A 144,179-nucleotide genomic window follows, 5' to 3' on the forward strand; every position below is an offset into this window, starting at 1 on the left:
TTGGACTGTGAGAAAATTTCTGAAGAAGCCAGTTGCTATGGGGATTATGAAGAAAAACAATTTAAAAAAGATAATCAATTCATGCAAATGAAGCCACAAGGTCTAAACCTGGAAGACATTTGGGAGAGATGGAGGAGGTTCTCAGAGGAAGAATGTGGAAATGAAGTGTTGGGGGAACATGTTATAACTGGAAATCTGGCCACAGTTCAACATGGGGTTGTTACTTTCCCAAGGAAAGGGGTAATTGGTGTATTTACTAATGAGAAGGAACATAAGAAAGATCTTAAATCAGAGGACTGAAGAGGTCAAACAGTATTCTCTTTACCTACAACAGATCCTTACTCCTAGAAAAGGAGAGACCAGGTTATAGAAGCCAATGCCAGCTGAAAAGAAGGCTGCTGGGACAGTGGCTCTCATATTTCTATATCCCTCTAATACTCTAACAATATGCCTCCCACCATTAAAAAATAAAAAGCCAATATTTTTCTTATCAGGACAGTTAAGTGTTTTTAACTTTGTTATTTATTATTTGTAGTAAGGTTTTTAAAAGTTCATTCTTTTATTAGTTGTGCAGGGAAGGCTTGTTTGTTCTCTGGCTACTGTAAAGTTCCATCTAAGCTGAAATCAAGTTGTGCAGGTGCTCACAGCTTTTGGAGAAGGATGCCATCACATGTACCTGGACACAAATCACCCGACACATTTCCGGTGGCACCCAGGCACTGCTGACTGCAACAGTGAGACATTGTCTCTGTTTCATACAGCAGCAGGGGCTGAAAGAAACTCTGCAAATCCTGTTTGCTGTTTTAAAACTAAATTTATGAAAATGATCTCTAGGGGAAGTTGCACAGTGGAGTGGAAAGAACACAATCTTTAGAAACAGAGACTTGAATTTGGATCTGTTTCTAGGATTTCTAGCCATAAAAACCTGTAGTAAGTTTTGCAGACATAAAAATGGAGTTTGTCTTTCAGAGAATTTTTTTCCTGTTACAAGTTTAAAATAGAAACAAAAAACTGCTCTCCTAGATGACTTCTTGTATGCTGAGAATATGCCTGAAAAATCAAGGCCAGGTGCGTTAAATCTTGCATACTCACCAGATGGCGTAGATTGATGGAAAGTGAATTCTTAATCCTGATGCTGATTTTGAGGACTCCTTTATCCCACGGGTATTCTTACCATAGTTGGAATCCCTGGCCTAAAAAGCGTGGACAAACCAGGGCAGGGGTTTTAGTGACAAAAGTGAGCAGTTAGGAATCAACGTTCTCTTTTTAAAGCCCTGTAAGTTATTTAAGAACAGTTATGTTTGTAGGTATTTTGTTAGCAATGATGTGATAAAGAGGAAAACAATCCAATTAGATGTTAGATTCATTTGATTAAAAAGGATTAGTTTTCAAACTATAACATATAAAAATAGAAATGTACAAATTAGAAAAATGAAAGTCTCATCTACTTTATTTCCCCAACTCCCATTCCTTAGAGGCAATTTCCATTAAATCTTCTGGCTTCAAAAGTTTGCGCTAAAAGAATGCTCTTTAAATAAAATTTTTTCTTTTGTTGAATTGTTTTAAGAAGGGTATCTGCTTCTTTTAGTAAGAAGGCATTGCAAAGTGCTGTAATTTATTTTTCTTCTTAAATATACCTACAAACATTTGTTTTGTTTTATTTTTCTGCTGAGTAACATTTGGCCGTGACTTAACTATCACCATTGGGTGGCAGCCTAAATTGTGACCCCTCAGGAAGTGAATTCATCCTTGACATTAGGTTCCATGAAACCCATCTTAAAAGTGACAATTTTGAAGATTTTTTTTTTTAAGCGGAGTCTCACTCTGTCGCCTGGCTGGGGTACAGTGGCACGATCTTGGCTCACTGCAACCTCTGCCTCCTGGGTTCAAGCGATTCTCCTGCCTCACCCTCCCGAGTAGTTGGGACTACAGGCATATGCCACCACGCTCAGATAATTTTTGTATTTTTAATAGAGATGGTGTTTCACCATGTTGGTAAGAATGATATTGATGTCTTGACCTCATGATCCACCCACCTTGGCCTCCCAGAGTGCTGGGATTACAGGCGTGAGCCACCGCAGCCGACCTGCACAGATGTTTTTAAATGCAGTGTTGAATAAACAATTTCTCTTGTTTCTAGCAAGAATCAGAATGAGAGAGCAAGCAAGCAAAATAAATGTCTACTGACCAGTTGAGAAAGTCCTCTCTTCCATTGAGCCATTTCACTCCTGCCCATCTACTCTCAACAGCTCAAGAGCCACTGAGTACTCTGAACTTTGTGAGGATCAGATGAAACAAGGTATGTGAAAACACCTTACCAATACAGCTGTGCAGATGTCAAGGATGGTAATTAGACAATGGAGGTAGGTTGCTTTTATAGTCTTTTTTATTGGCATGGTGGATTTTTAATGGAGTAGCCTGTAGGAATTAACTACCACAAACCAAGACCTGTACTATTGTACATTTTTATTTTCTTTAAATCCACTTAAACTTAAATCTAACATATCATTATACTTACGGGCTGGCAGAAATTAAATTTAAATATTTATTAGTGATTTCTTGCACCAAGCATAGTGCAAGGGTTCAGAATATTAAATGATGCCATACCATAGGTGAAGATCCCCTTGTCATTGATCATTAGATCTCACTGATAATGCAGAGAGATACCTGTTTTCCATTCATCTTGATCTTTTTAGATTCTGCTTCTTCGTTGCTTCCAGTCCACATTGGGTGTCAGAGATATTTGAAAGGACTGGAATCCTAGTATCCAACATCTCTGGATGCACCATACAGACACTCTTTGCCTTGTAAGATTCTGTGTCTCACTGGACCTTCTGAACTCTGACTTCTTCCCAATATTGAAAAAAATGTATTCTTCCCTTATGCTGCTCTAGAAAGTACTGTCTCTCCTATTTGCCTCTGGGCTTCAGGGACATACCTCTTCAGTGTGTGTAAACTTTTACAAAAGCCAATAAAAACTATAGTATACAGGCAGTTTCCTCTCTATGTCCTATAAACCTCCTCTCCTGCCCCTGAGACAAGAGATACTAAGGGCCTGACTGCCTTCCTGGAAGTTTGAGGTATGCATGGAGTAAAATGTGAAGCTCAAAAAATTATTCTGTTCCAGTGGCGTAATGAACTTCTCTTGGCTTCAGCATATCAAAATTTTGGTGAGCACACTCCGGATTGTATGTGTTCTCCTATCTGGGTGAACAGAACACTCTACTTGATCTTTTTGATTTATTGACTATACCTAGACTAAACAACTGTTTTTGATTTCATCTAGCTGCAATAATTCCAATATAAGAGAAAAAGGAAAATACTTCATTAAGTCTAAGAAACAATAATTATAATAGTTCATAATTTGCGCTTGTCGATAAATAGCTCCTTTAACATTAGTGAAATACAATAACCAGCTTCTATGATTTCGTTATTGTATTTGAATTTTTATGGCATCATGCAAACTGTAAGAAAGCTAAGTTGCATTTGGTTTGTGCTGCTTAGGGGATACATGTTAGAAATGCTTAGTCTTGTTGATTAAATTATTATCTACCCAGTCAGGAGGAATTAACTGCTGTGATTTAAAGATGTAGCTATTTGGCATTTAGTAGATCAATTTTAATAAGAGAAAATGTTAATTTTTTTTTTTTTTTGCTATGGAAAGTTTCAAAAATATTCAAAATGCAAAGAAGAGAATACTTTAATCCCTACGTATTCATCAGCCAGCTTAATTATCAACTTATGGCCAATCTTGTTTTATTTACATTTCTCAGTTTTCCTCTTTCCATCCCTCTTTCAGTTTGAAGCTAATCCTAGGCATCATGTAATTTATCTGTAAATATTCCAATAGATATCTGTAAAAGGTAAGGACTTACAACAAAAGATACTCCCAATGCCATCATCATACTTAAAATCTAAACAACAGTGAAAGAACACTTTTTAATGATCTTCCTATTTTCATCGTTTATCTCCTTATCATTTAAAGTTTAATATTAAATTTATGTCAACAGCATAGATTACTCCTAACATATTACGAAGGATATACAGGATATGTTAAGTGAAAGAGTAAGTAACAATAACTTCTATAACATGATTTAATTTCTATTTTAAAAATTATAAAAATGATATCTATGTTCATTTAAACATGTAAAATGTTAGAAGCATATATTCCAAATCAAGAACAGTGGTTTTAAAAGTAATGATTACAGTTGATATTGTGGGTAGGGAAGAGATTCTCACTTTAAAACCTGCATTAAAATTTTTTTTTCAAAATGTATGTTACCATTTCTTTTTTATTTTTGAGACAGAGTCTCACTTTGTCACCCAGGCTGGAGTACAGTGGTGTGATCTTGGCTCGCTGCAACCTCTGCCTCCTGGGTTCAAGCAATTCTTGTGCCTCAGCCTCTGAGTAGCTGGGATTATAGGCCTGCACTATCACACCTGGCTAATTTTTATTTTTACTAGAGATGGGGTTTCGTCACATTGGCAAGGCTGGTCTCGAACTCCTGGCCTTAAGTGATCTGTCCACCTCAACCTCCCAAAGTTCCGGGATTATAGGTATGAGCCACTGCTCCTGGCTGAATATGTACTACTTTTGGAATTAAACTTTCAGAGGACAATTTATGAAAAGAAGAACTTGAATACATTTTGTTAACATGTGAAATGAGAGACATTCTCAGGTCAGGACGTGCTATGGAAATACTGTCCCTTAGTTGGATGATCTTACTCCTAGGTTAATAAGATTAGCAGCTGGCTTGTATAGATTGCTGGCCATATGCCAGGCACTGTGATAGATGCTTTCAAGCTGATTTATTTCTCACCATAACCCTTTGAAGTAGGTATTGTTATTATGCCTATTTCACAGATTAAGAAACATGGCCTACTGAAATCCCAGTGATTGGCTTGGAAGGCTAAGATGGGAGCATTGCTTGAGGCCAAGAATTCAAGACCAACCTGGGAAATATAGTGAGAACTCATCACTACAAAAAAAAAAAAAAAAATTAGCCTGTGTGGTGGTCATGCCTGTAGTCCCAGCTGCTTGGAGGTTGAAGTGGGAGGATCAGTTGAGCCCAGGAGTTTGAGGCTACAGTGAGCTATGATTGGGTCACTGCACTACATCCTGGGGTGACAGAGTATGACCCTATCTCTAAAAGAAAAAATGAAAAGGAAAGGAAAGAAACGTGATCTAGAGCAGTTAAATTACTTGCCAGAAGTTTGAAAGAGGCTGACTCAGGCTTGGTCCTGAGCTGGTGGGACTCCCTTGCCATCGCTCCACTCACTTCATTGATCATTCTACTTCCCTGGGTCCTGAAGTCTCAATATTACCAAATGAATTTTGTTATTTCACTTCATACTTGTTTGCCTCTTTTGTTGCTGATTGCCATATTATCTTTATTTTATGATGAACTCAATGACTCAGGCAAGACAGAGTTATAATTCCTCCCATTTTATCCCTTGTCCATAGAATTTGATTGGCTCGAAAGATGAAAGGGAGAAGCAACACAAAAAGAACTTCATGCCTTTTCTGATTTAGGTAACATTTACATGACAAGCAGTTGGTTCTTACCATCAGTGGCTTTCTGTATTGTTCTTCAGTTGCCTAAAGTTTTTTCCTTGGTGAAAAATGTCATAAAGCTCTTTTTAATTTATCTATTCTATAAACTTAGGACAAAGATAGAGCAAGTATATGGGAACAGAAGTGCACAGCACTTTTATTTGGAATACATTTCGCATTACAGATGTAAACAAGCTGTTACCATCTTTTTAAGTAAGTTGTTATGGATTAGCCCTTGCATACTGTATCAAATTTATTTTTCACAACTTGACCTTGGCATCCACATGATTTGGGACTTTTTCATCATCTTTTGTTCAGGAATAACAAAGTAACTTTTTAATGTAGTATAAGGAGAATAGTATTTTAAAGGAAAATCTATAAAATGAGATGCCCACATACAAACACATACTATGAGACATGAGTTATTTGCATATTCACACTATTATTTCTCTTATCTATTGGAGATAATTGAGATATTACTGTATGCCTAAAAGGGAACTGTCTATACCCCAAAGAAAGTTGATCCTTAACAAAAAAATTGCTAATTTTTATATTCCAGTGATAGTTTTAGAATATAAGATTTCTATCCTTTGCACTTCTGTGCCATAGCCGTGGGGACTGGGTTGAGAAAACACCTCTGACCAGGCAGAGTTTCCAGAACTTAGACCTCTTAACATCCCTCTTTACACGTAATGAGAAAGTACATCAAGGATGAACTTCTTCACAGACCACAGGAAGATGCTGCACAATCCTGCTTGTATCCTTAAAATAAGATTAGAGACTTTAGTCCTTTAGATTACAGATTTCGCCCTTCAGATAATCTGAATGGCAGGTCCTTCTAGTGAGTAGTTAGTACACAGTATCTGGAGAAAAAAAAAGTAATATTAATTCTTCTGCAAATGTATAGATCTCTATGCCTCTGTTTGGGTCCACCCAAAGAGGATATTTTGAGAAACCCTATGAATACTCATAATGGCGAGATTGCTTAAAATACCTTAGTTCTAACTCTTTAGGAGGCTCAAAGAGAGGAAATAATTTTTGCTCTCAGAGGGAAGAATTTTCCATTGTTTATTGTCATGAAACATTGTAGTGTGTTTTGAAAAATATTTGGTAAATTCAGGAGCCTTAGTATAGGAAATTCAGTTCTGTAGCATATCTTCTAGGTCAGTCTCATACTAGTATTTGGGATACCTTATGAATTTAGGATTCATAAACTGTAACATTATTCCTCCAAGGGGATGTATTTTTTATATGACTTACATGTCATGGTTGGCTTTCAGTTCTTCCTTCTTCCAAATTACCTTGCAGTTGTTGATACTTAGAAAGTCAAGAGATGGGGCTGGGCACGGTGGCTCATGCCTGTAATCCCAGCACTTTGGGAGGCCGAGGCCAGCAGATCACGAGGTCAGGAGATCAAGACCATCCTGGTGAACACAGTGAAACCCCATCTCTACTAAAAATACAAAAAATTAGCCAAGCGTGGTGGCACGCACCTGTAGTCTTAGCTACTCAGGAGGCTGAGGCGTGAGAATCGCTTGACATCGGAAGGCGGAGGTTGCCATAATCCGAGATTGCACCACTGCACTCCAGGCTGGGAGACAGAGAGAGACTCCAACTCAAAAAAAAAAAAGAAAAGAAAAAGAAAAAAGTCCAGAAATGGTATTGAGTGTGTAATAAATGTAATCTTAATATAAACCATATGGCAGAGGAGAATGTCTATAACGTCATGGCTTTCATGACATTTTTAGTATTAGGGCTGAAAATGTTCTTCAGTATCTCTACTGAAATTCTTAATTCATTAGAAAACTGTAACACCCCCATCCCCTGCCGCTGCCAATTTAAGCAGCTAGTGGCAATTCCAGAACTGGAGAGGTGGTATTGCACCACGGTTAAGTGCTTTGGCTCTGACATCATGTGGTCTGGGTTTGAATCTTGCCCCTGACACTTAGTAACTGTGTAAGCCTGTGCAAGTGACTCTGTGCCTCAGTTTTGTCCTTCAGTTTGAAAATGTAATAATCATAGTACCTCATTTACAGAGTTATTGGGAGAATTAAATAAATGAATATGGATTAAACACTTAGCACGGTGCTACATAGTGAGTACTCAATAAATGCTATCAGAATTAGAATCTGTTTCCTACTTATTTTTTTTTTTTTTGAGACGGAGTTTCACTCTTGTTACCCAGGCTGGAGTGCAATGGCGCGATCTCGGCTCACCGCAACCTCCGCCTCCTGGGTTCAGGCAATTCTCCTGCCTCAGCCTCCTGAGTAGCTGGGATTACAGGCACGTGCCACCATGCCCAGCTAATTTTTTGTATTAGTAGAGACGAGGTTTCACCATATTGACCAGGATGGTCTTGATCTCTTGACCTCGTGATCCACCCGCCTCAGCCTCCCAAAGTGCTGGGATTACAGGCTTGAGCCACCGCGCCCGGCCTGTTTCCTACTTCTTAGTTGATTGCTTTATTATTACACCACATTGTCTTTCCCGACATCCTTTAGACAGAGTAAAATATTTCAATAGTATTACTTCTCATTAGAATTGATTAAATATTTTAGAAAAGAGCACACAGTTATCAAGTATTGTTGTAGCCATTTTTTTCTATCTGAGAGATAGTGATATGATAAATGAAAATTTAGAATGAAATGAAAATGAAACAATGTATATTGGAATATATTCAGGTAATACGTTATATAATACATTACTTTTTAATACAGCCTTGATCCCTAATTTGCATAACAATTGACCACTCTAGTAGCTCATTAGATAAATTGAGCCCAATTAACCACTTTAAACTTACTACAAATGCATGTCTGTAATGTGAAACTGTTACTGGAAACTCATTGGAACTCAAATTTCCAGTAAAAGGAACCCTTGATTTTTCAATAAAAGAGGAAATATCTATTTTGGGTCCATGTAGATGATATGGATTTAGCAATGATTTGTGCTTCAATTATAATCATTTACTACCTTTTAAAGGGAGAGTCATGTCTTTCCAATTCTTTATGAAGATGTATTGCTATAACAACAATGGCTAGTCTTAGATACATGATGCTGTCCACCTATTAAACTGTGTCAACTCCAGGAATTGAGCCGTAGTGTAGTGAGTTAAGCTCTATTCTATTTCTGTTAGGTATATGTGGTTGATACTTCAAACTGCCTACCCCACTGTCATTCTCACCAGCCTTATTTGTTACTGGTAGAACTCTAAATTTTCTCAAATATTGGGTAGTCATGTGTTTTAGGGAAAGTTAGAGTTTCCATCAGCTTTGAGAGGAGGTGAATCTTGAATAGTCTAAACCAGACATTCTAATTCTAATTCTAATTCTACCCTTCCAGTGAGTGATTTAGACATGGGTTTGTGATGTGATTTTGTCCAGTAGGTATTGAGGGGGAGTCTTTGGCTTAGCTGTGGGGTGCTTTTGTGTAAAATTTACACTTAGAAGCAAATGTTTCTGCCTCTGATAATTGTCATCCTTATGTGATGCCTGGAGTTGCAGAAGCCATCTTTAGGATCTAGAAGAGAACCAGGCTCAGAGGGCAAGCCAACATGCTTAGGTTGGAAGAGTAGAAAGTTGTAAAGAAGGTTCCTGTTGACATCAGTGAACTACTAAGTGAATTCACCATGAAGCTACTCTAGCTCTGGACTTCCTGCTTTGTGATATAATAAAAGTCATTATTTAAGCCAGTTTTAGTTTGCCTTCTTTTATTTCCAACAGACGCACTAATCAAAACCATGTAAAATCACTTTATTATAATTCTCATTTCTTTGTGTTCTTTGATCATAGTTGTCAGAATGAGCTGATGTCTGAAAATTGTTCATAGGATCAGGCTTAGCATCGTCCTTGACTCTTGTGTTTTCACTTGACAATTCCCATTATTTCAATATTTGTAAGTATTTGAACTTATGTTAACCAGTGATATTTCTTCATTCTTGAGTTAGCATTTTAGGTACAATCTTACAAATATTAAATAATAATTTTAATCTCATAAGATTTATTTTTGTGCTGCAGTTTCTTTTCCCCCTACTAAGCTCCTTGGATACAATCATTTTTTAGCACAGCTCACTTAAGAATATCAACTTGAATGGGGATTACCTCAGTGAGCACAAGGAATGAGGTAAAGCTTTTGTTGCATTAGCACAACCATCTCCTTTGAGCTGATGTACTGTTTTTCTAACATAATTTCTTAATTTAGATTTCTTAAAATTAAATTTTCTCTTTTTTTAAGGTGACCATGCAATAGCAGCTGTGGATTAAGAAAACTGAACATGTGTGAATTGAGATTGGTGTGTTAAATGAAACAAAAATATAATCTGACATATATGTAACATTTTTCTGCTGGATGATTACTACACATAGAAGTTAATTGATTCATGTGATTCACCAGAGTTACAGTTTATGGGAGCCTTTTAAAAGTAAGTGCAATTGGATAATGATCAAGTCTGTAGGGAAGTCTTTATCCTCCCTTCCATTCCTGCTAAGTCACTGCATTTTGGCTACCACTTTTACATGTCTGTACCATGTATAGTTACTGATATGGTTTGGATCCATGTCTCTGCCCAAATCTCATGTCAAATTGTAATTCCCAGTGTTGGAAGTGGGGCCTGGTGCGAGGTGATTGGATTGTGGGGACGGATTTCCCCTCTGGTGCTGTTCTTACAACAGTGAGTGAGTTATCATGAGATCTGATCATTAAAAGTGTGTGTCCTTATAGTAGAACGATTTATAATCCTTTGGATATATACCCAGTAATGGAATTGCTGGGTCAAATGGAATTTCTGTTTCTAGGTCCTTGAGGAATTGCCACACTGTCTTCCACAGTGGTTGAACTAATTTACACTCCCACCAACAGTGTAAAAGTGTTCCTATTTCTCCACATCCTCTCCAGCATCTGTTGTCTCCAGATTTTTTAATGATTGCCGTTCTAACTGGCGTGAGATGGTATCTCAATGTAGTTTTGATTTGCATTTCTCTAATGACCAGTGATGATGAGCATTTTTTCATATGTTCGTTGGCCTCATATAGGTCTTCTTTTGTAAAGTATCTGTTCATATCCTTCGCCCACTTTTGAATGGGCTTGTTTGTTTTTTTCTTGTAAATCTGTTTTAGTTCGTTGTAAATTCTGGATATCAGCCCTTTGTCAGATAGGTAGGCTGCAAAAATTTGTTCCCATTCTGTTGGTTGCCAATTCACTCTAATGACTGTTTCTTTTGCTGTGCAGAAGCTGTGGAGTTTGATTAGGTCCCATTTGTCTATTTTGGCTTTTGTTGCCAATGCTTTTGGTGTTTTGGTCATGAAGTCCTTGCCTACGCCTATGTCCTAAATGGTTTTGCCTAGGTTTTCTTCTAGGGTTTTTATGGTTTTAGGTATTATGTTTAAGTCTTTAATCCATCTGGAGTTAATTTTAGTGTAAGGTGTCAGGAAGGGGTCCAGTTTTTGCTTTCTGCATATGGCTAGCCAGTTTTCCCAACACCACTTATTAAACAGGGAATCCTTTCCCCATTGCTTGTTTTTATCCGGTTTGTCAAAGATCGGATGGTTGTAGATATGTTGTGTTGCCTTCGAGGCCTCTGTTCTGTTCCATTGGTCTATATCTCTGTATAAGGACACACACACACAAATGTTCATTGCAGCACAGTTTACAATAGCAAAGACCTGGAACCAACCCAAATGCCCATCGATGATAGACTGGACAGGGAAAATGTGGCACATATACACCATGGAATATTATGCAGCCATCAAAAACAATGAGTTCGCGTCCTTTGTAGGGACCTGGATGAACCTGGAAAGCATCATTTTCAGCAAACTGACACAAGAACACAAAATCAAACACCGCATGTTCTCACTCATAGACAGGTGTTGAACAATGGGAACACATGGACACAGGGAGGGGAGCACTATACACTGGGGTCTGTTGGGGGGGAGTGGGGGTACAGTGGGGGGTGGGGAGTTGGGGAGAGATAGCATGGGGAGAAATGCCACATATAGGTGAAGGGGAGGAAGGCAGCAAATCACACTGCCACGTATGCACCTATGCAACAATCTTGCATGTTTTTCACATGTACCCCAAAACCTAAAATGCAATTAAAAAAAAAAGTATGTAGCACTTGCCTCTTCTCTCTCTTCCTTCTGCTCCAGCGATGTAAGATGTGCTTGCTTCCCCTTCATCTTTGCCATGATTGTAAGTTTCCTGAGCCCTCCCCAGCCATGCTTCTTACACAGCCTGCTTAACTGTGAGCCAACAAAACCTCTTTTCTTTGCAAATTATCCAGTTTCAGGTATTTCTGTATAGCAGTATAAGAAAGGAGTAACACAGTTACTGAGACAATAATATCCTCTTTTACTCTGTGAGTAACTCTTCTTTAAATGCTGTGGTTTCATCAAGAGATTTGCCTTTGGACCCACTAAGGACCAAACCATCAATGTAGGGAATGGGGTTTCGTTTAAAAGTGGCCCTGTGAAGTCAGGTATTTCTATCATTCCTTCTATCTGCACTTTAGGCAAAGCAAATTGGAAGTGAACTGAACAGATGCATCCTGTTAAGAGAGACCCTTAGGAAGGTCTCCAGGTGCAGTCTTAATCCTTGACATTGCCACATAGCAAATTCTTCTCTGAGTAATAAATAGACTAATAGACCATGATTATTTTTCTTAATCAAAGAACCATACTCCTAAGCCTTTCTCTGATAGATAGGCTGCTGTATATCTATATTGAGGAAGAAAATAAGAAATATGTAATAAAGCTTAAGATGTATCTGCTTATGCTTAAAGCCTATTTATTTAGAATACTTCTGCCTGCTAGCACTTTTTTAGTATGTATGTCTGGAGAGAGATTGGTGAGAAACTGATTCCTTCCTGTCCCATATAAGACAGAACAAAGGTGTGACTGGGTGTCAATGTGGGTTTTCAATTTCTGCTGTAGAAATGTAAAACTTTCTCAGGATTCTTGGTTTACATGCTGGGAAACCCCTTTCCAATTCAGTCCCCATAGAAACACACTGGTAGAAGTGAAACTTTTTTCCAGTCTCTCGCTTCATTCTCTAACTGAGCAATACCAGGTTTATGTGATTAGAAATTCTCATCTTTAGGCAAAAATACTGGAAACAGTATGAATCATACTGAGATATTGTTTTGCATTGCATTTGACAGGAAATAAGAAACATGTGAGGTCTTTTTATGAGTCTCTATCTTCTGACATCTTGAAATTTCTTCCCCACCATGATATAAAGACTTAAAGTACAGTTTCTGCTGAAGATAAGAGATGTATTCCTAATTTTGCAATATCCTAGAACAGGCCCTAATGCCAGCAGTCTCAGATTAGTCTTAAATCACTAGCTCCTTTGGGGGATAAGAATGGGAATATTCTTATTGTATAAGGATCTTGAGGGTTAGGGGGTTTATGTAACTATTGTCCTGGACTTTATAAGCTTGACTGCTTTTATGCATCTTGCACAAAGTAAAATAATAAAATATTTTTGAAAATTTCAATCTAATTTATGTTGAGTGCCAAGAAAAGTGGTCTCTCTCTCTCTCTCTCTGTGTGTGTGTGTGTATGTGTGTGTGTGTATGTGTGTGTGTGTGTCAGAGAGAGAGAGAGAGAGAAGAGAAAGAAATTCCATAGAGTGGAGCTGTGCTAAAATAGCCAGCCCCTGTATCCTCTTGGAGAAGCTCCTTCAAGTGCTGAAAATTGTGCATTTCATTTTAATAAAGGAGGTGAAATTCACAGTATAGTGGTATATACATCCCCAACGAATTATATAATAGATCACATTAATTTTCACACGAGTATTTTTATATGTTTTGCAGGTGTTTTTCCAAATCCAGTTTCTACTACAGATTGTAATCCCTTTTGAGGAAACAGATTTGTATTCTAATTGTGCATTTCATTTTAATAAAGGAGGTGAAATTCACAGTATAGTGGTATATACATCCCCAACGAATTATATAATAGATCACATTAATTTTCACACGAGTATTTTTATATGTTTTGCAGGTGTTTTTCCAAATCCAGTTTCTACTACAGATTGTAATCCCTATTGAGGAAACAGATTTGTATTCTAATTCTTTTTGTATTCTTGCACATAATACGTACTACAAACTGTGGGGATTCATTAAACTCTGATAACTAGCTGGTTTTAACTAGTAGATGTGACAGTTCTTTAAAGGTTAGGAAAAACTTGAGCAAGTAGCAGCAGGAGCAGTTTTAAACTTTTTTTTTTTTTCTTAAGGAATACATTTAGGGAAGGATGTGAAAGCATTTCAGTTGTCTTGGTAGCATTATTCCTATGATTTCTACTTCTTAAAGAAGGTAACCATAGAAGTAATTTAAACGCTTTATCTGCTGGCATCATCTAATCTACTAAGCACTTAATTGTCCAGTATACACTTTCTTTTTTATATCCCTTACGGATCATACTAGCTTCTTGTTTCATTGTTCAGCATATTTTTGTTATTAGTTCAAATGCCAGTTTTCCTGCCCAGTCAAGTAAGGTGTAAAGCATAGAGGGGGACCGCTTCTTTTGGGAGTCAAGACTTCTCTTTCTCTTTGGCTCATTTGATCCATTTTTTTTTTGCTTCCATCTCAAGAGTGCACACCTGGCCGGGCGCGGTGGCTCACGCCTATAATCCCAGCACTTTGGGAGGCCGAGGCGGGTGGATCACAAGGTCAAGAGATCGAGAGCATCCTGGTCAACATGGTGAAACCCCATCTGTACTAAGAATACAAAAATTACCTGGGCATGGTTGCGTGCACCTGTAGTCCCAGCTACTTGGGAGGCTGAGGCAGGAGAATTGCTTGAACCCAGGAGGTGGAGGTTGCGGTGAGCCGAGATTGTGCCATTGCACTCCAGCCTGGGCAACAAGAGCGAAACTCCATCTCAGAAAAAAAAAAAAAAGTGCACACCTGCCTTACAATTAATATTTAGTGGCAACTTTGAGGCTCACGGTCTCAGAGATTTGCAAGAACTCAAGACTGAAGCTGAAGGAAGAAGCAAACACGCCAAAATTGATGGATATCCCTTGGTTAATGAAGATCACAGATGGAAATACTTTTTTGTGTTTGTGTGAACATGCTGGGATTTTAGAACTGATGCTATTAATCAATCTGTACTAAAACAGAAACAGTTGCAAATATGTAATATAGAGTATCAATGGAATAGAAAACAAACCTTTAACTAAGCCTGACTTTTTTTGAAGCTGGAAAATGTTGCCAGCCTGTTTTGATGTAATTGAAAATGTTTAGAAGCTTTCCTGAAGAGTTGATTAATTTATCAAAATCAGAAAAGGCAATTTTGAGTCTAATTTTGTTTGTTTACTTTGTAATACAGGATTCTTGGCTTTGAAATTCTGCAGGGTGAAAAATGACTGTCAGTGTGAAACACAGTAGTCTATTGAAAAGAACATTATGTCTAATAGGGAACAGCTGATACCAGCCCAATGTATGATATCCAGAATTATATCTTAATCAGTCTGAATAGTTCCTCACTGGCAGAGTAGAGTCCAGATTTGGCCAAGGGAGAGTCTTTGGCCCCTCAACTCTTAGTACGACAACCCCAAAGTAGGGAGTTGGTGGGGAGTCACTCTGGTCCAGGTGGAGAAACGAGGATAGTTTGGGATCTTGATGAGCTGTAGTCTAGAACATCTGCCGTGTGTGTGCACAAAGGTGGAAGCAATGTCATGAAGGAAGGGTTTGCATAGCTCCTACAGTAGGGCCTAGAAATCTTGATGATGCTCCAAGAAGCTTTTCCAATGACTTCTTGATTTTCTCAATGTGAAGGAACTAGATTATAATTATACTTGTAATTATATTTTGGCACTCAGCCTTTGGAGGAAGAGGTCTTAGTTCCAGAAAACTTGCTGTGCAAGAACAGAAAAAAAGGAACTTTTTTCCCCCCAAGATGGAGTCTTGCTCTGTCACCCAGACTGGAGTGTAGTGGCGTAATCTCGGCTCACTGCAACCTCCACCTCTGGGTTCAAGCGATTCTCCTGCCTCAGCCTCCAGAGTAGCTATACTTACAGGCATCTGTCACCACACCTGGCTGATTTTTGTATTTTTAGTAGAGACAGGGTTTCATCACGTTGGCCATGCTGGTCTTGAACTCCCAACCTCAGGTGATCTGCCTGCCTTGGCCTTCCAAAGTGCTGGGATTATAGGTGTGAGCCACCACAGCCAGCCAAAAAATAATGAACTTTTATGCAGAGTTTCTGCCTTTTTGGTTGAAACATGAGTATTCAAAGAGTGGTAGATGCCTGCTGTAGAGTGATTTCACATCTTTTATCCAGGAAAGTTCCAATTTCATATATTTTCCCCATTATTTCAATCACAGATATCTCCTAGAAATGACAATATTTTGGTGGTTGTACCTGCTAGGCTGTCTTTCAAATCTGAAAGCAACATGAAAGTATTTTACAGGATCATAGGTCTTGCTTTAGGGTTCAGAAAATAAGGTCACTACATGTATAAGGAGATAGAATAGAAAACAAAACAAAACAAAAACCCTAAAATCAACCTAATCTTCCTCCCCTTTGGGTAGGTACTAGAGTTTCCAGTCCAGGTTGTGACACAGCTTCTGCTTGGATATCTCCCCTGATAGGTTGGAAACTTACTCATAGCTGGGAAGGCATCTAATTATTAGTTAGCTTTGTATTTTTAATCAAACTCTTTCCTATAGTCTCACTCATCAGGAACTACAGAGAATGTTATCTTATTTTTTTTTTTGACAGTTCTTTAGATATGAAGATGGACATCTTCATATCTCTGAGACTTCCCTCTCCCTGGTCAAGGTTTACCAAGCCCTTCAATCATTTCATTCATGAGATTTTCACCATTCTAAGGGTCTTAAGATTCTACCTTAACATTGGTTTTCCTGGTTTAGCTTTTGCAGGATAAAACTGGAACCCCCTTCCCTCAAAAAAAAATTTTGATAATGCAGTTTAAAATTGTTTTAGTTCATTTTACAGCCACATATTGTTATTGGTTTCGACTAAGCTTGTGGTCAATTGATGCCTCTTGGTCTATTTCAAATAAATGACTATCCCCACCCCTTTCTTCCCGCTTTCCCCCAGTATGTGCGTGTGATGCTTAGAATTGGTATATGAAACTTCATCTTTATACCTAATATATATATTTTTGAATTCTGGCCTGCCATTCAAATCTCAAACTCTGATAAAATCTTGATTTTTTTTTTCATCTAATGTGCTAGTTTTTCCGGTCAGCTGCAAATTAAAGTAGGTTTTCCCCTTTTTATAAGTGTTATCTTTATCTTCTAAAAAAGGACACACTTTTTAGTGAGGCAGATCTTGGATTTTAATCCCAGCTTCATCATGTAACTGCATCTGATGTTAGCCAGTTATTTAAACTCCCTGAGACCAGTTCTGCTCATCTAAAAGTAAAGATGAGATGATGATAATTTCTACCTCTTAGTTTTGTTGTGAGCATCTCCAATAGTGTAAGAGCAGAATATAGTGCCTATCACATAGTAAGTAATGGTGATGGTAATAATAATAATAATAATAATAAAGATAAATGTTTTCTTGACTGGGAATCAGAATCAATATTCTTGTTATCTTTCTTCTTTTCTATGTCAGAATTAATATTTGTATAAGGCCAAGGACAGAATGCTGTAGCCACTAGAGGCCATTCTCCAGGTTGACATCCACTAACTGACAAATGTTATTGAGCAACAAATATTTGTTGAGTACAGCTGTGTTTCAGTACTCTTCTAGTGACTAGGAACACAGCGGTACAAAAGACAGCAAAGTCTCTGCCCTCATGGAGTTGACATTCACAGGACCAGGGCTATTGCATAACATAGGGACATAATTCACATAGAGTTTGTTGGCTTTGCAAGAGGAGGAGAGAGACAAATTATGTGTGGATGTACATATATACTTTATAATATTGTATATAATACAATGTCAGAGAGTGACAAGAACTGGAATACATAATGTAATGTCAGATAATGACATGAACTATACAGAAAAATAAAACAAGGTATTCAGTGTATTAGAGAGGTTAAAGACCTCTTTAAGAAAGTGAAACTGGGGTAGACTCGTAATGGAGGGAGACCATGAGCTATGCAACTCTCTGAAAGAAAAGTATTCTAATCAGAAGGACATTGATACATAAATGTAAACGTTTTTGGTATAAATGGTCAACCAGGTATTCTCTTTATTTATTTATTTATTGTTATTTTTTTGAGGTGGAATCTTGCTTCATCACTGAGGCTGGAATGCAGTGGTGGGATCTCGGCTTACTGCAACCTCTGCCTCCCAGATTCAAGCAATTCTCTGCCTCAGCCTCCTGAGTAGCTGAGATTACAGGTGCCTGCCACCATGCCCAGCTAATTTTTGTATTTTTAGTAGAGATGAGGTCTCACCATCTTGACCAGGTTGGTCTCAAACTCCTGGCCTCAAGTGATCCACCCTCCTCAGCCTCCCAAAGTACTTTTATTACAGGCATGAGCCAACACACCTGGCCTATTTGTTTTCTTAAAACACTATCTTATCCATGAGATCTCCAGGAGAGTTTGTAAATTTGCTTGCCCTAACTCGTCTAAACCACAGATGGATCTAAGCTTGTCTGGGGACTCTGGGGAGGCATATAAGATTTATATTCCCTTGCCCATATGAAGGCCTTTCTCTCTCTGGTATTTCTCCTTGAGGAAGTATGCAACTTCATGGAATGTAAAGCCAAGAAGGGGACCCATAACCCAGCCAGATCAAATGAACCAACCCTAGTGGCCCATGGGGTGATAGAAGCCCCATCCAGTTTGCTCTCCCACTCCTTATTGTACACATGACATCCTCACTCTCACCAGTCGCTAAAGCCACACACACAAAAAAGTCAGGTAGAATCTTTGTTATTTTTCTTTGGTGAATCCATCCTGGTTCCTAGTGATCACCACTTCCTTTTTAGGGACTGACACATCATCTAGTCATAGCCAGTTTCAAAATCAAGCTTGCAGATCTGTAGGTCACATAATACACTTTTCCCCTACTGGTGCAGTCGCCCCATATTGAGCACCACTGTTGGGGTCACCACCTGCGGGGGTCTGTCCTGCATACCTTAACTCAGTGACGGATAAATAAAGTACACTGACACACATATATTATGCTTTGCCAGTTCGATCGAGGATCTGTGTGACTTACAGGCATCCTGGATAGTCCTGTAAACAGTTGTAACTGCCGGCCTCCACCAGCCAGTGAGACTTGTATTTGTTTAGTGAAGTTTAATTGACAAAAGCCTGAGTCAACACCACTAGAGTGAAGATTAAAGCACAGATTCTGATGCCCAAAGCAAACACCATTAGTGGGTTATCTCCCTGGTCAACCTTCTTCTGAGAGGGCCATCTGGCTCAAAGGTTACTTTTGAGACCACATGAGTAAACAAGTTAGTTAGGTAAACTCCCCTACATACCCTAGCTATTTGCTTTACTTATTAAGTAAATGTAAAGGGCAATTTAGGCTGCCATCAACTGAAACTTCTACTTAAACTGTGGAAAAAAAAAACACAGGTCTTCCAAAAGGGTTTGAGCCTATATTCTTTATAATTTTCACTACTATTTTTCCATTAATATTTTTGCCACCACCCTGAGTGAATTCCCATGTCCCACCTCAGTTTGAAAAATTCGAATGCTAATTTTCTAGCTCTACATGTCTCTAGTAGCTTGCCCCAGCAGTTTTTCTATTCTCTATGACCCTGTAAAGATTACTGACAATGACTCTTAGATTTCATCTGCAAAGTCTCTTCATACTCCAGGATGTAATTTGTTTAGGCCTGGAGACACAAACTCATTTAAAGCAACAGGATGGTCTCCTACTATCACCTTACCTATCTCACTTTTCAATTCCTTCTAAACTACATTTATTCAACTCTCCTGAGTTTAAAGATCATTGTCCCTGATACGGAAGATGGAAATACAGCATGAGTGGAGTTTTATGACTTTCTCTTTGTTGTTTGTTAATGTTATATCATCTGCCCCAAGGAGTGAGTCTGTGTTTTTTAGGTTTGTCTTTTTTACTTTGATTGTAGCAGATAAGAGTGGTGTGTGTGTGTGTGTGTGTGTGTGTGTGTGTGTGTGTGTGCATAGGTATGTTTCTGAGTTTGTAGATGAAGGCTTAAGCATATTTCACTTCAACTCTTATTGAGGGATGAATTCTCTCATCTTTTTCATTCAATTCAAGACTCCTATATATTTTTCCTTGCTTCAGTGTATGTTTTTGCATAAAGGCTCTAGAATCACACCATCCAGGGTTAAACCCTGGTGGTTTCATTTCCTATAGCAGTGAGACCATGGGCAACTTAGTTTACGTCTATGAACCTCAGTTGGCTTTATCTATGAAATGGAGGTAATAATGCGTTAAGGACTTTGAGGTCAGGTGCGGTTGCTCATACCTGTAATCCCAGCACTCTGGGAGGCTGAGGCAGGTGGATCACCTGAGGTCAGGAGTTTGAGGCCAGCCTGGCCAACATGGCAAAATGCTGTCTCTGGTAAAAATATAAAAATTGGCCAGGTTTGATGCACATGCTTGTAGTCCCAGCTACTTAGGAGGCTGAGACATGAGAATCATTTGAACCTGGGAGGCAGAGTTTGCAGTAAGCCGAGATTGCACAACTGCACTCTAGCGTGGGTGACAGAAGGAGACTCTGACTCAAAAAAGAAACACAAAACTAAGAGTAAATGATTGAATGTACATAAAGGGCTTAGAAGAGTGTCTGGCATATCTTCTGGCAAATCACCACCATCATCAGCTTTTACATATTCCCATCATCTTTCATATAGATATTTCAGAGATCTTCCTGGTCAGCCACAGTTTGTCTTATGGTTAGGACACACTTAATCCAATTCTTTGTATATTTTATCTCTGTGTATTTAGGCCCAAACAGTGAGCACTGATATAAATGATGGTGATGTGAAGCTCTCAAAGAGCATAAATCATCAAAGAAATACGAAATTACATTTAATGTACTCATGGCAGCAGCAAAGTGAATAGGCACATTTTACAAAGGCTCTCAGCCGAGTCTTGTTTGAAACAGAACGGAGACTTTATAATATTCTTGCTCTAACTAATAGAAGCCGGATAGAGCTGAGTTTGTCGGGGGGCCTCCAGGAGGCACAGACCAAATAATTGTCTTCTTAATCAGAGAACCCAAATAACCAACATACCCATTTTCAAGCCTTCTGGCTTAGTTCAAATGCTCAAGGGAAAACTTACCTTGGTCCCACACAAGGTGAAACAAATCTCTAACACCTCATGGGAATCCTAAAATGTTGTTTCATATCTGTATTAAAAGGTAAACTTGGAATCACTAAGGGAATCCTCAGCTTATCGACCTTTGGACCATCTGAAAGCTGCTGGTGGAACATTTGATACAATGTAATTGATTGCTCTATGGAGTGCCTGTGCACTTATGTTTTCATAATGAATTGCCTTTGGTGTACAGCTGTCACATTCCTGGCCTTCTTCTTCTTCTTCCTTTTTTTTTTTTTTTTTTTTTGGGTAACAAAGTTTTGCTCTCTCACCCAGGCTGGAGTGCAGTGGTGTGATCTTGGCTCACTGCCACCTCTGCCTCCCGGGTTCAAGCCATTCTCCTGCCTCAGCCTTTCGAGTAGCTGGAACTACAGGCATGCACCAGCTGGTACTACAGCCCCTGGCTAATTTTGTATTTTTGGTAGAGTCAGTGTTTCACTATGTTGGCCAGGCTGGTCTTGAACTCCTGACCTCAGGTGATCTGCCCGCCTCGGCTTCCCAAAGTGTTGGGATTACAGACATGAGCCATGGTGCTCGACCCTCCTGGCCATCTTTGATTGAAGAAGGAAGTAAATCTACTTAAAGCAGAAATTTCTTTCTTTATTTGAGCTCTCTTATTTCTAGGACACTGACATATGTTAGAAACTTACAGAAGCAGCCGGGCGTGGTGGCTTAAGCATGTAATCCCAGCACTTTGGGAGGCCGAGGTGGGTGGATCAGAAGGTCAAGAGATGGAGACCCTCCTGGCCAACATGGTGAAACCCCGTCTCTACTATAAATACAAAAAAATTAGCTGGGTTTGGTGGCGTGCGCCTGTAGTCCCAGCTACCCAGGAAGCTGAGGCAGGAGAATTGCTTGAATCTGGGAGGCGGAGGTTGCAGTGAGCCGAGATTGCGCCACTACACTCCAGCCTGGCGCCTGGCAACAGAGCAAGACTCTGTCTCAAAAAAAAAAAAAGAAACTTATAGAAGCAGTCACTGCCTGGGTAGGAAGGGCCCTACAGTATTCCAGGGATGCCTGGGACTGGCTGGTAAATATGGCTAATTAAGGGGTATTACCAAGTCCATTTGTACCCAACTAGCCAGTGAAATTCTCTTAGTCTTATCAGTTATAATAATAAAGCTGATATTTTGATCTCTATTTGTCTATCTCCTATGTCTTGTTTCTCAATATGTTCTTAACTTGAGAAGAGAATAGAGAGCTATTATTTATTGATCTCCTCATACCTCAAATGATGCAAACAATAAGAGTGAAGGTAAGCAAGAGTGGTTAGCTCCTTTCTTTACATGTAACCAAGATGTGAACCAAGACAATCTGGGTCAGTTGAACAATTTATCCGTATGAGTCAATGAAAATCGAACATCAGTGAGGCCATGCTCTGGAGAGGAAAATATGGATTTTTAGTGTCATAGATAATAACTATCAATCAGCTGTTGGTTATTTGGAAATTGGTGGTGTCTGTTCTTTGTCCAGACTTTGCTGCCTATTTTGCAATGTATAGTTTATGCTTATTCTAGTTCTACCATTCACTCCAGTTTATGGGCTGTGCATAATAACATTCAGCCGATCCTTGGTTTCCAATATGCTCAAGTTAACCATGTTGATCCCAACTTATGTTTCATGTCACCTCTTGGTGTGCTTACCCAAAACACACGGCGTTCTGTTGGAAAGAATGTAAAGCAAGTATAAAATCAGGAGAGGAGTTCATTGCAATACGTTGGACTCACATTTGGCCAAATTTGTCATGGGAGTTGATTTGGAAACCATGGTTTTAATTCCTTTTTACCATATATGTTGTAACAATTTCCTGTTAAATAATACGGTGTTTTGACTTTTGGTTTTAATGTGTTCTAATACAAATACCCAGAGACAAATTCTTCAGCTAAATGCATCCGAGAGATGAATTGTTTAATTGATCCAACAGTCTTTAGGCAACCTGTAAAAGAAGGATCTGATTGACTTCCATCTGGGCAAACCTGCCCTTTTTTCCACCTTTCATCATGGTTAAGCAAACAGACAGACAAATAAACAAAACGTTAAGTCTAGGAAGCTGTGATGAAAAAGGAGCTGTTGGCAGCATGTAGGCAGAGACAAAAGCTAAACTGAGCTGATTGGAAAGTGACTTTCTGGGGCTAGGGCGTGAGGCTTTTTTTTTAAGTTGGGAGACAAAGGAATGTCATTGTGTTGGGGAAAAGAGAAAGTTTGAGCAGGATCAAGAGCAGAGGTCTTATAGATGCAAAGAAACAAAGATAGGAAATTTCTTAAAGTTATTGTGCAATAACTATGCAGTAGCTAGAGACATCTTTTGTCTCCTCTTAACGAGTACAAACCAAGCTTAAATCCTTGCTAAGCCAGAGAGAACTAGAGTAGACTGCAGGGTGGAAAGCTAAAAGGTGACCTAATATACAGGAGATGGGATATTATTGCAAAGAACCCCAAAAAATAGGACCAGAATTAAAACCTAGTTAATGAGTGTAATTCAAACGGATTGACCAGAAGAGAAGACCCTGGATGCACTAGGCAGGACCTACCAAGCGTAGAAGGAAATGAGAAGAGGAGAAATTAGTTCTCAAGATGAAGAAGCAGAGAGAACTCTGGTGGTGAGCCACAACGTTAATGCTAGGAAAGCCTGAAGATAGTATTCTTTGGGATACAGATTAGGGATTGATTTTTCTAGGGGCCAGATACCAGAGTTGAATCTAAAATAAAAATGAATGAAACATTTATTGATCAACTGCTATGTGCCTATCACTGTGCTGACTATCGAAGATAGAATGGGGGTGGTGGTGGTGGGGGCAGGACAATGTAACTCCCACCCTCCTGGGGCTTACAATTCAGTAGGAGGTACAGCAAATTAAAAAGTTGTAGGCCAGGTGCGGTGGCTCATGCTTGTAATCTCAGTGCCTTAGAAAGCCAAGGCAGGAGGATCACTTGAGGCCAGGAATTTGAGACCAGCCTGGGCAACACAGCAAGACATTGTCTGTACAAAAAATAAATAAATAAAATAAAAAATTAGCTGGCAGGCTGTATTCCCAGCCACATGGGAGGCTGAAGCCAGAAGATCGCTTAAGCACTGGGATTTGAGGCTGCAGTGGGCTATGATTACACCACTGCACTCCAGCCTGGGCAACAGAGTGAGAGACCTTCTCTAAAAATAAGAATAATAAATAAAAAGTTGCAAGTGCTAAGTGATACAGGGTGTCATGGCAACACATAGGCCGTACTTGACCCAGTAACTGGGAGTGAGGTTAGGGGAATCTTTCAGGAGGAAGTTACGTCTAAGCTGAGACATGAAGGACAAGTTGGAGTTAGGCAATCAAGGAACAAGGAAGAACATTCCAGGCCAAGTGAGTAGGATGTGGGAATGCCTGGGGGATAGGTAAGAAAAAGCTACAAAGTTCAGGATTCAGAAACCTGAAAGTAGGTTAACAGCACACTCCAGGCACTTTTGACAGGTAGTGACTTTGCATGAGTTTGAGTCTGTAGAAAGAAGTTTGAGTTTTGACAAAGTCACCAGGTGGAGAACATTTCTTGATGTTTGTTCCTTGGAGTGCAAGGGGTGGGGCAATACAGCGGCATTGAGGGGGTCCCCAGGACTTTGGTGGAGAACCCGGTGAGCCTTTTGGCAAGGAGGTCAGCAGGAGTGGGTTTTGTGGGATTCTTTGGATGCTTGGGCCACGGCCAGTGCTGCATGCTGCCAAGTTCAGAATTAAAGAATCATACGACATAGGAAAGTGAACCTTGCACGTGGCCAGAAAAAGAAAAGACAATTTCATTTTGTATGTTACATTTCAATAATAGTCATTTGTAACTGCATAATGAAATTTGTGAACAAAAGTTCATTTCCAGTAGAATAATCTCAAACTGATATGCAGTGCCTCAGTAGGATTTGTCCAGGTTTTAATTTTAGTTTGAATAAATAATGTAAGATACTAGCCTGGGTGAGATAAAAGGAAATCTCTCTGCTTTCATCTCTCCATGATGGAAGTAATAACTACTTTATTTCAAAACAAGTTTCCAATTAGTTTCTGTGAAATATTATTATCCCCCTTTCCCAGATACTGTAGCTCATTTTGAAACTTAATTTTGATAATATATAAACATTTCTGAAACTTACTCTACAAGAAGGACAGTTATATTTGAAGGGAAGAACGCTGCTGGGCTGTAACTATATTATTTGGGATTGTTCTAAATAATAGTAAAAATAATAAAAGGGAATCAGTCGAAGTGAAATCTCATTTCATGGCTATTTATGACCTAGCAAGGATACACTGATCAAGCAAGTCCACTTTCTCCAAAGTTATTCAGTGGACTTTTTCCTTTCTGCACTAGTTATGCTTTACTTAAGAATGTGTATTATCTTGTTCCTATTTACAGAGATGGTATTATTTAAATAATTAATGAATTAAACATAATTGAGCACCTACTATGTGCCAGACACAGCGCCTGGGGCTTCTGTGCTGGGATTTGCATGGTGAATCAGGTAGATGTGACCTCTGCCTTTAGGGGAACTTACAGTTTAGAGGAGAGGGACAGGAGTTAAAAAAATTTCTGTCTCTGTCTCTGTCTCTCTTGCTCTCTCTCTGTCTCTCTTTCTCTCTCTCTCTCTCTCTCACACACACACACACACACACACACACAGTGATAGAAATAAGAGGTATATGGTGACTTGAAAACACATAATAGGAAGAGTCAAACTGATTACATGGGACAGGGAAAGGCTTGGATATGATTCAGTGGAGGTAAGGTATAGATGAGTTATGATACAAGCTAAACTGCTTTCACAAAGATGCTACATTGTTATGGCTTCAATAAGATGTAAGTTTCTTTCTCTTTTGTGTGACAGAGGTGAGCAGTTCAAGGTTGGTAGGTAGGTCTTCCATCTTTAACATCTGGCTTCCAATCCTACCACTGTGGGTACCATTTTGAGCCAGAAGGCGAGGAGAACTAAGTGGCTTTCAAGAGGTGACTTGGCAGCTGTACACATCGTTATTGCTTGGCCAGAATTTTGTCACATAACCACGCCTAGCTACAAAGTAGGCCAGAAGACGTTGTTAGTGGTGATAGCTGCATAGGGGTTCTATTTAAAAGAAAGATGAGAATGGATGCTGACAGGCAGAGGGGATAGCCTTTGGCACAGAAATGAAGGATGAGTAGAGTCAATTAGGCTGAAGTGAAGGAAGACAGAGGGGTAGCACATGGAAAGACCACGCAACAGAAGAAAGTGTGGTGACTTTCAGTGAAAGTAGGCCATGGGCCTGGGTCATAGAGGTGGGCAGATTCAAGGTGAGCTGGGCAGGAGCCAGATTATGCTTAGCTTATGGTTCAGAGCAAAACTTTGATCTTCATTCTAGAGCAATACGAAGCCATTAGGGTTGAAAATGGAAGTAGGGGGACCCATGAAAATTCTCTTTTTGAAGAGATCACCTAAGACAGTGTGGAAAATGGATCAGAGGGCACAGTAGTCATACACCACGTCAGACACCATGCTAGGTACTTGGAAATGGCAGTTGAGCAGGATAGACCCAGTCCCTGACTTCCCAGAGTTTATATTCCATGGGAGGGAGGGAGAAAGCTAACGAAGATCTAGGAGCCACAGGGATAGCTTTCCTATGACAGAGCCAGGAAGGGACTATCAGGGGTGCTTTGGCTACAAGCTGGGAGAGGCCCTGCTTCTGCTTTAACTGCAGCTTCTCTCTATATAATATGGAGGAAGCCTCTAACAATTAATTAATTCAAGGTGGAGGTATTTTCTACCAGCTTATTTATTTATTTATTTATTTGAGACAGAATCTTGCTCTATACTCCAGACTGGAGTGCAGTGGCATAATCTTGGCTCACTGCAACTTCCGCCTTTCAGGTTCAAGTGATTCTCCTACCTCAGCCTCCGGAGTAGCTGGGATTACAGGCATGCACCACCAGATCTGGCTCATTTTTGTATGTTTTTGGAGAGATGAGGTTTCACCATGTTGGCCAGGCTGTTCTCAAACTCCTGGCCTCAAGCGATCTGCCCACGTTGGCCTTCCAAAGTGCTAGGATTGCAGGCATGAGCCACCATGCCCATCTCAGTTTATTTTTCTTAATTGAGGTAAAATTCACATAACATAAAATTAACCATTAACCACTTTAAAGTGTACAATTCAGTGGCATTAAGTGCATTCATGATATTGTACAATCACTGTTTCTATCTAGTTCTGAGATATTTTCATCACCTCAAAAGGAAACCTCATGCCCATTAAGCTCCATCATACTCCTAATCCTTCTCCCCCAAACTTCTGGAAACCCATTAGCCTGCTTTCTGTGTCCATGAATTTATATATTCTGGTGGTTTCATGTAAATGGAATTATGCAATATATAACCCTTAGTGACTTGCTTCCTTCACGCAGCATGATGTTTTTGTGGTTCATGTATGTTATAGCATGTATCGGTACTTCATCCATTTTTATGGCTGAACAATATTCCATTGTATAGATAGACCATATTTGGTTTATCTATTCATTCATTGATGGAGGATTGTACTATTTCTGCCTTTTGGCTATTGTGAATAGTGCTGTCGTAAACATTAGAGTTCACTAGCTTATTTTTTTCCCCAAAGTAGATTTTTTCACCCTATGTATAAGAAACTAACAGGAGAGGAAATAAAAGATGAACTGAGTTCTTCTGTCCTCAGTTGCATACTGCCACCCCCGTCATTCTGACCCAAGTGCATCTGCAGGTGCCAGGGTTCTGCCCTACTTCACTCAAGCTCTCAGAGTTCTCTCCTGTTGCCTGCCCCTCTTCTATTCTCCATGCCAGCTCTTCTGTTCTCTCACTGGGATTTCCATGGTCTCTGCAAGAAACTCCACACCTCTGCTTTTGCTTCCTGTCTTCTCTCTCCTCTTCCCATCACCCACACCTGGAAACCTCGCTTCCCCTTACTGGCTTTCCACATTCCTTTGTTCTTCGTGATTGCCTTTCTTCAAAGTCAGCACACTGTCATCATTCGAGGAAGGTGGGAGCAGTGTGAGGAAGTAAGAAGAGGGTTGTTGATGTGCAAGAAGGTCAGTTGGTTCCTTCTTTCCTGTTCATTCATTCACTTAGTGTTTTATTCATTCTTCCAGTAAAGATTTATTGAACACTCACTCTAGATAAGAAACTTATGTAAAGATTCAGACATGGATGCATGGTGTCTCTTTTGGAGCTCACAAGTGAGTCAAATGTCCAAACAAGTAAGCCACAGGACAATACGGACTTTTAATAGGGATACAAACAAGGTATTGTTGGAGCTTGGACAAAGCAGGTGGGCAAGGGGTAATTGAGAAATTCCAAGGGCACTTTGGGGGAGAGGTTTTTCTGCCCAGGTTTTCTCCTAGATCCTATCAAAATAAAACCATACCTTTTACTTTGTATTTTAAGCTAGGACTTGGCCATTATCTGTGAATCATTCCAGATGGATAAACTGAGGCACAGAATACTCAGGCTTAAACCTTTAGTAATGAAGTGGTGATTTGAGTGAAAAGCTGATTCCCTGATGTGTTCTTCATTTCCCAGCCCCCATAAGCTCACTCTCCTATAATTGCAGGGTACAATTTTCTCTGTTTTTCTTCCCTCAGTGTAGAAAGGCAGACTGGTGATGCTATTTTTTCAGATGAAGAAAACAGGGCAGGGGGAGTTTACCCAAGGCCACTTAACCACTTTTATGGAGGAGCCAGAATCACAGCTCCTGCCCTTTGAGTTTCCAGCCTGTTGCCTAGCTACCAAACCTCCCTGCCTTTTCCTCTGCACAGCAGCTGAGCAGGCACTTAATAATCATAATTGATGGTGTTGGCTAACAGGGAGAGTTCAGAGTGGTTCTGGGGAGTTTGTTTTCACATACCAATAAATTTTATTCTTCTATGGTCAATAACCTATATTAATTTTCTCTAGATATCACCCCTGTCTTAACTCACAATGAAGCTTTCTTAGCTACACTGATGATTTCTCTTGTTTTTCTTTATCTTGTCTATACTTTCTTGTGGACTGGGGTTGCTGTTTACAGTTTTTACACATTTAAAAAAAGGGAAATTGATACAGTGTCTGTTCTAGGGCTTCTAAGAGAAGAGTCTCAGTATAACAATTTTAAGAAATAGAATGCAATTCTTTCTATAGAAAGTTAAATGCAGTTCTCCAGAAAGTGACATTTCTGAATCTTAAAGTCTTAGCTTCATTTATTAATTGATTAATTATGTTAAAAATATTTGCACACCTAGATGTTCCAGACACTAACAGGAGTTCAAAAATAAATCTGTTTATCCTTTCAACTGTGATATACCATGTTAATGCTGGGGATGCTGTGGTTTTCCTCATGTTTCTCACAGTCCAGTAGAAGTTGGATGACTTCACATGATCACACAAGTGGGCAGTTGCAGCTTTCATATGAGTCTCAAAGGAGAAGCACACAGAACTGTGAGTGCCCCTAATGGGTGGATTTGACACAGTCAGGGAAGGCTCCCCAGAGGAAGCGATGCTCAAGTTGAGTTCTGATGAATGAGCAGGGGAACCAGAACAAGAGGGAAGGAAAAAGTATTCTAGGTAGAGGAAACACCTTCAAAGACCTGGTGATGGGTGACAATGTGAGGAGTCTAGGAGCTATAAGACTAGCATGGTCTGAATAATGTTAGAGGGCAATAGGAAGCTGGAGAGGTGGGCAGAGGCCAGACCATGCTTGGCATCAGGTATCTGTGCTACACAACATCACTCCAACTCTAATTCCAGCCAAGGCTATGGTGAACAGTGCCACACCAGCTCCTGTCAACTCTATACTGACCTCATCCTAGGTGTGCCTGGAGTTTCTTTGGTTCTAGGCCTAGGCCTTTGCAGACCTGGCAGCCATGTGTGAGCAACCCAGATGTACTAGGGAGTTAGTGTCCATAGAGCAACTCTCAACCATTGGTGAATGAAAGGCAATGGGTGAATGTTTCTACGTTTTGTCTCTGTTGGACAGTTCTGAGACCCATTCCCTATGGTCCCTCAGAAATTTCTCACAGAATTGGTCATAGTTGCTCACAATGGTGATCAACTTATTCATTCATTCATTCCCTTCTTCTCTGTTTTACCCATTTTCCCTAATCTTGGGAGTCATGTCCCAAATAAAACTATGTGCAGGTGTACTTTTGTGATTTGCTGTTTTGCGGGAAGCCAGAGAGAGACACCATGTTAAGAAGTTTTGTCTTTGTCTTAAAAGCAATGGAAAATAATTGCATGTTTTCACAGGACAGTGAAGTTAATACTTATTTATTTATTCATATTGAGACAGAGTCTCACTGTGTCGCCCAGGCTGGAGTACAGTGGTGTGACCTTGGCTCACTGCAACCTCTGCCTCCCAGGTTCAAGCCATTCTTGTGCCTCAGCTTCCCCAGTAGCTGGGACAACAGGCACATGCCACCATGCCCAGCTAATTTTTTTGTATTTTTGGTAGAGACGGGGTTTCACCATGTTGGGCAGGCTGGTCTTGAACTCCTGACCTCAGGTAATCCACCCACTTTGACCTCTCAAAGTGCTGGAATTACAGGCATGAGCCACTGCCCCTGGCCTGATGTTAATACTTTAGCACTTCAAAGAGATCATTTTGGTTGTAGAGTGGAGAATTAGTTGGAGGAAGACTAGAGTAGGTAAGGGTAGAGTAATTAGTGGGCTTTGCTAGTCCAGGCAAACATTAAGGTAGTTAGGATGGAGTGGGGACAATAAAGGTGGAAAGAAATAGACAGATCTGAGAATATTTAGGGCCTCTAATTGACGGGACCTGGTGACCAATTGGATATAGGAGGCAAGGGAGAAGGAGGAATTTGAAATGACTCTTAAAAGTGTCTGATTTCTTAGCTGGATGGATGATGACATAGTTTACTAAATTGGAGACTCTGAAAGATAAGGTATGCAGTAGAGGGTCTCAGTTCAAGTTCTTCATGATCCAAGTGATAGAAAACCTAACACAAATTGGCTTATACAGAAAGGGAATTATTTGATTAAACTGGAAAAAAGATATATTGGCATTAGGCATGGTATGACTTACTTAGAGGTCAAACAATATGGTAAGAGTCAGTTTCTCGGCTCTGCTTCCCTTGGGTACCTTTGGCCACTTATGGAAATAAGATGACCATATACTCTAGTCACTCCACCAAGTACAGAGAAAGGGCAAGGTCTTCTCATTTTAGGAGCCCCAGCTAAGACATCACGTGACTTGCTTGTTTTGATTGGATTATATACTCACAGCCCAAGAGTCACCCTGGCTAGAGTAGTAGATGAGAGTGGAGGAACCTCATGGAGACCAGGTTGGCCAAGAGTCGGAGGAATAAAGTCCTTAGAGGAAATTAGGCTGCTGCTGCTGTAAGAAACAGGGAAATTGATGCTGGGAGGGTATATTAGTCTTTTCTCACACTGCTATGAAGAAATACCGAAGACAGGGTAATTTATAAAGAAAAGAGGTGTAATTGGTCCATGGTTCTGCAGGCTGTACAGGAAGCAAACACCTTCTGCTTCTGGGGAGGCCTCAGGAAACTTACAATCATGGTGAAAGGTGAAGGGGAAGTAGGCATGTCTTACATGGCCAGAACGGGAGCAAGAGGTCCGGGGAGGTGCCATCCACTTTTAAACAACCAGGTTTTGTGATAACTCACTTACTATCAAGAAAATAGCACCAGTACGGAAATGTGTCCCCATGATCCAATCACCTCCTACCTGGCCCCACCTCCAACACTGGGGATTACAACTCGATGTGAGATTTAGGCAGGGACACAGAGCTAAACCCTATCAGAAGGTAACCAAAAATTCTTGTTACTAGCAAGAAAGTTCCTTAGCTGTGTTTTGAACATTGTGTATTTGAGGTGCCTTTAAGATATTCAAAAGAGGTTGGACACTTGGGTTTAATCTCACTGGAGAATTCTGCGCTGGAAATACACTTTGGGTATAATTTGCATAAAGGTAGTGGTTGAAACTGATGGCATGAATGAAATCAACCAGGGAGAGAAATATACACTGAAAAGATGAGAGAACCAAGGAAAAAGTGTTGAGGAATTCCAGTATTAAACTGAAATTGAATTATCCTTTACCTGAATTTTCAGGTAGCCAGGGAGGTAGGAAGAAATCCAGGAGGACTCATTTAACAAACACAGTAGCTGCCTTCTTGGAATTTATAGACTAATAACCAGACTTGAAATAAAAAACTGATGGTAATATAGACAATTATAGCACTATAAGTTAAGGTTGTGTTAGAGGTATGAACTCCCAGAGCATCCCACAGGAGCACAGAGAAGAGGCTAATTGTTCCTGTGGGAGAGAAAAGCATCATGCAGAAAGTCTTGAAAGAAGAATGAAATTTTGCCAGTTGGAGAAGAAACAGCTGCAGATCCAAATTGAGCTTATATGGAAGACTCGTGAAGGATTTGAGTCAGAACTATGAGAACTTTAGGAAATAGGCCAGGATGAATGTTGGCTAAGGGGGAAAAGTTGGAGTTATCACACAGGTCACCTTTATGGATGGCTGTTTATCTAAGGGCTTGACTATGTCACTCCATCATTTCCAAAGGCATCTTGAATTTGATGTTTTATCCTGGATTGGTCTTTATCCTGGATTGGCTGGTTGGTTGAAATATTGACGGGCATTTTTGACATTAGAAAGACAGAGTAAATCTAACATGTTTCTATAAGGTGAATATTGACTAGTTGTTTTCTGTTACTGCCAAAGTGAAGACAAGAAAAAATATGATTATATTTCAACAAAGATATTTTAAGATAAACATTAAGAGGAGTTTTCTTATCAGCAACATTTATTTTACTTGTCTGCATCAGGCTTCTGATGTATAGGCTTAGCCAGACAACAATAATAGCAGTCAAAGATAGAAAGGCTATATACTAAACAAGCAAACAAAAACAGAAATAAATAAAGTCAATAAGCTTATTGGGAATGGATGCATTGAGGAAGTCACATCTGAGGCAATTACCATAATGCTTGCAACTAGCTAGGAAGAAGTTTCTGGAATTTATGAGTTAGGGACTTGATTAGCCAGAGCGCTTGGGTAGAGGCACACATTCCAGGCATTCCTGGCAAAGGGTAGCTGTGATAGGCAGAATAATGTTTCCCAAAGTTGTCCACATCCTAATCCTTGGAAGGCGTGAGTGTGTTAGGTTATATGACAAAGAAGAATTAGGTTGCAGATGGAATTATGGTTGCCTGTGAGCTGACCTTAGAGGGGGATTTTCCTTGTGGGCCTTATTTAATCATAAGTGTTTTTTAATGTAGAAGAAGGAGGCAGAAGAGAAAGTCAGACCTAGAGAAAGATTTGAAGATGCTAACACTGCTGGCTTGGAAGATGGAAGGAGGGGTCATGAGCCAAGGAATGCAGGCAGCCTCTAGAAGGTGGAAAAGGCAAGGAAGCATGTTCTCCCCTAGTGCCCCCAGAAAGGAAGACTCAACTTTGCTGATACCTGGATTTTAGCCCAGTAAGATGTATTTTGGACTTCTTACCTTCAGAATCAAAGGATAATACACTTAGGTTGTTTTAAGTCACTAAGTTTGTGGTAACATGGTAAGCAGCTACAGGAAGCTAAACAGTGGCCAGGATTGTCTAACAAATGGTAGACTTATGGAGTAGGTTTGCTTCTGGGATCGACGGAAGCTAGGTGGCAGTAGGGGAGGCCAGGGACTCAAGATGTTATTATTAGCACTATCTTGTTAATTAAAAACAAAACGTTTTATTTTGGAATAAATTTAGACTTTTAGAAAAGTTGCAAAAATAGTACAAAGAATTCTTGTTTCACACAGGTGGAAATAGGGGAGATATATATTTATATATATAATATAATAATCAGTTGGGCTCTTAGTTCTTTTTCTTATTTTATTACATTGACGGGGACGCATCCAGTATGATACATCCAGTATGATGTGGAGCAGGACTGATGAGAGAGGACATCCTTGGCTTAAGCTTAATGGGACAGCATTCAGTCTTTCACCATTACATATGATATTTCTTCTTTTTTTATGTTCACATTGTGAATTATATTGATTGACTTTCAAATGTTGAATCAACATTCTTGGGATGAATCCCACTTGATTGTGATTGATATGGTTTGGCTGCATCTCCACCCAAATCTCATCTTGAATTGTAGTTCCCATAATCCCCATGTGTCATTTGGAGGGACCTGGTGGGAGGTAATTGAATCATGGGGACTGTAACCCCCACACCACTCTTCTTGTGATAGTGAGTGAGTTCTCATGAGATCTGATGGTTTTATGAGGGGCTTTCCGCCTCCTTCACTCTGCACTTCTCCTTGCTGCCACCACGTGAAGGACATGTTTGCTTCCACATGAAGGACGTGTTTGCTTCCCCTTCCACTATGATTGTATGTTTCCTGAGGCTGCCCCAGCCATGCAGAACTGTGAGTCAATTAAACCTCTTTCCTTTGTAAACTACCCAGGCTCATGTATGTCTTCATTAGCAGCATGAGAATGGACTAATAGTGATATATTATTCTTTTTATATAGTACTGGATTTGATTTGCCAGTATTAGGTTGACTATTCTAGCTGACCTCTTTTCACCAGTGTCCATCCACTTCCATCTACCCCAGATAAGCTAGTACTCACATCTCCTCTCTCCCTGAAGGTATCTGTGTGTCCTTGTAGTTTGGAGTAGCTGATTGCCTTGAGACTTCAGTTCTTTAATGGATTTGAAAAAAGTGATGAATTTGCAGTTGTCTTGCCTTGTTGGTTTGTTGCTGTTCTAAGGGAGAGGGCAATGCTCTGTCCAGCTCCTGACATCTCTAAGTGGAAACTAGAGGCTCCACAATTGTTTTTTCCACAATTGCTTGTCTGAGATAAAATCCAAATTAGATTTATACAACCTATTGTTGATATGTCCCTTAAGTCTTTTTTGATCTATAGTTTCTCCCTTTTTTTCTCTTTTTGTCCCCGGCTCTCTTTTTTCCGTATTGTTGTTGGAGACACCAGCATTTTCTATCTTAAAGTTTACCACAGTCTGAATTTTACTGTATCCCTGTGGTAAGGTTTAATATGGTTCTCTGTCCCCTGTGTTTCTTATAAATTGGTAGTTAGATCTTGAGGCTTTATTAGAATCAGGTTCATTTTTGGAAATTCATGATGTAGATATTTCTTTAAGTGTGTATGATATTATCAGCCACTGGTGTTCAATGTCTAGCTCTATTAATTTATTAGGATGTATTCATTGCTTTATTTGATGCATAAAGAAAATGAGGCTCAGAGAGGTTGACTTCCTTTCTCCTTTCCTTCCTTCCTTCCTTTTTCTTTCTTTCCTCTTTTCCTCCCTCCCTCCCTCCCTCCCTCCCTCCCTCCCTTCCTTCCTTCCTTCCTTCCCTCTCTCCCTCCATCCCTCCCTCCCTTCCTCCCTCCCTCCCTCCTTTGGAATCTCACTTTGTTGCCCAGGCTGGAGTGCAGTGGCATGATCTTGGCTCACTGCAACCTCCACCTCCCGGGTTAAAGTGGCCTTCTGAGTAGCTGGGATAACAGGTACGTGCCATCACGCTCAGCTAATTTTTTTTGTGTGTGTTTTTTTAGTGGATATGAGGTTTCATTTTTGTTGGCCAGGCTGGTCTTGGACTCCTGGCCTCAAGTGATCCGCCTACCTTGGCCTCTCAAAGTGCTGGGATTACAGATGTGACCCACTATGCCCATCCTGAATTACTTTCCTAAGACAATACAGACAGTAAAGCTGTACCCAGGCCTGGAATCTGTGTCTTACAAATGCAAGTTCTATATCCATTTATAAGCGTATTGACTTTCCAGACCTTGCATTATTAAGCAACAATAAGATCAATGTTTCATCCCTAAGGACATGGGACACTGTAATCTCTTTTAGGAAGAGATGAATCTCTCTGAATACAGTTTTGCTTGAAGGCATAGGACCATACCAAGTGATTATTCAAAGTATTTTCCCCTCAAATTCTGGATTAGGTTTGTTCTTATGGATACAATTAAAGAATTATCCATTGCTAATTGTAGTGCCTGGAGTGGTGTCCAAACTCAACTCAGAATCCTGAGCACATTTGGGTTGATGTTTGCCTCTTCAGTTCAACAGAAGAAAAAAACAACAAAACAAACAGATGTAGAATAAGTACTACAAAACACTACAAAACAATTTGTTTCTTTTTTATATTGCATTCAGGACTTGCTACTAAAATTTCTCTTCAGCTCTGAGAGAGAGAGAGAGAGAGAGAGTGAGAGAGAGAATGTTGCAACTGTTTTTTATTTACTATGTAAATTTTTCATCAGTTTGTATCTACTAAGGTGATATAATATCTCTCTTGGGGGCAAGAAATTCCACAAATTACTGGTTAGAGTTAGTGGAGACAATTCAAGAAAAATACATTTTTAACTCTATAAAAAATAAATTTGTCATATTCAAATAGGCCAAGGACAGATATCTCTCTTGACCTGAGCATTCATTTTTCAGCACAAGTGGATGTACTTATGTTCCCTTCCTGTATCATCTGACCTAAGAGTGTGACATTCTTGAGCTTATTTTCCAAGAGACAATATGAACTTCCCACCCTGCAAATATTTTCTTGGAAGCTTGGAATTTATGAAATTAGTAATATAAAGATTATTATTGAAACAACTTCTAGTCTATTTAAAATACAACTTATATAGTGAGGGATGATAAATGTGGCTTTACCTTTTAACCACAGAGCTCTGGGATTCCTAAGCAGAGAAAAGGCTCTGCTTCTCTACTTCCTCCTATGAGGATTCAGGAACTCAGGTGAGATTGGAACTTTTTGTCCTGAACGGAGCTTTTTGGTCCTGTTGGACACTAGGAGAAAATGAGGCAGAAACCTAAAGAACCTTCCAAACTTTGAAAACAGTGTCAAAGGGCCAGCACAAGGACCAGGGTGGACAACATAGATTAGGAGTTATATTTGGAGTATTAAGGTAGTGCTGTATCTCAACGATTATCTGGTCCAACACATTTTGTATGGTGACTTATACAAAGTTGCAAAATTGTCTTTGGCCAAACAGACATTGGAGTTTGTTCTGCTAAGCTGTTCCTTGAACTTCTCTTCCCCCTGGCTTCTGAATTCAAAAGAGCTGGGCATGGGTTCTGGCTCTGAAGTTCACCATATTGGTGACCTTGGGTTAATCACTGATTGTCACTGGACCTCATTTCCCCCATCTGAAGAATGCAGATGATTGTGACTCAGGTTGCAGTGGATTAAATGGGGGTAATATGTGTAGAAGCCTTTGTAAACTAGAAAGTACATGGAAGAGTTACTAGAGCTATGCAATTGGACTGAATCTGGTTATATCCACTGACATTCCCCAGGAAACTTCACACTAGATGAAGACTTTCTCTCTCCCCAAAACTTTGGCTGTGTATCCAAAGCCCAGTAATATCTTGGGAATAAGGAATGGCAGGTTGGTCAGTTCAGTAAGATCATCCTGACAGGTTCATGTATGGTCTGGAAGGAGCCTGACTCTTGGGAGTCAGCAGTAGGACTATGCGGGTGTCCTTTAGCATTTTCTTTCTTTCTGCTGCTGCTGCACCTGCAAAAATGTACACTTAATAAATTTCACTAATGCCTATAGGAGCGCTCACTAGGGATCTTTGGAAAGAGTAATCTTCACATTGAGAAGTATTTTCTCATTATGGATAATGGGATGATAAGGTGAAAAATGATCTTGGCTACTTATGATTCTAAAAAGCCTTCAGATGGAATAACCTATGGAGAATTAGACATAATAGCAGCAAAGAAATAACTCATTTACTACAAGGCCCACTTAGTTATTTAATTGCTGTTTCTGTCATACAAATATGTATTCCCTTACAAAGTAATGAAAAGTTAGTAGTGGCATAAAACGCAATTGTGGAATGACAGCTTAGCAAATGGAGACATAAACATAAACATACATATATATTTACATGTGTATATCATTTTTATTTTGGAATAATTTTTGATTTACATTAAAGTTGCAAAGATAGTACAGGGAGTTCCTGTGTACCCTTCTCCCAGGTTCTCCTAATGCTAGCATGTTATATAACGAAAAGACGTAGCTATTTGATGACCTAAAGTAAGAAAAAAAAAAATACACACATCGGAGACCAATTAACAAAGTTTGAGCTGAAATTAAGGTCATTCTAAGTGGAGAGATTGGGATAAATACTTTCAACATACCTAACAGAAAATGTATGAATACCCAATAATAAAACTTCTACGAATTAGTAGCTATAAGTGGCAAACCCCAAGTAAAAACCTGCAGAAAAAGAAAGATTGGGCAATTCACCAAGAAAGGAAAAAGCAAGGTCTAAAATATTTATGGGAATAAACTCATCTAAAGCTGCTTATTTCTTAACATAAGAAATAAGATAATCATTCCTTAGAATGTCAAAAATCAAAAAGCTTGATAATACCAGATTTTTACAACAATGCAGTGAAATACACATTTTCATATGTAGTTGTTGGAAGCATGAGTTGTTAAGCCTGTTGGGAAGGCAGTTGGTTAATATAAATCAGATTTTAAGGTTCACTTACTTTTTGACCTAACAATCCATTTGTAGGATACTTTTTAACCAAAACCCCTCAAACACATGTTTTATAAAATCTATGAACAAGGAAGTTCATATTAGCATTATTTATAAAAGCAAAAATTGGAGGCAGCTTGCACGTCAGTAATTGAGAGTGTAGTGACTACATAATCTATACATTTTCTGTGCAATGCTATGTAGTCATAAAGAATGAAGTAGAGCTGTGTGTTCAGACGTGAGATAATAGCTGAGATGTGTGGCTGAAGTGGAGAAAGCAAGTCACAGAACTGATAGGAGAGCCGGATTCCTTTTGTGTAAAAAAAAAAAAGTGTGTGTTCATATATGTAAACATCCATGTATAAATCCATGCAGCAATGAAGGGTACCCACCAAAGAATAGGGAAAGGGACTACTCATGTTTTAAACTATGTAATTTTAGATGTTTGAATCTTTTACAACATCAATATATCTATATGATATGTATATAATTCAAATTTAAATAAGAAAAGGAATAACGATTTTCTCTGTTATTTTCTTTTTACTGTTAAGAATATAAGACAATATTTATCTATTTACAATGAAAAATGGAGCTTCAGAAAGAGTGAGGTCGCCTGAATATGCCCTGACAAAAGGCATCTCTCGATACTGGCTCACATTTCCAGATAGGTCAAGCTACCTTTTGGAAGCACAGCTATCCACAGCAGTTTCTTCCATTTTGGGGGCACTTTCTAACCAACTTCCCAACCCTGGGCCAGAGCTAAGGGCCCCTCTGTTTCCCCGCACAGGCTGGCTGTTGGCAGCCTTTGCTCAAAGGCAGACTGATGTCCTAATCAGAGTGCTTTGCTGTTAGCACAGGCATTTTAGAAACACTGACAACCGCGGCGGAAGCAGCAGATAAAGAGCATATCACCTGCTAGAGTGGGCCTTGCTGTTTCTCAGATTAAATGGAAACATATGCCCAATTGTGAATTTTAAACAGCGTTATCAGGCTGTTTGACAGCTCATCCAGTAATATAATATAGCTTCCACCTTCTCAGTGGAAGCTATAATCCAAATCTCAGAATTTCCTTTATATATTGGTGGATGAGAGGGTTATGGGTATGGTTTCCAGGTACCTGGGATTGGTGTGTGTATGCATGTATTCAGATGCGTACATATGTGTGTATGTGACAGTCCCAATTTAAAATATTTTATGCTGTTTTCTTTGTCAACCATCAACATATTCCCCAATGATAAAATTCTTATGTCTAAGCTACATTCCCCAAGGGACCAGAGGGTGGGTGGGTATACAGGAAAGAGGATGGAAAGCAAATTCTGGCTGGGGTTATGCTGTTTAACGATTTATAATTTCTATTCTAACTGTGTACCATCCTTTCATCCATCCATCTACACAACATGTATATTTTCTTTGTTAAGACAAACTCAGAAAGCAGATTACCAAATACAGAAAGCAACTTAAGTATTTGTTTTCCATAAAACTTTTTTGGTAAATGGTTTCATTCTGAAAATCTTTAAATTTTCATTTTAAAATATTTTGAAAATAATTGATGTTTTTATGGCCTTCATTTTGTATTCTTGAAAGGAGTATCTTGGATCATCAAAATGTTTCCAATTTTTACATCCTGTGCCAGATGTGTGGGGCTAAGACAACTATCAAAGAAGTAGTGTGTGGTGTATGAGGTATGTGTGATGTGTGTGAGTGTGGTGTGTGTATGTGTGATGTCTGCATGTGGTTTGTGTGTGTGATGTGTGTGTGGCATGATATGGGTGGTGTGGCATGGTGTGTGTGGTGTGGTATGTGTGGTTTGGAGTGTGTGGTATGGTGTGTGTGGTGTGGTGTGTGTGATGTGTGCTGTGTGTGCTGTGGTTTGTGGTGTTTGTGTGTGGGTATGTGATTGTGTGTGGTATGAGTGTGTGGTGTATGTGATGTGTGGTGTACGTGGTCTGTGTGTGTATGATGTGTGTGAGGTGTGGTGTGCAGTGTGTGTGGTGTGTGTATGTGTGTGCAGGGTGGTGTGTGTGGTGTGTGTATGATGTGTGTATGTGGTGTGGTGTGTGTAGTGTGTGGCATGTGTATATGATGTGTGTGTCATGTGGTGTGTGTATATGATGTGTGTGTGGCATGTGTGTGGTTGTGAATGTGTGGTGTGGCATGTGTGTGGTGTGTGTATGATGTGTGTGGTGTGTGAGTGGTGTAGTGTGTGGTGTGTTTGTGGTGTGGTGTGTGTGTTATGTGTGTGGCGTGCTTGGTGAATGTGTGGTGTGTTATGTGGTGTGTATGGGGTGTGTGTATGATGTGAGTATGGTGTGGTATGTGTGTGGTGTGTGTGTGGTGTGTGTGGTGTGTGAGTGTGGTGTATGTGTGGTGTGTGTGTGTGGTGTGTGTGGTATGTGTATGGTGTTTGTATGGTGTGTATGTGTGGTGTGTGTGTGTGCTGTGTGTATGATGTGTGTGTGTGAGTGTGTGACATGAGCACGGCAAAGGCCAGGATTACATCAAAAGTCAAAGTGAGAACCTTCTTTCTTTCCATCTTTCCTTTTCTTTTCCCCTCTTTCTTTTCTCGCTTCTGACTACTTGAATCTTCTCGGCCTCATTGTCCATTTTATTCTCTGCCTCCCTTTAAAAACTTTTCCTAACTTAAAAAAAATTGATATAATTCACATTTGGGGGTACATGTGATATTTTGATACCTGTATACAATGTGTAATGATCAAATCATGGTAATTGGGTTACCCATCACCTCTAACATTTTTCTTTTCCTTGTATTGGGAACATTACAATACCTTCTCTTCTAGCTATTTAAAAATCTACAATAAATTATTGTTAACTGTAATTTCCCTACTGAACTATCAAATACTAAAACTTATTCTTCTATGTAACTATATTTTTATAACCATTAACCAACTTCTCTTTTCCCCTTTTCCTCCTTCCCTCCCCAGCCTCTGGTAAGCACTGTTCTACTCTCTACCTCCATATGATGTTTTTTTAGCTCCCACATAGGAATGAGAACATGTGATATTTGTCTTTTTGTGCCTGACTTATTTCAGTTAACATAATGACCTTCAGTTCCATCCATGTTTCTGCAAAGACAGGGTTTCACTCTTTTTACTGCTGAATAATATTCCATTGTGTATATATACTACATATTCTTTATCTAACGATGCACACTTAGGTCGAGTCCGTATCTTGACTATGGTGAATAGTGCTCTAATAAATATGGGAGTGCAGTGGATCTTCAATATGCTGATTTCCTTTCTTTTGTTTATATACCCATCAGTGGTATTGTTGGATCATATGGCAGTTCTATTTTTAGTTTTTTGAGGATCTCCATAATATTTTTCAAATGGCTGTACTACTTTGCATTCATACCAACAGTATACAAGAATTCTCTGTACCACTCAAAAAAAAAAAAAAAAAGAATTCTTCTTTCTCTGCATTCTCTCTAGGATTTATTTTGTTCTATTTTATTTTATTCTTGAAGTGGAGTCTTGTTCTGTCACCCAGGCTGGAGTGCAGTGGCACAATCTTGGCTCACTGCAACCTCTACCTCCCAGGTTCAAGCGATTCTAGTGCCTCAGCTTCCTGAGTAGCTGGGATTACAGGTGCGTGCCATCATGCTCAGCTAATTTTTATATTTTTAGTAGAGATAGGGTTTTGCCATATTGGCTATGTTGGTCTGGAACTCCTGACCTCAAATGATCTGCCCACTTTGGCCTCCTAAAGTGCTGGAATTATAGGCGTGAGCCACTATGCCCAACTGGGATTTGTTTTATATCTTCTTGATGATAATCAGTCTAATGGGAGTGAGATAATATCTCACTGTGGTTTTGATTTACATTTCCCTGAAGAGTAGTGATATTGAGTGTTTTTTTATATATAACTTTTAGCGTTTTGTATGTTTTCTTTGGAGAACTGGCTGTTCAGATCTTTTGCCCATTAAGAAAAAATTAGGAATGGGGTCAACTGGGGTGTTGCCCAGGCCAGCCTCAAGCTCCTGGGCTCGATTCTCTTGCCTCAGCCTCATGAGTAGCTGGGACTATAAGCATGTGCCTCCATGCCTGGCTCTGTCCATTTTAATATCAGATTATTTGTTGTTGTTGTTTTGGTATTAAGTTGTTTGCATTACTTATATATTCTGATTGTTAATTCCCTGTTGGATGGTGCTATGGTTCGGATATTTGACCCTCCAAATCTTCTATTGAAATTTGATTCCCACTGATGGAGGTGGAACCTAATGGGAGGTGTTTGGGTCATGGGGGCAGATCCCTCATGAATGACTTGGTGCCATCCTTGTGGTAATGAGTGAGTTCTTGCTCTATTAGTTCTCAATAGCTGATGGCTTAAATAGTCTGGTGGTACCTTTCACCCCTCCCTCCTCACTGCCCCCACAGCATGTGGTCTCTGTACATACCTGCTCCCCTTCACCTTCCACCATGAGTGGAAGCAGCCTGAAGCCCTCACCAGAAACAGAAGCTGATGCCAGGCTTCTTGTACAGCCTTCAAAACAGTGAGCTAAATAAGCCTCTTTTCTTTCTAAATTGCTTAAGTCTCAGGTATTCCTTTAAAGCAACACAAACTAAGACAGATGGATAGTTTGCAAATATTTTCTCCCATGCCTAGGTAGTCTTTCCACTTTGTTAATTGTTGTCTTTGCTGTGCAGAAGCTTTTTGGCTTGATACAATCACATTTGTTTGTTTTTGCTTTTGTTACTGATGCTTTTGAAGTCTTACCCCCCAAAACCTTTGCCCAGATCAATGTTTTTTTTCTTTTCCCTAGTAGTTTCATAGTATCATGCCTTACTGTTAAGTCCTTAATCCATTTGGAGTTGACTTTTGTGTATGGTGAAAGATTTATCCCACTTTTTCACATCTACTATTCTTATTTTCCCTCCTATCTTTTTTGTATACATGGTTATAGGATTTTTAACAGTGTTTTATTTTGTTTTTAGAAAACATGTTTAGCAGAAGAGAAACTCTTGCAAATTTTCTGTAGTGCTTCAAATAATAATAATTCAAAGAATATATCCCAAGTAGCTCTGATAGGAAACACTATTGAACAATTAGTAAGATATGTCCATATGAATCATTATGAGGAATCAAAACAATTGTTTCTTAAAAAGAAAAAAAAATGCTTCCAGCTCTAAAAATATTGTTTTTTATTAGAATGATCTTCATTTACTTGAACACAAAGAAATTTAAAACAGTATTAGAAAATGTAGCATTTAATAATGTTTTTACACATCCTGTTTTAAATTGACTTTTTTCCTCAAGAAATACCTGAATTTGGCTGTGATATTAAATTCACAAAGTTTGGCTGTGTATTTTTAGTGCCTTATTTGTGATTTTGTTGTTTTAAAATAAAAGCTATTCAATGTGAATAAATTTGAGTTGGCAACCAGAATGACCTACTACCAAAGACTCAGTAACTAGATTCAGTAACCACATGCCAAGCCAGAACATCACAAGAATCCTCAAACTAATTAAAACAAAGCCTTTAGTATATCCTAGCATTTGCTGCTGTTCTATCTAGAGAGGGCAGTGCCCTCCTGGGTTGTGTTAGCCTGGGATTGGTAGTTCAGGAAAAAGCAAAAGCAAGTGAGCTGAAGTTTATTAAGTTTTCTCATGTTGATTTTTTTCTGTGAAATGGGCATAATGGTAATAGTACTGACCTTGTAGGTATTCCTATTATTATAAAATAAGAAATTGGGTATATGAAAAATTGGGACAAAGGTCATTGTTCTCAAAGGTTTTGCTCTAAGTTTTATTTTTGCTTTTCATTTATGATTTGACTGCAGCAGACATCTGTATCCATTGTGTTGATGAAGTCTTATTATCTTCATTGAACATTTTATGAGAGAACAATAATGTAAGGGATTTATTGCCGAGTTTAAAATGAGGAAACTGAGACCAGCACGATAAGATCCAATGTGAATTTATTCAGCTCCCGGGTGAGGTTCTGCGGTCCGACAGGAGGGGCCGGAGAAGTCGCATGGACTCCTCTCAGATGTGGGGTTTTATAGGGAGTGGAGGCATTTGATTGGTTGTGGGAGAGCAGGGCGTGGGTGGGGCAAGCTTGCTATTGGCAGGTAGGCAGGATTTGAATGCTATTGGGTAGATTTACAAGACTCGACTGCTATTGGGTAGATTTACAAGACTCGACTGCTATTGGGTAGATTTACAAGACTCGACTGCTATAGGGTAGCTTTACAAGACTCGAATGCTGTTGGGTAGATTTACAAGACTCGACTGCTATTGGGTAGATTTACAAGACTTCTTTTGCATTTTGGCGGGGTTCTTCAACGGCTGGCTAGGTGCCAAGTGCAGAGCCTAGTGCCGAGTGCAGAAGTGGGCACGGAGTATTGATGTGGTTTCCAGGCGCGGATGGGGCATGTCCGGGCTCCCGGAGAGGGAGGAGATGTGGGTGTGTCCGAGCTCCCAGAGGTGGCGGGGCGGGGTGTGTGTGCGTCTGAGCTCCCGGCAAGGCGACCGGCCTTACAAATAATATGCTCATTTAAAAGTTTAAATGTCCATGGTCATTGTATTAGTTAAAATTCTCCAGAGAAATAAAACCAATAGACTAAGTAAAGAGAGATATGAGAAGTGATTTATTATGGAAACTGGCTAACTTGGTGAGGCCAGAGAAGACCCATGATATGCCATTTGTAGCTGGTGGGGTAATTCAGTTCAAGTCCAAAGGCCTGAGAACCTGGAAGGCGGGGAGGTGGGTGTTTGCTGCTGAGGTAAGTCCTGGAGTCTGAAGGCCCAAGAACCAGAAGCTCCATTGTCCAATGCCAGGAGAAGATGGATGTCCCACTTAAGAAGAGAGAAAGAGAGAGAAATTACCCTTCCTCCACCGTTTTGTTCATTCATGCCCTCAATGGATTGGATAATGCCTGCCCACATTGGTGAGGTTTGATCTTCTTTGTTGAGACTACCAATTCAAACTAATCTCTCCTAGACACACCCAGGAATACCATTTTACTATCTGGGTATGCATTAGCGTAATCATGTTGACACATAAAATTAACCATCATAGTCATTATCTTCAAAAAAATCCTTGGGACTGTGAGTTTCTTAAGGAAAGACCATATATTATTATTAATGTCATACTCCCTGGTTCTTGGCTGATGATAAGTCAATATTTGTAGCATGACCCAATCTATGAATCTGTTTATAGGAGGTGATGGTGATCCAGTCTGTTATTAAGCAACTAGCATTTGAGAATGAAGCACATGCATCTCAAGAGAATACCCTAAATGATCCCTCATTCTCAGCCTGAACTGAGGCCTTAGGTAGAATAAGATTTTGGAGTAGCTTCCTTTTTTCTTCAGCTTCAGACCTGTTTCTTCTCCTTGGCCTCTGAAGCAGCTTCTCAACCATCCAGTTCCATTTAGCTCCACTCTAGAATGAGTGGTGGTTGTGGTGGGTTTTGATCCTGACAGCTGGACCTTTTATATTGCCCACATTGATCTCATGGCAGAGTTTCTGTTTGTTATGATGCTAATAGAGTCTCTGTCTCTTTTTCTTCCATATTGAGTTTTCCTACTCAATTTCTCTTCTGATACCAAGCTTTGCATATGCCATACCCCGGAAGGAGGATAAGGTGGATGGGGCTAGGGAAAATAAAAAGAAAGTCCATCTCATCACAAGTGAATGAATGTACAGCGTAGAGAATATTCAATTAAGATCTATTTTTTTTGTTTCCCCTACACAAACCACCATAGCTTTTTCAGTAGAAAAATTATTTTTAGTGGAAGCTAAAGTTACCAACACCTTTCAGATTGAAAGAATAATCTTTTCTGGCAGCTGAAAGTAAGCAGAAAGAGTCATAGCCACTGACAGTGAGTTGTGTGTGAAAGCAGCAACTCCAGGCTTACTGGCCAGGAATAAAGATGTCAGAGAGCACTGCTCGACTGAAGAAACCAAGGAGATGCTGCAGATGGCCAGTAGCTGGACTGCCTGATAAATGGGGTCCTGGTTGTACCACTGCATAGCTGGAATCTATGCAAGTCACTAGATCTTACAGAATCCGAGGTTTCAACCATAAATAGTAGAAAAAAAAATTGAAATCTTCTCTGTCTACTTCATGGAATTGTTGTCATCATAAAAAAATGACAAAAATATATATATAGTCAGTCAAATGCTTCTCTTAGATGAGCAAATGGGTCCCACACAGGAAAAGCATTATGGGCCAAAAGCCAGAATTAATGCTCATTTGCAGGTTCCTGCACCAAAACATTTTTTTCTATGTTGAAAACTGAAACAATGTGTTTTAAAATTACATTCATTGTAAGGTTGTTCAATTCAGAATTGAGCCAGTGTTTTGTAATATATAGATACACAGCAAAACTGGATCTTCAAATAGACTTTACTGAATTGCTACTGTATTTGATTCAGGTCTCGGCCCTTGGACTGTGTTGAGACCTCCTTTGAGACACTCATTGTCATCTATGTCAGTATTTTTAAGGATCTCTTACAAGTGTAGCCAGCGGGGAGATGATCTGCTTTCTTCAATGTGGTCACTGGTCACGAGTGCTCAGGAAGGATGAATGTGACACAGGTGAGCCACAGAGAGCTGGCATCTCCCCAGCCGCTGCTGTCTTTCCTGTCAGCATTCTGACAGGGAGAGTTTGTCATTCTACCAGCAGACTCCTTGACTTTGGCATTTAGCTATAGCATCTTACACAAGACAGCAGACACCTTGAATCTGGCTTTATTAGCAAGGCTACTCGCCCCCATCCTTCCTCCCTAGGTGCTTCCCCCAGTGGCCAACTTTGGAGTGAAATTAGCACTAGATTCGTAGGTTGCAAGCCTGAACTTTGATTCTGGCCCCTTGTTATGCAGGGAGGGTTTCTGCCTCAGTATTAAAGAAATGAAAACAAATCTGTCTTGCAGGGAAGATGAGATTGAGAGTCTGGTTGGGTCAGAGAGCCAGGAGTGGGCAGGGGGCCCAGCATGGGGAACTAGCTAGGAAGGGGAAGAGGTGGAGGTGGCAGTGGTTATGACAGGGTTTAGGTAGCAAGAGAAGCAGATAAACAGTTATCTGTGGAGTCATACATGTGGCTATTCCACAATCTGCAAATGAAGGGGTGACTGAGGCACTGAACAGTGAACTGGTTTCTTCAGTAATTTCAGGAACATGTGACTTGATAAGGCTCCTTAGAGGCAAGCTCAAATGAATTGATAGGTGAAGTACCATCTTATTAGTAATACCACAACTTGATTGTTACTGAGATGTATTCATAGTGGTCAGTTAAACCTTATGGCGATGCTTTAAATTCTGATGTATGAGAAATATTCTCTGCAGAGTATGAAAGAGTGATGTGTGACTATATAGAATTGCTTATTTTTTCTCTTTCAGTGTTGTGTGTAAGAGGATGTTTCCCCCAATTCACAGAGAATGCCACTGACCTCATGTTGTTAAAAAGAATGGGCTATTTTCTTAATATGGTATTGGATGGAATCTCCATCTTCAAGTAGGAGGCCAACAAATAAAGTTGACAACCTAAAATATACTGTCAATAACAGATGTCAACTCTGTGTGTGGCTCACATTTTTGTAAGTCAAACTATGTCTAATGAATAGTCTCTCATGGCTGTTACATATATGTACAAGATGGAATGAAAAGTTGTTGCAACATTAGATTAAACCAAATGCAGATGATCCAAAATCCATAATGAAAAGAGTTGGTTACTAATTACTCCATTCTTCATTCAACAAATATTAAAGAGCACTTGCTGTGTATCATGCGCTAGAGATACAGGGTGAAGAAAACATACACACTCCATGCTTGCATAGAACAGACACTCCAGTGGAGTGCAGATGACATTACAGAAAAGAGTGATGATGAAAATATCATCAGATATTGAGACAGTGTTAATGATTCTCAAAGGGTGATCCCAGATTAACAGGATCAGCATCACCTGGGAGCTTGTTAGAAATGCAGATTCTCTGATTCTGCCCTAGACTTGGTGAATCAGAAACTCTGGGGGTGGACACAGGAATCTGTTGTCTGTGTGATTCTGATAAATGCTCAAGGCAAACAACCAGGCCCTATTCATGTATTAAAATTGCAGAATGTAGGTGAAAGTGCTCAAACATTTCATTTGGATTGGGTATGGAGAGAAGGCCTCTCTGCAGAGCTGATCTGAAAATAAAGATTTGAATGTCAAGAAAAACCATCCGTGGTTCTGGACAGAGGGAACAGAGAGAACAGAGACCCTAAGTTGAGAATGAGCATGACTTTTTTTTTTTTTGAGACAGGGTGTCACTCTGTCACCCAGGCTGGAGTGTAGTGGTGTCATCTTGGCTCACTGCAACCTCTGCCTCCCAGTTCAAGCAATTTTCTTGCCTTAACCTCCCAAATTGCTGGGCCTATAGGTGCATACCACCATACTTGGCTAATTATTGTATTTTTTGGTAGAGATGGGGTTTCACTGCATTAGCTAGGCTGGTCTTGAACTCCTGGCCTCAAGTGATCCACCCACCTCAGCCTCCCAAAGTGCTGGGGTTACAGGAGTGAACCACTGTGCCTGCCCTGAGTAGGGCATATGTGAGGGACAGAAAGAAGGTTGGTATGGCTGGAACATTGTTGTCAGGGTGGAAAGTGCCTCCTGATCCAGTCAGAGATGCAGGGAGGGATCAGATGGTGGCGAATAGTGCTTCTTCAATTTAATGGGCACACACACCATCTGGAGATTTTATTAAAATGCAGATTACGATTCAGTAGGTCTGAGGTGGGGACTGAGATTCTGCATTTCAACAACCTCCTTGGTAATGGTGTTTCTGCTCCACAGACCATACTGTCAGCAGTAAAAGTGCAGGGCTTTGCAGTTATAAAATGCAACCCAGTACTAAAGCTCTGTGGGTGTGTGCATGTATGAATGTGGATTTGTTTTTGACCCTGGCTAATTAAACTTTGGCTTACCTTGGGAGCTGGTTCATGAGAGGTAGTTGATTGGACTAGGTGGTGATCGAGACAGTTGAGAAGCGTTTGCAATTAATTTAAAAGGGGAGCCATGTACGTTAGTGTCAACTGGCAGAATCTAGCCAGGTGTGGCTTGTCTGGGCCTCAGGAGGGATAAGGGAGAGGCTTTGTGATTTCAAAACACAGCTGTTTCCAGGCTTCTCCTCTCAGGTTCTGTGCCCTTGGTATTTCTGAGCTGACCAGCAGAACCTTCTCTTTGTCACTGCCTTTTGTTAAGATTTTGTTAAGATTTTGTTTCCCTTCTCAACTCCTGCCTCATAGGTTATTTAGTATTTAGGTCTCTTCAAAATTCTGGCTACCCATTCCGTGGGTAGCCCCTTCCGTGTTGATGTTTAGGTTTGCTCTCCATTCATTCTCTTCCTCATGAATACTAACACTTTGAGATCAGATGCAGCACATTCGCTGCTGGGACCAGGGTTGTGGACCCTCAGATGAGGCCCTGCTCCACAAAACACAATTCAGGGACCCACTTTTGTTTCTTAGTGTCCTTATGCACTCCTGCCAGGTTTGATGTCCTACCTGATCACCCTGTGACTTCTGACTGATGTGTCCCTGATTTTTGGTGTCACTGGGCTTGTCCTTTCTACCCTAAGGCTCTGTGGGTATGTGTATGTGTGGGTTTGGGTTTTTTACCCTGGCTAATTGAACTTTGGCTCACCCTGGGATCCTGTTCATGAGAGGCAGTTGATTGGTTTGGATTGGATTAGCCGCTCCCTTGTCTCTCCTGAGGCCCAGACAAGCCACACCTGTCCAGATTCTGCCAGTTGACACTAAACTACTTGGCTCCCGTTTTAAATTAATTGCAAACACCTGTCAACTATCTCAATTACCACCTAATCCAATCAGTTGCCTAGCTTGGTGGTACATGGCCTCTCCCACACATAATTGTGGGACAGTCCTCTTCCTGGGAGTGAATCATCCCTCAGGGAGTTTCTGCTCCTAAGCTCTCTGCTGCCCTCTGCTGGGAGGCAGAGACCTTTTCCTTTGCTGTACCATGGAGCTTTAGCTCTTTGAGTAGCAAGCACCCATCAAGATGCTTCACCCTTCCCACATTTATTCTTTCCTTTTCCCATTTGGCAAACACTTATTGAGGATATCCTGTGTACCAAGAACTGTAAAAGGCCCTGGGATACAAGGTGAACAAACTTGATTCCCATCTCTTAGGACCTCACTAAGGCAAAAGACAGAAGGGTTAACAGCAATTAGAATATGGCTCGAGAAAGACCAGATGAGAGAAAGCTGAAAATACGTGGAGACTAGGACGCCTTCACTGGGGTTTTGGCAAATGAGCTGAGTTTTAAGGGATAGGCAGGAGTAGGCAAGTTGCTGGAGTCTTGGATTTATAGTCTAGGTGGGATGGAAAGGATACTAGAAATTACAATTTGCTTGACTTAATAATGAACCATTCCATGTCCTGGAGGACAATGTCATAGATCATTCAAATTTATATCTTTGCCTTGAGGGTTAATCACTGGGGTTTTCTTATAGTCCTGCTGCCTTGTATTTAAGCATACAAATATCCAAGAAAAAAAATAAGCCTTAGGATTTTTCTGTTTAAAATCAGACCAAAAAAAAAAAGAGAGAGAGAAGAAAAAAGAAAAGAAATTAAAAAAAAATAGGGTCCCATGATGTCTGTATTTTTTGAAACTTGAGAGATTGTATGTTCTACCTCTCCTAAAAGCTGAGGAATTTGATATTTTCACTCTTGTATTATTTGGAATTTGTGTGCTATGTACCAAATAATAAGAGTAAATACATTATCCCACAAAGATTTTTGTTACTGTTGCTGGTGAAAAAATGTTTCACTAACACTTTACCACCACCCACCCCACCCCAATTATGCTGTTCTTTTGCTGGAACAGTGCTCATGAAGATAACTGACAGTTTCAATAGTTTTTTTGTAAAAAGTTGACATCCAGGCTGGGCATCCTGCCTGCAGAATGGCATAGGCTTAGGATGAATGGTAAGTTAATGAGCTTGTCTACCCCGCAACCCCCAGCATGAGGTACAGTAAACAGCACCTGCCTTAGTAATGGACAAATACTTAGATGGACAAACACTGAAATACCAGGGATGATGAAGTTATTACATTCCTACCTGGATAAAAATGAACATAGAGAATTCTCATCGGATGTGCCTAAGGAGCGTATGTCCCACCATACAGTGTGATCTCCTTGTGGCCATCACCCTTGTCCCTTTTTATGTCCCTGGCTCCTTTTATACAACCTGGCCCTTAGTAGCTGCTTCCAAAAAGTTACTTTAATTAAGTTGAAGTTTATTGCCCTTTAAGTGGAAGCGTGCTCTTCATATATTCCCAGTTGGTAGAGTTCCTAGAAAAGAGTTTGCTTAGCTGCATATTCCGCGGCACATGTGTAGACTTGTCACAGGAATGTTGGAGGGGGACCTTCCTGGAGTTTCATTCCCTTCCTGGAGTCTTCAGGCTGTCCAGGGCTCTTGACAGTCTTTCTAATTTGATTCAGAAAGAAACCACTAACAACCCCAGGAATTTCCTCTTTCCTGAAATAGTTCATTGGTAACTGAGAGGTGACACCAAACATAAGGCAGATAGAAAGCTCTATCATTTCACACCATAAATAAAGGTCCACTTTCTCCTGAGTCATGAACACCCACTGAAAGAAATATGGGGTAAATCTAAGAGAAGACTTCTGTGAAAGCTGTATGCTCTGTCTAGCAGAGTAAAGTAAGTAGGTCTGAGGGATCAAGCTTTCCACTCAAAGAGCCTATTCACCTTTTACAATCAGAGAATGTGCAGCTGGAGTCTTGAGGTATTATATTTTCAAATGATGTGTTTTTATGATTTTATGAGTGGTGTATTTGTGTTTGTTTGGCTGTAAGAAAACAGACCAAGGGCGGGCGTGGTGGCTCATGCCTGTAATCCCAGAACTTTCAGAGGCTGAGGCTGGTGGATCATCTGAGGTCAGGAGTTCAAGATCAGCCTGGCCAACATGGTGAAACACTGTCTCTACTAAAAATACAAAAAATTAGCTGGGTGTGGTCGTGGGCACCTGTAATCCCAGCTACTCAGGAGAATCGCTTGAACCTGGGAGGCAGAGGTTGCAGTGAGCTGAGATCGTGCCATTGCACTCCAGCCTGGACAACAAGAGCAAAACTCTATCTAAAAAACAAACAAACAAACAAAAACAGACCTACTGACTTATGAAGGCTTACAGAGAACAGGGCTTTATTTTTCTTATACAAAGAACACAGATTATGTTTGTTCAATGGCTCAAAAAATGTCAGAACCCATTGTTGCTGCCATTATTTCTCTGTTGCTTACTGCTTTTACCTCCAGGTAAAAGCATCCAGGCCACCATCCCACCATCCCACCATCCCTTCCATTAAAGACTGAACCCAGCCATTCTCTGTTGCTTATGGCCTCGTGGTTGCAAGAAGGCTGCCATAGCTTTAGTCTTCATGGCCAAGTTCAAGGCAGAAAGTCAGGGGCAATGGTTTAGGCCATGTCTGTCACTTTGATAGGAAAGCAAAATTTTTCTGGAAGTTTTTCAGATAGTTTATTCTTACATCTCTTTAGCCAGAACTGGATTCATAAGGCCACCTCTAGACATTAGGGGAGTGAATAAAGTGGAGACTGGATCTACTACTGTATAGACAACAATGAGAGGCTGTTAGCAAGAAAGTGGTGGAGGATGGTCATTGACAGGCACTGAACGGTATCTACCGCAGGTGAGGAAGCATACCAGTACTCTACACTTGTGGACAGAATATTTTTAGTAACACCTCAATGTTTATATGATGCCAACACTTAAGTACTAGATTATTATACCAATTATTCCCAATGCCCTGACAGAATGTAAAACAAGGCTGCTTATCTGGTTTTGCCCACTCTTGACACCTGCAATTGACTCCAGTGGTCAGGTAGGGTAATCCCCAATGATAATCTATCTGCATTTTTACATATACAATTCTAACACCTAACTGTATTGAACTATATACTAGACTTTTAGTATATTTGTCTTAAAACTTTCCAGAATCTCCCAGATTCATCAACAGTACTACAATGAGCAACCAACTAGCATGAAGATGCAAGTACTGGCTCCTTGACCACCTAAATGACAAATTCCCTACACACCAGCTCACAGTGGAGGTGATTCAAATTAATGCCTTAGCAAAATTACAAATTACTACATGGCATGCTCCTCTAGGATCTCTCACAAATCGTCAAAATCATTAAATTTGCAAATGGAAAAATACCTACTGTATATTCTTTGAAATGCTTTCATGTCATCAGCAAAATTGGGGCACAATGACTTTTTTTTTGTATTTATTTATGAAAGTATTGAAATGGCTGCAATATTTGTAGTATTTTATTTAAAAGAGGTAATAAGAGGCCTCTTCCACCCCTTGTCCACAGATATTGTTGTACTTCAAAGGCTGAGCTTCCTTCATCTTAAAGGCTTGAATCTATCCTATAGAGTGGTTGTGAACCAGAGTCCTGTTTAAATTAACCATAAGGTAGCTGGATTCAGGCCTTAATAATAGGAATGATGCCCTGGAAATGAAAGAGAAGGGAGGTGGTCACCCTCAGGAGATGGGCTTGAAATTGGGCCTATAAGTCTCCCTTTCCGCTTTCTCTCTTCTCTACCCCATTGTCCCTTCCATACTTTCTTTCTTTCTTTTTTAAACAAACAAACTATTAAGGGTCACATTTCAGAAATGGGAGTATGCTAAGGTGCCTAGGCATGCGATCTGTATCCATACCTATACCCATACATACACCTGTACCTATACCCACACGTATCTCTTTGTACTGATTGCTATTAGGTCAACAGAATTGCCAATGCATTTGTACTTACAAAAATAGCAAGGTTTATGCAAATATGACAGACTAAAAACCAGTACTGCAGTCACAGATTTTATTGTCTAATGTGTGATATACAACAACTCTGTAAGAGTGGAAGGCCATGCATTAGTTGAGCCATCTCCCTGATATTGTACATAATGTTCTTTCAAAAACTTGTGCAAAAGTCAACTATGAAACTTCAATGAGATTATATGTGGGTTCTGTGACTAGAGAGCCGAAAGACATTCTAACGTCCCTAATTACACCTTATCTTTTAGACATCATTCTCAGTGATTTATACATTTCATACAAGTTCTTTCATTTTGTTATTTCCTTTCATAATAGAGTACAGGTTGACCAGCTTGAAGTCAATGAGCATCTGATTGAGGCTAATGACTTTGTCTCTAGTGTACTGAGTTAATGAGACCTATGCTTATGGCAGGTATCAACACTTTCATTTTTCTTTCTCTACTCATTTTTTTTAAACTAATTAGAACAAATGCAATAAAATAGTCATATAATTGCACAAATGTTGCTTTACCATCAAAGATGGAGATGCTACTGAAATGGAAATATTAGTTGGCTAAAAATGCTACTGTGAAATAGCCAAACATCTACAAATATGAAAAAGCTGATGAAATGTTTGTAGGTTGAATGCATGGAAATGAAACAGTCCACATGTAGTTTTATAGTTGGCTCTCAGTTGTATACTATGTGTACAAAAACTAGGGTCAGGAGCTAGAACTTCTAATTCCGAATGTGCTCATTAATTTATTCAGCAAATATTTATTGAATTCGTTCAATAGTGTTGAACTAATACCAGGTAAGCCTGGAGTATCTTCTGTACCAGAATGTAAAAGAGTTCTCAAAAAAAAAACCCCACAAAAATTAGCATATACTCTTACATGTGATATACTGTACTAGGTGGTAGAAATCTGTTTTGTCTAATCCTGAACTAGCACCCTTAATGACAACCCTCTGACTGATTCTGACTTGTGTTTCATCTTTTTGACCCTTCTGATGAGCTCTTTGGCTTTGTGCCTGGTGGTTTTTGCAGTGGTGCTGCTTTTGGAAGAGGCTTTCTGGTTGTGATATCTGCCTACTTGAATTCGTTTGTCTAGGGGTAGGAGTCAGGCCGTTTCAGAATCCAAACATCTCTGCTAATGTGACTGCATTACTCTGCAATGTGGACAAGGAGCATTAAGAGAATCTGTACTGAATGACAGTGGCAAATGGATACAGACCCTACAGCCAAGCATCAAAACTTGGAACTCTTAAGTGATAACCAAATGGTGAAGGAAATATTTTCCAATTGTTATCCTTCTACTTGTGTGTGTGTGTGTGTGTGTGTGTGTGTGTTTGGCTGATGGTCCCATAGGAAAAAAAAATCCATGCTGTCGTTTGTGAAGTGGTATGGAAAATAAGTTTTCTCTATAGGGAGTGTTTGGGTGTTTGGAAGTGAGCACTGAGGTAGACTTTGGTGCATAGGATGTTTATCAGACATCAGCACCTGTTGAATGGAGGAGAAAGAAGCCTGGCTGGGTAGAGGGAAAAGTTCAACTGTGATGTAGTCCTGGCAAAACTTTGGCTGACTCCAGGGGGAGCTCTGAGCCTATGTTACTCATTGGAGTTGACTCTGTACTAAAATGATTGGGCCTTTATACCACACCTTTACCAATCACTGAATGTCAGTTGCTCCAGGAAGCATTTGCCCTTGGGAAACGTAACTCTGTGGCTGAGGCAGACCCTGATAGAACTGATAACTGGGCAACAAGTCCTTCCTGGATGGGAGATCTGGTGGGGACACATGTCTGTATGACAAATGTTCTTAGTAAACTGAGAATAGTGGAGAATTTCCTCAGCTTGATAAAGAACATCTACAAAACCTACGACTAACATTATATTTAATAATGAGAACTGGGTGTTTTCTCCCTAAGTTTTGGAACAAAGCAAGGATTTTTTTTTTTTCTCACCACTCCTAATCAGCATTGTACTGGAAGTCTTTAGTAGTGCAATAAAACAAGAAAAGGAATCAAAAAGTATATAGATTGAGAAAGAAGAAATATACCTATCTTTGTTCTGTAGATTGTCTATCTAGAAAATCACAAAGAGTACTAATAAATAATTATAGCAAGATCACAGGATATAAGGTGATATACACAGATGTCAATTGCTTTCCTATACCAGGAATGAATAATTGGAATTTGGAATAAAAAGATAACAGATGTTAATAGTACCACCAAAATGAAATACTTAGGTATGTATCTGACAAATATGTATAGAATCTATATGTAGAAAACTGTAAAACTGTGATATAAGAAATAAAAGATCTAAGTAAATAGATAGACCATGTTCATGGATTGAAGTACTCAATATTATTAATATGTCAGTTCTTCCCTACTTGATGTATAGATTCAATGCAATCTCTATCAAAATCCCTAGCTATTTTTAAAATATTGACATACTGATCTAAAATTTATGTGGAAAGGCAAATGACCTCCCAAAAACCAACACAATATTGAAAGAGAAGAATAATGTCTTACTGTAAGACTTGCTACAAAGCTATGGTAATTCAGACAGTGTGGTATTAATGGGGGAGTAGACGAACAGATCAAAGGGACAGAATAGAGAGTTCAGAAATAGACCCACACAAATATAGCCTGATTTTTGACAAATGAATAAAGGCAGTTTAACAGAAAAACTCTTTTTAACAAATGGTCCTGAAACTATTGGATATACATATGTAAACAAAAACAAAACCCAAACAAAAAAACCCAACCTAGACACAGATCTTAAACCTTTCACAAAAATTAACTCAAAATGAATCACAGACCTAAATATAAACCACAAACTTGTAAAGCTTCTAGAAAGCAGAAAATTTAGGTGACCTTTTATTTAGCAATGGGTTTTTAGATACAATACCAAAAGCACGATTTATGAAAGAAAAAATGGACAAGTTGGACCTTATTAAATGAGCAAAGTCTGAAAAAAGCAGACTTTTAAGAGATAACTGTTAAGAAAATGAAAAGACAAACCACAGATTGGGAGAAAATATGTATAAAACATATATTGGAAAAAGGGCTTGTATCCAACATATACAGAGAATTCTTAGAACTCAGTAATAAGAGAACAAAAAGCCCAATTTAAAAATGGGCAAAAGATCTGAACAGTTACCTCACTAAAAAAGATATGCAGATGGCAAATAAGCATATGGAAGAATGCAAACCATCATTTGTCATTAGGGAGCTGAAAATTAAAATAATGAGATATCACCACACCTCCTGGAATGACTAAAACTAAACGATAGTACCAGTTGCTGGCAAGGATGTAGAGCAACAAGAATGCTCATTCATTTCTGGTGGGAATGTAAATTGGTACCGTGGCTTTGGAAGACAATTTGGCAGTTTCTTATAAAGCTAAACAGAGTCTTACCATACAGTCTAGCAGCACATTCCTAGTTATTTCTCCAACTGATCTGAAAACTTATGTTTACACAAAAGCCTGCCTAGAAATGTTTATAGCAGCTTTATTTATAACCACCAATAACTGGAAGCAACCAAGATATGCTTCAATAGATGAATGGGTAAACTGTAGTTCATTTATTCTATGATACATTATGCAGAGAGATGAAACTTAAATGCATATTGCTAAGTGGAGAAAGCCAGCCTAAAAAGGCTACATATTGTTTGATTTCAATGATATGACATTTTGGAAAAGACAAAACTGTAGAGACAATACAAAAATAAATGATTGCTGGGGCCTGGGTGAGGGGAAGGGAGGGTTGAATAAGTGAAACATAGGAGATTTTTTAGGACCGTGATATTATTCTGTATAATACCGTAATTGTGGGCAAAAAATGTTATGTATCTATCAAAACCCATTGACCTTTACCACACAAACAGCGAACCTTAATGCGCATAAGTTTAATAAATCATTTAGGAAATCATGGAAATTCAGGATGGAATGTAGACTATGACAAATAAGTCTGTTTAACAGTGTATGAAACAATTTCACTGAAAAGGGTTGGGAGAAAAGGTACTGACCTAAGTAACTTTGGAAATGAGTGGAATTTGTAAAACTAAAGGCAAAATAATTGTTGTATTCTAGTTGATAAAGATGTATCTCATGGGAGTATGGGTTAACAATTCAGATGCTGTTAGACATCTGTATTGGAATTGAACTGATGCCAGCTTAATGTAGATATGGATGGTTATATGAAGAAATATTGGTAGGTATGTGTATGTAGTTGAGTTTGTATACACACATATATTTCCTTGCTAGTTAGCTGAGTGGGCCTAGTGTCAACAATGTCCCAGTAATGACCAGTGCTCCTTGTATCCAGATTATGGGTACCAAGAAGCTAGATCTTCTTGGATTTAAAGATTTGCAGCAGGAAATATACCAGATAAACCTGGAGCATCTTGTGTGCCAGAAAGTAAGAAAGTTTAAAAAAAAAAACAACCCACATTTAGTTCTTTAAGGAATTTCCATAATGGTTGTACTAGTTTACATGATCACTAGCTTTGTAAAAGTGTTCCCTTTCACCACATCCATACCAATATCTATTATTTTCTGATTTTTAAATTATGACCATTCTTACAGGAGTAAAGTGGTATCACATTATGGTTTTGATTTGCATTTCCATGATAATTAGTGATGTTGAGCATTTTTTATATGCTTATTGGCCATTTGTGTATCTTCTTTTGAGAATTGTCTATTCATATCCTTAGCCAACTTTTTGATGGGATTATTTATATTCTTCTTGCTGATTTGTTTGATTTCTTTGTAGATTCTGGATATTAGTCCTTTGTAAGATGAATACTTTGAGAATATTTTCTCCCAGTCTGTGGGTTATCTGTTTACTCTGCTTTTTATTTCTCTGTGCAGAAGTTTTGGGTGGGAGTGGGTGATGGATAAAAGACTGTACATTGGGTACAGTATACACTGCTTGGGTGATGGATGCACCAAAATTCAGAAATCATCACTAAATAACTTATCCATGTAAACAAACACCACCTGTTCCCCAAAACCGATTGAAATAAATAAAAATCCCACAGAAACAATCCCCACTAAAACTCTCCCTCTGAAAACAAAACAAAACAAAACACTCCACAACAATTGAGTATGTCAAAGAGACATAAAAGGCAACTGAAAGAGCTCCCAATGGCCAACTGGGAACAATGTGATCTATAAAATAGAGTGGTTTTGAATTATAACCCAAGGTGTAAAATCAATATCCATGCACTCATACTGATGTAAATAAATGATTAAATAAAGAAATAAATAGATGGTGGTGGGGAGGGGGATACACAAATATCCTATGGAGAAGAAATGCAAGTAATTTATGTAGATACTCTTTGCTCCAAGGAATTGGAGCATGGCTCCCATTTCTTTAGTGTGGGCTGTGCTTTGTGACTTCTTCAAAAGAGTAAAGTCTGGAAAGGAGAGGAAGGGGAGAGTAACTTTGCATTGAGAAACCTGGCAAACACATCCTCAGTTGGAAGATTAAGGTCAAAATTAACAGTGATAAGTCATGTTGACAGCATGCACCTTTGGTATGATGTACTGAGAATGTCAGTTTACCTCTATGGTCTTCCTCTCTGCAACCTTGGTTTAATCATGAGAAAAAGAACAGACAAATTCCAATTGTTTCACATTGTGCAAAATACTTGACCACTACTTAAAAACTGTCTATGTCTTCAAAAACAAGGAAATTCTGTGAAACTATCATAGCCAAGAGGAGCCTGGAGAGACATGTCTGGGTGGGATCCTGAAACAGTGAAAGAACATTGGATAAAAACTAAGGTAATCTGAATAAAGTGTGGACTTCAGTTAATAATAATGCTTATATATTGGTTCATTAATTATGACAAATGTACCATGCTAATGGAAAATATTTATAATAGGGGATACCAGCTGTGAAGTTCAGGAGAACTTTCTATACTGTCTTTGCAATTCTTCTGTAAATCTTGAGCCATTCTAAAAAATAAAGTTTATTATCAATTTAAAAAATGCTTGCCAGACATTGTTCTAGGCACTAGTGTGAGTAAGACATGCTCCTGTCCTCAAAGAGCTCAAGTTTGTGAGTCCACAGGTATGTGAAAATACAGTTTAGTATTCACGCCAGAGACTTGGGAAAAGGGTTTTGGAAACGTAAAGTTTAAAATGAGTTGTCTGTAGACTTCTAGCCCACATTTTGTGAAAAAGTCAATGTACTTCTAAAATGTGAAAAGCTGATTGGGGGTGGTGGTGATCTTATTTCAGGTTTCTCTTGCTGATGAGCTCATTCCCATCTCATCTCCCACCACTGTTTTCTTTGCTTACATTCATCCAGCCCTGACAGAGTACTCATCCTGTTTCCTTCTTCTTAGTCCATGCATGTGTATTGACAGGCTTTATTGAAGATGGAAGATATAAAAAATGTCTGTGAGTCTTAGATATAAAAATCTTAAAAGTATAGATTTGACACTCTGTTCTTAAAACTTCCTTGATCATTCCACCACAAAGAACTTCTCACCAGCACCCCAATCTGCAGGCTCCAGCTTCCTGCCAAGAGTCTGGCCCCATCTCACCTCTCTTTGCCAACCTCCAGTATTCTGGATCACTTCTTTTGCAGCAAAGTTTACTGCTCTATTTATTTCTCCAAGGCAAGTTTGGGATCTCACCTTCTTCATTCAAAGCAATCTAGCAAAGTTGTTTCTTAATAAAGGTAAGTTATTCTAAAAAAAAAAAAAAAAAAAAAAAAAAACCCAAACAAAATAAATACATAGGTGCCAGCTGTTAAAATAGTAGTTTCTTTGTTCTACACTAGATAAGTAAACAAATGAAGTGTTTCAATAAGGAGAGCTGGTAAGAAGAAGGAAGTGCCTGTTTTTTTCTTCTCTCCTCGTAGTCCTCAGACAACTTTACTTTCACTTGGTCCATTGCAACACCCCAAGATGGCAGCCTTGTACTCAGTTCTGTGTGATGTTTTGAATCTGCTCTTTCATTTGACTCAGTGTAATTAAAGTTATATCCATTTCTCATCATTCAGTTTGACCAGGGGGATAGAGTCAGTTTCTCCATGGCCATGGCCAGCAGTGCTTGAAAATATTAGTTGTCCCAGTTGTTGTGTTATTACTTATTTTATTATTCAGGACAGATTCCCTCAGCTAGACACAGCCATACCCTACAGCGATTATGTAAGAATGTGATTTTTATACATTCTTCTTTCTTCTGACTTCTGTTTTATCTTGAAATGATTATGGTGAGGGGTGGTGTATTTCTTCAAGGATCTCTCCCAGTTGGAAGGAACATAAGAGAGAATATTAGACATGACTTCTTTTGTTGTGAACTATAAAAACACAACGTCAACTAGTTTAAGCAAAAGAGGACATGGACAGTGGAGTAGCTTGTAAGATTAAGGGAAGAGCTAAAGGATACAGAACCTTGGCAGTGAGATGTATGTATGTCTTCCCATCCCTCATCTCTCTTCTATTTTCTTTGTTTGGCTTCTCTTTGCAGGCAGGTCCTTGCTTTCAGCCTCAGATTCCCATTATCCTAGCTCAGTGACCCCTCGCAGAAGGAGAGTGCCTGCTTTTATGTGATGTCTGTGCATTAGTTCTGGGGAAGAGCTCTGGGCAGCCCACCTGGAGTCACATGCTCTCTTCTTAGCCTAGTTGCTGTTGCCAGGGGCTTGGTGGATTATGACTGGCCTGGCCTGGGACCCTTGCCATCACCAAGGGGAGTGGCTTAGGGGGCTATGACTGACAGCCTCAAAATGACAAGGGGTGGATGTAGAGCGGGCAAATCAGCCGATGTCCATTACTGAAAGGATGTTGTATTTTCCTGCTGGGATAACAAGTGTAAATATTAGGTTGGTGCAAAAGTAATTGCTTTGGACAGTCTAGTACGGTCAAGTTGAAGTCCAGCTAGGGTCTTGTTTTTAGCTTTATCAGAAAGCCATGCAGGACTCATTCACTGGCAGTACTTGAAGCCAGAAATTGGAGGGCTGCACACCCCTCTCCTCAGGGAGCTCACAGTTTAAGACATAGAAATTCTTGAGTCATAGCTATAGCCATTAATGGCAAGAACCACAATTACTTTTGCACCAACCTAATAAATTCCTGGAGAGACAGACACTGGAGTAGAGAGTGAGGTTGGTGAATGTTTCAGGTTGAAGCCTTCTCTCCTTAGCCTGTGCCTTTTTCTCAGAAAGAGAAAACAACCCCCTGGGCGTGAAGGATTATGTGATTTGGGCAGCACGAGGTCTAGATAAAACTGTGGGAACAGCTTCAAGGACCACTGGAGACTTTCACTGGGACATGGGGCCTCGCTGTACCTGAAGCCTCCAGGGGGATGAGTGTGGTATCTTTTGTGCACTTGCGCTTTTATCTGCTAAAGCCCACTATGCAATAGGTTTCTCATTCTGAGCTGGTCTGGAATCTCGCACCTGGGTACGATTGGTTGTACTCCCACCCTGGGCTCTCACAAGTATGGACAGGGAGGGAGTATGAAAAGGTTATTTCTTTCCTGCCTGAGAGGTGCGAGGCCTCACCTCCTGGGGCCATTCCTAGTTCTGAATAAGAAGGTGTCTAAAGTGGTGGCATACAAGTGTCTTTTTTCTTATTAATGGTTGCAGTGGATTATAAAAGGGGACCCAGCAGGCATGGAAGGGCTTGCATCCATTTCAAAAGCTCCAGTACATTCAGAGGCCAAAGAAAGTCCTTTGAGAGTGCACTGTAAAGAGTGTTACCAGTAGTTTTTGTAACCGTAAGCCCTGGCAGGGATTCTGGACCAAACTGATGTCATTTTATTTTCTGTTCCGATCACAGCCTAGTAGCATCAAGTTAAAATCCAGCTAGGGTCTCATTTTTAGCTTTATGAGAAAGCCAACAGGACTCATTCAAAAAACTTTTATGGAGGGCAAGCCATTGGCAGGACCTGGGGCCAAGAGTTGGAGGGCTGCACACCCCTGTCCTCAGGGAGCTCACAGTTTAAACCATGGAAATTCATAAGTTGTACATAACTATAGCATAAAACTGAATAGGAACAGAGCTCTGAGGGAGGTAGAAGACAATGACTCAGTTTGAGGAAAGATACTTTTTTTTTTAACCAGTTGAAGTGGTGGAGTACAGAGTAGAGAAAGGGGAAGGATCATAATTTTATCACTGGGATATATCCGTGACCTCCTTGGAGTCCAAAGAGAAATACCAGAAACATCAGGAAAGTGTCTCTTTTGCTAAATCTAAGAATATATTAGTTATGTCATGGTATTTCCTGAACAGACAATGAGATGTCTCAGAATTGGTATAAGGGAGGGTGTTTTGAAAGAGCTATATACAAATTAAAACACCTTTTTTCTTGTTAAAGTATTTCCCAGTATTTTCCAAATGTAGACTTCCGTCTCCCTTCTCCACAATAAGCCCCATCCATGTAAGAGATGGGAGAGTGGTAGAAGGAGTAAATCTGCCAATAAAAATTTATGTTCCAATTAGGAGAGAATGATAGGGGGTCTTGTCCTGTGATCTTACCTTCTTGTAACATTGGAATCCCACTCATGAGCATTGAAAATATTCCTGATAGAACCAGGCTAGGGTTGCCAGATAAAATACAGAACACCAGCTAAATTTTAATTTCAGATCAACAACAAATAACTTTTTATAATAGTGTAAGTATATACTGGCAACACTAATCCAGGCTGTCTTGGCATGTTGGCACTAGACACATGGCTTCATTGGATCAAATGATTATCCACATCACGTGTCTGGCCAAAAAAGTCTCACCACTCCTGTTCCTATCCTAGTTCCCCAGAATATAATAGAAGGGGATCTTTGTTATGCTCAGGGCAGAACAGGGCAAAAGACACTGGCTGAGGATATGTGAACAAGAGGTTAATCTTGGGTGTGTTAAAAGTCTGATTGCCTTTTTAAACTCCATTCTCGGGCCAAACTTTAGTGAGGACTTCTTACCCTGCTCCCTTCCACCACCGTTAGGAATCAAAGGATCTCCTTCTACCTCAGACCTATGCAACTGGGGAGAGTAGAATGATTGGCAACTTATGCTTGAGGCAGAGCCTGTGGAAAATGGAATCCAGGAGAGAGTGAGTAAAGAGGTTGAAAGGATGAGAGTTAAAAATGAGACAGGGCACAAGTCAATGAGTCTCCTCAGCTGGTCATTAATGGCTGGTCCTGTGGGGGATGCCCTGAAAGTCTACAATTAGGGCTCCACACTTATTGAAGGAACTGAGGCCATTTTGACAAAAGCCATGCTTCTTAAACTTTAATATCCACACAGATTACTTGAAAATCTTGTTAAAGTGGAGATTCCGATTCAGCAGTTCTGGGGTGGGCTCTAAGTTTCTGCATTTCTAACGAGTGTCTAAGTGACGCTGATGCTGCTGGAACATGGCCCACATTTTGAGCAGTGTTAAAGAGAAATTGCACCAAACATTTATGAAAAATGTCGAGGAAGACTTTATTCAAGATTATTGCAATGGGGAGAGACCTTGAACTCAACTTCAAATACAAAAGGGACAGCTGGGGACTTATAGCCAACAGGCAGGGTGAGGGAGAGGATAGAAAGTATTAAGAATATATTGGTTAGGTATCCAGGGTGAGGGAAAAGGAATTGGATTAGATGTCAAGGGTGGGAGAATTATTTCTAAATGGCTTAGCAGGATTCTTGCTAAAACTGGATCCGAAGGCCAAGGACAAGGTTTAGTCAAGAAGAGGGTTCTGTGAGGAGCCTGGCTAAAGTTTGGTCAAGGAGGCAGTTCTTGTCAGTAGCAAGGGACCAGAGTAGAGAAGTTTCTACCAAATCCCTTTGTGGCTTCTGTTTGGACACATCACTTCTGCCCAAAGTGAGGGACTAATATTATACCATGCTCTAACATGCTGTGACTGACATGTGATATTGTTTGGCTCTGTGTCCCCACCCAAATCTCACCTCAAATTGTAATCCCCATAATCCCCATGTGTTGAGGTAGGGTCCTGGTGGGAGGTGATTGGATCATGGGGGCAGTTTTCCTCATACTGTTCTCATGATAGTGAGTGAGTTCTCTGATGGTTTTATGAGTGTTTGGAAGTTCCTCCTTTGTTCTCTCTCTGGCCGTCATGTGAAGAAGGTCCTTGCTTCCCCTTCACCTTCCACCATGATTGTAAGTTTCCTGAGGCCTCCCCAGCCATGTGGAACTGTGAGTCAATTAAACCTCTTTCCTTTATAAATTACCTGGTCTCAGGCAATTCTTTATAGCAGTGTGAGAGCTGACTAATACAACATGTTGACAATAACTTTTGTTAAAAGATAAACTTAAAGATCATGCATGGTGGTTCATGCTCATAATCCAGCCACTTCAAGAGGCTAAGGTGGGTGGATTGCATGAGGTCAGGAACTTGAGACTAGCCTGGGCAACATGGTGAAAATATGCCTCTGCAAAAAATTAGCCAGGCATAGTAGCACATGCCTATATAGTCCCAGCTACCTGAGCTGAGGTGGGAGTGTCACCTGAGCCTGGAGTGATTGAGGCTGCAGTGAGCTGTGATTGTTCCACTGTACTCCAGCCTGGGCAACAGAGTGAGACTCTGTCTCAAAAAAAAAAAAACAAAACAAAAAGATAAACTTTAAAATCTTAAAGAGTTCATATGAGCACATAGTGATTCATGAGTCAGGGAGCTCCAAACTACAATTGGTTTGGGGATTCACTGAAGGGGCACAAGGGTAAGGCTTGATAGGAAACAAAAACAAACAAACAAAAAGATTGGTTAAAGTGGAGTAGTAGCTCTATTTGGATCATTCCAGAGGAAAGTCCCTAGTTAGGAGATAGCAGTTTTTAATTGGCCTAAAATATGACCATTTATGCTGAGTTGGGTTTTGGTTTGCTTATGTAGAAACCCAATGCACTGGAGCTGCCTCAGTCTAATGGTTTCTCAATGAATTATTTTAACATTGTACAGGACAACCAGGAGAAGGCTGTCAGCAACATAACCTAGTTGAAAAGATATTTGGATTACCATCAGATTACCCTGTTTAATGGAAATGGCAGTTTTTAATGTTAGAAGCCTGTTAACAGACTCTAATCCTGGAGAACCAAGGGGGTAGAAATGCTGGTCATGGTGGTTGTAACTCTGGACCCCTGACCTCAAGTTTATAGCCTTCTCATACCGTAACTCCAATGGAGTTCTCTCTAAAGTGTCCCTCAATGTCTTTATGGTCTTTATTTTAAAAAATATATTGTTTTCTTGCCGGGCATGGTGGCTCACACCTGTAATCCCAGCACTTTGGGAGGCCTAGGCTTACAGATCACTAGAGGTCAGGAGTTTGAGACTAGCCTGGCCAGCATGGCGAAATTCCATCTCTACTAAAAATACAAAAATTAGCTGAGCCTGGTGACAGACTCCTGTAATTCCAGCTACTTGGGAGGCTGAAGCATGAGGACTGCTTGAACCCCAGGAGGCGGAGGTTGCAGTGAGCCAAGATTGTGCTACTGCACTCCAGCCTGGGTGACAGAGTGAGATTATGTCTAAAAAATACGTATTATATATATATGTATATATGTTTCTGAATGTAAAAATAATATACCTTATCATAGACAACTGGAAAATTGGGAAAATACTAAAAAAGACAAATCAGTGTAAAAGTCAATTTGAACACTCAGAGAAGACCACTGATAACACGTATCCTATATATACACATAATGATATCCATACATGTGTAAATGTGTGTCTAATTACATACGCTTACAATTTCCTTCTTACTCAACAAGAGATTCTTAAATTGTAGACATTCCCCTGAGCATCGTGCATTGTTGATGTGTTATGAATATTGAGACAAGATTCAGTATCTCTGTCTTTCCAAGAAAAGGAGCTGAATGCATGCAGTCATTTGCTCATTCAACAGTAGGGAGCTCTCAAGTCAAGGTTATCTCATCTCTGGAGCTCAGCCACAGCATTTCTTTAAGACCCCGCAGGGCAGAGGTCCTTCTATTTTAACCACTTTGATAACTCTCTTCATTATTTTCCTCCACACTCCATCCCTTGTGGAATAACAGCACCTGGAAACTCTCTTCTGATTTCCCAGGGAATCTCTGCTGGCTCTTTTGGGTAGAGAGAAAGGAATGAGTGCCAGGTGAAGTGGCTCATGCCTATAATCCCAGCACTTTGGAAGTCCAAGGTGGACGGATCACCTGAGGTCAGGAGTTTGAGACCAGCCTGACCAACATGGAGAAACCCCCGTCTCTACTGAAAATACAAAATTAGCCTGGCATGGTGGTACACGCATGTAATCGCAGCTACTGGGGAGGATGAGGCAGGAGAATCGCTCGAACTCAGGAGGTGCAGGTTGTGGTGAGCCAAGATCGTGCCATTGCACTGCAGCCTGGGCAACAAGAGTGAAACTCCATCTCAAAAAAAAAAAAAAAAAAAAAGAGAGAGAGAGAGAGAAAGGAATGAGTGTTTGAAGACTTCAGTGGAGAATGCAGAATGAAAGATCCATCCCCACAGGATCTGAGCTCATTTTTCCATCCCAGGCCACCTTCTCTAGTCTGAAAGTCCTCTGTGACTTTCTTCTTCTGTGTTTGCTAACATTTATTTGTCCCTTTTTTAAAAACTTCAGTGCTGCTTTGTTGCTTTTTTAAAATGGAAGACAATGACTTTCTTCTTCATGAGGCAGAGAGAGAAGATGTAGAAAGAAAAGCTCCAAGGATTTAGAGCCTGGAAATTCAGATACTTCTTCCTTCACTTCTTTCCTTGAAGATGTCGGTATGGGTGATGGTAAAAGTAAGAGTGGTCCCTTCCAGATGATCTCTCCAGTGACCTTGGGCACTTCATGCACTCTCTGTGGCTGTAGCTTTTGTATTTGAGAAACGGGTAGAAATCATCTCTCTCTGCTCACATCAGAGAAATAGGTGGGAAATGTTGAATGGAATAGAAAGCTAATCACAGATATGTGGTTGTTACTGTTTATGTTGTTTTTACTTCTGCTGCCATGAGCAGTGTTATGGGAAGAAAACATACATTTTTAACAAGTTTTTTATTCTTCAAGAAATGGTAAAGATACAGAGTATAAAGTTTATACAGTGACAGCTGTCTCCTGCCTACTATCAGTCCCTTTTCAGAACAGTAGCTACTTTCAACCTGTTTGTTTTCTTCCAAAAATATTCTCTGCATGTATAAGCATATGCATATATATGTATGTGGTATGTTTTTTTTTTAAGTAGTAACCCACTCCTGCATGTTTCTTTTGGTTGTTGGTTTTTTATTATTCCATATGAGCACATTCCATTGCATATCATCATTGCATATTAATTGCAGTTTAACTTTTCTTCTTATGGTGGACATTGAGTCTGTTTCCAGTGACTGGCTATTTCAAATTCTGTGGCAATGATCACTCTGTGCATTTGTGTATCTGTGCAAATAGATATATCATGAAGTCTTAGAAGTGGGATGGCTGAGTCCAAGTTTATGAACACTTTATATTTTAGTAGAAATTGCCAAATTGTCCTCTAGAGAAATGTGAACAATTTACATTTGCAAGAATGCAGTGTTTCTATATACCCTCACCAATATTGCATATCGAGCTCTACCAACTAGAATTTATAATGCTATCTTATTATTAAGCTTAATTTTGTGTTTCTGTTACATTGAGAGAGCTTGAATATCCCTCTCTTCATATATGTAAAAGCCATATATTTCTACACTGCTTGCATATGCTCTTTTTCCTTTCGAAAGAGTACATATTAAGAGGGCAGGCTCAGATTGGCTGGCTCTTCCCGGGCTTATCTGGGGCTCCTTCCCAGCTACCCAGATGCTTGTCTCTCTGGTCTCTTGTGTCTATGCTGCTCTAGCAATCACAGACACCCCAGACCATGTATCTGCACCAGTGCACCCATCCATTTGCCCCGATAAGTGAAAGCTGACTGCACAATTCTGTGTTATTTATGGCTTTTCTTCCAGCTACAAAAAGTACTTTATTCCTCCTCACCGTGGAAGCTGATGTGAGGCAAGTGTCTTCTAAATTTTATAGTACAGCAAATGGAGATGTGAAGACATGTAATTGGCCATCTGAACACCTAGTGAGACAACTGCTGAGTCTAAGTATATAAGATGTTTGACTGTGGTGATCGCATCAGCCACAGGCCAGCTCACGGGGGTGCAGAGGCAGCAAGATGTGGGTGGAACACTGTACTTTGGAACTTGGAGATATGTGTGTTTTCTTTCCAGCTCAACCGTGGATTTGTTGATAAAGATTAGGCAGGTACCCTCTGTCTCCGGGGCTCAATTTCAGCATCTAAAGGCCTTCAGATTCACAGTGAATATTTGACATCTGTGGAAAGAGAGGGGAAGGGAGGAGGTTTTGTCAAAAAGAGCCTCAGTCTATAGAGTAAATCTGAGAAAGTCTCACTGTACTGATGCGTAGCTCCAAAGTAGAGATCACCCATTAGAGCAGCATATGTCAGACAGAAACTATCTGGCCCTAGTACCCCCGTCGTGTCCAGTCGTTGGCTGGGAGCTGCCCAGGGAGACCTTGGCCTTGGCTTGACCACTGGGGTACACCCCTAAGGCTCTGCCAGCTGCCTACACTCTTCTTGGCAGACTCACTTGAGACCTGGGCAGTGTACCTTGGTGCCTGGCACAACTAATTCATTTGTATAGTTTTAGGGAATTATTCTGGGTTCCTCCAAAAGTAGTGCAGATCTGAAGACATAATTACTACAGGATCAAACAATATTATAGTACCCTTCTCCTCCCAATATTTTCTCATCTAAATTATTAGAATACATGCTGGAGGCAATCAGCTCTTTCTTATTGTGAAATATTAAAAATATATTTCCTGTGTTGTATGTAAAATCTGTATAAATTGGTACTTATCTGAACATAGGGGTGAGGCCAAGTATGAAAACAATGAGAAAAATATTCTTAGATGTTTATGAGAAGAGGGGAGAATGAGCCAGATTTCACAAGAGAAAATAGGCACATGGACTATTCAGTGCAGCCCATATTAGTTCAGGTTCTCTGAGAAGCAGATAAGACTGGATTGAATATGCAAGAATTTCATTAAGGGAAGCGTTTGTGAGAGAAAATGGAGAGGGAGTTTCCTAACACTAGGAGAGCTGCCAGATTGCCATGCGAGTCTGCCCCCAAAGTGAAGGAGAAGAGGAAGGTGGGCTGGGTAGAGTGTAAGGGTGGAGTAGTCTACTGAAGGTTCTGTAAGGCCATAGGGAAGTTCTTGAGCCAAACTCCTCATCAGAGGAGTTCTGCATCTCCCAGGACTAGACCTGCCTTAGAATCCCTGCTGCACCCAGTAATCAGCAGAGAGCAACCCACAACCCATGGAAGTATGGCCTTGGCACAAACGTACCCATGGATTTGAGCTCAGAACATCTGGAGCCCATGGTCAATTCCGATTCCTTTAGGTAGAGGGCTAGGAGGAGCATTCTCATGGCTGCCACATACCTTGTGACATCTGACAACATTCTCCATTACTTTGTCCTATTATAAGTGGTCACGTTACTTTTCTGGGAGTAGCTGCATTTAGGACATTTGTGTAGTCATGTCCTTGTGGAAGAAGTTTTTTGGGATTTGTAAGTTCTTAGGGTCTCAATGATATACATTTTTGAGATAGGCTTAAAATGCCTATTAAAGAACCCTATCCCTTCTCCAACTCTGTTGCTTTATGGGAATAATAAAATGTCACAAGTCACTAAACATTGCAACTATCTTGGTCTTCCTTAAATTATCCTAGGACCTCAGAGGTCCATGTACAGACACTTTTGGTGCCCCATATCTCATATCTACTTCTGATTTTAGCCATGGCTATGAGGGACACTTCTAGGAAAGCTCAGATTCATTGGTAGCAACCTACTAGAGGCACAGAAGTGTGGAGTTTCTTTCTGCTTTCTGCCCTCAGAGTCTATCTTAGCTGCCAGAGTCTGCTTGGGTCAGGCAAAGGCCTCCTGGAAATGTCAGGGAGTGAATGCCCCTGAGGCCATTCCTTAACCAACAGAGGATGAGAGTTTGTGGAAGGATGCTCCAGCCCTTTGTCTTTCATACTGATAGTTTTGGGAGACATTCTGTGTTCCTCTCTGGAGTTCCCAGAAAAATTGAGCTAACCCCAGGTATGCATCCTGACTTGGTCTTCCCCTTTTCCCTGTTTCTTACTTTCTCTGCTTCCTTACTTTCCCTCCCTTTCTCCCTCCCTCCCTTCCTCCCTCCCTCCCTCCCTTCCTCCATTCCTTCCTTCCTTCCTTTCTCCCTCCTTTCTTTCTTCCTTTCTCTTCTTTTCTTTTTTCTTTTCTTTTCTTTCTTCTTTCTTTGAGTCTCACTGTGTTGCCAGGCTGGAGTGCAGTGGTACAATCTTAGCTCACTGCAACCTCTGCCTCACCTCCTGGGTTCAAGCAGTTCTCCTGCCTCAGCCTCTCAAGTAGCTGGGACTACAGGTGCGTGCCACCACACCCAGCTAATTTTTGTATTTTTAGTAGAGATGGGGTTTGACCACGTTGGCCAGGATGGTCTTGATCTCTTGACCTCGTGATCTGCCCACTTCAGCCTCCCAAAGTGCTGGGATTACAGGTATGAGCCATTGTGCTGGCCTCCTCACTGCCTTTCTTTGACAATCTGTGATCACCTCTAAGTGAAGCATATGCACCCAAGTCCTTGTCTCAGGCTCTGATTTCACTGGAGCCCTTATGGGCTACAAATCCCTGCAGAGTGTGTCCTAATACCTTAGGTAGCTCTTTGGGACCTTTCCATGAATCATGGGTGAAGAGAGGGGAATTTTTCTCCTTTCTGCTCATGCTTTCTCCACATTTCTGTGAAATGCTATGGTGGGTGATGGTGCCTTGTTGGGAGTGGCCTGAAACTGCCAATCTTAAAGTCCGTTGGTACAAAGGGACAAAGAGTGAGTTGAGCAAAACCCCACTATTCCCAGGTGACGACTTTATAAAAGATGGCCTAGATATTGTTGCTTCCCTGCATCTAAACTGGTATTTTCTTCACTTTCTTCAGCAAGGCCCAACCTGGGACCATTTCCTCCTAAATAGATTCCATGTAAAGTTCACAGCCTGAACTAAGGAGCTGTAGCAGGCATGGAGGTTACATGCTCGCAGGAATCCCTTGCTACCCTTAGATCCTTGCTTCTTGACTATTTTCTTAGGCTTGTGATCATTCTTAATTCTGACTTTTATTTATGTCTCCTTGGTTCTGTGTTTGAAAAGTCCAAAAGTGACTTGATCATTACAGTTCACTTTAAAAAAAATTTACAAAATTGTGGTAGGATACACGGTAACACAATTTAGCATTTTAACTATTTTTAACTGTACAGTTTAGCAGCATTAAGTGCATTTACATTCTTGTGCTACCATCCGTGGAATTCTTTTCATCTTGCAAAACTGAAACTCTATGCCCAGTGAACATGAACTCCCCATCTTTCTTATCCCCAGACCCTGGAAATGACCATTTTACTTTCTGTCTCTATGTATTTGACTATTCTAGGTGCCTCATATAAGTAAAATCACAGTGTTTGTCTTTTTCTGTGTGTGACTGGCTTATTTCAGTTGGCTTAATGTCCTTAAGGTAGCAATGTTGTGGTATGTATCAGAAGTTTCTTCCTTTTTATGGCTGAATAATATCTCATTGTATGGATATACCACATTTTATTTATTCGTGCATCTGCTGATGGATATTTGGTTTGCTTCCACCTTTTGGCTATTGCACATAATGCTACCATGCACATGGGTATGTAAGACTCACTTTTGGTGACATTTTCCCCAGGAAGTCTTCCCTTGTACGTATTCTTTGTTAGATGGTGAGCAGTGGTATGACAGTGTCTCATTCATCTTTTTATACCATTGACCAGAGGACTTGTTGCATATTAGACACTTAAATCGGTGGCTGTTGAATTCCTTGATTCCCTATCTGTTATTTCCCCCAGAGCTGAAGGGATACTGAATTCCCATAGCAGTTTACCTATAGTATTCCATTGTACTTTATGTAGCAGAGAGCTGTAATATTCTCTGTCCAACTCTAAACTCCTTGAGTTGGGAGATGTTTTGTAAATGTTTGCTGTTTAAAGGAATGCTTTTCCCTGTCCTTTCTCCTTGGCCACATGGTAGTATCTCCAGCTTGCTCCCCAGTTTTCACACTTACCTGACATCTGTACATGTTCTGAGCACCTGGTGAATTGACAAGTCCTCGTAGACGTAGTGTGTCTTGCTGGACTCTGCAACCCATTTCTGCCTGAAGTCCTAGCTTGACCTTGGAAATTCTGACTCAGACTTGCAATTAGGTTCTCATAATGAATCATCCTCATTGACTGACAATAAGATACAGGTTTGTGAAGGAATTAACTGATATGGTGCATATAAAATACCTAGCAGAGAGGTTGGCTCATGCAAGTGCACAGTAAATGGTTATTTTTTATTAGGTATAATATTGTTTATTATATACAAATATATATTATATACAATATATATACATTTGTGTATACACATATAATCTTTTTATTCCTTATGTTATTCTTACCTCAACAAATCATTTAAGGTGTATGACACTGAAAGTTACATATTAAAAGAATTATTGAAGTAAGAACAAGACATCGAGAGTAATGTTTTGGAGATAGGAAGATTGTAGTGTTCTAGAATTAGGGCATAATTAGGACATAATTCTAGGACATTACAATCCTAATTCTAGGACATTGCAGTCTAGGCTAAGGGTAGTTGTGGTACTTAAGCATTAAATTTAGTTAACCAAAAAAAAGAAAAGAAACAGCAACAAAAAACACTTCTATTATTTCTCATATTTTGGGAACAGAAGGAAGAAGACAGCCACCTTCATGTCTGGGTAATGAGACATAGTGGGAGACCTGATCACTTCTCTTGATGTTTGCTGATGAGAATGGAGTGAGAGCCAGGGTGAAAGGGATTATAGAGGGATTGCTTCTTTGGTTTATCCTTGTTGGAAAGAAGTTAAGGTACAATAAGAAAATATCTTTTTTGGGATCAGAGTATAACTGTTCTCTTTGCAGTGGTCATGGGCTTAGAAGATGAAAAGTAGTACCCAGGTGAGAGTTATGAGGCTGATAAAAATGATGTGTGGGCTGGGCAGGGTGGCTCACACCTGTAATCCCAGCAGTTTGGGAGGCTGAGGCAGGCAGATAACCTGAAGTCAAGAGTTTGAGACCAGCCTGGCCCACACGGTGAAACCCCATCTCTACCAAAAATACAAAAATTAACTGGGTGTGGTAGTGGGTACCTGTACCACCCAACTACTTGGGAGACTGAGTTAAGAGAATCACTTGAACCCAGGAGGTGGAGATTGCAGTGAGCCGAGATAGTGCCACATTGTACTCCAGTTTGAGTGACAAGAGCAAAACTCCGTCTCGAAAAAAAAAAAAATGATGTGTGCATGAGCAGATGATACTATGTTGGTAAGACCTCAGAACTGTTGCATGTTTCTTGGCCTAATTGGCTGTATCACTCTCCATGGTTACTAATATTAATACTTAGTCCAGGCATCTTCCCAATATGATTTGCTTTGAAGTGTTGCTTAGGTTTGAAGTTGTGTCTGCTATGATCAGATTATGATCATACAGATCAGATTATAATACAAACTACTTAATATAGTTTGTATCACCGAGGATGTCAGAATACCTCCCTTATACCTACCCAATCAATATTACTAGAAGCATTCCATGGAGCCCTTCTTTGCTATGTCACCAACCCAGGGACTGGGAGAATTACACCATCAACTCCTAGATGACCGTGTGATGTCAGTCTAACATAGTCTGCTTCCATCATGATCAGTGACAGAGATTTCACTGTCAGAACATGACATCCTTAGCATAATTTAGAGGTCTGTAAACACTTTCTATCAAGGTCCTGATAATAAATATTTTAGGCTTTGCAGGTCACACAATCTCTTTTGAAATTACTCAGCTCTGCTTTGAGGGACAGAAGCAGCTATAGACATGTAAATGAATGGGCATGATTATGTTCCAATACACCTTTATGTATGGACACTGAAATTTGAATTTTATATAATTTTCACATGTTACAAAATATTATTTTTTCTTTGATGTTTTCCAACCTTAAAATAATGTAAAAAAGCAGTCTTAGCATGTAGGCCATACAAAAACAGGGAGTGGGTGAGATTTGCCTCATAAGCATGGCTTGCCTACTCCTGGCTTAGTTGAAATATGAATCTCTCTGAGTGGAATCAGGCTTTAAACTATTATCTGTCATTGGAATCTTCTTGTGAAGGAAAGGACTGTATGTTTGATAGAGAGGTAAAGAGTAAGGAGACATCTTTAAGTGTGAGGAATCTTTGAGGCCGCTGGAACCCTGAGTTACAGAAATTCCAGGAGAGAATCGAAGTTAAGATATAGCAGAAAGAATGTTTGCCTTGGAGTAAAAGACCTTTATTTAAGTCCCAACTCAGTCACTTCCTCGCTGTATAGCTGGGGCTACTTATTTTATCTCTCTGAGTTTGTTTCCTCACCTGTAACATGAGGGTGACATTCTTACAAGACAGCAGTGGGGATTGGAAGAAATCAAGCATCTACTCAGGGGTTAACATGTTGGTACCCCCCATAACTTAGGGCTGATATCACCTTGACTCACTTTTTTCTTAAAACACTGAAAAAATGTGCTACAGGGATGGGGAAGGAAGCTCTAAGAACTCCTAGGGTATCTTTAAGGAGCAAGGGAGTCCATCTCTGATTAGTGGGCACAACCAGGACAGCAGGGAAAGGCCAGGGAGGGGAATGAAAACTGAGATAGTGTCTGTCCCAGGAAGGCCAGGGGAGCAGAGCTATAGGACTGTGAGCTTGGAAGGAGCAAAGCAGGAGTTAGGTCAGCCACAGGGGAGAAAGAAGCAGTTTCAGGGCAGGTCAGGAGGCAGGAGGCCTCAAATGGATGTTTGGGGCTTAGAAGTGCCCAGCTAACCAGGATTCTAGGATCACCAGCATTCCCAGCTGAAGGCCCCATTAGCAGGGGTCAGGGCACAAAACCCATCAGTTTCTGAGCTTCCTGAGGCTTCAGCCAGGGGCTCCCTGCCCAGTTTCATTCAGTGGTAGGAGCTCACTAATGCATCCCCAGCACTAAAAAGATCACATGTTACTAGCACTTTGTACATGAATACAACTTTGATGCTAAATGAATGATGGGCTGCGTCATGCACTGGTGTTCTGCTTGGATTCCTTTGGAATCTGTACTCCTTTGGAGTCTCTACGAGGGGCAGAGACTCTTACACTGTACTTACATTGGTCAAGGTAAGTGAGCTTTACTGTAGAGACACAGGACAGTGCTGTCTAATAGAGCTTTTTACAGTGATGGAAATGTTCTTCACCTGCATTGTCCAACATAGTAGCTATTAGCCTCACATGACTGTTTTTTTTTGTTTGTTTTTTTAGATGAAATTTTACTCTTGTTGCCCAGTCTGTAGTACAATGGTGCAATCTTGGCTCACCCCAATCTCTGCCTCCAGGGCTCAAGTAATTCTCCTGCCTCAGCCTCCTGAGTAGCTGGAATTATAGGCATGTGCCACCATGGCCAGGTAATTTTGCATTTTTAGTAGAGATGGGCTTTCTCCATGTTGGTCAGGCTGGTCTTGAATTCCCAACCTCAGGTGATCCTCCCACCTCAGGCGGATCCCAAAGTGCTGGGATTATAGGCGTGAGCCACCATACCTGGCCTCACATGACTATTGAACACTTGATATGTGGATAGTGTGACTCTGAATTTTTAATTTTAATTAATTTAAATTTATATTTAAATAGTCAATGATTACCTTATTGAACAGTATAGATGTAGATTTCAAAGAACGTTTGGAACAAGTGTTCTTTGTGTACTATCCATCACCAACGGGCAACTTTCTTCTGTGTGTCTTATTTTCAATTACTGAAACAGATAGAAAAACATCGTAGGATCTAGTTCATCTTTTCACAGTATCTGGATCTACCACCTTGGGGTCAGGTTCTTCAGCCCACTTGTGGCTAGGGATGGGGCAGGACTTTGTGTTATGAACATAGCCCCATAGGGGGCAGGACTGTGGGTAAACAGACTCTCTTAGAAAAGGACTGGAGGAGTCTGTGGGCAGGGCATGCAGTGATTAGCATTGCTTGTAAAGAGTTCTTGTGGGTCTCCAGAGGGCAAAGGAGTTTATGAGGAGGCACATTGTAACTCATTCGTTCTTTTACCCATGCTTTTATTGAATAACCACTGTAGATCAAGCAGAGTGCTAGACCCTTGGGATACCATGACACATTAGGCAGATGTGACCCCTTAATTACCAAGCTCATGGATTAGCAATAGGAGCAGAAAATTGAATGATTGATAACAAATACAATGTGTTGAATGCTATAATGGTAGAGTGGGGAATGTCTAGGCAATGTAAGGCAAGAGATCTTAGGTCAGTTTGTAGAGGTCAGGGAAGACTTCTGGAAGGAATGAGACAAAGCATTTGGCAGGTAATAAGGAGGGAAGGAAAGAGTAGGCAAAGTCCCAAAAAGGATAGAATACACGTTTGTAAAAACTAAAACAAGTTCAGTGAGCCCAAATTCTCTGTTATGAGAATGTGGTTTCTGATCCTGTAGGGGAATGTTGCCATCTATTGCAGCCTCTTGAAGATGCTCAGTGCATTTTAGCTAAGTAGAGGCTCTGAGAAGTCCTCAGTTAAAAGTAAATCTTAATCGAGTTTTAGCAAGCATTTATACAGTTTGTTTAAACATGCAACCCTTTCTCTCAACCAACCTCCTCTTAGCAACAGGCAGAACTAGTATCCATGGAATGCTAGTTGGGAAACTGATCTAGGCATTTCAGTTGTGTTCAGTAGAAAGAGACTGTATTTAAGACAGTTCTTGCTGCCCAATCAAATTTGTTCTGGGCCTGAAAATAAATATGTAACTTTCTACCCGAATGCTTCTTGGCACACCTAGAGCCGGATTCATTGGCAAAGTGCTTGATTTCTGCTTGCAGTGTCTCCCTTGAGGGTCTATCACAGTCTGAATGAACTTCACTTTTCCTGATGCTATTTGTCTAATGCCCAGAGTTACAGGAACTCAGTTTTCCTTTTCAATTGTCCAGGTGTATTATTCCGTTCTCACACTGCTAATAAAGACATACCTAAGACTGGGTAATTTATAAAGGAAAGAGGTTTAATTGAAGCATAGTTTACCATGGCTGGGAGGCCTCAGGAAACTTACAATCATGGCACAAGGGAAGCAAACATGTCCTTCTTCACATTGTGGCAGTAAAAAGAAGTGCAGACTGAAGTGGGGGGAAAGCCCCTTATATAACCATTAGATCTCGTGAGAACTCACTCACTATCACAAGAACAGCAGTATGGGGGTAACTGCCCCATGATTCAATTTCCTCCCACTGGGTCCTTCCCATGACATTTGGGGATTATGAGAACTATAATTAAAGGTAAGAGGACACAGGCAAACCATATCACCACGTGTCTGGAAATTGCCTTCACAGTGTCTTCCAAGGCCCTCTCTGCAGAGGCACTTTTCCTTCGGAGAGCTGTGAGGACATTGGCTGTCCCTGCCATTCTCTTGATCCACATATTATGCTCCTCATGTTTTCATATGGTGCATTTGGTCTACCCAGCTGAGCACTGGGCTTTGGAGTTACTCCACTTCTAGGTAGTGATTGTGGACAAGCAACTTCACTTTTCTCTACTTCAGTTTTCTCATCTATAAACTAGAAATTATATTACTGCACAGGGTCCTTGAGACTTCAGTGATTTAGATGATATTATATCTTTTTAAGTGTTCTAAATGTTCCAGATCATTGAGAACAGTACTGTCACCTAAGAAGCATTATTACCTTTTCAAGGAAAGGTAGCGACTCCAGTTGTTGTCTTGGATTTGCTACAAAGCTTCTCTTTACAATTGCTTTGTATCATTGATTTCGGGTTTGAATCTTTCACAGGACAGTATCTTTCTCTAGGATATATTCATTCCTGATTTTTTTGAGGTTGTAATCCTTTCTTCCTTTGTTTCTTTTCATATTCCTCCTCTTTTTTTTTTGGTAACAGTTTTTTTTCCCCCAAATATAAGTCACCCAATATACAATGCACCCATTTAAATTGCAGAATTCAACGACTTTCAGTATATTCTCAGGGTTATGCATTTATCACTACAGTCAATTTCAGAACATTTTTGTCACCACATAAAGAGACTCATACCCATTAGCAGTCACTTTTCATGTTATGTACTGCATGTTAATATCCCTCCCCCCGCAATTTATGTGTTGAAACCCTTACTCTCAATGGGATTGTATTAGGAGGTGGAGCCTTTGGGTGGTAATTCGGCTTAGATGGGGTCATGAGGGTGGAGACCCCAGGATGGGATTAATGTTCTTATAAGAAAAAAAGGGCTACAGCTTGCTCTCTCTCTGCATGCATGCACCACGGAAAGCCATGTGTGTACATAACCAAGCAGAGGTCTCACCAAGAACCCAGGCATGCTGGCACCCTGATCTCTGACTTCCAGTCTCTGGAACGGTGATAAATGAATGTTTGCTGTTTCAACCACGTGGTCTATGGTATTTCTATTATAGCAACCTTAGCTGACTGAGAAACCTCATTTCCCCTCAACCTCTGTACTTTCGTTTCTCCTAACCCCTGGCAACCATTAATCAGTCTCTTTGAATTTGCCTAGATTGGACATTTCACATAAATGGAATCACACAGTCCGTGGGCGTTGCAACTGGCTCCTTTCACCCAGCATGGTGCTTTCAGGTGTCATCCATGCTGTCACATGCATCAGTGTTTCATTCCTTTTTGTGGCTAGAGCGTACTTCATTGTATGGATGGACCACATTTTGTTTATCCATTTATCAGTGGATGGATATTTGTGTTGTTGATGAACCTTTTGGCTATAACAAAGAATGCTGCTATGAATATTTGAATACCTGTTTTTAATTCCTTTGGTTGTATCCCTAGGAGTGGAATTGCTGGATCATATGGTAACTTTCTGTTCAAGATTCTGAAGAACTGCCAGCGGGTTTGCCACAGCGGCTATCCTATTTTCTATCGCCACCAGCAGTGCTGCATTGCTTGACTTGTCATTACCTCTACTTGCCAGCTGACTTGTAAACAGGTAATAGACCTTATGGCTTATTATTGATCTATATTTATTTTAAAAGCAAAGGTAAGGGATATTTTCGAAAAAAAATTTTAGTGGCATATGTTGAAATAATTATGCTTTATCAAAAAACAAAACCAAAACAGATTTGCTAGCGAGGCAGCAAATGTTAGCAGTTATTATTATGAGACTAACCTAGATTATAAACCCCTTCCCAGTCAAGATCTAAACCTTATTTACCTAGATTTCTTCAGGGAGGTTGTCAAGAGGCTTGGGATGAATACACGTTTATCATTCTTCCATTTGTTCATTTAACACTTTATGTAGGGTTATGGTGTATGCCCACTTTTAGTGATGTATAATTAAAAAAGAGAAAGACAATTTTAATGCCACAGCGAGTCTACCATTTACTCAATGAAGATGTGCCTGCAGGCAATAGGGGCACTCAAGCCTGGAAGAGTGAATGCAGGCTTAAAGCCCATGGAAATTATTTATGAATAATTTTAAGGGCTTGTTACCCTTTGACAAAAGAAGGACATACATGATTTGTCTGTCTGGCTGAGTAGGTGGTGATGGCATTGTTGGCAAAGAAATGCAGGAATTGACTGAGGACCAAGAGAGGCTTTGAGCAAGGGGGCATGAGGGGGAACTTATAGGCTTATCCTCAGAAGACATTTATGGGAGATTTGGGAATTTTACAGACCAAGTGAGATTCTTGGTCATTTCTGCTCTTTACCTGCTGACAGCCTTGCGAAACATTCAAGGAGGTGCTGGAACCTGGCAGAAACACAGAAGATAAAATTTTCACCTTCTGGTCACAGGGTCTGGTGGCAACAAAATCAAATAGCGATCACAAAACCACACAAAAAGTACAGAGACAGGGGTATGTGCAGGGTTGGGGTAGCACAGAACAGGGAGCTTCTGAAGGTGAGGTCTAATGTATTAGTCTTCCAGGACTGTAGTAACAAATTCTCACACAGTCCATGGCTTAAAACAACAGAAATTTATTCTTTCACAGTTTTGGAGGCCAGAAGTCTGCAAGGCATCAGTAGGGTCATGCTTCCTCCAAAGTATCTTGGGGAAGACCCTTCCTTTTCTCTTGCAGCTTCTGGTAGCTCCTGGCATTCCTTGACTTGTGGCATGTGCTTTAGTCTCACGGCTCCTTTCCTTTTCTCCCTGTGTCCCTCCTCTGTGTGCTTCTTACAAGGACACTTGCCATTGAATTTAGGGCCCACTCAGATTAGGATGATCATATCTCAAGATCTTTAACTTGACTACATTTGCAAGACCCCTTCCTTTCCCTCCCTCCCTCCTTTCTTTCCTTCCCCCCTTCCCCCTTCCCCCTTCCCCCTTCCCCCCTCCCCCCTTTCTCCCTTTCCTTCCCTTTCCCTTTCCCTTCCCCTTTCCCTTCCCCTTTCCCTTCCCCTTTCCCTTCCCCTTTCCCTTCCCCTTTCCCTTCCCCTTTCCCTTCCCCTTTCCCTTCCCCTTTCCCTTCCCTCTTTCCCTTCCCTTCCTGACCCTTCCCTCATTCCTAGGGTCTCACTCTGTCACCCAGGCTGGACTGCAGTGGCGTGATCTCAGCTCACTACAACTTCTGCCACCCAGGCTCAAGCGATCCTCCTACCTCAGCCTCCAGAGTAGCTGAGACTACAAACATGTACCACTGTGCCTGGCTAACTTTTTTGTACTTTTGTAGAGCTGGGGTTTCACCATTGATGTGGTTTGGCTGTGTTGCCACCCAAATATCATCTTGAATTGTACCTCCCATAATTACCACAGGTTGTGGGAGGCACCAGTGGGAGATAATTGAATCGTGAGGGCGGTTTCCCCCATACTGTTCTCACCGTAGTGAGTAAGTCTCATGACAACTGAAGGTTTTATAAGGGGAAACCCCTTTCGCTTGTCTCTCACTTCTCTCTTGTCTGCTGCTATGTGAGACATGCCTTTCGCCTTCTACCTCAATTGTGAGGCCTTTCCAGCCACATGGAACTATAATCCCATTAAACCTCTTTTTCTTTGTAAATTACCCAGTCTCAGCAGACCCATGTCTTTATCAGCAGCATGAAAATGGACTAATACAACTATTTTGCCCAGGCTGGTCTTGGACTCCTGGGCTCAAGCAATCCACCCACCTATGGTCTCCCAAAGTGTTGGGATTACAGGCGTGAGCCACTGCACCGGGCCCTACAGACCCCTTTTGCAAAAACGGTCACATTCACAGGTTCTGGGGTATTAGGATGTAGCTATATCTTTTTAGGGCCACCATTTAATCCCATTACATTAGGGAAGTCTCCCTGGATGCAATAAACAGTTGGTCTAAATCATGAAGGTATTGGCTAGGTGAAAGGGTAGAGGAAATTATTTCAAAAGGAGGGATGAGCATGTGCAAAGGTCCTGTTGAAAGAGACTCTGCAGCCATTCATGCATACCGTAAGACATCTGGAGTACAGGGGGAGTGTGTGTAGCACAATGTGGAGTGAGGAAAGGGAGATGTTTTGGGCTACAGAGGTATACAAGGCTCATATTCCAGCAATGAAGAGAGAATGGAGAAACTACTAACTAAAGAATTTTAAACAGGGAGGCAATATGAGCCAATTGGCATTTTAGAAAGATTACTTTGGACAATTTGTTGAGGGTGGGGCACAGCAAGTCTGGTGGTGGTAAAACTAGTTAGCAAAACTTTTGCTCAGTCAATGTGCATTGGCTTGAATCCTCCCTCTCCTTACTTCACAGATTTTATTTTCTTACAGTAGCTTGTAATTTTTGCTGGGCTGTTGGATGCAATTTAACATGCTAAGCCAATCTATTTACTTGTAATGCTCATCACTAATAGGAAACAAGATGCTGGCCTCACAAGGGAAGCTGGCCTCACTCAGTTGACAAAGTCCCTTGCATTGATGATGAAAGATTATAAATGGATTGAACAGGTTGACGGTGTCAGTTCCAATTTTTTGAGCTACCAAATCATGTTGTCAACAATTAGCTTCTACAAACTATGAACACACATACATCACTCTTTCACTAAAAGAGGAATTCTGGCTGCTGCTCTGGATCTGACACAGATTTCTCCCTTACCACTGCTTTGTAGTGGCTGCTGAAATTAAGGCTTGAATGATTCAAAAATACCTATTGAACCTCCTCTAAGTGTCAAGGGTACCTGGGATTTAGCAGAGAACCAAACAGCCTGTGCCTTCGAAGAGCCCACAGTCTAGAAAGGGGTGCTGGTAAATTCCGTGCTAGAGAAGAGAGGGGGTTCTGCATATCCCCTAAATGCCCCAGCAGAAGGGCTAAAAGGGGAAAGGTTGCAGAGGCCTCTATTCCGGCTCCATGCTGCAGTGCCTGACTCTGCCTTGAAGGTATCTTGTTCAGTGGTAGAATCACTCTGGTTGTTGGTGACATCCTGGGTATAGATAGAGATGCCTTCTGAGTGAACTCCTTAGATGACGTCTCTGTGCTCCTGCTCCCCACCCATCCACTCTTTGGGGGTTAACATCATCATTGTCCATGCCCTCCAATGGGATTAGCTCCCTTCTTGCCCCCAGGGATCTCTATTCTGTAGAAGTGCATTTCTCCAGGTCCATTTATTCATCTGTTCATTCTGCAACTATGTACTGGCCGCTGACTGCTTAGAATGTCCTGTGCCAGCTTGTGGGATTAATACAGGCACAAGTTAGATATGAGTCTTGCCTTTAAGATGCTTATGTTCATGTCACCCCCTCAAAGCAAGGGTAGACTGTGGGAGGGGTAGTGATAAGCAGGTTGAGATTTCATTGGCAAGAGGGCTCTGCTGGCATTGGAACGGGCTGGGCGGGTGGGTGTGACAGTTGTGGGAAATGTAGGGCAGGAGGAGAAAAGGTTGAAGCTGCCCTTTGAAGGGTCTGACTAGGTGAGGATGGGTAGATTCACTCTGACACACCCGGCCAGGTACGATTCTGGTCTGGAATTAGATGTCTGTGTTCAGAACCCATGCAATCTGTGAGACCTTGTGCAAAGGTCCTCACCAGCTAGGCCCCATTGCCTCATCTGTGAGATGGGTTACACATGGTTCTGCCTTCCTGGTAATGGCCTAGAGATTTGGCCAGCTGCATCTGATGTTTTGGGCACAGTCCCCAGCGTGGAGTCAACTCTTAATCAGTACCAGCCAGCTGCCACTGCTCTTTGCCAATCCTGGGAGAGAAGGGACTATCCTGACAGTGTTAGCTTGGAACAGGCACTTAGTACCATTTATTTAGGAGACTGGAAGGGAAAGTTGACCATTTCTTGGAGTTGTAAACTTGTCTGGAAGCAAGGAGGAGAAAAAGGTGAACCAGTCCCATGTCCAAAACCCTATTAAAAGTTCTTTATTCTTTCCTGACTCTAGAGCTGAGTTTTCTACCTGTTATGAAAACATGGCCTAAAATATCTCTAGCCAAGTAGTCTAGAGCCCGTTGGAACTGTCAAAACTGGGATTGGAGCATAAATATGAAATGACAGGAAGCTTCATGTGCTGTATCAAACTTCACAGCTAGAATTTTTAAAAGCAAATTATCATGTAAAAATATTCCTGTTATGTTAAATTGGAAATGAAAATAACTTATTTATTTGCTTAGATCAAATTGTTGGATGCAAAGTTAGGCTGTATTTTTTTTCACTGCCAAATGCGTTGATGCATCCCTTTAACCAAACAGTTTAAATGTGAATGTTAAGATGCATCAACCACGGTGGGTTGTCAGCCTCCTAAGGATTGTATCCTTTCAAATGGGTCAATGAACAGAGATTCAACATAGAAGTCAGAGACTTTGATGTTTTTGGTATTCAATCAAGAGAACAATTTTCTCACAAACAGGAGGGGTATCTATCTGTGATTGATAAATGGGCTTATTTATGGCAATTTAGGCATCCCCTGTATATGCTGTAGTCTTCGGAAGCATGAGTAGGTGTTTTCAGGGCTTGGGACGCACCTTTGCAGCCACCAGATGTCACTGTTGAGTCACAGAAGCACAGCTGTAGGGGCCGAGAATCCTTTGCGGGGCGGACGTTTTGGAAAACTTTACCTGGCCAAACAGCTCATTCTTTATTTTAAATATCTGCCAAACTCAGGATCCCAGGGCAAGCTTAGTTGAAGTCAGGAGAATACTTTAGGATATGGAACAAAATTAAGGACATAGAAAAAAATGCAGTATTTGCTCTTTCTGTCTTTTGGCATTCTCCTTGTCACTCAGTCACACTTGCATGCCTGCTCTCTCCCCGTTCCCAGCCCAGAGCTAAGCAGTCAATGCGCTGAGCTAGTTAGACACTTGCAAAATTGCAGAACACCAGAGCTGGCAGGGCTCACGGGGATCATCTAGCACTAATGCCTCAACTCAAGTGCAGCGGGGCCAACAGGAGGAGGAGTTGTTCGAAATCACTGTTAGCTTTAGGCTGAGAATCTCTCATAAGGTTATTAAATAAAGGTAGAGCATAGTGATTCTTAAAAGTGGGGTCCCTGGACCAGCAGAATTAGTATCACCTGGAAAGTTGTTAGAAATGCAAATGCTTGGCCTGCACCCCAGACCTACTGAATCAGAAAGGCTGGGTTGGGGTTTAGCAATCTGTGCTTTAACAAGCCCTCCAGAGGACTGTGATTTGACAGAGGTAAAAGATCTAAGGGTAGGAGAGCTTCAGTTCCTACGTCCTGGTGCCACCAGCATCTCTCTGGGCTCTGGCCTCTGAAGATTTTGGTTAATTCAAAGCTTCTCATTGGAGCATGGCCTCATCTATGCATTCTCTGGTAAAAGTGGGTCCCTTTTAGACATGATGATATTGGGTTGAGGTATCAAGATACTTCTATGCTCCCCATCTTTTTCCGGGCCCCATCTTCCAGCCATGGAATGCAGTGAACTTAGGATGCTTCCTGGTGGCTCCCTTTTAGGCAGGGGCAGCTGGAGCACTAGTCATCCCTTTCCCCTCCTCTGCTCCCTTATCCCCCTTAAACTTGTTGCCCTGTGTCTCATACTTTTCTATTACAGGAGAGAGAGCTTAGTGTTATTCAGCATCTACCGTGTGCCATGTGTTTCCACATGTTTCCACATGTTCTTGGAGCTCTCACAACAAACCCTGGAGAAGAGCATTTGACCATCACCACATTTTTTTTCAGGCCAGGAAATGCCCAAGGTCGTGCTGGCAAGGAGGTGTGTGTACAGGGAAGATTTCAATGACCCTACTTCAAGTTAATGGGGCTTTACTTTCCTCCTAGGCTCTCTTTGCATTTTTAATGAGCCTTCAAGCCCCAAGAGGGAAACCAAGTAAGAATTTCAGATTCCTCTGCCTGGATCTGAGGGCAGCGACTTCTAGGGGGTTGGGAGGTTGAAGAATGGAATCCCTGTGCTTCCCCACAAGCTGCCCTCTGAAGAAAGAATGCCTCTTCTGTGCTTGGAAAATGGTTAAATCCTGAGCATGACCTCCCACAGAAAGAAGTATTCCTTAGCTTTAGACATCACTTATGTTGTCATCTTCCAGCTCCTTTTAGGACTGCCCACTCCCTTAACCATGTGTTCTTCTAAGTTTTAACCTCAAGTTAGTGTAACCAAAGATTTTTTTCCACTACATGAGGTTAGACTGGTTTTGTAAATTCTAGCGTCCTCCTATTTCGTCTTGTTTGTATATAGGTTAAAAAAAAATACCGATTTATCTTATTTTGCTAATGTAGCTTTTAGGAAAGGCCTGATCCAAATATGTTTGGGTGCATACTAAGAGAGTACTACTTAACCTTTTTCTTGCCTTTTTAATGTCTGCTGTTTCTTTTTTGTAGCAAGTGATACAGAGGGATTGTAGTGAAGTTACCATGAAGATACACACACACAAATGACTTCCAGCACCTTCTGTCTTTAGCTTTTCCCTCCTAGCTAACACATCTTTTGAGTTTCAGAACGTTTACATTGTTTTATGCTTCATCTCATTTTGAGTCTTTCCTCTTTCTTTCCAGGCTATTTCTTTGTGATAGAAGACTTAATTCTGCTTTTTTGTTTTTGATTGAGAGTTTCATTTCCCTTTATGCTTAGGCATTTGCGAAGCCTAACTTATCAGGTTTTTTCTGCTGAGAAAAACTGAGAACTCATGAGAACACTGTTCTCATTCCTTTTCTTTCTCAGTATTCAAGCATGGGCTTGGGAGTCAGGCATTCCTGGGTTCAGATCATGGCATTTCTTCTTACTGGGTTGTGTAAACTTAGGTGAGTAACTTCATCTCTGTCAGTCTCAGACAAATTGAGCTAGGCTCAGAAATGCAGAGATTCAGATCACTGGGCCACCAGGTCCTGGTGATGCCCCAGAGATGCTGCTGGGCTTTGTTGTGGGTGATCTAAGGAGGTGTGAACCCAAAAGTTTCTGAGACAGGTCTCAATCAATTCAAAATATTTATTTTGGGGCCGGGCGCGGTGGCTCACGCCTGTAATCCCAGCACTTTGGGAGGCCGAGGCGGGTGGATCACAAGGTCAAGAGATCGAGACCATCCTGGTCAACATGGTGAAACCCCGTCTCTACTAAAAAAAATACAAAAAATTAGCTGGCCATGGTGGCGCGTGCCTGTAATTTCAGCTACTCAGGAGGCTGAGGCAGGAGAATTGCCTGAACCCAGGAGGCGGAGGTTGCGGTGAGCCAAGATCGCTCCATTGCACACCAGCCTGGGTAACAAGAGCGAAACTCCGTCTCAAAAAATATATATATATATTTATTTTGCACAGATTAAGGATACACCCATGACATGGCCTCAGGAGGTCCTGCTGACATGTGCTTAAGGTGTTCTGGACACAGCTTGGCTTTATACATTTTAAGGTGATGTGAGACATCAGTCAAATACATTTAAGATATACATTGGTTCAATCTAGAAAGATAGGACAACTTGAAGTAGGGGCGGGGGGAGTGTTCCAGGTTATAGGTAGATTTTAAAATTTCTGGATGGTCAATAGATTGGAAGTTATTATCAATAGAAAAAGGAATGTCTGGGTTACGTAAGAGGTTGTGGAGACCAAAGTTTCATCATGCGCATGAAGCCTTCAGGTAGCAGGCTTCAGAGAGAACAGATTGTAAATGTTTCTTATCAGACTTAAGGTCTATGTTGATGTTAAATGCTGGTGGGCTTTTTCTGAATTCCAAAAGGAAGGAGGGCGTCATGAGGCCTGTCCAATCTCCACTACCCCTACTTCCTGTCATTGCTTGAACCAGATTTTCAGGTTCAGTTTGGAGCGCCCTGGCTAAGAGGTGGGAGTCAATGTAGTTGGTTGAGGTGGGGCTTAGAATTTTATTTTTGGTTTACAGAGGGTGGACTCAGCCCTTCCCTAGGAAGCTGGCATCTGAGAGGTTGAGGGCAGTGGCCCTGGGGTGTATTTGAAGTGATGGTAACTACATGCAGAGACATTGCCTCTTTAGTGTCAGATTCTTCCTGAACCCAGCTATTTCCTTCCTTTCTAGTTCTCCATCATGGATCCCATTAAGTCCTCATCCTCCCCAGCCCCCACCCCCACTTTCTATTTCTCCCCCCAGCATTTGCTTGAATGTGGTACCCTGATTGGCAGGAAGGCAATTGGCTAGATGTGAGACACCTTGAGATGTGTTCAGTAAAAACATTCTTTTGACTGACTTCAAGTGGAGTCATGGCAAAATCAACTGAAAAGACATAATTAATACTCTTTTATTCCAAGTTTCTTTCAGTTGGAAAGTACTGCCTGCTAAAATCATCTTGTTGAGTCTTGCCGTTCTTCTCATTAGCCTGTACATTTGAATAGAGTTAGGGACTGTGGTGTGTTTATCTCTCTATTATTCCCCATTCTGAGTATACTGATAGGTGCTCAATAAATGTTGATTGATGGCTGATTAATGAAAAGACTTGGGCTCTAGAGTCAGCTTGTATGATCTTGGACAGTCACTAAACTTTCTCTGAGTCCATTTTTTCATTTGTAAGAGGTTGATAATTTCCTGAGTCTTAGGTCACACTCTCCAGGAGGAGCTATTACATGTGGCTTCAGGTTTGAGTGGCTTATTAAAGAAGTGCTGGAATAGGGGTAGTAAAGAAAGGGGAGGAAGCAGAGCAAGTGTGTGATCTCAGGAAAAGTCCTGCAGGGGCAGCTCCAGCCCTCCAGCCTGATCCCACAGGGAGGAGAATTCTGGAGGCAGCTCCAGAGTTGTTCTCCTCCTCCTCCTCCTCCTCCTCTTTGTTTTTTCCTCCTCCTCCTTTTCTTCCTCCTCCTCCTCCTCTTCTTCCTCCTCCTTCTCTTCTTTCTTTCTTCTCCTCCTCCTTCTTCTCCTTCTTCTCTTCTTCCTTCTCCCTTCTTCTCCCTCTTCTTCTTCTTCCTCTTCCTCTTTCTCTTTCTCTTCTTCTTCAGAGATAGGGACTTGCTCTGTTGCCCAGGCTGGAGTACAGTGGTACGATCACAGTTCACTGCAACCTCAAACTCTTGGACTCAAAGGATCCTCCCACCTCAGCCTCCTGAGTAGCTAGGACTACAGGTGCGTGCCACCACACCAGCTAATTTTTTAAAAATGTTTTGTAGACATGGTGTCTTTTTATGTTGCCAAGGCTAGTTTTGAATTCCTGTCCTCAAGTGATTCTCTGGCCTCTGCCTACCAAAATTCTGGGATAACAGGTATAAGCCACCCATGTCTGGCCAACCTTTTAGGCTCTTGCATTTCAGTCCCTGTCTAGGACTGAGGGCAGGATGAGGGAATGTAAATTCCCAGGCGCTTCTAGTGCTATACCCAATTGGGCAAAGTGTTCTTTAATCGCCGGAGGGAAGTTCTCCAAAACAGAGCTGCAATTTGGGAATGAAAGTACAAGAAAGTCTGAGTGTAAAAGTAAAAAAGGAATTGGGTGGGACATTGACATTATCCTCAACATTCTACTCCTCTACATTTCTGAAGAGTTACTGGAATCGGACAAGAAATAGATGGAAAACACTTCAAAACTGTCATGTTCCATTACAAAGTAAATGGTGTTTTGTTGTTATTTGTTTATTTTTTGAGACAGGGTCTCACTTTTATTACTTAGGCTGGAGTGCAGTGGTGTGATCGCAGCTTACTGTAGTCTTGACTTCCTGGGCTAGGTGATTCTCCCACGTCAGTCTCTGGAGTAGCTGGGACTACAACGCACATGCCATCACACCTGGCTAACTTTTTTTACACTTTTATTAGAGATGGGGTCTTGCTGTGTTGTCCAGGCTGGTTTCAAACTCCCTGGGATCAAGCAATCCTCCTGCCTCAGCCTCCCAAAGTTCTGGGATTACAGGCGTGAGCCATCACACCCAGCCAAATTGTGGTTTTTGTATTCAATAAATTGTTTTTTAAAAAAGTCTTGTGCATCTAGAAAGACTAAAAAAAAAGAAGAATATTCATGTTAATTGTACATTCTGGTTCATAAAGAGTCACCCTTAGATAAAATTTCACGTCTCTTGAGTAGAGGTAATCCGATACCAGTTTTCAAAGAATTCTAATTTAAATTAATGCTGTAACTACAGGCAAGACAATTTAATCTCTGTTTGATGCTTCAGAAGGCATTTCTCAATCTTGTAGGGCTTCAGGGTCGTGATTTTCATTGCACTGTCAACATCCAAAACTGTAGCTAATGAATTACAGGAATGGGGAAAATGGCATCTCTCTCTATTTTGTTATGGGAAAGGTGTTGGCTGTGGCTGTATTTGCAAATGGCTAAGCATTGGAGTGCTGACAATTTTTCAGGCTCAAAGCTTTGATTTTCCTTTAATTATTTGGCTGAGGTGGAAGATGAGGACTCTTTCCTGATTTAATTAGATAATCTCAAGTATAAAGATATGGGGTCTGTGACATGGTTAAATAGAATTTTGCTTGGCAGTTTTTCACAACATCCCAAACAAAAGCCTGGAGGTAGCCATACCTCAACATACACATTGCCTCTTACATCATACAATGATTATATTGAATTGCTATTTGAGTTTTCATTTGACGTCATACAGGGAGCAATGCATTTTCCTTGGACTGGGATGGCCAAAGTAATTTTTTTTCTATGAACATATCCATTGCCAACACTGGCATGGTCATTCGAAATAGTGTCTCTCTCCCACTTCCACTCACATTGAAATCATTACTGATGCATTTTGACATCCTGCCACACCTCCTGTATTTCAGTAGGCATATATGGGGATTCAAGAAAACTGTAAGACCCCCAAAGCTGGGGAAAGTATGACGGGGAGAAGAGAAGTCTTATCTGGAACCATTTAATAATGGAAGGCAGAGAATGCCAAGGAGAGGGAAGATCCAATCTTGGGTCCATTTATGGTTTCATGAAGACCAGGGATGCTACAGCAGAATCTTCTTGAGAATTCTTGAGGTTTTGTAATTGCCTTATCTTTATTGTTTTCATTATTTTCTGTCCCTTTTTTTTCTTGTTGTCATGAGGGCTGGTGGTGAAAGCAATGCATTCATTCAATTTTTCATGTGACATTTGTCACATACTTTCTGTGGGCCAGTACTGTGCTGGGTCTGAGGCCATAAAAGTAACTCAGACATGGCCGCATCTTCAAGGCTGTGGCAGAGTCCTAGTTGAGAGGAGGAGATGAAGACATTCATACCCAAGAACAATAGGCCTTGCACATCAGAAGGAAGAGCCAAGGGCCATAAGAAAACAGAGGAGGAGGGCAGAATGAAAAAGAGGGAGGGATTATTTTGTTACAGAGCAACCCTGGTAAGCATAGACCCCAGCCTGGAGAAAGGAAGAGCAGCTGGGAGGAAGAGGCAGAGCCAGCTGACTCCTAATGGCACCTAGAAATGTTCCAAGGACAGAAACATAGGTCTTACTGTTGCCTATGAAAGAACAAATGCTCTTGCAGAAAGCCCTGGTGTTATCATGGAATTTAAAGAGGTAGTGCCATTCTAATGAGAGACTGACTATACATGTGGACAATGACAATGGCCAGACTTAAGAGAAGTAGAACTCTGACCCACAACCTCTGCAGCAGTTGGCCCCAAACACCCAGGATCTGAATCTGATCAATTATTGCCACCTTCCCCAAGCTGGCCCTTGTTTCCAACTTAAGACAAACCAGAGAAAGTCAAATTTGCCCCTCTAGCCAACTGCATAGGATGCCCCTCTTCCAGCTATCTAGTTCACCTATCCTTTTCCACGCCAACAGCCTCCAAGCAGGGCACACCTGAAGCCTTCCTTTTTCCCAGCATGAAGCTTTCACTTTCCTTTGCCTGCCTTGGCGTCTGCCAAATGCAAGTGATGGTGGCTGATTCCCTTGCTATAGCAAGCTCTGAATCAATAGCCTCTGCTTGTTCTCTGTATTAGTTCGTTTTCATGCTGCTGATAAAGACATACCAGAAGCTGGGTACTTTACAAAGAAAAAGAGATTTAGTGGACTTACAGTTCCATGTGGCTGAGGAGGCCCTCACAATCATGGTGGAAGGTGAAAGGCATTTCTTACATGGTGGTGGCAAGAGAGAAAATGACAACCAAGTGAAAGGGGATTCCCCTTATAAAACTCATCAGATCTTGCAAGACTTATTCACTACCTTAAGAACAGTATGGGGGAAACTGCCCCCATGATTCAGTTATCTCCCACAACACGTAGGAATTATGGGAGCTACAATATCAAGATGAGATTTGGATGGGGACATAGCCAAACCATATCATCCTCCTTTCAGTAATTTGCGTTTATTTTCAGTTTTTGATAAAGGATATTTTGAATCATGAACACAAGTGCTAACACCTACCAACCACTCAGTAAATGCTATTCTTTCCCGATAAAGCACCCGTGACATTCCTAGCAACATGCCTGGAGAGTGCCCTCTTCTATTCCAAGTTACCAACCACCCTGGCGTGAGGTGGACTGAACCTTTACAAAACTTACACTCATGCCAGGTAAGGGGACCTGAGTGGTCCAGAGAGTTCGATGGGGTAGCAGAGGCACAGGCAGGAACACACTCCAGTCCCAAGCCAACAACTCAAAGACACCTTTGAAAGCTGTGCAAAGAGCGAGTGGAAAAGATGCCTTTCAAAGGCAGAAATCTTGTTCCAAAGCAACAGCGTTTCTATTCCCTCCAAGTGCGCTTCCCGATAATAAAGTTCCTGATAAGCTGTGTACAAATCGCACTTCTGTAAATTGGGTCCTACTTCCCCCATGATTTACACTTTCCTTTAAGTGCTGATTTATCATCATTTCTTCCCTTGGCAACCATCCTTACGACTTGCCTCTTAGTTCTAGCCTCCCTGGCAGATAATTAATGAGCTCTTAATACAGCTTATGGGCACCGGAGGGAACACACTATTTAAAGATGTCTTCCAGGGGATTTGTGTGTGTATGTAAAGTGAAGAATCCCTTTGTCATGCAAAAAAATCACATACATTTGGCAAATGTTGCCCTTTTGAACTTGCAGACTATTCAAAGGCAGATGAAGAAGTTTGCTTGAATCAGTATTCATCAATATGCATCAGTCTAGGGTTTAGGTACCCAGTAGTTCTTGAAAGTATTGGGGGTGAAAAACAGTGTTATTAAAATTTTGATTAATTAATTGCTTTTCTTGTTTGCTCACTTGTTCAACAAATACTCATTGAATACTTATTATGTGCCAGGCCCCATGGAAATATAATATTAAGCAGGATAGACATGGTCATCCTGTGGCATCACAGCCTGTTGGGGAGACAGATAATGAGCATGTAATTATGCAGATAATGAGTTCACTACACATTTGATCAGTGCCAACAAGGGACCAATGAGAGGGGCTAATGAGGCCTGAGCTAGGTATGGGGAGGGGAAGTGGTCAGGAAAGCTGAGCTCTGAGGTCGAGTTAGAAGTTACCAGGGAAAGGGCACTTCAGGAAGGGAATGGAATGTGCAAAGTCCCCAAGGAGAGGAAGATCCCAGCCCTTTTGAGAAGTGGAAGAAGGACACTGGGTGGAAGATAAGCCAGTGAGATTAATGGAGGCACCATGTCCATAGCCCTTATGGGCTGTTTTGAATTGTATCCTAAGAACAATGAATAAATTATTGATGCATTCTAACCAGAGCATGTGTATCTAGACATGCTTAGATACACCCTGTAGAGAGACAATATTTTCTGCACTGTGGTGAGGAAGGGATAGGAGGACCTTTTAGAACCTGTTACTTTTGTCCAGGATAAAAGAGGTGGTGTTCAGTTGTGATTTTCATCAATTTCTCCAGGAAAAATGGGTAGAGGGTGTTAGGATTCAATTAGTCCATTTCACAGAAGAGGAAGAAGAGGTCTAATAGGATAAGAAGAGTTATAGGACTGGCTCTGAGTGGAAGAGGGGCCCACTCCTGACAGTGCAGCATCTTCACTGTAGCCCTCAGCTTCACCCCAGGGAAGGACTGGCTTCCCCAAGAAGGGCACACATGCAGGCAATAGCCTGCCAGCCTGCTCTGAAGTTCCTCCAGCAGGCTTTGGAGAAAGAGCTTTCCTCATGAATTCTGACCTGGACATGGGGATCAGAAATGATGGTCTCTGCAAGTGGGCTTGATATGGAGAATCTTCTGGACACAGGCCCCAGTCTTCAGTGGAGTATCTTAAGTATCTCGGGTCCCCAAAACTGGTCTTGATGGCCTATCAGACACCAGCCAGGACACTGACAAATGTTAGTGGGCAAAGGTGTCCCTGGTGGAGAAGCTTCCTCAGAAAGCATATTCTTGGGCCCTGCTCTTAGGGATTCTGTTTCAGGCTCTCTGGCTCATGGCCTGGGAATCTGAACTGCATAACAGGTCCTATATCCCTCATTTACTTTCTCACTTTGCTCCTAATGTAGATGGTCTTTAAATTATTTTAAAACTCTGGGAACTATTGCCCTCATGATTTATGTCTCCAGGAGACTGGCTTAACTGTGCTCCACAAAACATAGTATCTGGTTCTGGGCAGTCACTACCACTTAGGAAGCTCAGGAGACTGGGTGGGATCTTGAACTGGGGTATGGCTTTGGGCCAAGCCTTAACCTGCCTGCTTCTCCAGATTGCCTGAGAATCGTCTGGAGGGTTTATAAATACATCCATTTTTCTCTAAAGATTCTGATTCCACTATGGTTTTTGGCAAGTACCCCAGGTGATTCTTAGGATTAGGCAGGTTGGAGGCCTTTGCCCTAGAGGCTTCAGGCAGCGCTGACCCTTAAGGGGCCTCTGGGAGTCCTGGGTGTTCTCAGAGGGCTTCAGGGAACTCTAAGAGTGTTCTCTAACATACTCTCCAACTCTCTGTATCTGCTCTGGATCTTGGATTCTACATCAGGGCATCTGGGGACAGTCCTTCATCAAGGTGGCAATAAGCTCTGCTGGGGATCTTGCTTGAGCTTCTTCGGACTGAGAATCCTGCTAGATTCTGGATGGGGCCTGATGTGTCTGCCTAGCTTTGTGGCCAGGCAAGGGAAAAACTGTAGAGGCAGGATACCCAGCTGAAATGCATCACTCACTGCCAAGGATGATTCCGATGCTAGTTTCAGCAAACTTGGGTGGTGAATGGTTTTAAAACTTCGCTAAAATGAGAAGAGCTGTGTCCACTCAGCATCAGGTGGAACTGGCCAAATCAGGGCAGCTGTAGTGATAGGCTTCTTGGGCTCCAGGGAGAAAACTCCATCTTATTTTTGAGCTCCTGAAAAACAAAGGCAAGGGAGATCTTGCGTCAGGCTTGCTCTAGAGGCATCTATGAGTTTGCTCCCCACTTCCCAGCTTCACCTTCGGTGGTCAAAGAGGGCCCCTGCAACTGTGTGGGAAAAGTTTGCAGAACTAGGAAGCTCCTGCAGTTCAAAGGAGTTGGAGTTTGTATGTGAAGTTTAAATTACACTCGAAGACAGTGGCTGCGTGTAAACAAACCAAAATGAAAAGCCAATAAAGACATAAAAAGAGTTTAAAAAAATGCCTGCTGGTCCCACTGGCTCAGAATCTTTATTGTGGGCAGGGAGTGGGGAGCTGGTCTAAATATGTTTAAAAGCTCCCTGGTGGGTGTCATATGCAGGCTCTAGTGGGTCTGTGAGCCTGGACATTGACTCCACTTGTGGTTCCAGCAGGGAAAGAGGCCATCTTGGATGTCTGGGTGTTGGGGTTTTCAGTTCAGAGAAGGCAGGTACAGTTTTCTGGGGTTCAGGGATGGATAAAGAAGCTTAAATAAGATGGGGCTTCGACCTGTGGGTTTTGATCATGACCAGAACTGTCACTGGTCGTCCACTCCATCTGCCATGTCAGGCACACGGCTGCAGAGCCATTGGCAGCCTTGCTCCTTGGAGAAGAGGACTATTGCCTTATCTTGGCAATGATGCGCAGCAGGCTTCATGTCAAGGACTTTTTTTAGGGAAGTCCTCTGCCTTTAGCTGGTCTCATTGATTGCTTGCAGCTTCTGATCTAGCCCTTGGTGGGAAGTTCAGAGTTCATAGGATTCCTCGATTTAGGAGCTTGCAGCCTCCAATGCTCCTGGAGTTTCTTGGCAGCCATGAGCTGGGGGGCGCATTCTTAGCTTCTCAAGGGTCCTACCGATAGGGCAGGTGGAGAGCTGCTGTGTGTCTCTTGGAGGAAGTAAAGTGACAGATGCCTGCTGGCTCAAGAAATGTGTCCTGAGCTCAGTTGTGAGCACCAATCTGGGGATAATATATGGACCAGCAGAGGAGAGGCATTGCAGGGGTCGGAAGGGCAGTAGAGGGAAAGAGGGCAGATGTGGACAGCATTTGGGTGCTGAGAGAAGTGAACCTGTGGGCTTCTGGGATGGATTGATTGTTCTCTGTGATTGCTGCCACAGTGGGAAGGGGATGTTAACAGGTCATTTGGGGGTCCACTTTGCTGCAAAGACTGATTGAGCTTTGAGATCAGTCCCAGGTTTTCCTAGAGCAGAAGTTTAGAACTGGGTTGGAGATAGAAGAATCTTGAATCCTTTCTCTATCTGGATCTGGTGGTTGTCTTGGGCTCCAGAGTTAGATTAGTTGAACAAAATATCTTTGTTCATTAAACAAACATTTATAAGGCACTTATAAAGTGCCTACCATTGTTTTTGGTGCTGGAGATTGATCAGTAAACAAGCAGACAGGAATCTCCTCTCATGGCAAACATACTTGTAAACCAGTCAGGTAAACAAGTATAAGGGTTGTGAAGAAATATAGGACAGGGCAGTAGGATAGGGTGTGCTTGGGGAAGGGGTATTTTAGAATTTGTGGTCAGAGGAGGCCTTTCTGAGAAGGGGACATTGGAGTCCTGAAGGTGAATAGGAGCCAGCCCTGGGAATATCTAGGGGAAACACTACCAGGCAGAAGGAGCAGTTAGTCTGAAGATCCTCAGGCAGGCATGGGTTTGGTGCATTTGGGAACAGAAAGATCACTGGTGTGGCTAGGGTGAACCAAGCAGGAGTGTGAGGATGTAGGATGTCATGAGTAAGGAGGGAAGGCAAGACAGGACTCTATAGGGCCTGGTGGGTCTGGGTAAAGAGTTTGAATTCTACTCGAGGTCAATAGGATGTCACTGGAGGGTTTTCCATAGGAAAATGACATGGTCCGATTTACGTGTTTAAAGCATCACTTTGACCACTGTATTCATTTCCTGATGTTGCTGGAACAAAAAATACCTTAATACACACATTGACTAGGTGGTTGACACAATAGCAATTTATTTTTCACAGTTCTGGAGGTCGGAAGTCTAAAATCAGAAGATCAGCAGGGTTAGTTCCTTCTGGAAGCTCTGAGAGAGAAGCTGTTTTATGCCTCTCTTCTCATTTCTGGCAGTTGGTGGAAATTTTTGGCATCCCCTGGCTTGTAGCTGCACCACTCCAGCCTCTGCCTTCATCTTCACATGGCCTTTTCCTCTGTGTATCTTTGCCTTTTCTCTTGTGAGCACACTCATTATCGGATTTAGGGCTCACTCTAATTAAGAATATTATCTCAAGGTTCTAAATTATGTCTGCCAAGATATTTGTTTGAAACATGGTCACATTCAGTTTTCAGGTGGACATATCTCTTAGGTGGTCAACATTCAGCTCCACTATCACTGCTATGTAGAATATGGATTAGGGTAAAACTGGAAGCAAGAAAACAGCTTAAGCCAGAGACCCCAGCAGCTGGGACTGGGAAGTTGCTGGAGCAGATGTGAATACCAGCTCTACCTCTTAGTAGCCAGGAGACCTTAAGTAGCCTCCATGAAGGTGCTGAGTCTTGACTCCTTCTTTGGATAAATAGAAATAATAACCTACCATATAGGATATCAAGAAGATTAAATGAAACAATCTTAGCACCATCTCAGGCCACAGGAATGGCTCAGGAAAATGTTACTGTCTTTTGATACTGTTAATAATGTTAACAGGACAGTCAGCCTGGTAAATTGACCTTGTAACTAGGAGCTGGGTGGTTTTGCTATGAATTGTAGGAGCAGTGAGATCAGATTTTGGCCATTTTGGGTTTAGCCTGCTAGCTGCATGGGGAGTGGTAGTAGCAGGGGTTCCCAGGCAGGAGGGGTGCTAACAGAGAAGAGAATCAGTAGTGGGTTAATACACACACACATGCACATGCATGCATATACACACACACACACATACATATATATTCATGTTGTGGGGGCTGGTAAGTCTAAAATCCATAGGGCAGGCCATCAGGCTGTGTACTCTCAGGCAGAAGATGATGTTGAAGTCCGCAGATGGGATTTCTTCTTTCTCTGGGAAACCTCAGTTTTTGCTTTCAGCCAATTGGATGAAGTCCACTAAGATTATCAAGAATGATCTCTTTTACAAAGTCAACTGATTGCAGATCTTAACCATGTCTTCATAATACCTTCCCATCAACATGTGGACTAGTATTTAGCTGAATAAGTGGGTCCTATATCCTGGCCAAGTTAATACATAAAACTATCCCAAGGGGTGACCCTGCAATGAAGTCCACATCCTGGGATAAGGCTGGTGCTTTGAGAGAGAGTGAGCCAGAAGGAAGGCAGACAAGTGAGTACAGTGACGGGTAGAGCCTCAGCAGACCCCCTGGGTGTTCCTGAAAGAAGTGGAGCTTCTGGAAGTGGGTGGCAGTCCCAGGAATAGACCATAGGGTGAATGGGAGGCCATCTGCTGGCCGGCTTAGGTGGCAGAGTAGGCAGTGAGGGTGGAGGGTATTTGTGGCACTCTTTTAATTCCTAGGAGACCCATTCTAGAGAAACTGGAGTGTTCTGGCAGGAGTTGGACCTGGGACGAAGACTGGAGATGCCTCTTGATGATATCTGGGCCTTGGAAGAAGAAAAGAGTCCAGGCTGGGAAGCAGGCAGGCATTGGCAATGGTAATTTCAGAATCCTTCCTCAACGTTCATAATTCTAAGGCTAGGTTAATGTTGGTGTAGCTTCCTACTATCTAGAGTTGCAAAGTTCAGTTTTGAGCAGTGCCCTACAGAGTGATTTTAATAAAGACCAAAAGGGAAAATGTTTACAGGTAGTCTTATATTTGCATATGGAGCTCTCTGAAAAGCCACGATATCAACAGGCCCTATAAGCAGCAGAAAAAAATGACAAAGGATTAAAAAAAAATTCCCACTTATCCTCCAACTCAAAAGAATGGCTCCAAGCTGAAAGAATCCTGCTGGCTGCTGGGTATTGGATCACTACTATGTGTCAGGATAGTGCTGAGCAGTTTGCTTACCCTTTCTCATTCAATATTCAAAACAACTCTGTTGCACAGATATGACAATGTCTCCCATTCATACAAAGAAAAATTAAGTCCTGACAGGCTAGAAAACTTACTTAAGGCCATGCAGTTCCTATGTGGCAGAGCTGGGAGCTGCTTGGAGCCAAACCATTTCAGTCTGACTCTAGACACTGTGCTCTTCACCATGTCACTCCGTCCAAAACCCAGGAAAGTCAGCACTTTGAGAAACATACTGAAGACAACTAAAAGGGGCTCTTCACTTGCATTTGGGGCAAAAAGTGGATGAACAAAGAAAAACTGCTTGTGGGAAGTTTTAACAGATGAGAGAGAAAGCAGTAATCCTCGATTGCTTTTTTTTTGTTTTTTTAAGCCAGAGTCTTACTGTCGTTCAGGCTGGAGTACCGTGCTGTAATCCTGGCTCACCGCAGCCTCCACCTCCTGGGCTCATGCGATTCTCCTGCCTCAGCTTCCTGAGTAGCAGAGACTAAAGACACCTGCCACCATGCCCAGCTAATTTTTTTATTTTTAGTAGAGATAGGGTTTTGCCATGTTGACCAGGCTGGTCTTGAACTCGGACCTCAAGTGATCCACCCTCCTTAGCCTCCGAAAGTTATGGGATTACAGGCATAAGCCACCATGCCCTGTCTCGATTGCTGTTTGAATTCTGATTTTTCTATCAGGGAGAATGATTTCCTGTGGGGAAAAATAGAGAAAAGGGGAGGGAATCTGGGCCCAGCATAAGTGTGAAGGCAGGAGGCCAGTACTGGTTCATAGAAAGGAGCTTGGGTCTCCACAAGAAGATGGAACTTATCCTGTAGGTCCGTTGGAACCTTTAAGTGTAAAATCTATAGTGCTGGTTGCTATACAGGATGCAGAGAGGCTACTTTTGAAACTTCCCCTTCTCTTCAGTCTCATAATCTGCTCCTTCTCAAGAAATTTATGACAATCAGGAAGGCAGCTTTTTTTTTCCTTTTCCAAATCTATTCCTTTGGCACAGGAAGCATGTGTCAAACATGAAGAGTATATATCACATATGTGGCAAATTTATAATAGGCTCAGCCTTGAAATGTCCCCTTTCCTCCCTCTTCTCTTTGTTCTTCTTATATTTGAGAACTGTTAATATCACCAGCAGAATGGTACATACCTAAAATAATTCTGTGTAAAAAACAAGCACAAATAAGCTTCTGTTGCTTGTGTGTCCTGAGTCAAGTGTGGGCAGGCCGGTGGCTCTGCTGATCTTGGTTAGGCTCACTCACAGGTATGGGGTCGAGTGGGCATCATTCATATATGGTCTGGCTTAGGCAAGGGGAAACCAAGACAACATGGTTCTTCTTATCCTAGAAGAGGATGATTGATTTCTCATCCTAGCTTGCTAGTCCAGTCATGCTTTCATAGCAGAGGCAGAGGTGCAGGAGCATAAGCAGAAAGAACAAGACTGTGAAGCTAGTATTCATAACCAGCACATAACACTTCCATAGCATTCTATTGGCCAAAGCAAGTCACAAGTTCAGCACAGACTCAAGAGGTAGGGAGGTAGGCTCCACCTCTTTAGTAAAAGGAACTGAAAGTTACATGGGGCCAAGGGCACAAAGGGGTCATGAATGTAGTTGATCTTCCATAAGTACCTGCTATCTTCCATAATCCAAGCAGTGCTTTGGGATTATGATGATAAGTAGTCATGTCTCTGCACTTGAGGGTTTTCTAGTTACTCAGTCCAGTACCTTTGATATCAGGCTATTTGCTGGGCTTGGACATGAAGTTTTTGCTATTGCAAGAATTTCTGGCATGTTGCTGACTTATACTGGACACATCCTTCTTCCCATGTGCTGCTCAGTTATATTTCTATGGCTGGCTGTAGCGAACAGTTTTCTACAGTGGAGAGCAAAAACCCTCTGAGACTTGTCCCAGTAAACGTTACAACTCAGCAACTGCTGGCCATTGTCTCATTATTTTTCTTAGAACTTGCAGAGAAGAGACAAGTTCCTTGGTGTACCTGATTGGAGTTGCAGAGGTGAGAGAGTCATAGGGAGAATGCCAGCAAGATGCAGACAAAGTCACTAACTCAAATCTGTTTCCCCCAGAGATAGACCTGGTGAAGCACAACAGAGGATCCTCCCACGTGGTATTTGGTTGATTCTCCCATGTCAGGAGAGAATCTCACAGGAGATTTTGACATTATGCTTGCTTGATTGAAATGCAATTATTGGCAATGGCCACTGGACTTCCCTAAGAATAGCAACCTCGTCTGCTTTCTCCTCTCTATTTGCCAAATGCCTAACACAGAGCCACATGGTTAGGCATTCTTTAAATATTTATTTGTTGAATAAAAATAGGAGAGGTGACTGAAGACTGATAATAGACAGATTTTAAACTTTCTAAAAGAGAAGAAAGATTGACACTAGTGAACGATGCATTCCCAGACTCAATTATCATACAGATGGCTTGTGAGGCAGTGGAAACAGAAGCTGGGATCACTGGGAGCCAGAATGGGTTCACCAAAAACTGGTCATGTCAAACCAAATTTAATTCTTATATGATCAGATTCTTGTATTTTTGTAACAGCCTGGAGGCAGAATATGCATGACATCCAGCAGGGCATCTAACAGCATAGTTCATAAAACCCCCCCATAGTCGACAGGTGAAAACATGGGCCCAATTAGTTAGCAGCTTGATTTATAACTGGATGTTTAACTATATATGAAGATCTTCTACTAATGTCACTTTTTTCTGGAGGAAGGAAGGGAATTTTCTCTACCTTTACATTGTGGGACCCTCTTCTCCTTATCTTGCCTGTATTTATCAATAGTTACCATACAGATATATTAGTTAAGCCTGTTAAATTTTTGAATGATTCAAAGGTGAAAGGAAGAAACTTACATGTTGGATGATGGAGTCAGAATTCCATATCATGTTGACAGATTAAGATGATGGGGTGGGACTAAAAGATGAATTTGAATAGGAATAAATTTATAGCAGAGACTAGACATTGAAGAGTAATTTGCAGGGGTATGGGATAGCAGAACCCCAGTTTAACAGCACACAGTCAATTAGTGGATGAAAAGCCATAAGCATAAACTGAATTAATAGAAGTGTAATGTTAAGATCAAGGGAGATTATACTCCCCCTGTCTCCTGAATTTATCAGATCACACTATTCAATAAAACATTTATTAAGTACCTCTCTGTATCAAAGTCTTAGCCAGGCACTTTTTTTGTTAAATAAATTAGTGTGAGTTCCAAGGAATTCCTCACTCTCAGTTGCTACACAAAGAGTATCAGAAAGCCCCTGGTTTAGAGCTAGGTACTCAGCAGGTGATATATAAATGCCAAGATCACAGTATGGCCCACAGCTTTATTTATAGCCTGTGGGGTCAACTTGCCTTCCACTCTTTCACCATTTCTAACCTCAAACCTCTTATTAAAAGTGAGTGGATTTGTTTTGAGTTTCTTCTTTTATTAAACAGCATTCCTTTAATGCCTCATTTGATAGCATCAGGGCTCTGTGTCTATTCTTGTTGTCTATCCTTTTATCTCTCTCTTTGGATGGTGGTGCCATTCTCTCCTACTGCAGACAGCTTCCCCCATATTTTTGCAGGAAATGACCAGAAGTAGCTCAAGATGATATTATCCTTGTGATTCATAGTCTTAAAGGAAGAGAGAGACCTTCTGGTGTTCATATATCAGAGGAAGCTCTGATGGGCCTGTCTTAGGTCATAGGTCATATGGTCACTCCTGGACTGGCCACTTCTGGGTATTGGTGTTCACTACTATAGTGGCTGTGTGCGTATGTGGTGGGCAGGGGCTGTTTGTGAATAGCAAGTTTAGTGCCATGTAAACCACATGGAATAAATTTCCCACATAGAGGAAAAGGGGTTTTATAAGCAGAGAATTAGGGAAAGTACACTAGAGAGGCAAATAATATTTATAAACTCCCTTTTTTCCTGAAGAAATGGCTAGAGTGGGGGTAGGAAGAGGGAGAAGAAAGATTGCTGGGGAGCCCCTTCATCTCCCAGTACATTAAGCAGCTCCTGAATTAAGAAAGGAAAGGTGGCTGTGATGCCTTTTGATCAACCATTATTTTAAGACCAAAGCAGAGGACCGCTCTGGTTTCAGGCTGAGATGTGCTGCTGCCTTTTCTCCCCATTGGAGTTTTGGGGTTTGTGCTTTTGGCTTCTCTTTTCCTATTGCTTGGCTGTATGAAGGAACATCCTGGGAAGCTTAGAGTCCTCAGGTGAAAAAGCTTAATGAGGAACACAGTGACTGTGCCCTAGCAATTTGTGAGGGAGTTCTGTGTCTGTTTTGCAGATGATCCAGAGAGAGTTAGGAAAAGACACACTCATTTTCAGCTCACCTCTATTTCTGTCTCTGTTGGCTGAGGCTGCTCATTTCTGAGGCTCCCACGGATCTGGGAAATGGGAACCTCCAGCCTCACTTCCCCTCTGCTGATCCAGCAGCTGGAGGACCTGTCCCAGGGGTTACATTCACCCTGTGAACAGAGGGAGAGGATACATTCCTGGTTCTAGAGAATTTGATGCTCAGACTAATTTGCATGCTGGGATCCCGGAGGCCCTTCCAAACTATTACATCTTCTGCCTCTTGATTACCTGGGCTAACAAGGGAATGCTGGCATGGGCGCCCAACTGTCATTAATCTTGACGTCACCTGTTTGGCTGTGGACTTCACTCTGAGGCTCAAGGGTTGTTTTCCAGATTTTCAGTCCTAATTATGTTTATTGTGACTGATATTAGAATAGGTAAGTTCTGTGAATGCTGTCAAGCCAGCTGGACTATGGTCAATGCTGTCAAGCCAGCTGGACTATGGTCAGAATTTATTTGATATCAGGAAATTGGCCTTCAGTGTAAAGGTCGCCACAGATTACACACATAAGAGAGCCCAGGCAGTTTGGAGCGGTTATTTGTACTCAAGCTTAGGTCCACAAATACCATCTTTTTATTTATTTCTTTCCTAATTCCTTGAAAAGCTTTACATCATTGGCCTTTCCATTTATCCATGAAATGTTAGGAGTGGAAATCAACAGCAATCTACCATAAATCCTAAGAGCCCATCACACCCCACTGCCCCTAGCCCTGGGGAGAAAAGCATAGGGTTAGACATTTTAATTCATTTACCTTAACATAGATGTTATATATAGATGTATAATATTCATAAATTCATGTAAATGCATCAAATATAGTCAGTCAATATATCACTATGTATGTGCATTTTAAAATATATTTCATATATGCAATATGTATATTTTAAATATATGGCAGACATTTTATCTCAAAGCAACTCTGTGAAATAGATATTATTATTCTCATTTTCATAGATGAAGAAACAGAAGAAATTAGGTACCTTTCCCAAGATTACCGGGCTAATCAGGTTCTCAGATGCAACTAATAAAAACCAACCCTGATTAAGCAGAAAATCAGTTTATCAAAATGGTGTTGGAAGTCTGAGGGATCTCCAGGAGGGCTGGAACTACAGGTCTAGAAGCCATACAGCCAAGAATAACACCAGCAAGGACCCTACCACTGATGTCTCAGATACAGACCCCGAGGCATGTCCTGCTCACAGCAAATAAGACACAGCAAGCCCAGGTCACAGCAGGCTTGGGAAGATGGTGAAGCTGAGGCCACCACTTCTGCCAGAATAGCTGCTGCAGGTGCTGCTGCTTTGGCTGACCTGCTCCCACAGCTGTGTGGCAAGTGGGTGATGACAGGAGTCTCAGCCCTGTGCTGCACCCTCACTGCAAGAAAGACTGGGAGGATTTTCTCCTCCTGATGTATTAGGGGTCCTCCAACACTGGACAGCCAAATAAGAATGATAGATGTCCTGTGTGTCCCACAACCAGGGCAGGTGGAACCAGGTTTTGGTGCCAGGTTCATTTAGCCACATATGTTTTTTACTTCCCTTTACAGCAGGTTCTTGGAGGAACCCAGCAGCCAACTGGGCATCTGAGTGTGATTTCAGGCTTCTAGCTGATCCTGGCTGGGCCCGGCCTCCCCAAAACACATGATCTGAGCAATTTTTGTTTTGCAAGGAAGATACCTTTATAAATGGAAATAAAAATGGGCTTGAAACACCAATTTTGAAACTTAGGGAAAGTTCAAGGTTATAGTGTAGTCAGCTGTTAGAGAGTCACTATGATATAATCAACAACAACAGCAAAAAGTGAGCAAATAATGTTGAGGTGAGAACTATGAGATTTCCGGCTTTTGAGAAAGTGGAACATCACAGATGTCCTTGATGGAAACAGATCCATGAACATAGAGAGTATGTGCATTTCTGTAACCCTGAATTCACAAACACTAGAAGCATTCCTACTGCTTTTGAATGGTCTTGAAACCTGAAAAGCCAAGTGGAAATTTTGTTTGCATTTTTCCTCTGAAGATAAAATTCAGTTCTTACAGGAGATTCTTAAAAGAATTCATGACCCCCAAATGGGGAAAATCACTGGTAGAGGAAAATATTGAGAGGTCAAATTAGTGATGTGATCTGAGAACTGGCTCTAGAGGGGCTTGGCTGCCCAGGTGAAGAGTCTTGACTACATTTGACCCGCCTGCAGCTGCAGGAGCCTATAGGTGACAAGGAGTCTTTGAATGCAACCTGCAGGGACATTTAAGCTTCACTGGGGATATTATAATGGCTGCCATTTACTACAGCTTTGTGTGTTCCTCACACTATGCTGAACTTTTTAAAAAACTGAGATAAAATTCATACAACATAAAATTAATCATTGTAAGCTGTGAAATTTAGTGACATGTAGTACATTCACAATATTGTACAACAATCACACCTCATCTAGCTTCAAGATGTTTTTATTACCCCGAAAGGAAATCCTAGGCCCATTAATCAGTCACTCCCTACTCCTTTTTATGGCTGAATAATATTCCAGTGTATGTTAGGCTACAGTTTATCCTTTCATCAGTTGATGGGCATTTGGACTGTTTCACCTTTGGACTACTGTGAATAGTGTTGCTGTGAACATTCATGTAGAAAAGCCTGAATTATTGTTTTCAGTTATTTTGGGTACATGCCGAGAAGTAGAATTGCTGGCTCGTGTTGTAATTTTGTATTTAATTATTCTGAGGCTATGCTGAGCTTTCTCTGTGTTCTCTTCTTTAATCTTAAAAAATTCAGTGAGATCATAGGCAGATGTTGAACAATGAGAACACATGGACACAGGGAGGGACGCATCACACACACAGGTCTGTTGGGGGGCTAGGGGAGGGCCAGCATTGGGAGATGAGGAAGTTGGGGAGGGATAACATGGGGAGAAATGCTAGATATAGGTGATGGGGGATGGAGGCAGCAAACCACCTTGCCCTGTAAATACCTATGCAACAACCCTGCATGATCTGCACATGTACCCTAGAACCTAAAGTACAATTTAAAAAATTCAGTGAGAAAGGACTTTAATTACCTCTTACAGATAAGAAATTACAGGTAAGAAAACAGGCCCTGAAAGTGAAGTGGTCTAAGGTAGTTAAGTGGCCTTTTTAAGGTTGTATAGCCAATCAGTGGTAGAGTGGTAGTGGTAGTGGTAAGTGATATTTAATACCAGGTCTGACTGATTGTAGAACCTGAACCCTTAACCACTATACTACCCTGCCTTTCTGTAACATGCAAGGAGGATGGAACCTCCAAATGAGGCAAGAAATGAGTTATTTAGTTTCCTTGCTCAAAGAGCTATTAATTAAAAGAAAAATATTAATTGGAGAAATGCTACCCAGTGGCAAAGCGATGAAGCCACCTATTATTTGTTAAACTGAGTGGGGGTTTGGCCATGAAAGAAAAGTGAACAAGGTCTCTGTGTTAGTCCATTCTCACATTGCTAATAAAGACATACCCAAGACTGGAAAATTCTTAAAGAAAAAGAGGTTTAATGGATTCAGTTCCACATGGCTGGGGAGGCCTCACAATCATGTCAGAAGATGAAGGAAGAGCAAAGGGATGTCTTACATGGCAGCAGGCAAAAAAGAACGTGTTCAGGGAGACTCCTGTTTATAAAATAACCATCAAATCTTGTGAGGCTTATTCACTACCATGAGAAGAGCATGGGATGGACTCACTCTCATGATTCAGTTACCTGCCACCAGGTCCCTCCTAGGACAATGTGGAAATTATGGGAGCTACAATTCAAGATGAGCTTTGAGTGGGCACACAGCCAAACCATATCACTCTGTATGGATGCTTTTCTGTTCACCTGTGCAGGCAGGCATCACTGCCTCCTGGAAGAAGTTGGGACACTCACTCTCCCAGCCTCTCCTCCTTTCCGTGCTCTTGTGGCCACTGCTATAGTCTGCACTGCCTCTAAACTCCTTTACCCTGGAGGACTAGTGATTTCAACTTTAGAGAAACTCTAAAGTGGCGTATATACGCAGGAAGCTGCACAAACATCCGAGTCTTCATTTTATGCAGGAATTCCCTATCACTTGTGAGGGAGAGCCCATAATAAGCAGTGTTCATTGGGATTAATACCTGTTGACAGTGAAAACATGAAATTGATCAGAAAACTCTTTCTGAAACAAGACCCCAAGGTGACTGAGGAATAAGGCAGGAAGCAGGGAGTCTGCTGGGTTCATGAGAACTGAGTGCTGGTAACTGTATAAAAGTGAAATTGGTGATATGAGAGACACGATTACTAGAAAGTGCTAACACTGCTGTGGAGGATGACAGGCAGCAAAATCTGTTTTATTTGCTACCCCAGGAAAGTACCGAAGGGCCTAGTTATATCCCCAGACACTCCCATCCTGTTCTAATGTGGCATCTTTTATCTGCCTATTGTGGGAGAGGGCCAGTTCAGACACTTGAGCATGTTAATAACTGGCTGCCTACCTAGGTATGTGCTATTAAAGTGTAAGGTTGCATTTTAAAATAAGTTTTTAATTTTTCTTGGCAACTGCCATTTATTTCATAGAAACAAGAACGGCTGGAATATACTTTGATTTATATTTTTGTTTATATGTCTTGACTTGTACTTAGCTGTTAAGCCGGGATCCTTCATGTGCACCCCTAGACCTGTCAGTGAGTTGCCTTGCCTCTGGTTTCTCACTGGGTTTGGCCAATGCAGGCAGCAGCAGGAGATTGGAGGGAAAGAAGTGGAGGTAAGTCTGTTTGAATTCCTGGTTTGCCTTCTGATGGGACACAAATTGGCATTTGTTGCAATTCTCTATTGTAGGCGATTGCTCCTATAAGGTGGCCCTCTCCCAGAGCTATAGGTCTTGTTCAGTTCTGGTAACTCTCCCTCCTTCTGTCCCTTCTGTCTTGGGGGTGGCCTCAGCTTCTCACCATTGCCAGCCCTGGGGAGCTTCATCCCCTGTTCATTTTCCCCACTTCTCCCACACTTTTCTAAACAGTCTTTTTAAACTTTCCCCCCTTCAACATGCCATCTCTTTCCTACTATGACCCTGACTAGCCAGCCACCCAACTCCTCTGTCCCCATTCAGATATCTATGAGATGGCCAGGGCTGGGACAGAACACAGGTTGACTAAGTGTCGGACTATGGCACCATCATCTTATGCCTAGTCAGACTGGACCAGAGAACAGGGGAATTGAGGGCTGAGGAGCCTGGCCAGGGAATGGGACTCGAGGAAACTGGAAGAAGAGTTGTTTAGGATGGAGCACCTGGAATAGAGGAGAGAAACATAACAGTCCAGCCAGAAAAATAATATAGCAACTTGAGGATCAATTGGTGAGATGATTTGTGGGTTTCAGCCACGCACACAGAGCTTGCTTTCATAGGTACTCCTACCCCTGGAGGAACCTTTCCCTTTTCCTTAGTGAACTTTGAGTGGGCAGCTTCCTTGTTCACCTGACTAGGCCATCTCCCACCCCTTCGCTCTAGGATTTGAGCTCCTTGCAAGTTCTTGGAATGACCTCAGCCATTTTTTGCTCCTGTCCTTTTTCACTCAAGTGGTCCTCTTTGCCAGGACTGTGATAATTCTTAGTCTTTCTTTAAGACCTGGTTAACTATGATAATGCTTAGTATTTTTTTTTTTTTTTGAGACAAGATCTCACTCTGTTGCTCCGTCTGCAGTGCAATGGTGCAATCTCAGCTCACTTCAGCCTTGACCTCCCATGGTCAGGCAATCCTCCTGCCTCATCCTCCTCTGTAGTTGGGACTATGGACATGCACCACCACACCTAGCTTATTTTTTTTGTATTTGTAAAGGTAGGGTCTCACTCTGTTGCGGGAATGGTTAATAATAGCTGTTAACTTGATTGGACTGATGGATGCCTAGGTAGCTGGTAAATGATTGTTTCTGGGTGTATCTGTGAGGTTGTTGCCAGAGGAGACTGACATTCAAATCACTGGACTGGGAGAGGAAGATCCCCCTCAATGTGTGTGAGCGCAATTCAATCAGCTGCCAGCAGGGCTAGAATGAAGTAGGCGGAGGAAGGTGGGATAAGGTGGCTTGTTGAGTCTCTGGCTTTCACCTTTCTCCCATGCTGATACTTCCTCCTGTTCCTTCTGCCCTTGGATATCAGACTCCAGGTTCTTCTGACTTTGGACTCTTGGACTTACACCAGTGGTTTGCTGGGGGCACTTGGGCCTTTGGCCACAGATTGAAGGTTATACTGTTGGCGTCCCTGATGTTGAGACTTTTGAGCTTGGACTGAGCCCCTACTGGCTTCTTTCTTCTCCAGCTTGCAGATGGCCTATTGTGGGACTTCACCTTATGATCATGTGAGTCAGTTCTCCCTAATAAACTCCTTTTCATGCATACATATATCCTATTAGTTCTGTCCCTCTGGAGAACCCTGACTAATGCAGTTGCCTATACTGTTCTTGAACTCCTGAACTCAAGCCACCTGCCAGCCTCAGCCTCCCAAAGTGTTGGGTTACAGGCATGAGCCACCTCACTGGGCCTCTTAGTCTTTCTTTAAGATCAACTAGGATGCTCAGAAAACCTTATCTAGTCCTTGGCCTGATAGAAATGCTCTTCTAGGCTCCCAGGCATTACCTCGGTCTTCTCTTCCATTCCTTCACTGCCAGAACATGAAATATGTCCAACAGAACTTTGGATCATTTACCAGTGCAAGAGGTAGTTTGGAAAATGTGGTCAGGGGAATACACATTAACATCTTGAATATTTTAGAGATCTCTGGGGCAGTGGGTTAAAAAATTCTGTATCTATGCTTTTGGAATGGGAAAGGAGCCTCCCCAAGAAATTCGAAAACATTCTATTTTGCAAGGCGAGAACACAAACCTCTAAGTATGAAACCAAAGTCCTTTTACATTAAAGAAGATGAACACGTCAACAGTGGATACAAAGGGAAGCAAAATCTCTTTGGATAGAAGGAAAAAGAACAACTTAACTTTTGAACTCTTAAGAGAAGAGTGTATTTTCTTCATGATCCACTAAGCTTCTTGCCCTCAGGAATGTTTAGAAAAATAGGTATGAAGAAGACTATGTTTATCTGGTTGTTGTAGTAAACGATGGAGGTCCTTGGGACCACTCCCAGCTTTCATCAATTGCCGGAAGAACTCATGAATTCAGTGTACAATCATATTGAAAGCTGTGATTTATTACAGTGAAATGATACACAGCAAAATCAGCAAAGGGAAAAGGCACAGGGTGTGAAGTCTGGAGGAAACCAGCCATAGGCTTCCCAATATCCTACTCCGTGGAGTCACACAGGACATGTTTAATTCCTCCAGGAACATACTGTGATAACCTGCATGCAATGTCGCCAAGCAGGAGAGCTCATTAGAGACTCACGACCCTGATTTTTGTTTTTGTTTTTGCTATTTTGAGATGAAGTCTCGCTCTGTTTCCCAGGCCGGAGTGCAGTGGCGCGATTCCAGCTCACTGCAGCCTCCGCCTCCTGGGTTCAAGTGATCTTGGCTCATTGCAACCTCAGTCTCCTGAATAGCTGGGACTACAGGTGTGCACCATCATGGCCAGCTATTTTTTTGCATTTTTAGTAGAGATGGGGTTTCACCGTGTTAGCCAGGATGGTCTCCATCTACTGACCTCGTGATCCTCCTGCCTCGGCCTCCCAAAGTTCTGGGATTACAGGCATGAGCCATGGTGCCTGACTCACCCTGGGTTTTTTAATTGGAGGCTGGTTATGTAGGCACCCTTTTCCTGGCTCGTACCAAAATTACAGACCTCCATAAGGAGAGCAGGTGTTTAGCATGAACAATATTGTTTGCATGAATGGTGTAGATGCAGTGAGCCCACTTCCCAGTGCTGAGAATGGAGGGAACCTTCTTATAAATCCAGTATCCAGGTGTCAGCCAAGGTCCGACCTTGCAGGCAGAGCTTTCTAAGGACAACATTTGTCAGGTCTGCTGTTTACTCTTTTTTCTCGGGAGGTGTCACATTGATCACTCCTGGTTAAAGGAGGCAGTGATACAATTTTCCATCAAGGGGAGCTTCCTTTCCCTCGGATCCCACAAAGAACTGGCGCTTCCTTGAATGTCAGCTCAGATTTCTTTTTCCAGATACCTTGGCATGATTTCCAAACCTCAAAGGCACTGTAACAGTTGACTTTAATTAAATTATTAACTATGTCTCCCTTCTCCTTTGCATTCTATCTTAAGGGGCTTAAACCCAAGCTCCCAAGAGGTATCCCTCCTGCATAGAAAACTCATCCCTCAGAGATTTGCCAGGTGTTAAAACCTATGTCACTGGATGGTTACCCATCAAATAAACTCTTTTTTATCCCAAATGCTTTATATTCTGCCCCTGCTGACCCAGCACCCTTGGAGCTACTCCCAGTCACACTATCCTGGTTCTTGCCCATACATATGGGCCAGTTGGTGTCCTTGTGGTATAGAACCATTCTCTCCCTGGCAGGCCTAACACTTGCTCAGTCAGGTCATTCTGAGATTCAGTTCTTGGTGTTGGTCTGGTAGCCAGCAGAGGACGTAGAGGCATTGTTTTGTTGGGCACCTAGCTCAATAGAGGCTTTGCTCATTCTTCAAGCAAGGTAAGGGGCTCTGTCTTCCAAAGGGATGGGGAGACTTCTACAGGCCTAGAGGGTGCAGGGGGATCTTAGAGTTGAAGGAGCTCAAATGCATATTTTCAGGTATCTCCACCCAAGGTCTCAGAGTCCCACTTCTTCCCATAAGGACTGTGACTTTGGTGGAAGAGATGTACCTAGGCTAAGAATCTAAGAACTCTGATGTTCAGCAGCTCTTATGATGACGTTCTGTATCTGTTTTTCAGCTGTCTTTATGCTGAAGATCAGCATTTATTTAAATACTGCCAGGGAGGCTCTCTGACACAGTGTGCTCTAAAGTATTCAGTGACTGTCCTAAGGCTGTCATTTTTTTCTCTTGAAGGCATTCATGGTATTCAGTGACAGGCACCCAATTTCATGGTCCTTAGAATTACTTTATCTCCTCACTCCTCTCCAACACCAGAGATGCTGCATAAGCCAGTACATCCCCTTCTTCCTACCTCTGGTCCTGGTTCTCCACAGGTGAAAGTCTTAGCAATCATGCTGTGCCCACACACCAGGTTGATGATGCTCCATCTCCAACTAGTGATGAACTCCACATTGCCAGTTAGCTAATCAGTGATCCAACTCTGGAGTCCTTCCTTTGAGTCTGGTTCTTAGGGTCCCTCTCCTTAGGTCAGTGTGGGGACAGAATAATGGTCCCAAAGTCGTCCATATCCTAATCCCTGGAACCAGTGAATATGTTACCTTACACGTCAAAGGGACTTTGTGAATGTTACAAATTTTGAGATGGGGAGGTTATCCTGGATTTTCCAGATTAGTCTAATGTAATCACAAGCAAGTGATTTTTGACTGGTCCTGTGCATCCAAGAGAGCCATCATGGTTACTGGAGGAAGGTTAGAGTCAGAGAAGGCTATGTGATGATGGAAGCAGAGGTCAGAGTGATGCAAGGTCATCAGCCAAGGAATATAGGCAGTGCCTAGAGCTGCAGAAGCCAAGGAATGAATTTCCCTGCAGAGTTTCCAGAAGGAATGCAGAACTTGATTTACCCAAGTGAGACCTCAGACTTCTGACCTCTAGAACTATGAGATGCATTGTTTAAGCCTCTAAATTCATGGTCATTTGTTTCAGCAGTGATAGGAAATGAATACAGTTGTGTTTCTTAGAAGCAGAGCCTGAGACAGAGATTTGGGTACAAATGACTTCTTGAGGGAATACCGTCAGGAGAATCCAGTAAGAGGTTTAAGGATGAGAGGATGAAAGGGAAGAGCTAAGTAAGGCTGCAGTCCTAGTTAAAATATAGCCTTGGCCTGAATCATGGAGGGTGGTGTTCTTGATGTAAGTCACACTGCAGAGTGATCCTTTCTGGAGGCCAGAGACTCCCATGATTGTAGTTTCAGGCAGGGATTGGCTCTTCCTAGGTTGGTGCTGTGAGAGTTGGGGGCAGCATGTGCCCTCTTAGATGACTCAGGCTTTGTCAGCAGAGGATAGTTCTCCAGAGAAGAGGCACCTGTGTGCTGTTAGCAGCCGATACTCACAGCAGCTGGAGTGCGGATACACATTCCCATTAAAGGGGAATCTATTTCAGCACCCTTGTACAGGGCAGAACTTGTATACATCCAATGAGACCACCTTAGTATACCCAACCAGAGAAATAAGAACTATCTGAGAAATGATGGCTTTTCTAGCCTAGTTGCTTTGGCCTCCAAATGCAGAGTCACTCTGACATGCAGAAAAGAAACTAAGTGAATTCAGCAGCCTGGCAAACAGTTACCTGGTAGTTTTGCAGAATTTAGCTGCTTTATTGAATTCTCCCACCTTCTGTTTTAGTTTATTCAAGCAACCTTGAGTGGCCCTAGTTGACTGGTGATCATGCAGTTAGTGACAGACCACTGACATGACTGCATTTGAGTTAGAAGCCCCTTGGACCTGCCACTTTGCCTGATCTGGGGCCTTGAAGAGGGCAGTGCTTGTCTTTGAATCCTAATCCTTGCTCTGTCATCTGACTCGATCAACACAGGAAGTGGGACACTAGCAGACAGTCACCAATGGAGGTAGGATTTCAGCCTTAATTATTTTACCCCTTGATGGTACGACAAATGCATCTAAACTGATGGAAAATGGGATTCTTCACTGAGCTGCATCGTGCCCCAGATCTGTAATTTGGTACAAAAGCTTCACACAAATTGAAATTAAAATGCATTTTAGGTGCTTCCTCCCATCAAAGTGGTTTGCACCAGCAGACTTCTCTCTTTCAGGAGTTTGCTATAGAAATAGGAGAAACCGGGCAGCTTTGCTGTTGGTGGCTGTGGAAGTAACAATCTCTCTGCCTGTCAACTGTAGGCAAGAAAATGAAATAAAATGAAAACCAACTGGAGGTCTAATTATCCTTTTCAAGATGACTTCATCCTGCAGAGTTGCCCATTGAATACATATAAGGCACCTTTCCTTTCCCTTTTTCTTTTCCCCTTGAGTGTTTGGGGCCACATTAACAGAGGGCCACACTGGGATTCAGAAGATGGGGTGCTCAGTGTTTGAGTCCAATTTATTTGCTTAGCAGCACTTACAGAGGGAGTGACTATCCACCAATCTCTGTTTAAAAGCATTCCTCAGGCCAGGTGTGGTGGCTCACACCTGTAATCCCAGCATTTTGGGAGGCTGAGGTGGGTAGATCACGAGGTCAGTTCAAGACCAGCCTGGCAACATGGTGAAACCCCATCTCTGCTAAAAATACAAAACTTAGCTGGGCATGGTGGCACATGTCTATAATCCCAGGTACTTGGGCGGCTGAGGCAGAGAATTGCTTGAACCCAGGAGGTGAAGATTGCAGTGAGCCAAGATCGCATCACTGCACTCCAGCTTGGGTGACAGAGTGAGACTCTGTCTAAAAAAAAAAAAAAAAAGCACATATTGTTCATCATAATGACTCTGTGAAGTAAGTACTGATGTTATTGCTATTTTGGAAAACTAAGCAACAGAGAGGTGAAGTGACCTGCCCCATGTCACATCTAGTAGGAAGCACCAGAAGAGGGATTTGAACCTGGTCATCTGACTCCAAGTTCTAGGTTTTTATGTTCTTCCTTACTGTGGTGAAGAACCTGGGTGGAATTTGGTTTTCACAGAGAAAAAAAATCTTTCCATTTCTCTAGATTCCAGCCCTAATTCTGATGGTTTTGTGGTGGGGCAGGCCTTGGTCGCCACAGAGGCAGAGGTGCAGATCCAGCTGTGCTTATAGCACATATTGTTCTGCTGTAGCTTTTCTTTTTCTTAATATGATAGTTTGGCACACTCTCTTGCCAGCCAGGTAGAGTTACTTCGTTTACATCTGCTTAATGTTTACCATATACATTATCTCTAATTGAACTACTGTGCTACTTTTAGACATCAACCTGTTCCCAATTTTTTGTTATTAAGAGTAATAATGTAATAAGCATATCCTTATATAACCAGGTTAAAAAAAAACCTGGCTATATAGGAATATACATTATTATATTTTTTAAGCATTATTTGTTATTTTATTAGGTTTTTGTGGAACAGGTGTTGTTTGGTTACATGAATAAGTGCTTTAGTGGTGATTTCTGAGATTTTAATGCACCTATCACCCAACCAGTGTATACTGAACCCAATGTATAGTCTTTTACCCCTCCTCCCACCCTTTCCCCCAAGTCCCCTAAGTCCACTGTGCTATTCTTTTGCCTTTATGTCCTCATAGCTTAGTTCCCACTTATAAGTAAAAACATACAATGTTTGGTTTTCCATTCCTGAGTTACTTCACTTAGAATAATCATCTCCAATTCCATCCAGGTTGTTGTGAATGCCATTATTTTTTTCCTTTTTAAGGCTGAGTAGTATTCCATTTTATATACACACACACACACACACACACACACACACACACACACACACACACATATATGCCATGTTTTCTTTATATATATATATATATATTTTATTGCACTTTAGGTTCTGAGGTACCTGTGCAAAACATGCAGGATTGTTGCATAGGTACACACATGGCAATATGGTTTGCTGCCTCCTGTCACCTATATCTGGCATTTCTCCCCCTGCTATCCCTCCCTAACCTCCCTACCCCTGGCTGTCCCTCCCCTATTCCCCCCAACAGACCCCAGTGTGTGATGCTTCCCTCCCTGTGTCCAAGTGTTCTCATTGTTCAACACCCGCCTATGAGTGAGAATATGCAGTGTTTGATTTTCTGTTCTTGTGTCAGTTTGCTGAGAATGATGGTTTCCCGATTCATCCACGTCCCTACAAAGGACATGAACTCATCGTTTTTTAGGGCTGCATAGTATTCCATGGTGTATATGTGCCACATTTTCCTTGTCCAGTCTATCGTCGATGGGCATTTGGGTTAGTTCCAGGTCTTTGCTTTTGTAAACAGTGCCAAATGAACATACATGTGCATGTGTCTTTATAATATAACAATTTATAATCCTTTGGGTATATACCCAGTATTGGGATTGCTGGGTCAAATCTCTAAGTCCTTTAGGAATTGCCACACTGTCTTCCACAATGGTTGAACTAATTTACACTCCCACCAACAGTGTAAAAGTGTTCCTATTTCTCCACATCCTCTCCAGCTCCTGTTGTCTTCAGATTTTTTAATGATCGCCATTCTAACTGGCAAGAAATAGTATCTCAATGTGGTTTTGATTTGCATTTCTCTAATGACCAGTGATGATGAATGAGCATTTTTTCATACGTTTGTTGGCCTCATAAATGTCTTCTGTTGAAAAGTGTCTGTTCATGTCCTTCACCCACTTTTGAATGGGTTTGTATGCTTTTTTCTTGTAAATCTGTTTTAGTTCTTTGTAGATTCTGGATATTAGCCCTTTGTCAGATGGGTAGATTGCAAAAATTTGTTCCCATTCTGTTGGTTGCCAGTTCACTCTAATGATTGTTTCTTTTGCTGTACAGAAGTTCTGGAGTTTAATTAGCTCCCATTTGTCTATTTTGGCTTTTGTTGCCAATGCTTTTGGTGTTTTAGTCATGAAGTCCTTGCCTATGCCTAGGTCCTGAATGGTTTTGCCTAGGTTTTCTTCTAGGGTTTTTATGGTGTTAGGCCTTATGTTTAAGTCTTTAATCCATCTGGAGTTAATTTAAGTGTAAGGTGTCAGAAAGGGGTCCAGTTTCTGCTTTCTGCACATGGCTAGCCAGTTTTTCCAACACCATTTATTAAACAGGGAATATTTTCCCAGTTGTTTGTTTCTGTCAGGTTTGTCAAAGATCAGATGGTTGTAGATGTGTGACATTGCCTCTGAGTCCTCTGCTTTATTCCATTGGTCTATATCTCTGTTTTGGTACCAGTACCATGCTGTTTTGATTACTGTAGCCTTGTAGTATAGTTTTAAGTCAGATAGCGTGATGCCTACAGCTTTCTTCTTTTTGCTTAGGATTGTCTTGGCTATGTGGGCTCTCTTTGGTTCCATATAAAGTTTAATGTGTTTTTTTCCAGTACTGTGAAGAGGGTCATAGGTAGCTTGATGGGGATAGTGTTGAATCAATAAATTACTTTGGGCAGTATGGCCATTTTCACAATATTGATTCTTCCTAACCATGAGCGTGGAACGTTTTTCCATCTGTTTGTGTCCTCTCTTATTTCCTTGAGCAGTGCTTTGTAGTTCTCCTTGAAAAGGTCCTTTACATCCTTTGTTTGTTTTATTCCTAGGTATTTTATTCTCTTTGTAGCAATTGTGAATGGCAGTTTGTTCTTGATTTGACTCTCTTTAAGTCTGTTATTGGTGTATGGGAATGCTTTTGATTTCTGCACATTGGTTTTGTATCCTGAGACTTTGCTGAAGTTGCTTATTAGTTTAAGGAGATTTTGGGCTGAGACAATGGGGTCTTCTAAATGTACAATCATGTTGTCTGCAAATAGAGATAATTTGAATTCCTTCTTTCCTAACTGAATACCCTTTATTTCTTTTTCTTGCCTGATTGCTCTGGCTAGATCTTCCAATACTCTATTGAATAGGAGTGGTGAGTCAGGGCATCCTTGTCTAGTGCCAGATTTCAAAGAGAATGCTTCCAGTTTTTGCCCATTCAGTATGATATTGGCTGTGGGTTTGTCGTAAATAGCTTTTATTATTTTGAGATACATTCTGTTGATACCTAGTTTATTGAGAGTTTTTAGCATAAAGGGCTGTTGAATTTTGTCTACGGCCTTCTTTGTGTCTATTGAGATAATCATGTGGTTTTGTCTTTGGTTCTGTTTAAATGGTGAATTAAGTTTATAGACTTTCATAGGTTGAACCAGCCTTGCATCTCCAGGATGAAGCCTACTTGATCGTGATGGATAAGGTTTTTGATGTGCTGTTGTAATCAGCTTGCCAGTATTTTATTAAAGATTTTTGTATCTATGTTCATCATGGATATTGGCCTGAAGTTTTCTTTTTTTTGTTGAGTCTCTGCTGGGCTTTGGTATCAGGATGATGTTGGTCTCATAAAATGATTTGGGAAGGATTCCCTCTTTTTGGATTGTTTGGAATAGTTTCAGAAGGAGTGGTACCAACTCCTCTTTGCATGTCTGGTAGAATTTGGCTGTGAATCCATCTGGACCTGGGGTTTTTTTTGGTTGGTAAGCTATTAATTGCTGCCTCAACTGCCTCAACTTCAGCCCTTCTTCTTGGTCTATTCAGGGTTTTGACTTCTTCCTGGTTTAGGCTTGGGAGGGTGCAAGTGTCCAGGAATTTATCCATTTCTTCCAGGTTTACTGGTTTATGTGCATAGAGTTGTTTATAATAATCTCTGATGATGGTTTGTATTTCTGTGGAATCGGTGGTGATATCCCCTTTATAGTTTTTTATTGCATCTATTTGATTCTTCTCTTCTCTTTTTTATTAATCTGACTAGCAGTTTGTCTATTTTGTTGATCTTTTCAAAAAACCAGCTCCTGGATTTATTGATTTTTTGAAGGGCTTTTTGTATCTCTATCTCCTTCAGTTCTGCTCTGATCTTAGTTATTTCTTATGTTCTGCTAGCTTTTGAGATTTTTTTGATCTTGCTTCTCTAGCTTTTTCAATTTTGATGATAGGGTGTTGATTTTAGATCTTTCCTTGCTTCTCATCTGGGCCTTTATTGCTATAAAATTTCCTCTAGACACTGCTTTAAGTGTGTCCCAGAGATTCTGGTATATTGTGTCTTTGTTCTTGTTGGTTTCGAAGAACATCTTTATTTCTGCCTTCATTTCATTGTTTATCCAGTCAACATTCAAGAGCCAGTTGTTTAGTTTCCATGAAGTTGTGCAGTTCTGAGTTAGTTTGTTAATCCTGAGTTCTAATTTGATTGCCCCATGTAGTCTGAGAGACTGTTTGTTATGCTTTCTGTTCTTTTGTATTTGCTGAGGAGTGATTTACTTCCAATTATGTGGTCAATGTTAGAGAAGGTGCAATGCGGTGCTGAGAAGAATGCATATTCTCTGGATTTGAGGTGGAGATTTCTGTAGATGTCTATTAGGTCCACTTGGTCCAGATATGAATTCAAGTCCTGGATATCCTTGTTAATTTTCTCTCTCGTTGATCTGTCTAATATTGACAGTGGAGTGTTAAAGTCTCCCACTATTATTATGTGGGAGTCTAAGTCTCTTTGTCAGTCATTAAGAACTTGCTTTATATACCTGGGTGCTCCTGTATTGGGTGCGTATATATTTAGGATCGTTAGCTCTTCTTGATGCAATGATCCTTTTACCATTACGTAATGCCCTTCTTTTTTTCTTTTGATCTTTGTTGGTTTAAAGTCTATTTTATCAGAGACTAGGATTGCAACTCCTGCTTTTTTTTTTTTTTTTTTGCTCTCCATTGGCTTAGTAAATCTTCCTCCATCCCTTTATTTTGAGACTATGTGTGTCCGCGCATATGAGATGGGTTTCCTGGATACAGCACACTGATGGTTTTTGACTTTTTATACAATTTGCCGGTCTGTGTCTTTTGATTGGGACATGTAGCCCATTTACCTTTAAGGTTAATATTGTTATGTGTGAATTTGATCCTGCCATTTTGATGCTAGCTGGTTGTTTTGCCTGTTAGTTGACACCATTTCTTCATTGTGTCGATGGTCTTTACCATTTGGTATGTTTTTGGAGTGGCTGTTACTGGTTGCTTCTTTCTGTTTAGTGCTTCTTTCAGGAGCTCTTCTAAGGCAGGCTTGGTGGTGACTAAATCTCTGAGCAATTGCTTGTTCATAAAGGATTTATCTCTCCTTTGCTTATGAAGTTTAGTTTGGCTGGAGGTGAAATTCTAGGTTGAAAGTTATTTTCTTTAAGAATGTTGAATATTGGCCCCCACTCTCTTCCGGCTTGTAGGATTTCTGCCAAGAGATCTGCTGTGAGTCTGATGGGCTTCCCTTTATGGCTAACCCGACCTTTCTCTCTGGCTGCCCTTAGCATTTTCCTTTATTTCAACCCTGGTGAATCTGACAATTATGTGCCTTGGGGTTGCTCTTCTTGAGGAATATCTTTGTGGTGTTCTCTGTATTTCCTGGACTTGAATATTGGCCTGCCTTGCTAGGTTGGGGAAGTTCTCCTGGATAATATCCTGAAGAGTGTTTTCCAGCTTGGCTTCATTCTCTCCGTCACATTCAGGTACACCTATCAAACGTAGATAAGGTCTTCTCACATAATTCCATATTTCTTGGAGGCTTTGTTTTTTGTTTCACTCTTTTTTTCTCTAATCTTGCCTTCTCATTTTATTTCATTGAGTTGATCTTCAATCTCTGATAATCCTTTCTTCTGCTTGGTCGATTTGGCTATTGAAACTTGTGTATGCTTTGCAAAGTTCTCGTATTGTGTTTTTCAGCTCCATCAAGTCATTTATGTTCTTCTCTAAGCTGTTTACATTTCATCAAACCTTTTTTCAAGGTTCTTAGTTTCTTTGCATTGGGTTAGAACATGTTCTTTTAGCTCAGAGAATTTTGTCATTACTCACCTTCTGAAGCCTGTTTCTGTCAATTCATCATATTCATTTTCCATCTAGCTTTGTTCCTTGGCTGGTGAGGAGTTTTGATCCCTTGGAGGAGGAGAAGTGTTCTGGTTTTGGGTGTTTTCATCCTTTTTGTGCTGGTGTCTTCCCATCTTTGTGGATTTTTCTACCTGTGGTCTTTGTAGTTGGTTACTTTCAGATGAGGTCTCTAAGTGGATGTCCTTTTTGTTGATGATGAAGTTATTTCTTTTTGTTTTTTAGTTTTCCTTGTAACAGTCAAGTCTCTCTGCTGTAGGACTGCTAGAGGTCCACTGTAGACCTGGCTTGCCTGGGGATCACCTGCTGCAGCTGCAGAAAAGTAAGGGTTGCTGCCAGTTTCTTCTATTATCTTTGTCCCAGAAGGGTACCTGTCAGATGTCAGCCTGAGCTCTCCTTTATGAAGTGACTCTTTGGATATACAGGGGTCAGGGAGCTGCTTGAGAAGACAGTCTGTCCCTTATAGGAGCTGAAGTGCTGAGCTGTGAGCTACATTGTTCTGTTCAGAGCTGCTGTGCAGGTACGTTTACGTCTCCTGCAGCGGAACTCGTAACTGCCTTTTTTCCCAGGTGCTCTGTCCTGGGAAGGTGGGGCTTTATTTATAAGTTCCTGATGTGCTGCTACCTTTTTCAGAGCTGCTCTTCCAGCAAGGAAGTAGCCTATTCACAGTCTGCCAGCAGAGGCATTGCTGACCTGCTGTGGGCTCTGTCCAGCTGCTGTGTGAACTTCCTTGTGGTTTTGTTTATAGAGGTATAGTTGGAACTTCCTCGGTAATGGCAATCTGCTTCAGTAATGGCAGATTGCCTCTGTAATGGTGGACTACCTTGGTAATGGCAGAGTGCTTCGGTAGTGGCGGACTGCCTCAATAATGGTGGATGCCCTTCCCCCTACAGAGCTGGACCATCCCAGTTCCAGCTGCACTTGCTGTGAAACTCTCAATCCAGAGCATTTCAGATTCCTAGTCTTTGTGGGGGTGGGATCCACTGAGCCAGATCACCTGGCTCCCTGTTTCAGCCCCCTTTTTTTCAGTTAAATGGGTGGCTCTGTCTCCCAGGTGTTCCAGGTGCCAGTTGGAACAGCTGCCCAGATTTGTGTGAGTTTTTGTGCGGAGACCTGCTGTGCTGGCTCAAAGAGCTGTGCTGGAAACACGTGGTGCTTTTCAGCCTGGGAATCTCCTGGCCTGTAGGCAGTAATAACTCGTTTGGAAATGTAGTGTTCACTTACCCTCTGCGTTGTTCTCGCTGGGAACTGCACTCCAGAGCTGTTCTATTTGGCCATCTTTGATCCCCTTCCCACCATGTTTTCTTTATCCACCCATTAACTGATGGACACATGGGCTGGTTCCATAGTTTTGCAATTGCAAATTGTGTTGCTATAAACATGAATGTGTAAGTAAAATTTTCATATAATGACTTCTTTTCTTCTGGGTAGATATCTGGTAGCAGGATTGCTGGGTCAAATTGTAGATCTACTTTTAATTCTTCAAGGAATCTCCACCCTGTTTTTCACATTATTACATTATTTAATAGAGACAGAATTTCACCATTTTGCTCAGGCTGGTCTTGAACTCCTGTCCTCAAGTGATCTGCCTGCCTTGGCCTTCCAAAATGCTGGAATTCCAAGCTTGAGCCACTGTGCCCAGCCTAGCTGTGTATGTTTTCTTGTGAGTTTATTTGTAGGGTGAATTTTCAACTGCAGGATTGCTGGGTCAAAGGGCATATATATTTTTAATTGTGATAGCTCTTGCCCAGTTGCTCTCCAGAGAGGTTACCCCAATCCATATTATCCCCTAAAGTGGGTGAAGAATACCTGTTTCTTCACATTCTTCATGCACTGTGTGTTAGAAAACTAAAAAAGTACCTACATGAAAAATAAGAGATGGCAATTCATTATTATATGATTAATTATGGGGGCTGTTAAGTGTCTCACCATTGCTTATTGGCTAGTTGTATTTATTTTTCTGTGAACTGTCTACTTAAATTCTTTGCCCATATTTTCCCCCAATTGAGTTCCTTATCATTTTCTTACTGATTCATAGGTACACATTTCATTTTTTAAGCCTTGGAGAGCACTAGCTCTTTAGTGTATGGCTGGCCTTTTACTCTCGCCTAGAAAGACTTTGGTTAACCTAACTTTCCTCCTTTTCCTTTGCTTTTCTCCCCTTTAATCTTTATTTCTGAGTACAGCGCTGTGCACCCTGTGGACACAATAAACATGTGCTGATTGACTGTTTTATTTATCTGATTTTTATGGCTTCTTTCCTCTGAAGAGCTCCACAGACTTTATAGTCATTAACTCGATAACCCTCAAAGCACTCTAGTGTGGCAGCAGTAATCACTGTCAGGGTTTTTGAGATGGTGAAATGGAGGAGCCCAGATTCTCCAGAATTATTCTTTGAAGGCCTCAGGAAGGAACCTGGTGGGGCAGTTTAGACTGTTTGCAAGCTCTGGACCAAAAGAACACTTAGAAGGGTTCTAGTCAGAATGACTGCAGGGCGATGAGGGGGTGGCCGTTGGGTCTACGAAGATTTCTTCAGACACCTGCCCAGAGGAAAGGCTCCCCTTGAACTGTTCTCAGATGGAAGTAAGACTGAATAGTAGTTGTGTGTGCCTGAGTTCAAATCTTAGTCACTTCTCTCAACAGCTGTGTGTTGCTGAGGTTTGATTGTGTGGCAGACCATGTGCCTTGCTTAGCCCTCGGAGAAACCCTGTGACACATCAGATGGTTAAGGAACTGGTCCAAGGTGGCATGGAACTAAGCAGTGATGTTTGTAGTGAGCTAGATGGCAGTCCCTGAAAGCTCTGTCCATGTCTTCATCCCTGGAACCTAGGAATGTGGCCTTGTTTGGAAAAGAGTCTTTACAGATGTAATTAAGGATCTTGAGATGAGATTATCCTAAGATATCTTGGTGGACCCTAAATCCAATGACAAGTATCTTTATAAGAGACAAAAGAGGAGAGACAGAGAAGAGAAGGCCACGTGAAGCCAGAGGCGGAGATGGGTACAGCATCCCATCTCTGCAGCCACAAGCCAGGGAATGCCTGGAGCCACCAGAAAGTGGAAGAGGCAAGAAAGGATCCTCCTCTGCTGCCCACGGACGGAACCTGGTCCTGCTGACACCTTGATTTTAGACTTCTGGCTTCTGGACGAATTGTGAAAGAATTAATTTCTGTCTTTTTTGTTTTTTGAGGTGGAGTCTCTCTCTGTCACCAGGCTGAAGTGCAGTGGCACAGTCTCAGCTCTCTGCAACCTCTGCCTCTCGGGTTCAAGAGCTTCTGAGCTGGGACTATAGGCATGTGCCACCATGCCCAGCTAATTTTTGCATTTTTATTAGAGACTGAATTTCACCATGTTGGCCAGGATGGTCTCTATCTCCTGAACTCGTGATCCGCCTGCCTTGGTCTCCCAAAGTGCAGGGATTACAGGAGCGAGCCACTGCACCTGGCCTAATTTTTGTCATTTTAAGTCTCTCAGTTTGTGGCAATCTTTTTTTTTTTGTACTTTAGGTTCAGGGTACATGTGCAGATCATGCAGGATTGTTGCATAGGTACATACATGGCAATGTGGTTTGCTTCCTCCATCCCACCATAACCTGTGTCTGACATTTCTCCCCATGTTATCCCTCCCCAACCTCCCCACTCCCTGCTGTCCCTCCCCTAGACCCCCCAACAGACCTCAGTGTGTGATGGTCCCCTTCCTGTGTCCATGTGTTCTCATTGTTCAACACCTGCCTGTGAGTGAGAACATGAGGTGTTTGATTTTCTGTTCTTGTGTCAGTTTGCTGAGAATGATGGTTTCCACATTCATCCATGTTCCTAAAAAGGACGCAAACTCATGGTTTTTTATGGCTGCATAGTATTCCATGGTGTATATGTGTCACATTTTCCTTGTCCAGTCTATCATCGATGGGCGTTTGGGTTAGTTCCAGGTCTTTGCTATTGTAAACAGTGCTGCAATGAATATATATGTGCATGTGTCTTTATAATATAACAATTTATATTCCTTTAGGTATATACCCAGTAATGGGAATCCTGGCAATTTATTTTGGCAGCCACAGTGGTGAGATGGGAACCCAGGCCATCTGGATTCCAAGTCTGTACCCTTACCTGTGGCACTGCCTGGTCGGCACATGGCTGCACGTCTCTGTGCTTGTTTCCTTGTCTGTATATAGGAGTAGTGACTGTGCCTACTCCAGAGCAATGTTTTGAGGCTTAAATGAGATAATGCATATAAAAGGTAGAGAAGAGAGCTCAATAAATATTAGCTCTTGTGGCTCCTAGGATTGCTGTTTTTACTGAGTGACCTTAGGAATAGCCACTTGTGTACAACAGGGACAGATACATTCCCTGGGGCCAATACTTGTCCTATAGAGAGAGTAATTTCGGAATCTTAGGCTAATAACTCACCATTCTGGGTGGTTGGTAGTTGACTAACTATCTTGGGGACATCAGTTGGTCTCCTGGTGTTTTTCTTTTGTGTTTACCTATGAATTAGGTATTTTTACTTCTTTTGGTGTGTCTCCCTTTCTTTTATTTTTAATACTAATAATCTTTATACTTATTGTTAACTTATAACAATAGTTATAAGTATACATTAATGTATATAATGTGCTTATATATACTTTATTATAGTATTATATTAAAGTATACATTAAAGTATATTAAGTATATTTTAGTAAGTATGCATTGAAGTTATTTAATAAGTGTACATTAAAGTATATTAATATACTCATAACTTTAAAGTATTAAAGTTATAATATATTTATACATACTTATAACTTTAATATTTTTAATACTTTTGATACATGAAATTTATATATACTTTATAACATTAAAATATTAAAGTTATAAATTAATGCTGTCTTTATACTTATTAACTTACATTAATAAGTTAATTTAATATATTTATATTATATATTTATATATGGTAACTTATACGAATAAGTTAATATATTATATTTAATATATATTATAAATATTTATATATTATTTATGTATTCATATATATTATATATAATAGTTATATTAATAAGTTAATTTAATATATTAACTTATATTACCAACTTACAACTTGTTATTACTTAACACCTACCAGCCACTCAGAATGGTGAGTTATTAGCTAAGATTCTGGAATTACCCTCCCTATAGGACAAGGACAGAGAATATGTCTGTCCCTGTTGGACACAAGTGGACGTTCCTAAGGTCGCTCAGTAAAAACAGCAATCCTAGGAGCCACAAGAGCTACTTATATTAAGTTAATTTAATGTACATTAGAGTTATATTAATATATATGTTTATATATATGATTTTATATTAATATATTTAACTTTAATATGTATTAACTTATTAATATAAGTTATTATTAAGTTAATTATCCCCCAGGTTTGGTGATGCATGTGGAGGACTCACAGTACTCAGGATATAGTAGACTCATGTCTAAAGTACATTCCAGTGACAAGATACAAAGCAACTCAGCAAAGGGCAAAGGTGCATAGGTGAATTCTGGAGGAAGCCAGGCACAGGTTTCTCAGAGGAGTCACACAGGCCGTGCTTGATTACCCCAGAAATGAGTTGTGAAAACATGTGTGAAATGTTGCCAACCAGAGATGCTCACTGGAGACTCCATGCCCTGGGTTTTTTGCTGTGGGTTCATCATGTTGGCACCTTCTGCTAATAATGTACCAAAATTCCAGACTCCCATAAGGAATACAAGTTCAGTATCATGATATTATTTGCACAAACAGTTTAGTCACAGTAGCCCCTTTATCAGTTAGGGAATAGTAGGAACCCTCCTGAAATCCAAGTTCTCAGACACTAGCTAAGACTAACCTTGCAAGCAGGCCTTTCCAGGGATTGCATTGTCAGATCTGCTATGTTAACTCTTTTCTGCATAGTGTGCAATAAAAGTTAATAATTTCTAAATATTACTTTGTATAATTAATGCAAAATGCTTAAATAGGAGATAGCATTATTTTTCACAATTTAGAGGTGAAAAAAATGGAGACTCAGAGAGTTTAAGAATCTTACCCAAGATCATCATTGCTAAAACAGAACCCAAACTTGCTGAACTGTAACCACTATGCAAGACAGTCTGCACATAATAGGGCAGAGGATGATGGAGAGAGAAGAAATTGTTCACCACGGCTCGAACAGCATGCGGGCTGGTCTATACTGTGGCAATCCCGATCATCTCCATGATTTAAAACAACTAATTGTATTTCCCACGTAAGTTCCACATCTATTGCAGGTCAGCTGGGGTGTTCTGCATGCTGTTCTTGCTCTGTGATCTAGCTAGTATCAGTCATCAAGGCAGGAGGAAGGTGCAAGGGACAAATGGTGCATTGGCTCTTAAGGCTTCTGCCCTACAGTGTGAAGTGCGTTGCTTCCATGGGCCAAAGCAGGTCACATGACCTCACCTAGCTTGTGGGGGCGCAGGAGGAATGCAGTCCTACTGGGAATATTCATGAAAAGCACAAACAACTGCATAGCAGCCAGACAGGGTTGACTTGTGGTTAATTGCATCTTCCCTCTGGGTCTTCCAACGAGCCCCCTACGTCCTCTTCTGATACAGGGGCTATGAGGATCCTGGCTACATTGGTCTACAGCATGTCACTGGAGCCTAGGAGCAGTGTCATGAGTATATTCTCTTTGCATCACTCTTTGACCCCACACTAGAATTTGCAAAGATTAGTATCTTTGGGGCCCCTCCTTTACTAAGCCCCTGCCTCGCCTGTTCTGCCAGCCATCCAAAGTCACATGAAAACTGGAGCTGGAGACAAACCTCCTGGCTCCATTGGGTTTTTTGAATCCCTGGCAAATATTGCCTAGACATCTGAAATGTTGAGTTCTTTAAAAAAGAATTCCAGGGGTATATTTATTAGCAAGCATGGATTTCGACAGATTTTTCATGTTCCTCTTTCTTGGCAGGGTGTGCAAGGATCTCCTGCCAGTTTCTGACAGCCTCGTCGCTGGGTGTTAAGTGAAAAACATCATCAGCCTGGTCTATTGATAGGTTCAAATGACAGTGTGTGTTGCCAATCGCAGCCAAGAATCACTTCTGACAATTTTCTTCTCCATCACTGTGCTTGGGCGGGAACATCACTTTACCCCCTTTCCTCAGGAGTTTAAGACGCTGTAACCATATTAAGGCTGCATATGTCTGCGTGGCTGCAAGCAGTAGGTTTGTGGAGGAATTAAGCAGTGCATATGGCTTCCGGCAGGCTGCCTATATCACGGCAGCCTCGCCCATCCCCGTGCCAAGTGAGGCTGTTGAAGCCGCCGTGCCTGGTCCTCCTGAGGAGAGGGGCTTCGGCTAGACTTGTTGATTAGCACTTGCTGAGGCTGCCAAAATGGTCTGCCTGCTTGGCAAGGCTGGGTGCTCTCGTGGAGGCCACCTGATTGACAGACCTCATGCTGTCCTCTCCCCTCGCCCGGGGAAAGCAGTCACTGCTTGTCCTTTAGTTCTCAGCCTGCTGGTCAAGTAGCTACCCTCCTACCCTCCCCATTGACACATGCAGGCCAAGTCTAGTCTCTCCTGCTCCCTCCAGTCTGTTCTGCAACAGGGAGTCAGAATCTTCTCAGAATGCAAAGCTGAATGTGGCCAAGAAATGGTAATATAAGTAAAAATTTAAAAAATCTCCACTTGATTCCTGTTGATGTTTAAAAAAAAAAAAATTTGAGCACAGCATGTGTGGTACTGCCTGGCTCCTGCCCTTCTCCCTGCCTCATCCCTGACCAGGCTTCCTCTCTGTGCTCAAGCCACACCTGCCTTCTGTAGGCTCCATCAATGGCCATGTCCTTCTCCTTCATGGGACCTTGCATGTGCCCTTCCCTATGTCCCCAGTCTCTTCCTAGTTTAGTGGCTCCCAACCTTGGCTACACATGATAATCAACTAGAGTACAGGGGAAGGGATCCTGAAGATACAAATACTTGGTCCTGCAACCAAAGATTTTAATTTCTTTGGTGAGATGAGAGGCCTGAGAATCAGCGTTTTAAAAGCTGTATGGGTGATTCTAATTTACCTCCAGGGGTGGGAAACTCTGACCTTGTTAATTCCTATGCATTCTTTGGATCTTAGCTCAGTAGTCCCTTCCTGAAGGAAGTCTTCCCTGATATCTCCCACAAAGTCAGAGTATTCCTACTTAATACCATTGAAGAATCAGCCTTCCCTCCCTCATAGTATTAGGTTGGTGCAAAAGTAGTCGTAGTTTTTGCCATTATTTTTGACAGCAAAAAAAGTGATTACTTTTGTACCAATCTAAGAGCCCAATAATTACAAGCCAGAGTTTTACCCTGAATTGTGTGAGGATTGGATTAATATCCTGGTTCCTGGTTGGACTTTAAGCTTCATGAGGACCATCGTTACGTATAATTGTACTTGTCGTTGTAATGCCAATGGTGACTCGCACCTAATAGGAGGTCAAAAATAATAAATGAATAAATTCTAGAGACTTCCCAAGTTCTTCAGGTAGCCCATCTAATTCTATTCAGATTTTGGGACTATTAAATAATTTAGGTTTTGATATTGCTTTTTGGCCAAGGGATTCTCATGAATAACCTCTTCTCTGCTATGGTAAGACGTGCCTACTTCCTTTTCCCCTTCCGCCTGATTGTAAGTTTCCTGAGGCCTCCCAGTAATGCTTCTTGTTAAACCTGCAGAACTGCTAATCAATGCAACCTCTTTTCTTCATGAATTACCCAGTCTCAGGTAGTTCTTTATAGCAGTGTGAGAACAGACTAATATAGCTGGAGACCCACTATGGCCTCTTTCAGGACTGAGATTCTGTGATGATGATTTCTTATTTTGTCCACACAGAGCAGTAAAAGATACCATGGAAAAAGTGGTTCTGGGAATATATTTCTACCAGCATTTGATTTCCGGGATTGTACAAAACTGTATTGTTTTTATTGTAAGCTTCCTCATATCCTTTGTGGAATGAGCCAAGCTATATAAATCAATATGAATTAATAAAATTAAGCTCTACTGCTTCCCTAAGTAATCAGACAATGGAAGCCTCAATAACACAGCCCCCTTCATGGCTACTAAAATTCTGACCCTGCATTGACCAGAAGGCATTTCCAGCAGAGGCAAGAAAGAGGCCTAACAAGGCGCAGGGCTGGGAGTGTTCTTAAATATCTGGAGGTCAAACCATAGAAACAAATTACTTCCCCACTTTGTGTTCTCTTCCTAGAATGTTCAGATGTGAGTTTGGCATCATGGGCAAAGCCCTTACTTGGAAATCAGCAGACCTGAGCTTGCATTCTGCCACCTCTACTTGGGCAAGTTATATATGTTTTCAAAGCTTGTTTCTAATCAGGGAAATGATTAAAAAAGACCAGTTTGGGATTTGTGAGGTTTAGAACCGATGTATACATAAGGCCTTGTCCCGTGGTTGCCATGTAGTTGGTACTTGTATGTTGAATATTGCTTTCCTCTTTTACTATTATTAAAAATTATGATCATCATAATTCTAGTTTTGTTTTGTTTTGTTTTGTTTTTTTGAGATGGAGTTTCGGTCTTGTTGCCCAGGCTGGAGTGCAATGGTGCAATCTCAGCTCACCACAACCTCTGCTTCCCAGGTTCAAGCAATTCTTCTGCCTCAGCCTTCCGAGTAGCTGGGATTACAGGCTTATGCCTCCATGCCAGGCTAATTTTGTATTTTTAGTAGAGATGAGATTTATCCATGTTGGTCAGGCTGGTCTCAAACTCCCACCCTCAGATGATCTGCCCGCCTCAGTCTCCCAAGGTGCTGGGATCACATTTTTACTTTCCTACTCCATTAGGAGGAATCAAATAATTGAATTCCTACTACTGATGTTGTTATAATCTGATAGCCGGTATGATGACAAATTAAGTCTTACATTAATTCTCAGAGTTACAAACCTGTCTTTTTGAAGTATCCCTCAAGGGACCTCCAGCAGTGCCTATGTGGCACATAACCTATATTTTTAGCCATGGATTTAAAAATAAACCTATGAGGTAGACTGAAAAAATGTCTACAATACACTTTGCAGTTCCTTGTGTTGTGACTTTGCAATCCTCCTCACCAATTAGATACAGAGTCTGTTTTCCCATCACTGGGAAATCTGGAAATCTGGGCTGGACTATGATTGCTGTGATGTGGTAGAAATGTTGGTGTGCCAGCTCTGAGCCTAGGTCTTGCACTTTGGAGACTTGCCACTGCCATGTGAACAGAATCAGGCTGGCCAGATGGATGATAAGAGACCTGGGACCCAGCTAACCCTGAAATCACAGTGATGGCTAGCTAACCACTAGCTTTGTGAATGAGGTCATGCTAGGCCAGTTAGACACCAGCCAACCTGACAAACACTTGAGCCGGCCCTGCTGAGCTCAGTCAAGGCTGGACCAGATCATTGGAACCACTCAGCTGACTTGGAGACCATGAACAATGATAAATGTTTATGGATCCAGGCTACTAGATTTGAGAGTGTTTTGAGTAGCATGATGAGCTCTTGGTTGGCTATATAGCAATTGCTAACTGTATTCTTTTGAATTTGCAGCAATTCGTCCAGTCATTTTGGCATCACATAGTAGATCTTCAACAAGTTTTTTTTTTTTTCCTGAGACCAAGTCTCACTCTGTCACCCAGGCTGGAGTGCAGTGGTACGATCTCAGCTCACTGCAACCTCTGCCTCCAGAATTGCTTTCAAGCAATTCTCCTGCCTCAGCCTCCTGAGTAGGTGGGATTACAGGTGTGTGCCACCATGCCCAACTAATTTTTGTATTTTTAGTAGAGATAAGGATTTGCCATGTTGGCCAGGCTGGTCTCAAACTCCTGGCCTCATGTAATCCACCCTCCTTGGCCTCCCAAAGTGCTGGGATTACAAATGTGAGCCACTGTACCCAGCCAACAAATATTTGACTGCCTACCATATTCCTCTGGGAATATGGTGCTGAGCATGGAAGATGCCTGACTTCAAGGAGCTTATGTTTGATAACTAGAATAACAGAAATAGAAACATAAAACAATCTGTGATTCCACTTGAGTACCACTGGGACTAGGAGTTGTGATTCCAGTCTCTTTGATCATGATTTTGTGCACTTTTATTCTATCACATTAAAAAGAACTCCATGGGCCAGGCGCGGTGGCTCATGCCTGTAATCCCAGCATTTTGGGAAGCCGAGGCGGGTGGATCACAAAGTCAAGAGATCAAGACCATCTTGGCCAACATGGTTAAACCCTGTCTCTACTAAAAATAGAAAAACATTAACTGGGCGTGGTGGCGCATGCCTGTAGTCCCTCGGGAGGCTGAGGCAGGAGAATTGCTTGAACCCGGGGGACAGAGGTTGCAGTGAGCCAAGGTTGTGCCCCTGCACTCCAGCCTGGTGCCTGGTGATGGAGTAAGACTCTGTCTCAAAAATAAAAATAAAAATAAATAAAAATAAAAAGAACTCCATGTAGCCCAGAAGTGTATTTAAAGGCACATTCCTCTCTGGCAGGATGACCTCCCAGTACCCATCATGGCCTGGATATCTTCCTGTACCCTTGAGTCAAGACATCTGTGAAGGCCACAGGCAGGATGGGCTTGCAACATCTTTCCCAGCTCGTTCCCCTGGCTAGGACACCAAGTCAAAATCATTGATGAAGTGCTGTCATCTCTTAAAATGGGAAACCTATTGACTTGTTTTCTGAGACAGCAGCTGTGATTTTAGCTCTTTGCAGTCACCACAGCCTATTCTGTATGGTCCTGGCCTTCACACTCAAATGTCAAATCTTTCCCTCTATTTATTCAGATTAAGTGTCTCCAAGGGACTGGGAAGGTTTCCTAGAGATGGCACTGAGTCACCAGAAGTTGGGCACTTCCTAGATATGGTGATTCTCTTTTTCCTATGGTCTCCTTTCTAGCTAAGTGACAGATTATAAAATGAACCCTATGAGTTAGTCAGCAGGTGCACAGTAGGGCTGTTTATAGGTATACCAAATTCATTCACCCTTTTTCAATGCTTCAGAGCACCTACCTGTGCCAGGTAGATGCAGAGATAAACATCATAGCCCTCACCATCAGAGCTCACAGTTTAATGTGGAGACAGATGGGTATGTAATTTCAGCACCAAGTGATAAGTGCTACAGTGTGTGTTTGCATGTAAGTACTACCGTGTGTGATTAGAGAGAATGGGAAGGAGTCAGACCAACACAGGATCAAACATCATAGCAGTATAGCATGATGGTTGGGAATCTGGTTAGCTTGGGTTTAAACTCTGGCTCTGCCACTCGCTAGCTGTGTGACCCTGGGAAAATTACCTTACCTCTCTGAGTCTTGATTTGTTTATTTAAGAAGTGGAAATAATGACAGCACTTATCTCCTAGGGCAGTTGTAGGAATTAACTCAGTATATGTGTAGTGCTTAAAACAGTACTGGTACAGAGTGAGCACTGAAAAAAAATTATAAATGAAAAATAATAAAACTTCATCTTGAAGCATAAACAGGAGAACAAGCAGCAGGGCATTCTGGATAGAGGGGAGAAACAGAAAGGTAGGTTCAAGCACAGCCTGGAAAGGTTTTGAACGTGACTATGAAGTATTTGCAATATCCTTAAGCAGTGAGTCTCAAACCATAGCTGGTGTCAAATCCAGTTGAGGGTGTGTTAAAAGAGAGATTGTTGGACCCTATCCCCAGAGTTTCTGATTCAGCTGGTCTGGGCAGGGCCCAAGTATTTGCATTTCTGGCAATATTCAAGTTAGTGCTGATGCACTTGATTATTCAGGGACCACAGTCTCTTGCCTCTAGTATGCTGGGTTTTTTTTTTTTTGAGACAGAGTCCCACTCTGTCACTCAGTCTGGAGCTCAGTGGCATGATCTTGGCTCACTGCAACCCCCACCTACCGGGTTCAAGCAGTCCTTCCACCTCAGCCTCCTGAGTAGCTGGGATGGCAATTGTGTGCCACCACATGGCTAATTTTTGTATTTTTAGTAGAAATGGGATTTCACCATGTTGGCCCAGCTGCTCTTGAATTCCTGACCTCAGGTGATCCTCCCATCTCGGCCTCCCAAAGTGCTAGATTACAGGCATGAGCCACTGCGCCCAGCCTCTAGCATGCTTTTAATGGCTCAACTTCTCACCCCCATTTGGTGAACTTGACACTTGGTACTTGTCTTCAGGTGTCTACTCAAACAGCATTTTCCCCAGCAAGGTATCTTTTCAGGTCTTACCCCTCTAATTGGGTAAGGTGCTCTTCCTGGACAGCCTCTTTTGCAAAAATGTTTACCTTTCTACCCTGTGTCAATCCCCACCTCCCAATACACATATATACTTTTGTTGGGCAGGACGTACTCTGCTGATTCTTCCCCAGGAGCACTCTCTGATATTAAGGCAGGATAGACTGGGTAAGGGCGAAGGAACCACACCTGTTCTTGATAGACTCAACTGCAGATCCCAAATCTAAGCTGCTGCATGACAGCTCTGTCCACCTTCTTGCCTGTCTATGCCCAACATATCCTTAAAACTTGCTTCTTCTACCTTTCCTGCCTAGCCAGGCTCTGCTCAAGCAACTCATTCACTGCACAAGAACTTGTATGGAGTTTTCTTTTGGGGTTATAAAAATGTTTTGGAGCTAGATAGTGGTGGTGGGTGCACAAAATTGTGAAAGTACTAATTGCCATTGAATTTTTCACCCTACAATGATTAATTTTATGTTAACATGACTTTTATCTCAGTTCAAAAAACCCACTCCCTAAATTTTGGAATATTTTTTAAAACCCCTAATTTTCATGAATTCACCCTTCCCCATTTTCTCAAAGCCAACCTCTATTTTAAAGACAAATTTTTGTCTTTTTGACACTCCCAATAGGCTTGTTAGTGGCAAGAGCGGACATGAAGACTTGGTCATAGTAGTTGGATCTGCTGTAGAACCTTCTCTGTTCTAGAGCCTTGCCCCATGCCTGCCGTGTTCTCATCAGTGCCTAGTCTCATTCTGTCCCAGGCATAGGCTCTTGCTGTTTGTTTTCTCTGATAGGAGGACTCATCCCTTCTGATAATTCAGTCTTCCCAGCTACATGTTAACTCTTCAAAGAGTTACTTTTGTGCCAGTTTCTCTCACTTCAAGCTATTTTAATGGGTTAATCAGTACTGGCAGTGATCTTGCTTTCTGTTTACTCAGTTTTTGTGTATTCTGCCAAGTCCCCTGGAATGCAAGCTCTGCGGCTATAAGGAACTTGCCTGTCATATTCACTCCTGCATCCCCAGTGCCTGGAATGTAGCCTGGCACATAGTAGGTGCTAGAAAGTTCTTGGTGAATGAATGACCACATCAGATTAAGGAAGACAGGCCAAAGTGGGAGATCCTGGGCTATTTGCAGGGCCAGGGTTTTGGTGCTATACCTTGAATGCCAAAGTCCTGTAGAGTTGCAGGCTTTTGCAAAGTTCATGTTGCTTGATGTAAGCAGAGATCTGCTTGCTGATGACTTTCATGCTGCTGTTTTTCCAATGAGAGGATGAGTTGTCTCAGAGCATGTACATATTTCTTCCCCTCTGGTATCTTTCTCACTTGGGTCGTGTAGTAAAGGATTAACCTTGCTGAAAGGAAGACTTGTTCCTTGCCCAGTTCCTGGGAGGTAACCAGTAATCTTTGGGGTTGTCCTTCCTGATATCATGACTTTGTTTACCTGGGGGCCTTGGGCTATGCCAGTTAGCTTGTGATGACAATGTGATTTGTGGTAGAGATCTTGGGCTATAAGGTGTCAGCTTGACTTCTGCAGAGGCTGGAGACAGACTGTGGTCAGCTACATAGCATGTCCACCCTATCTACATGACTGACCTCCCATAAAAACAGCAAGACTTGCGTGAGCTTGTCTGGTTGGCAAATACTCTCAAGTGTCTATTATCACACATCATTTGTGGGAGACATAGGCACTGTCTGCACAGCTCCACTGGGAGAGGACACCTGGAAGTGTCATTTCTCGTCTCTCCTGGACACTTTCCCGTGTGCCTCTCTCTTCTGCAGATTTTAATCTGTATCCTTTTGCTGCAGTAAACCGTAATTGTGAGTGCAATGACTTTTGTGAGTTTTGTGAGTACTTCTACTGAATCATTAAACCTGAGGATGATCTTGAGGACCCCCAACTACAGTGGTTCATACACAGTTAGTAGCCAATAGATGTTCTTGAAGTCTTTCCTATGAGCCCTTGAAGAAAGAAGAGTTGCCTAGCTTGTAGCTCCTCCTGTAGTCATGGATAAAGGGAATAATTTCTACTAAAGGGGAGAAAATAATTTCTTCTTCTTTTTTAATCCTGATAAATTTTTAGTTGAGACGCTTTCCTGAAAAGAAAAGTCAGATTAATAAGAGAAACATCTGCAGAAGTTTATGGATGTGGGCTGTACCCATCATGTGAGAGAGGCCTCAGTTGAAAAGTATCTCTCGCAAGTCAGTAACTTAGGTAGGGCCTTGCTTAAATAGTATTTTAACAAAGGGCAGTAAATCTTAGCATAGTGACAAGACAAAAGAGAGAGCAGTTCCAGTCTTTTAGAAGGCAGGGAAAACATGGAAAGGTAGTAAAAGCTGTTCCCAGATTCTTCTGGTAATTGCTGGTGTCTTCCATAGGCCAATAAGCAAGTGCTGTCTCCAGTAAGAAAGGATTTATGTCCTGTCATCGGACAAATAAAAGCTGAGGCAATGTGTTCCCCTGCATTTTCAGTGTCTTTAACATAATAATCCTTAACATTCTGGGGAGAAACATTTTGGTTTTCTTTACTACAAAGCAGCCAGCATCTTTGGAGGGTCCATCCATGGTCTCTTCCTCCTCTGTAATGTCCTGACTGAGGTGCTTACAAGGCTCAAGAGAAATTACTCAGAGTTCCCTGGGTTTCTGCAAAGATAAACCCAAAGGTCTTTCTGTACTCTTCACTCCAGTGATATCTCTGAAAACTGTTGCACATCATTTATAACCTCAATACCTTTGTCCTTGAGGGGTGGTCAGTGGGCTGGTATGCTAGCTCAGGGAACAAAATATGACCTGAAAGAACTCTTTAACATCCTTGAAAATCTTTTAAATTTCCAGTGTATGGGGATGAATTTATATTGATCTATTGTGTATATATGCCATATTTTCTTTATCAATTTATCTGTTGATACACACTTAGGTTGGCTCTATATTTTGGCTATTGTAAATAGTGCTGTAGTACTCATGCGAGTGAAGATATTTTTTCAACATATGGATTTTCTTTCCTTTGGTTATATACCCAGTAGTAGAATCACTGGGTCATATGGTAGTTCTATTTTTAAATTCTTGAGGAACTCCATACTGTTTTTCATAATGACTGTACTAAATTACATTTCCACCAATAGCGTATGAAAGTTTCTTTTTCTCCATATCCTTGTCAGCATTAGTTACTTTTTGTCCTTTTGGTAATAGCCATTCTAACTGGAGTGAGATCATATTTCATTGTGGCTTTGATTTGCATTTTCCTGATGATGAATGTTGTTCAGCATTTTTCAGTATACTGTTGGCTATTTGTGTGTCTTTTTCTGAGAAATATCTATCTGCTTTAAAAATTGCCCATTTAAAAATCTGATCAGTATGATTTGCTGTTATTTGAGTACCTTGCATAGTCTGGATATTAATCCCTTGTTGAATGATCAGCTTTCAGATATTTTTTCCTCTTCTTCAGGTTATCTCTTTACTCTGTTGATTGTTTCTTTTGCTGTGCAGAAGCTTTTTAGTTTGATATAATCTCACTTGTCTATTTTTGCTTTTGTTGCCTCAGCTCTTGAGGTCTTATTTATAAAATCTTTATCCAGATCAGTGTCCTGAAGCATTTCTTTTATGTTTTCTTCTGCTAGTTTCACAGTTTCAGGCCATATGTTTAAGTCTTTAGTCCGTTTGAGTTGATTTTTGTATATGGTGAGAGATGGGATCTGGTTTTATTCTTCTGCATATGGACATTGAGTTTCCCAGCACCATTCACTGAAGAGACAGTCTTTTCCCCAATATATGTTTTTGATGGCTTTGTCAAAAATCAGTTGCTGTAAATAAGGGGATTTATTTCTAGGCTCTCTATTCTGTTCCATTGGTCTGTGTAGATCCATAGTAGTTTATGTCTCCAGCTTTGTTCTTTTTGCTCAGGGTTGCTTTGGCTGTTTGGGCTTTTTTGTGGTTCCATACAAATTTTAGGATTTTTCTATTTCTGTGAAGAATGACATTATTTATTTGATGGGAATTGCACTGAATCTGTAGATCACTTTGGATAGTACGGTTATTTTCATATTATTTCTTCCAATCTATGAACATGAGATATCTTTCCATTTTATATCTGCTTCAATCTCATCATTGTCTATTAGTTTTTATTGTAAAATCTTTCACCTCCTTGGTTATTGTGTATATATGCCATTTTTTGGTAGCTATTGTAAATTGATTGTTTTCTTGACTTCTTTATTAGCTAGTTATTGGTGTATAGAAATGTAACTGATTTCTGTATGTTGATTTTATATCCTGTAACTTTACTAAATTTGTTTATCAGTGCTAAGATTTTTTTGTTGGAGTCTTTAGTGTTTTCTATATATCATTTTGTCTGCAAATAGATAATTTGATTTCTTCCTTTTCAATTTGCATGCCTTTTATTTTTTTCTCTCACCTAATTTCTCTGGCTAAGACTTCCAATAAAAGAGTGATGAAAATGGACATTTTTGTCTTGTTCCAGTTCTTCAGGGGAAAGCTTTCAACTTTTCCCCATTCATTATGATGTTAGCTCTGGGTTTGTCTTAGATGCCCTTTATTATGTTGAGATACATTCCTTTTAAACCTAATCTATTGAGAGTTCTTTTGTTAATCATCAAAGGAGGCTGAGTTTTAAAATGCTTTTCTGCATCTGTCAAGATGATCATATGGTTTTTGTTCTTCATTCTGTTGATGTGTTATGTTATATTTACTGATTTGTATATGTTGAATCATTCTTGCATCACTGGGATAAATCCCATTTGATCATGATATGTAAGCTTTCTGATGTGCTGTTGAATTTAGTTTGCTAGTATTTTGTTGAGGATTTTTGTATTTGTATTTATCAGGACTGTTGGCCTATAGTTTTCTGTTCTGTCCTTGTCTAGTTTTGACATCAAGGTAATGCCAGCCTCATAGAATGAGTATCAAAGAGTTCCTTCCCCTTTAATTTCCTGGAATAGTTTGAGAATTAGTGTTAGTTCTTTAAATGTTTGGTAGAAGTCAGCAGTAAAGCCCATTAGTCCTGGGCTTTTCTTTGTTAGGAGAGTTTATTACTAATTCAGTCTCATTACTTGTTATTGTTCTCCAGGTTTTCCATTTCTTTCTGGTTTAATCTTGGTGGATTTTATGTGTCCAGGAATATAACCAGCTTCTCTAGGTTTTCCAACTTGTTGGTGTATAGTTGTTCACGATAATCTCTCATGATCCTTTGTATGTCTGTGGCACTATTTTTAATGGCTTCTTTTTCATTTCTGATGTTATTTATTTAGGTCTTCTCTCTCTTTTTTCTTAGTCTAACAAATGATTTGTTGATTTTTGTTTTTGTAAATAAAACGTTTCATTTTATTAGTCTTTTGCATTTTTTAGTCTCAATTTCATTTACTTCTGCTCTGATCTTTATTATTTCTTTCTTTCTGCCACTTTAGGTTTGGCTTTTCTTGGTTTTCCATTTCCTTGAGATGCATCATTAGGTTGTTTATTTGATATCTTTCTACTTTATTGATAAAGGCATTTATTGCTATAAACCACTCCCTTAGTACTGTTTTTGCTGTATCCCATAGGTTCTGTTATGTTGTGTTTCTATTTTCATTTGTTTGAAGACATTAAAAATTTTTTTCATTGACCTATTGGTCATTTAGGAGCATGTTATTTATTTGATGTATGTGTGCAATTTCCAAAGTTTCTCTTGTTACTAATTTCTATTTTTATTCCACTGTGGTCTTTCCCTTTACATCTAATAATATTTGCTTTATATATCTAGGTGCTCTGGATTGAGTGCCTGTATGTTTACAATATCCTTTTGCTGAACTAATCCCTCTATCAATATATAACAACTTGCTTTGTCTTTTAGTAGAGTTTTTGGCTTAAAAGTCTGTTTTATCTGGTATAAGTGTAGCTGCTCCTGCTTGTTTTTGTTTTCCATTTGTGTGAAATCTTTTTCAATCCCTTTGCTTTCATTCTGTGTGTCTTTACAGGTGAAGTGAGTTTCTTGTAAGCAGCATATTGTTGAATTTTTTTCCCTCCATTTAGCTAGTATATATATATTTTTAATTGGATAATTTAATTCATTTATATTCAAGGTTATTGTTGATAGGTGAAGACTTACTCCTGTCATTTTGTTAATTGTTTTCTGGTTGTTTTGTATATTTTCCATTACTTTCCTCCCTCATATTGTTTTCTTTTGCAGTTTAGAGAGTGTTTTTAGTGATGAGGTTTGATTACTTTCTCTTTCTTATTTGTATATATATTCTATCAGTGAGTTTTATACTTTTATGTGTTTTTATGCTGGTTGTTATCATCCTTTCACTTCCAGATATAGGAATCCCTTGTGTATTTCTTATAATGTTGGTCTAGTGGTAATAAATTCCCTCTGTTTTGCTCATTAGGGAAAGTCTTTATTTCTCTTTCATTTCTGATGGCTAGTTTTGCTGGGTATAGTATTCTTTTTATTTTTAATTTATTTATTTTACTTTAGTTGCATACGATATCTGGCATTTCTCCCCATGTTTCCCTCCCCACCCTCCACTCCCTCCCCACCCCTTGCTGTCTCTCCCCTACCCACTCAACTGCCCCCAGTGTGTGATGCTCCTCTGAGTCCACATGTTCTTGTTCAACACCCACCTTATCTAATAGTTCTTTTTTCCTTTCAGCGTTTTGGATATATTGCTCCACTCTCTTCTGGCCTGTAAGGTTTCTGCTAATAAATCTGCTGTTAGTCAAATGGGGATTTAGCTTATATGTGACTTGGTGCTTTTCTCTTTGTACTTTTAGAATTTTCTCTTCATCATTGACTTTTGAAAGTTTGTCTATAATGTGCCCTGGAGAGGATTTTTTTTGGGTCAAATCTATTTAGGAGTCATTAGGCTTCTTGATTCTGGATTTTACATTTCTCCTAAGATTTGGGAAGTTTTCAGCTATTATTTCACTAAATAGGGTTTTTATTTTTATTTTTTGGAGAATGTCTTATTCTGTTGCCTAGGCTGGAGTGTGTTGGTACAGTTATGGCTTACTACAGTCTCAACTTTCTGGCCTCAAGCAGTCCTCCCATTTTATTCTCCTGAGTAGTTAAGACTACCAGTTCATGCCACCATACCTGGCTAAGTTTTTGTAGAGATGAGGTCTCACTATGTTGCCCAGGCTAGCCTTGATCTCCTGAGATTAAGTGATCCTCCCATCTTGGCCTCCCAAATTGCTGGGGTTACAGGTGTGAGCAATTGCACCTGCCTAAATAGGGTTCTTATACCTTGTCTTGTCTCTTCTCCTAGAATTCCCATAATACAAATATTTTTTTGTTTGTTGGTGTCCTTCATTCTTTTTTATTATTTTTTCCTTCCTGGGTTAATTCAAAAGATCTGTCTTCTAGAAAGTCTTTCCTTTGCTGAATCTAGTATATTGTTGATGCTTTCAATTGCATATTTTATTTTACCCTTAAGTTATTCAGGCTCAAGGTTTATGTTTGTCTTCTTCTTATGATACCATCTTTGTTGAAGTTCTCATTCAGATCATGCATTGTTTTTCTAATTTCATTGAATTGTTTGTTTGTATTCTCTTGTACCTCACTGAGTGTCCTATAGGTAATTATCTTGAATTATTTTTCAAGCATTCTATAGATTTTCTTTTCTTTGGGGTGCATTAGTGGAGAACTGTGTTTTTTTTTTTTTTTTTTTTTTTTAAAGTTTCTTGTGTCCTTATTTTGATATCTGTACATCTGGGAGAACAGTTATGTCTTCCAAATTTATGCAGTATTTGTCGTAGGTATATGTGGCCTATAGTGTCAGTTGGGTAGGATGCTTCAGCTTTTGTTCTGGGTGGACATAGTAGTGTAGTCTTCATGTGATTTTTTTGGCTTTAATCAAATCAGTGACATATTTGAGTTCCTCAGTGATATAGACTGTGGGCATTTATGGAGATAGTGGTGCAGCTTTGCTAGGCATTGGGTAAACTGGTCCTCAGTCCTTGGAGAATTGTATGCTCTGCCAGTTGTATGGGTGTGTTTACAATAGGTGGTAGAACCTAGCATGCTTGTCCTTGGTCCCTTGGGGGGAGTGAGTGCATGCATCATCATAAATTTCTGTTTGTTGTAAATTACCCAGTCTGTGATGTTCTGTTATAGATGCATAAAACTAAGACAAAGGGTCAGCAAACTTTTTATAACAAGGCTGATAGTAAATATTTTTTACTTCATGGAACATAAAATCTGTGTTGAAATGATCTAGTTCTGCCATTGTAGCATGAATACAGACAGAGATCATGTGTAAATAAATGGACATGACATTGTTCCAGTAAATTTTTATTAATAAAACAGACAACAGGACAGATCTGACCCATGGGCTATATTTTTCCAATCCTTTCTCCCCGTATGTCTGCAAGTATCTTCTGCCAACTAATAATAGACTCTGTGCCTCTTTAATGAGATTCCCAATGGAGGAACACATTGGCTCAATACAATCTATAAAGGACTATTCTTGGATCAGGTAGCATCTCCAGCCTGTTTAGTTGTGGCTAAAGGGTGAGGAGATCATACTCTGTAAACATGGTCTATTGGCCCAGAAACAGGGAATGCAAATATATTATTACATGTATCTATTGTTTCCATGAATATTTTTATTCAGTTCCATTTGACTTCTTGAAGTTATATGGAAATCTGGGTCATGAATGAACTCAGTGAATTCCATAATCTCTTCATTTTTCAGTCATCTACTGATAATGCACGTGCTCATGTGCTGGAAATATAGGCAGCTGAGAGAACCTCAGTTTACACTTTTGGTCTCAGAGGCAGTAAACTAACAGCATTCATTAATTCATTGATTCAGTAAGTTCTTATTATGTATTAGCCAGGAAGTTGGATCATGTATTACTCTAAAACCTGGATTCCTTCTGTAGGATGTTATATTGTATCCTATTGACCTGTTTTTGCAGAATGACCTTGTTACTTAGCAAGGTATAAGGGTGAAGTATTACTTAGTCACAGATGGGTCCCTGAATATTGAGGTACAAACTCTGGGAAAGATTCTAGAAAACATTAGAGAGGGAAACACTAGTTCATAGTCTTACCATATTCCTTCAGAAAGAGGCTTTTGTGAATGTTGTTTTAACCTGTTAGGAAATTTGTAGGAATATTAAAGCCTTACTTCTAAGCTTTAGGAAACTCAAACCCAGTACAAAATATTTCTTTAGTTATTCAACTCTGAGCCAGTTACAGAGAACATGTGGCAGGTCACATATCTCATGAGTAACAGTACTCTGAAACCCTCACCCTATTCCTGACTATCCTCCGATTGGTTGGATCACAACTAAGAAATGAGTATCTAATATCCTCAGGATATTATATTCAAGGAGCTTTTATGGCACCTGTCCTT

General features: G+C 41.1%; 1 long non-coding RNA gene across 1 annotated transcript; it reads left to right on the forward strand.

Annotated features, from left to right (window-relative positions):
• Nucleotides 1–9,791: 9,791 nt before the first annotated feature.
• LOC135277213 (uncharacterized) lies at nucleotides 9,792–108,832 on the forward strand. The gene is made up of 3 exons (XR_010344785.1): nucleotides 9,792–9,971; nucleotides 80,045–80,201; nucleotides 108,748–108,832. It is a non-coding gene; the product is annotated as an uncharacterized LOC135277213 (long non-coding RNA).
• The last annotated feature ends 35,347 nt before the right edge of the window (nucleotides 108,833–144,179 follow it).

Source organism: Aotus nancymaae, unplaced genomic scaffold (genome assembly GCF_030222135.1).
Source record: "Aotus nancymaae isolate 86718 unplaced genomic scaffold, 86718_ANA_hifiasm-v0.15.2.pri h1tg000030l, whole genome shotgun sequence".
NCBI lineage: Eukaryota > Metazoa > Chordata > Mammalia > Primates > Aotidae > Aotus > Aotus nancymaae.